The sequence below is a fragment of the Toxorhynchites rutilus genome, chromosome 1 (genome assembly GCF_029784135.1).
Source record: "Toxorhynchites rutilus septentrionalis strain SRP chromosome 1, ASM2978413v1, whole genome shotgun sequence".
NCBI classification, from domain to species: domain Eukaryota; kingdom Metazoa; phylum Arthropoda; class Insecta; order Diptera; family Culicidae; genus Toxorhynchites; species Toxorhynchites rutilus.
The window spans coordinates 76,268,058-76,406,159 of record NC_073744.1 but is presented as its reverse complement, the minus strand read 5'-3'; the positions used below and the strand labels follow the sequence as shown (position 1 = coordinate 76,406,159).

The 138,102-nt window shown below is 38.3% G+C and overlaps 2 protein-coding genes, 3 long non-coding RNA genes and 5 other non-coding genes across 11 annotated transcripts; 3 read left to right on the top strand and 7 right to left on the bottom strand.

Annotated features, from left to right (window-relative positions):
• Positions 1–18,250: 18,250 nt before the first annotated feature.
• Positions 18,251–82,105, bottom strand: LOC129762213 (monocarboxylate transporter 12). 2 transcript variants are annotated; one of them, XM_055760265.1, is made up of 3 exons: positions 81,083–82,105; positions 49,731–50,122; positions 18,251–20,836 (listed from the first exon to the last, which is right to left on the bottom strand). In XM_055760265.1, exons 2-3 carry the CDS (start codon positions 49,849–49,851, stop codon positions 18,831–18,833), a joined length of 2,127 nt encoding a protein of 708 aa, XP_055616240.1. In that variant the 5' UTR covers positions 49,852–50,122; positions 81,083–82,105; the 3' UTR covers positions 18,251–18,830. The 2 variants fall into 2 exon arrangements, with proteins under 2 accessions (XP_055616240.1, XP_055616242.1); XM_055760267.1 differs by having other exon boundaries at positions 81,640–82,105.
• A 4,696-nt stretch (positions 82,106–86,801) lies between these two features.
• On the bottom strand, positions 86,802–87,949 carry LOC129762855 (uncharacterized). The gene is made up of 5 exons (XR_008740729.1): positions 87,713–87,949; positions 87,398–87,657; positions 87,255–87,337; positions 87,106–87,197; positions 86,802–87,048 (listed from the first exon to the last, which is right to left on the bottom strand). It is a non-coding gene; the product is annotated as an uncharacterized LOC129762855 (long non-coding RNA).
• Positions 87,950–88,749: 800 nt separating this feature from the next.
• On the bottom strand, positions 88,750–89,588 carry LOC129763139 (uncharacterized). Its single transcript, XR_008740802.1, has 4 exons — positions 89,346–89,588; positions 89,203–89,285; positions 89,054–89,145; positions 88,750–88,996 (listed from the first exon to the last, which is right to left on the bottom strand). It is a non-coding gene; the product is annotated as an uncharacterized LOC129763139 (long non-coding RNA).
• Positions 89,589–91,098: 1,510 nt separating this feature from the next.
• LOC129761713 (heart- and neural crest derivatives-expressed protein 2) lies at positions 91,099–122,496 on the top strand. The gene is made up of 5 exons (XM_055759452.1): positions 91,099–91,484; positions 107,908–108,120; positions 114,216–114,460; positions 114,529–114,681; positions 122,275–122,496. The coding sequence occupies exons 1-5, from the start codon at positions 91,352–91,354 to the stop codon at positions 122,362–122,364; spliced, it is 834 nt and encodes a 277-aa protein (XP_055615427.1). The 5' UTR covers positions 91,099–91,351; the 3' UTR covers positions 122,365–122,496.
• On the bottom strand, positions 101,895–102,863 carry LOC129761714 (uncharacterized). The gene is made up of 3 exons (XR_008740458.1): positions 102,803–102,863; positions 102,678–102,756; positions 101,895–102,610 (listed from the first exon to the last, which is right to left on the bottom strand). It is a non-coding gene; the product is annotated as an uncharacterized LOC129761714 (long non-coding RNA).
• Positions 106,581–106,651, bottom strand: Trnag-gcc (transfer RNA glycine (anticodon GCC)). Its single transcript has one exon. It is a non-coding gene; the product is annotated as a tRNA-Gly (tRNA).
• On the top strand, positions 115,297–115,369 carry Trnam-cau (transfer RNA methionine (anticodon CAU)). The gene has a single exon. It is a non-coding gene; the product is annotated as a tRNA-Met (tRNA).
• Trnaw-cca (transfer RNA tryptophan (anticodon CCA)) lies at positions 121,105–121,176 on the bottom strand. Its single transcript has one exon. It is a non-coding gene; the product is annotated as a tRNA-Trp (tRNA).
• A 7,985-nt stretch (positions 122,497–130,481) lies between the features above and the next one.
• Positions 130,482–130,554, top strand: Trnam-cau (transfer RNA methionine (anticodon CAU)). The gene has a single exon. It is a non-coding gene; the product is annotated as a tRNA-Met (tRNA).
• A 3,910-nt stretch (positions 130,555–134,464) lies between these two features.
• Trnaw-cca (transfer RNA tryptophan (anticodon CCA)) lies at positions 134,465–134,536 on the bottom strand. Its single transcript has one exon. It is a non-coding gene; the product is annotated as a tRNA-Trp (tRNA).
• Positions 134,537–138,102: the final 3,566 nt, after the last annotated feature.

The window sequence follows — 138,102 nt, the reverse complement described above, 5'->3', positions numbered from 1 at the left end:
AAATAGAAAATCCGACATATTTCACAGTACTACTATGACAAAGGCAAAAATGCATCTCAAGCTGCCAATAAAATTTGTGCAGTTTATGGACTCGATACAGTTTCCATTTCCACCGCACAACGATGGTTTCAACGTTTTCGTTCTGGTGTAGAGGTCGTCGAAGATGCGCCACGCTCCGGAAGGCCTGTCGTCGAAAATAGCGACAAAATCGCTGAATTAGCCGAGAAAGACCGGCATAGTAGCAGCCGTAGCATCGGCCAAGAGCTGGGGATAAGTCATCAAACCGTTATTAACCATTTGAAGAAGCTTGGATTCACAAAGAAGCTCGATGTATGGGTGCCACACTTGTTGACGCAAAAAAACATCTTTGACCGTATCGACGTATGTGAATCGCTGCTGAATCGCAACAAAATCGACCCATTCCTGAAGCGGATGGTGACTGGCGATGAAAAGTGGGTCACTTACGACAACGTGAAGCGCAAACGGTCGTGGTCGAAGCCCGCTGAAGCGGCTCAGACGGTGGCCAAGCCCTCATTAACGGCCAGGAAGGTTCTGTTGTGTGTTTGGTGGGATTGTCAAGGAATAATCTATTATGAGCTCCTTCCCTATGGCCAAACGCTCAATTCGGACCTGTACTGCCAACAACTGGACCGCTTGAAGGTAGCACTCATGAAGAAGAGGCCATCTTTAATAAACAGAGGCCGCATTGTCTTCCATCAGGACAACGCCAGGCCACACACTTCTTTGGTGACGCGCCAGAAGCTCCGAGAGCTCGGATGGGAGGTTCTTTTGTATCCGCCGTATAGTCCGGACCTTGTACCAAGTGACTACCACCTGTTTTTGTCCATGGCGAACGAGCTAGGTAGTCAGAAGTTAGCCACAAAAGAGGCCTGTGAAAATTGGCTATCCGAGTTTTTTGCCAATAAGGAAGCGAGCTTCTATAACAGTGGTATTATGAAGTTGGCATCTCGTTGGGAACAAGTCATCGAACAAAACGGCGCATATTTGACTTAAAACAGATGATTGTAACTAATTTTTGAAACAAATGAAAATTCAAAAAAAATACCGCAGGATTTTTTTGACAGCCTAATATTTACAGTCGGGTGAAAGCCGCCGGCGTAATTTTTCAAGCTGTTTGGTTTACTTGTTGCATTCCTGATATTTTGCTTTCGGAAACGTTCCGGCAACGTTTCAAAATATGCAACTCGCAACACATGACGTCAAAGAAAGAACTCGATTCGATAATATTCTACCGATTTACAGAATACGAAAATTTGCTCGGTGTGATAGTCATAGGGATCGAATTGACTGTTCGATTCAATTTACATAATAAGAGCCAATATTTTCGATAGATAGTTCTTATTAGTGATGAAACGGATAGTAGTTTGCCGGATACTGGATTCCAGATATCCGGCGAGCTTCAAACTGAATGCTTGCCGGATGTTCTGAATGTTGACCGGATGTTGGACTCTTTTTTTGCGAATACGAAACTGGGAGAAACTGGATGTGTGCATGGAGCAGACGAAGGTTAACATTTTAGGAAGTGAGAATCGCATTTTACATAAAAAATAAAGCATGATCGAATCTTCATGACACCTTTTGGGACAGTTTCAACGAAGTGGCAAATGAAATAGATAGCCAGCGTCGCGTTCAGGAAAAAAAAGTTCCATAACTAACGACATTGACTGCTTTGCGAAAATATTTCGAATCGATCGCAACACGATCCTTACCTTTGGTGATCATTAAACTCTAAGCAGTACCCCAATTGGCAAGATTTGCTAGAGTTTATCCTTCAGCTCCTTGCAGTAGTGTTTGCAGTGAAAGACTGTTCTCTGAAGCTGGTCTGGTGTACGAAGCAAAGCCCAATAAGACGGTTAAAAAAATTATATTAAAAGCAATAGTGTTAGTGCATTAATGTTATGAATGAATACTAACTTAATTTTAAAAACAATATGATTTATCCTGTGTTAATGAGAAATTATTAATTTTTTTTCCACTTTGGTAGACCGCAGCCTAACATTTGAACAATTAGTCGCCCGTAAAGCCCAAAAGTTTAGCCACCCCTGCTCTATAATAAAGAGCAAATATGGCCACATCAACCCGCGCTCTGTCGGGCATTCTATGAACATTCTACGCGAGATTGAAATCGGTTTACTGAGTAACCCGGATAGTCTACTTCATCCTCATGCCATATGCCGTAGCATCTATCCGGGGCCACCAACCCATACTTCTTTACAAGTCCAGTTTTCTTCTTTTGAAAACGAAATTTACGAATCGTTCATTCCGAGGGTACGCATAGCATTTTGTTTCTTTGGTTTGATTTGCGATGAAGGGCTTCTCTAGTTTACTCCAAACTTTAATCGATCGGCTAAAAAAAAGGACTAATCGTATCAATACGAAACGTTCTCAGGGGCTTAGAGGGTACACTAGGCTAAAAATTTGGACAATTTGAAAAATACGGAAGATTTTCTAAAACACTGCAACTAATCTGCATTTTTTGAAATCAATGCAAAAAAATTAAATGTTTTCTTTTCGTCAAAGCAACAAATTAAACTTTTACAGAAATCCTCGGAGTTTTCAAAACTGCCTTTCGATTTACGGTGCGATCATTATTTATTGAATAACTAGCTGACCCGGCAAACTTCGTCCCGCCCAAAATTTATTTTTTGTTATCACATCCACGTTTTCTCACTAAGCGCACGTTCATGGGTCCAATCGGGGAGGAGTGTCTATTTACCATAGAAACGTTTTCTGCCACCTAGAACCTCCATGTAAAATCCGGCTCCATTTGCTTGACTAATTTTCGAGTTATGCAGAAATTTGTGTTTCATTTCTATGGCACCCCCCCTTAGAGAGGGAGAAGTGACGATTCACCGTAGAAATGTTTCGTGTCCCCTAAAACCTATACATGCCAAATATGGCTCAATTTGCTTGATTAGTTCTCGAGTTATGCAGAAATTTGTGTTTCATTTCTATGGCAGCTCCCCTTAGAGAGAGGGAGGAGTGTTTATCCAACATAGGAAAAATTGTTTTTCTCGAAGAAACAAGTGGAATAACATTTCGTCAACCACTACATTGATTGTTCAGGTGATTTTTGAAAGCGAACGCGACAGACACACAAAGGGCTCGAAGACCGAAGGGCTCAGAGAGGAAAAAGTAAAACGAACTGTACTTGTTGAAACCACACTTGGAATGAATTTTATTATTATTACCAGTTGACACTTCGCGGAACACCACAGTTGACAAGCGCAAAGTTATAGTCAAGGCGCCTAGAAGTATATCCTAAGGTGAGGCTGTTTCGTCACTAAGTTGGTTAGGGGAGCGGTATATAGAAACAGTACGGAAGAAAGCAGAAGGGGAATTATTTGCTTGTAGAGTGAAAGTGCCAGACTGATCACGAGAGAGCTTCGGCACTAGCGTATTGTGTTTTGTTTACAAACAAAACACAGTAGGGAAGAAAATTGTTTTAGCCAATCATCGTTAGAGAAGTTACTGAGGAGCTTAACATATATATTGGCTCGTGCCATTTGATTATTACCAATTATTTGGGCATGAGACGGGTCACCGCGAAATTCGTATAAAAAGCGCGGGATTTCTCTTCCCATCGGAGCGCCGGTTAGGCAGTGCCCTCCATCATGACGCGCACTCGGTCACAGCTACTCTCGTAGGGTATACACCGTTTTAATGATGACGTTCGCAGTGTTGCTCCATCCATACATTGCCAGACTGACATGTTGTTGTTTTCCGCGCCGGTATCCGTTTACCCGTCGAGACATGTACCGATTAGGAATTGTCCTCCAACTTGACGCGCAACCCGTCACGGCCACCCTCGCGGTGTTTCTCACCTGTCGAGACGTGAACCGATTAGGGAGTGCCTTCCAACTTGACGCTCGCCCCGTCACAGCCACCTCGCAGAATTTCTTTTCCCAACGAAGCGCCGACTAGGTAGTGCCCTCCAACATGACGCGCACTCTGTCACAGCTACTCTCGTGGGGTACCATCGGTTGCAACAGCCGTCTCCGTTGTTCACCTTGCACAGTCAGGCGTTGTCAGCACATTGGTCGACTCTCCACTTTCGCTGCAGCTCCGACATGATTTGTGTGATTGCACCGTGAGCATTCCAGATCCTCTCGTCACGACATATCTCCTCCACAATATTCCCGGCATGAAGGCAGGCACTCGCGCCTTTCTGTGAACCTGGGACAGACAAAAACGACGTGCTCCGGTGTTTCCTCCATATCTCCACATTCCGGACAGAGGGGTCATACTGCGTGCCCGAACCGATGTAGATATTGCCTGAAGCAGCCATGTCCAGACAGGAACTGCGTCAAGTAAAAATTAACCTCACCGTGGTTCCTGTTCAACCAGGTCGATAGTACCGGTATTAGCTTGTACGTCCATCTACCGTTTTCTGCTGTATCCCATTCCTGCTGCCATTTGTCCAACGACTCCACTCTCATCAATTTCCGGATACCTATGGTTTCCCGCCGCACTCGCTGTCTTCCGCCAGAGTGATGCAGATGGGAATCATTCCGGCGATTACACACACAGCTTATGCCGAAATGGTCCTATAGGCGCTTACGACTCGCGTGGCCATGAGTCGGAATGTGTTGTTCAGCTTCCTCCGATTTCGGTGGGTTTCCAGAGCCGCTAACCTGGCAGGGCCATCGTACCTCAGTATCGACAAAGATACGCTTGCCAAAAGGCACCTTTTGCTGCTGCTTGGACCAAAGCTATTTGGCATGATCCTCGCCACCGCGTTGATGGCCTTTGCCGCCTTCCCGCATGCATAATCGACGTGCTGATTGAAGTTTAGCCGGTCGTTGATCATAACTCTGAAGTATTTCAGTGCGTGCCTCGAAGCCGAATCCGACCGAGACTTCTGCCCGCAGCACTGCTTTGCGATTGCTTACTAACAGCACCTCGGTTTTGTGATGTGCCATCCGGAGCTTTACCCTGTCCATCCAACTACCGTACGTGTCTAATACCTCCGTCGCCAACATTTCCACTCCCTGAAGCGTCTCGCCGATTACCGTTGTTACGATGTCGTCCGCGAAGCGCACGATCTCCACACCTTTGGGTAACTTCAGCCTTAGTACACCGTCGTACATCGTGTTCTAAAGCGTTGGACCTAGGATGAAACCTTTTGGAACTCCCGCCAAGATATTCTTCAGTATCTGTCCCCTGTCTGAGTTGTATACCAGGATCCGATCCTGGAAATAACTCCTCAGTATCTTATACAGGTGGGGGTCTCCGTAGCCACATTGATTGCGCGTTCGCTTAATAAGCGATCGATCGTGAGTTCAAAAATCAGGGCCCTCAATAACCATGTTTGTGTTGTTATAGAATAACTACGTCCACGCAACAATCATCAGCGATGGAGATCTATCCACGGTCGAAATAAGATCGATTCATCCATACAACTGCTCTGCTCTGCAAGAAACATCGGGCTGCTATTCTATTAATAACTCAACAATGATCATATCAAATGTCTCCGATGTCCGGTCTAACTGGACAATGGAAGAACAGAACGAATACTTTTACGCCTAAATGGCTACTGTGAAATTTAAAGTACCATATGCAATGGTATAGAAGAAAAACTATAACGCCGAAAAATGGCAACTGTGTAATGTGCTAAATATAGCTATGATGAACATGTGACATGTACACGATTAAAATTCGGCTCTGGTACAGCTAAAATGCTAATGAGCCTGAAATAAACAAATGAGATAAAAAAAAAAACTTATACAGGTAGCCAGGGACCATCAATCTGTGTAGCGCCTCGGCGTTGGACTCCCAGCTGACACTATTGAAGGTGTTCTTCACGTCGATCAAAATCACCGCGCAGTAATGATTACCTCTTCGTTTTTTTTAAGCGAGACCTGAACTTTCTCGATAACTGTCCGAATAGCGAATTACCGAATACGTCTTACATTAAGAGTGCCAAATCAGAAAATAGGTCATGTTTTTATGAAATAAAGTTAACGTTAAAAACTTTTTTTGCTGCGAACAGATTTTAACGATTTGCGTACCAATCGAATCAGCAACTTTCTAAGATTTGTTTGATATGCTATACATTACAATCAAATAGTCTGCATATGGTTTAAATTGATGAAAATTGGAAGCGTTCCCATTTCCCTATACATTTGTTCTGTCCATTTGTGTGCTTTCCCGAACAGAGCTGTCAATAACGAGCAACTTATGCAGCCGCTAGAATAGAAACAGTCGGAGACGGATGAATCGTTGGATTTATAGTCTCCGTAAATAAAGGAGAAGAAGAAGAAGAAGAAGCTGCAACTGTTTGAATCTGTTAGACGCGTGTTTGATGCTTGTTGAATGGCGATGCACGGAAGATGCCTCTCGTTAAATACTCAGTGCAATGCGTGCATTGATATAGAGGAACAAATTGCGACATAGAACCAATTAGTAAACTGCGAAACGTCCCGCATTTGGTAAAAGAAGCGAGAATGTCCCGCGATACTCTCGTAATATTTCAATATTACAATTCGATCATATTGATTTTCTTTAAAAGATAAACCTCAAACCTACATTTTTTTGGCAGACTGTTCAAGAGCGCTTCCAATAAATCCGAACATTAACACGATTTCTATAAAAAAAATCTTCCCCTAGCTCGGTCGGAGCTCAAAGTTTTAAATAAGCCGGAAGAATTAGTGGATACTGGACAGGAAGAGGCAGAGATGTTGGAAGAAGTATCGTAAATGAAGTGCCAGGCGACCTTACGACCAGAATCTCAACCATGGCCGATAAAAAAATGGATGTCGAAATGTTCTTGAACCTCTTCGTGTCTTGGGCCGTCAGTTGTCTCTCCGTTTTGGCAATGATATTAATGAATGAACTCATCCGTTCGAAGTTCGCTCAAAAATTTTCTATCCTTCTCAGCTGGGGGATGTTGGTAAGGTTGGCGGTTTTCGCTACAATGTTTTTCTCCAGCCGATCCATCTTCTCCAGTGATCTCTTGGAATAATGGGCAGCTGCCAGGTTCGGCCTCAAGATCACATCACCGTTGCGTGATACTTCTTTATGAAGGCGGCAACTTCCGGTAAGCACTTCGTACTGTATATCTCCTCGTTCAAGACTCGAAAAAAGAGCGGCTTGGACATTCTCTTCTCGCCAATCGTCAGCCAGAGAAGGACCTTCTTCGAGAACTTGGTAGTGAATATATACTTGACCCCAATGCTTACCTACTTGGTGGGGAACGTAAAGTATCCGGTCCCCTGCCATTCGTTGAATTCCAGCGTCAAGTAGGTTTCGTCATTCATTATGAGCACGACATAGCGCTTCGCTGGAAAGAAGTTTTTTACCAGCAGCTCCAGCTAGTTCAGTTCATGGAGTTCGGATCGGGCAGTCGTCGGGCGCGGACGTATTTTTTTTGTTGCTCCGCGCATACTTACGTGTTTTTCGTGAGATAGGAACAAATATGTTTTCGTTTTGCTCTCATTGTTTTAAATGCAGATTTTAAATATAGTCGTGAAAAGTGCTTAAATTCGCGAATTCGAAATTTCTTCCTAATCACTGTGTTGAAAAAGGGGCTTGAGCAACGTACCGAAGAAATGTATTCGTTTGTGCGCAGTGTCTTTAAACGTGTTTGGAATGCACGAAAAAGTGTGCTCCCAGCTTTAGTGATTATGGAGTGTATGAAGTTTTCCAACGTCAAAATGTTTATAATTTTGTGAAATGAAATACTGAACGAAGCTATTTTTATACTTCGCATGTGGTAGTGAAAACTTAAAGTTTTCTTTGCACTCTCGATTATTCGCGTGTTCGGTTTGGTTTTATTGCGTCTCCCTTTCCAACTAGTGTGGTGAATGATTCGCTTGCATTAGCTTGATAGATACATAGTGACGTATATGTGTTTGTTCTTGTCTTTCTTATATCGAGTGCGAAGTATTACTTGGTAGTGAATGTATCACAGCAAAAAAAAATCATCGTTGAGCGCGGCAAAATCAGCTAAGTTCCCCTTTTTATTCTCAACACAAACATTTTTTGACGTAGGACTACGTCTTTCATTTCTATACCGGGGTATAAAATCAAAGTTTCGAAAACGAAAGCGTTACGCCGGAGACCGAGATTTTGAGCGTTAATAGCTCTTAAACAACTAAACGAAATGGTATGATAAACACTTCATTCGAAAGATAAAATGTCTACGCGTCATATACTTCTTACTTTTTCATCCAAAAACTTGTTTCAATAGTCTTAAAACTGCTTTCAAAACAGGCTATTGAAATCACCAATCGGTATATAAGCGAGCGCCGCTCGTAAACCCACTCAGTTATGATTGAACAGCGATTGGAGCATGTTGTCGCTGTTGTGGTGAAGCTAATTTCGTTTATCATGAAAGCGCTGATGAACGGTGTCACCAAGAGCATGTTTGTGCACCTAATGCCAGAAGGGAATCCATCAGGAGGAGAGTGATGCCACGGTTCCGCTTGAAACATCGGAGCAGCCGCCACAAACAAACATACACGCGCGGAACTCTCGTTGCTATCATCGTTGCTGAAAAATAATCTGCCAGTTCCCCTGGGAATTGAAAAATACATTCATGCGAAAGAGTTTATTTTAATGTTTTCTATCCATATAACACTGCAACCAAATACATTTGATTTTGTGATTTTTCAATCAATCGCAATTAACAGGAAAGCTTCTGAATATTTTTTTCCCCATCAGTGGAAAATTTTCGTATCCAATATTGGATGCATAACATGAAAAACGGAAAATGTTCCACATCGCGAAAATCCAGTCATTTTCGAGCGATTATTTGCTTTCTACCCATATAATGCTGCGACCAAATACATTTCGTTTTGGATTTTTTCAATCAAGTGCGATCAACGCAAGACCACGTCTTTCGGCAATTTTTTAGAGGTGCAATGAATTTTTAGGAATTCCCGCTCTACGCGCACTGGCAAACGATGTTTACTCAACAATTTCTCAAACGAGAAATGGGTGTTGTGAGAAAGGATTAGCGAACGTGAAAACGACAAACGGGAGAAAGAGATGTTTGGAGGTTGAAGGAAATTGGCAGAAAACATCTTTATTCTATCATTCGAATAATGTGATTCATACCACTTCGTTTTGCCAGAAAGAGATTATTAATGCTCAAAAAAGGAATCGAGTCCTCCGAGGAAATTACCCAGCGCAAATTAGAGTCGGCTATCGATTGCGGCATTCGTACACAAATAATTTTATAATGCAGTTTCACCAAAGTGATTTCTTCGGATATATTCACTACATCATGTCATGTATTTCATATTCTTCATTATGAAATCCATATCCATGGCACCTATCGGTATCCTTTCAGTTCGGCCTGTAAAAAACTTTTCTGGACTCTTAACAATCAAATTTGGAGCCCTGAAAATGACCGTTGATTATATGCTAAGCTAATATAGCACGCTCTCCTTGGATTCGACGGGCCAGCTGAATGTTCTTGGGCATGATGTGACGCGTTTTGCATGGATAGCGCACAAATTGGTATTTTCTAAGAGGCCTCCTGCAGCGTCATAACCGCGGAACTTTGGATGCGCAAGTCGGTTTTGAAGTCCTGAGCAATTCCACGAACCAAATGCTGCAAAGGTAGCTTGCGGATCAGTAATTCGGTCGACTTCTGATAGCGACGAATTTCATGCGAAGTTCCCGGTCGATAGCAATGTGGCTTCTTCACGCTCCCTGCGGCTGGTGCGCTTATCCGAGCTGCTTTCGTGGTGCCTTACCACCGAAAGACTAACGAGCTGTCTGCTTAGTCCCGATGAAACGAGTCCTCACGGTGCGAGAGTAGAGTAAGAAATGAACGAAAGCAAGGGAAGTGTCATTTTATAAAACATAAAAGTATTGAATGTAAACCCCACCCACTTTATTATTTAAGCTTACTGTATACTTACTTTGATGTTATTCGTTTCTCTCTCAGGGTAAGCTACGAATGTAATAAGGGTGGGGTTTAGATTCTATACTTTTATGGTTTATAAAATGACGCCTCCTTTGCTTTCGTTTATTTCTTACTCTACTCTCGCACCGTGAGGACTCGTTTGTTTGGGACCAAGCAGACAGCTCGTTAGTCTTTCGGTGGTAAGGCACACGAAAGCAGCTCGGATAAGCGCACCAGCCGCAGAAAAGGTGAAGAAGCCACTTCGCTATCGACCGGGAACTTTGCGTGAAATTCATCGCTATCGGAAGTCGACCGAATTGCTGATCCGCAAGCTACCTTTGCAGCATTTGGTTCGTGGAATTGCTCAGGACTTCAAAACCGACTTGCGCTTCCAAAGTTCCGCGGTTATGACGCTGCAGGAGGCCTATTCGAAGATACAAATTTGTGTGCTATCTACGCAAAACGCGTCACATCATGCCCAAGGAATTCAACTGGCCCGTCGAATCCAAGGATAGCGTGCTATATTAGCTTAGCATATAATCAACGGCCCTTTTCAGGGCTCCAAATTTGATGGATTAGAGCTCAGAAAAGTTTTTTGTAGGCCAAACTGAAAGGAGAATTTTCGTTTGGATGCCATACAGCATCGAGAAAATTCCGGAAAGATATAATCGTTGCTGAAAGATATTCTGCCAGTTCCGTGGGAATTGAAAAATGCATTCATGCGAAAAAGTTTATTTTAATGTTTTCTAACCATATAACATAGCGACCAAATATGTTTCAATCAAGTGCTATTAACAGGTGGTTATCGAGTTAGCATTAACCACTGGTGGGCTTCCAGTATCGAGGAAAATGTGGAAATATCTAATCGTTACTGAAAATAATCTGCCAGTTCCTCTGGGAATTTAAAAATACATTCATGTGAAAGAGTTTATTTTAATGTTTTCTATCCATGTGACACTGTGACCAAATATGTTTCAATCAAGTGCTATTAACAGGTGGTTATCGAGTTAGCATTAACCACTGGTGGGCTTCCAGTATCGAGGAAAATGTGGAAGTATCTAATCGCTTCTGAAAATAATCTGCCAGTTCCTCTGGGAATTTAAAAATACATTCATTTGAAAGAGTTTATTTTAATGTTTTCTAACCATATAACACAGCGACCAAATACATTTGATTTCGTAATTTTTCAATCAAGTGTAATTAGCTGGAAAGCTTCTGAAGATTATTCTTTCCCATCAGTAGGATATTTTCGTATCCAATATTGTATGCCCGCGCAACGGAAAATGTTTCGTATCGCGAAAATTATATAATTTTGAATCGATTTTTGCTCAGTCGCCGAAGTTTTCATACTCAGAGAGTTCATTCTCCTGTAGTTTGCCTTCCAAATTGCCATCGTAAACCACACCTTCTCTCGATTCAATCACGCGCGAAAAGTATCTTAAATGATATTCTGGTGGTGAAACCCATTCATTTTTCGTGAGGCGTTGTGCACAAATTACGTAACGTGATAAGGGGGGAGGGGGTAGATGTCGCGTTACTTACTGTTTATTAGAGATAGGAAATTGCGTTACGTAAGGGGGGGGAGGGGGTTCAAGATCCGGGTTTTTAGCGTTACGTAATTTGTGCACGACGCCTGAGGACATCGACAAGACAACATCGTTACTGAACGAGCTGAACGGCGAGGGATCGTGGGATTTATTACCTGGCCTGATCTGACCTGAAATGCAATCAGTTTGTTTTAACTGTGAGGGAGCGCAGAAAAGCCGATCGATCAGAAGGAGAAGAGAAGGTGACCAAGAGAGTATCAGCATCGAAATACGGTTCCTTGGGAAGACATCGAAGCAGCCGCCACACACACACACACACACATACACGCGCGCAACTCTTTTCGTTTGCTGGTTATCGAGAAGAAACCTGGAAAGAAATGATCGTTGCTGAAAAATAAACTGCCAGTTTCCCTTGGAATTGAAAATTACATTCAAGCGAGTTTATTTTAATGTTTTCTATCCATATAATACTGCGACCACGTACATTTGGTTTTGTGATTTGTCAATCAAGTGCAGTTAGCAGGAAAGCTTCTGAAGATTATTCTACAGAACAAGGTTTTTTGTATCCAATATTGGATGCATAAAACCTTGAGCCTCCAACGTAACGATCTCGTTTTTGAAGTCCCCCAAATATTAATTTTTTTATTCATTCAGAATGGATTTAGAATCAACTTCAAACAAATGATCTCTAAATCAACGATAGTCCTACGTCACCCTTGCGGTTATACCATAGATATAACCCACTTCCTGTTTTTTCATATTGGGAATAAATCGATAGCTTTGGGAAGGAGCTGGGAGCATGGGTAGTGATGTCTAAATTTTTCATTTATTCGATTATCGATTAATCGTTGGGGAATTTTTCAATATTCGATTCATTCGAATAATTGTTTTTCAACATTCGATTATTCGAGCGAATATTTTTTTCTTGTAATAATCACGTATCACGTTGTCATTCCGGTCGCGTGGTCACTCGGGTTGTCAATGTTAGATAGTTGGATATAAAAATGTTGGATAAAAAAATTATATAGCCTAATTCTTAACCTAAAAATGCATTACCCTTGAGAAAAATTCCTTCTTTAATGAATCGCGATTACAATGGCAATTATTCGATGTACTCAAATTACTCGATTATAATTTCAAATATTCGATTATTTGAATTAATCGAACGATTAACCGATGTCTCTAAGCATGGGGCAGTCTTGGTCGTGCAGTTTGTTGTGGTGTGGGGAGAGGGTTGGGGGAGACCAGCTTTCTAGCTCTACGTACGGACGCGGCATGGAGTTGGAGGGCTGGTTTCTTTCAGCCTTTTTATCGCATCATGGCGGGCTGCACGATTGGGATTGCTCTTATGTTCTTGGCTTTTTTTTTGCTGCTGTTGATCTATTCTTAGTTAGAACTGGAATTATTGGGAATCAGAGCAGAGGGTCCAAAGCCTCTAATAATTTTTTGGCGCACCTGTGATCAATGGTTATCATGCAGAGAAAGAAATGGATAAACCCCTAAGTCAGAAACTCTCTCCGTGACCTTATCAAGTTTGAACATATATCGTCTACTCGAGGAATATAAAAGGAGTTTCTCGGCGACCTTCTCAGGTTGCCAAAAATATCCTCGGTCAAAACAGTTCAGAAAAAGTGAAATGCAATACAAGTGACGAATTAAAATACAAAAATTCGTATTAAAAAATGTAAAAATTCGCCCAGTAGACCGATCCTTTTGAAAATTTTAGACAGTAAAATAAAAACTATTAAACAACTTTTGGCATTTCCTTGTTATTCATACTTCGAGCCCAAGCCCGTATGCTCGCACCATCCTCTTTACCCCGTCCATAAGGTTCTGTACAACGTCAGGTTGTAGTTTTTTTTGAACAGAAATCCTGCTTCATAATCGCCCAATATTTCTCTATTGGGCGAAGCTCCGGCGCGTTGAGCGGGTTCATTTCCTTTGGCACGAAGGTGACCCCGTTGGCTTCGTACCACTCCAACACGTCCTTTGAATAGTGGCACGAAGCGAGATCCGGCCAGAAGATGGTCGGGCCCTCGTGCTGCTTCAATAGTGGTAGTAAGCGCTTCTGTAGGCACTCCTTAAGGTAAACCTGCCCGTTTACCGTGCCGGTCATCACGAAGGGGGCGCTCCGCTTTCCGCAAGAGCAGATCGCTTGCCACACCATGTACTTTTTGGCAAACTTGGATAGTTTCTGCTTGCGAATCTCCTCCGGAACGCTGAATTTGTCCTCTGCGGAGAAGAACAACAGGCCCGGCAGCTGACGAAAGTCCGCTTTGACGTAGGTTTCGTCGTCCATTACCAGGCAATGCGGCTTCGTCAACATTTCGGTATACAGCTTCCGGGCTCGCGTTTTCCCCACGCTTTTCGTCGCGGTTAGGAACCTTCTGAACCTTGTATGTACGCAGGCCCTCCCGCTGCTTGGTCCGCTGGACGAATGAACTTGACAAATTCAGCTTATTGGCGACATCCCGGACCGAACTTCTCGGATCACGTCTAAACTGCTTAACTACGCGCTTCCGGTCGATGGTTAGGTTCTCGAAGTATCGTTTTAGTACTCTGCTGACCGTGGATTGGACAATTCCCAGCATCTTACCGATGTCCCGATGTGACAACTCCGGATTCTCGAAATGAGTGCACAGGATTAATTCACGACGCTCTTTTTCGTTCGACGACATTTTTCCAAATTTACGAAATTTTTCCAAATTGACAGTGAAGCATGACCAACGTGATCTATACACTCTTATCTGATGATAAGCGAGAGCTGTAGATATAATTCCTAAAAATTAAATTTCTACAGCGTTTTTTTCCGTGATGCAATTTGATGTGACACACCCTTTATGTTCGAAATTTCATTTCCTCGAATAGTTAAGAGTTCGCGTTTATATAATCACATCACTTACCTCAGTGAATCCCGATTTTTACCTCTCCCCACTAACAACTATCCCTCCCATGATAAACGCTAGGGAACCACGCTATAGAGGCGACACTTCTGGCCTTCGGGCGGCGAATATCATACTACCATTCCTTCCCTTCCTCTGGTGACTGTAAGGACATGGCCGGCGTCGTTATTGACCATTTAAAGCTCGAATCACCGAAAATTAACGAAGAGCAACTACGAATTGTACAGTCTACCCAAGCTCAAGCTCAAGCAGCTCCAGCTAGTTCATCTGACGTCGTCTGACGAAATGTTCATTCTGACCAGATTCTTCTTCACTGTTTGGCCGATTGTTTCGATCTCCCGGCTTAAGGAGCGGCAGGGAGCGGATGTTGTAAATACCAAATCGGCTATATCCGGTGGACATGAAGTGCCTCAGGATGTCCATCTTGATCGCTCCGGGTGGAGCTGGTAGTATGAAAAAATAGTTTTTTTCCATCGCTATCCGAAATTAGTTCATTTTTAATGCATACTTCTTCTTCTTGAATGGCGTTAACGTTCCCTGTGGAACTTTTGCCGTCTCAACAAATGCCTTAACTAGCGTCATTTATTAATACTTAGTTGAGATTTCTTAAGCCAAATAACACGCTTTGGCACAAAAATTGTTGAAAAATGGTTTCGAATTTTCAAATATACCATTCGATAATTTGAAGAAAATTGTAGAATTCGAATAGTGCTTTTTTATCCCTTTGTTTATTTTAAGCTCATTAGCATTTTAGCTGTAACAGAGCCGAATTTTAATCGTGTACATGTCACATGTTTATCATATCTATAATTAGCACATTACACAGTTCCCATTTTTCGGCGTAAGAGTATTCCCTTCTATATCATCGCATATGAGCTTGAGCTTGAGCTTGGGTAGACTGTACAATTCGTAGTTGCTCTCCGTGATTGATCCATTCTATTACCATCGCATATGGTACGTTTGCACAGTAGCCATTTAGGCGTAAGGGTATTCCTTCTGTCCTTCCATTATCCAGTTAGACAAACAAACAGCGGAGACAGTTGATATGATCATTGTTTAGTTATTAATAGAATAGCACCCCGATGTTTCTTGCAGAGCAGAGCAGTTGTATGGATGAATCGATCTTATTTCGACCGTGGATCGATCTCCATCGCTGATGATTGTTGCGTGGACGTAGTTATTCCTTTGAACCTTTTGCCACTACGATGATTGAAATTGGAGATACGTAGGAGCAAATCAAACTGCTCCTCTCTTTCTACATCGGTTCGTGCCCTCTGAACTCTTCTTCTGGGTCGTGGAGGATGTTGAGTGTCTCGTTCCACCAGTAGGCTGAACGTCGTTTATTCTTCGGGTCCAGTCTTCTCGGCATCGCTGTGTCGCATTCCCTCACCAATGTTCCTGTCAGCTCGTCGGCGCTCAGACGAGGGGTTCTGCTGTCTATGCGTAGTGCTTCGACGAAAAGCGCCTTGTCAAAAACCTTCGTCCTCCACTTCCGCTCACAGGATCTTGTTCTCTGTACCACCGCGGGATTCCGTTGGCCGCCACTATACAGAATTGCCTGGTGGTCGCTATGTGTGTACCCCTTCGACACTCTCCACTTCGTGTTTGCCGCCAGTGATGGACTGCAGAAAGTTACATCGATGATGGATTCGCGGCCGTCCCTTCGAAAGGTGCTGCTAGTGCCTACATTCAGAAGTGTGACGTCTAGTTTTGCGAAGGCTTCTAGTAGGTTGTAGCCCCTGGCGTTGGTACATCTGCTTCCCCATTCCTCAGCCCAAGTGTTGAATTCTCCTCCGATGATGACTGGTTTTAGGTCGCTAACCTTATCCGTGACCATCTTGGGGTGCGTAGCAACTACCGTTCCGTTGACGATCACGAAACCTTCCTGTGAGCTCTCTACCACTTCTTGGGTGGGGTACCTTCCCATCACTAGTATTGCAGCCATTCCTGCTTTATCCGCCACCCAGTTTCCGTTATCGCGAGGAACACGATGCGGTTCTGCAATCATTGCAACGTCACACTTAGTTTTAATTGTTTTTTTTATCCCATCTGATTATTTTGTTATTATTAGGCTCATCTAGCAATTCAGCTGTAACAGAGCCGAATTTATCGTGTACATTTTTTCTCATGTTGTATATTACACAGTAGCTATATAGGCGTAAAAGTATCCCTATCTCATCGATACACATTTTTATCTATCACGCATATCAGCCATTTAGACGTAAGAGTATTCATTCCTATTCTTTCGATACACAACACATTTCGCATTTTTGGCCGTAAGAATATTTCTATTCTTCGAATGTTCACAGTTGGACACAGCGGGACTGTTGATATGAGGCTTCCATCGTTGTGTTTATAAATAGCACCAATTACCGATGCAGCAGATCGATCGTATGTGGAGTGAGAGGCTGGGATCACCATCACATGATGAGTTGAGAATCCTGAGTTATAAGCTCATGATTGTTCGCTTAGTAGCGGACACGCAACCAATTAGGCTACGAAGACCCCAAGTTTCAATTGGTGACTGCCACAACAATTGCTGTGCTTTGTCGCAATGATTGAGGTTGATCTGGGTAACCTCCACCGGACATTTGAAGCTACATGTGAAGTGGTCGTTTCGTTTGTTTTGATTTTTATACGTAATAGATAAATTCACTTATCAGACTGTGTGGCGCTTCACTGACACGGGTTTTAGAATGCATTTGAAAAACATAACAATTCAATAGTAAAGTAAAATATATGAAAGATATGTTCCGATGAACAATTGCAAATATAAATATATATATAGGAGGTGTATATGCATATGAAGTAGAATTCTGATTATACGCGAGCGTAACATGAGCAAATTTAAACACTTGCGAATTGGGGCTCTTTTGGTATTAACAAGTTCTTCTGCACAGTAGTTCGATTTTCACATATTCACGTTGGAAAGCTTTAACCCTTATCTTCGTTGGCCGAGATATTTTGATTGAATATAATACTTTTCCGTTTACTATTTTTGACAGCATAGGCAGCCGTTTCAGTGTTTCGAGCTCTGCAATACAATTTCCTTAAGCAATGTTAAAGTTTCTAAAACATACATTATAGACCAATTAAACGTAAAAACAATAATTGTATTGATACCAACACACTTTTATTTTATTGATTTTCATGACATGAAACGCTATGACATAACATTTTATTGAGCGGTTTTTATTGCTGTTTCGATGTTTTTTTTTCTATATTATAGAGACTTTCAAAACATTTCGGTTGGTTCGTCACTTTTACTTCCATTATTGGAAGAATGTCGGGAGTGAGAATCGAACTCGTGATCTCTGCGTGAGAGGTATGGATGTTACCTCTACGCCAGATCGCCTCCACTTTCGATTATGTTGTCTGGCATCAGTGTCGAAAAAAATAACGATGCTTTCACCAACACAAACAAAACCATTGCGGAAAATTGAAAAATGGAAATTTAACTTCAGGGCACTAGCATAAAGCAGTGCTCGCGCTAAGGGGGTTCACGTATTGTTTACTGTTTAGAGTCATATATGTTAATATTTGATTCCGTTGGATAGTTTTCTTTGGCAAACGATGGTTGGACACCCATTCGGAAGCTTTCTTGGCGATCTGCAATTAAAATCATTGCTACAGGATCACGCGGAGCACATCATTTTTAATTTAAGGTTATGATTTCTATGCTCATGAGTTTCTATGCTGGCTACAGAAAGGCGGCCATCTTAGCAATCCCTTGAAAGAAGTGAACGCATTGTGGCAGCCATTTGTGGCTTCCTTCCACCTTCATCCTAATACCAGTGACTGTATTTGCTTATGAACTACCACATAAAGAAGGTTATGTTTATTTTGCAAGACGCGTTCTTGTGTCGAAGGAATGTGATATCGCACATACGCATAGCGAGCAGTAGAAACAATTGGTATACTTGTCATTATTATATTGTTTTTTTCGTTTTTCTGTTAGTAGAACTATAATTATATTACAAGTTACATTGATAAAATTGTTCATTAAAATTCACTGATACCTCGGAATTTATATAGTCTCTCGCAATTGTACACTCATACATTCCACACACATCTTATATCCCTTCCGGGATCGAACAGTTTTTATGGCAGATTGATTTGTGTCACAGTAAACCTAACCTAATCATTCTCGCACAAAACAAAAATCAGCTTAGAATCCGATCCACGCAATATGTAAATAGCTAAAAATATAATACTCGTATTGTTTTCCTGTTTCCCCTATAAAAGATAACGGCTTGAGTTAGTAATTGCTCTACATCGTAGTGTAGGATGAAAAACTAGCTGAAAAACGAATGTCTTATTGGTAAGAATTTATCCAATTAAATACCCCTTGATTGCGGTACGTTTAACAAGAAATCTTCGATACGCGTGACCGCCTCTTGATTAATTATTTCTGTGCATCTTTTGAAAAGTAAAACAAAAATTAAAAATTCCATTATCAAGTGATTTGAAAACAATCACACAGTTCCCGATAAAATGCTTCGCTTACGCGATAAGACTTTTTTCAGCCTCCTGTTGGAGTGTCGCTGCTTTCTGTGCCTTCCGTCGTTTGTTCCTCTGAATCAGCGGCATGAATCCCCACAGTGACGAACCACCGAGAAGTATCAAACCAAGGGCGGTGAAAAGAGACCGATAGTTGCCAATGTTCTCGAAGATAACCCCACAAATTGGAGGCCCAATGAGTTGCAGTATTCCGTTGACAAATAAACTAATTCCATAGGATGAAGTCAGCCGCTCAGTTCCCAGCATATCCGCCATAAGTACGGCTGTAATTCCAACATACGTCCCGGAAGCAAGTCCGAATAGCGCGCAGAACACACTAACCATCGAATACGAGTTGACCAGAGGGAGTAATGCCAGAGCCAGGCCCGAAACTGATAGACCGCCAACGAAGTACCACGTTCTTGGAATCAGATTCGTATCGGACAAAGCGGATCCACCGATTCGTCCGACCAAGTCCAGCGTGGATACAATCGATAACAGGTACGCCCCAAGACTCTTGTCGAATCCCAGCGAGAGAGCGTATGATGGTAGCAGAATAATGAAGTTTGTGTATCCAATTGCGTTCGTGGAGTTTGATATCAGAATCACCAGGTATGAAGGATCAGTCAGCAGCGAGAGATCGAAATACTTCTTGCATCCGGAATTCTCATCGGACTTATCACCAGTTTGCTTGGACGGTTTGAAACTGTCCGCTATCGATCGTAGCGATAGGTGAGAAGCAAACTCTTTAGGCTGATGCGTGGATAGAGTGCTGCCATGATAAGGTGTGCTGATGTACTGGAAGCTGCTTGTCGATGGGGATCGTTTCGGTAGCCTTTGACCGCTACGCATGGAGTTAAGTCTGTGCAAGCGAAAATGCGAGCCTTGGGAATCATTGAGTTGACTTGAGAACGTAAGATTACGATGATCCTCCTTGATCGTGGCACTTATTTTACGCTGTCGATTGGTAACATCCTCTTTGTGGTAAGGAACAGCAGCGGCTGAGACGCTTCTCGAAAAACCATCGATAAGGCCGTTCTTCGGATTGAATCGAAAAATATCTGGCGATTTGTGTTCCATGGTTGGAGTTGCTACCGGAGTATCATCACCGGATATCATAAACTTGGGTTTGATTGCTGATCGGTCTTGTGTTTGGTCCACTTCCAATTCATCGTTCGTTTCCGACTCTTCCAGTATTGTGTCGTCTCCAACTTGTTGGTCAGTCTCTTTTACTTTCTTCACCCGTTTCATGTGCTTCTCTACAGGTTGATAAAATATAGCAGCAATCCAGACATTGAGTGTAATTCCTCCCATTATTAGACAAGCTCCCCGATATCCAAAAGTCACCAACAAATACCTCAAAACTGGTGGTAGAATGATCGATCCAAGAGCACTTCCTGATATGCATAGCCCATTAGCTAGACCTCTAAGCTTGACGAAATATGAGGTCACGATATAAACCGTAGGTGGGAAGGATAACCCGGCTCCCGTCCCCACGAGAACACCATAGCTGACATATAGAAAATTAATCGATGTCGCCCAATAGGTTATGATCATGCCAGCTGCCGCAAACGTTCCTCCAATGATTGTTACGGTTCTGTAGCTATACTTCACCGAGAGTATACTTGATAGAGGTCCGAGGGAACTGTACAGGAAATAGCATAGAGCCGGAATCCATGCGGCAGACGAGGGGGACGCCTGGAATGCTTCTAGAAATTCAACGAACAGCACGCCGAAACTTTTGATTGTGCCAGGTACAAGAATGTTAACTAACATTGATCCGGCCAGTACCAGCCAGCCCCAACCACCATCCGGTGGTACCAGCTCGTAATCATCATCGTCCTCTAGTTCATCTCCCACGATGACGTGATTATCTTTTGCTGCGCCTGCTGTGCCGTTACTCGTCGGGACGAGGAGTTTCTCGTCTACCTTCCCGTTGCTACTGGCATGGTGGTACTGGGATGGGGCCATTTTGATGCTGCTGTCAGATTTGTCGAGTTGAATTTTGACTGTAATGAGAAGGAAAGGAGAAACACAACATTAATATGGGGAGTTCGAATTAGTTCCCGCTGTTTTTCGAGTGATGGTATTACGAGAACTTGGTGCGGTGCATTACTCAAGATGGTAGCATATGCCATACAACTGATTTGTGGCATAGTTTTAAGAAGGTCTACGTTCTGGGTGTCTTCAAATTTATATTGGTTCCGTTGCAATGATTTCGCAACATTCAAATGTTCTAACATTTTGTTTACAAGTTACAGTGGTTGAGTGGTTACTACTTCGTATTTTGTATATTTTGGTGTCATCTACTAGACCGTTCGAAAAGTTCGCGGAGTGGAAATAAAAAAAAACTAGATTTTGATTCATAAATCAACTTTAACCTTCAGTATATTCTTTCTTAAGTTCAGCTTGAATGAATGAACGGATTTTTCTTCGACCAAATTTTGATCGTGCTACCCTTCATCCCATTCTTGAAATGAGCCCTTCGTTTGATTGAAAACGTTTTTCACTTTTTAGACATTTTTTAGCCAAAAGAATTTTTATAATTCTCATCTCATGCTCTGGCTGAGTTCCGAGTATTTGTCTTTCTTTCAACAACAGCTGGTGATGGTGGTGATGGACGACGAGACCTATCTCACCTTGGATGGCAACGACTGGCAGGGCACTTCGTATTTTAGTTCCCCAGGAAGTGAGCTCCGAAGTGAAGTTTATTTCACACACCAAGTTCCTCAAGACAGTGCTGCTGTGGCTGACAATCAGCGAGAAGGGGATGTCAAAGCCGCTCAAAAACGATGACGAAGAAAGAACTCAAAACCAGGCCTACACGCATGTTTTCGTCCGCCATGGCGAATGTTTCGGTTAACTGTTGGAAGGCCGCTCACAAGGGCGTAGAATTATTTTGCAAGTAAGTTAAAATAATTCCCTTCGTGAGAACTTTATCAAACTCAATTATCTGTCTTAGTTCTTAGTTCTGTCTTAGTTCCGAGTCCATTTTTTAAAAGCAAACGTTAAATGATGATAAGTGATGGTCGTAGTAAATAGATTTTAAACATCACTCCCAAGAGAGATTAGAAAAATAACTCAATGAAATATACGATTCTCTCAGTTTTGTTACGTTTTTCAATCACGTTATACAAAACCATCATTTACATAAAAAAATTATACATGATACAGAGCCATGTTTGCAATATTGCCATAAGTACCATGGAAGCCCCTATACCACCCATCGCAATTGTGCTCTTTCAACCAGGAACCTTCGCACCAAAATCGACGACTTCTTCGTTGCTGTCGCTGAATTAGATTACGGTATAATCGTTCTCACGAAGTTAGATCTAGTACGATCTTAATTCACACAGCAGCTTCATGGTGTTTTGATAGCCGTCTCATCCAGGTTAGGTGGTTTTATCGATTCCACTCCAGTGAGTTATTAGCGTTATTCAATTACCACCCGATAAGGTGACCTTAACTGCATCGAAAAGACTATTGATTCCACTGAAGTCATCCTTTCTCAGCTTAGAACAGGTCGTAGAAATTGCGTTTGGTGACTACAATCAGTCGGGTTTAGTTTGGAACATCTCATCGATCGTTCGTTCCTCTATTGACTGTTCTTCCGGCTGCTTCCTCGGCCGTACTCGATGGCTTCTATTTTCATGGACTAACGCAGATCGATTCAGTGCTCGACAGGAATGGTCGCTTGCACGATGTAGTGCTAGCAAATAATGCTGCTTTATCATGGTGCTTGATTGTCGAGGCCACCGATTCAGTAATACCTTTCGACACTGATCATCCTGTACTGGATGGTCTACCTTCGTTGATTTTTTTTATCTGTATTATAGTGACTTTCAACACTTTTGGCTGGTTCGTCACTTTACTTCCATTTTTGGAAGAATATCGGGAGTGAGAATTGAACTCGTGACCTTTAGCGTGAGTGGTATGAATTTTACCACTACGCCAGATCGCCTCCACTACCGTCGCTATTTAAGTTTGAAGATGTATCAGACCTGAGTTCCCTCAATTTCCAGATAGATGTTGTCACTGCATTATATCCATCTACTATCGAGGATATGCCGTTACCAGGTTTATTGATATCATGACTCGTATCATCGCTTATTGAGTACCAGCGCAGAGGAAATACAGAAACCAGTCTGGGGCAGTAGATGCCCCAGACTGGTTCGAGAACCTCAAGAGATTGAGATTCCCAGCTCTCTGGCGTTTCAGCTGGTTGTACTTTGTAAATCAAGAGCTGAACCGGACGAGTAACGAGTAGCGTTTTTAAAATCGTTTCCCATTCCATGTCAAACCGATATAGTGGTTCTCAGATTTTCGTCAAAAGTGGTAATTGTGTTCTTTATCGCAAAACATTAGACCCGTATTTCTTTATTTTTTCGTTAGGGTGACCATTTCCATTTTAGGGTGGTCCAAAAAATCAAATTTCTTTTTTTTCCAAAAATATTTTTTTTCGAAAATTCATAACTTTTGAACCACTGAACCGATTTAGATAATCGATATATCAAATTGAGAGCAACTGCTGCTCCCAGCTGAAAAACCTAAATTTACATGAAGAGCTGAAAAATTTGTATTTTATTAATCCCATTTATTTATTTATCAGGCTCATTAGCATTTTATCTGTAACAGAGCCGCGTTTTTATCGTGTACATGTGCATATAATTATGTTTCTATAAATTGTAAATTAGACAGTAGTAGAGTAGCCATTTAGGCGTTAGGTTTTTCTGTTCCATTACATTATGGTAAATGACACTGTAGTAGCCATTTTGGCGTAAGGGTATTCTATCTGTTCTTCCATTGTTCAGCAGACCGGACAGCGGAGACAGTTGAAATCGATCATTGTTGGGTTAATTATAGAACAGCAGCCCGATGTTTCTTGCAGAGCAGAGCAGTTGTATGGATGAATCGATCTTTGTTCCACCGTGGATCGATCTCCATAGCTGATGATGGTTGCGTGGACGTAGTTATTCTATAACAACACAAAGATGGTCAATTGAGGGCCCTGAGTTTGAACTCACGATCGATCGCTTATTAAGCGAACGCGAAACCAAGTGGCACGAAGACCCCCTAAAAATTTGTATTTGATCGATCTCATTAATATCTGCGAGGATTCTTACGTTGTTTCAATGTCCAATGCTACTAAATTTGAAGCTTTTTTAATTTAACAAGCATTAACGTTAAGCTAGAGGCGTTTCCAGGGTTCTACGATGGGAATGTTCATGGTCTGGAAAATGAATTCCGTACCCTAAAGGTAAAATTACTCAGTTTCAGAAAACAAGCTTGTGCCGGATTGGTGGATATAAATTGGATGCCTAAAAAAATGTCGGATCGCTTGCATTTTCAGCGCTTCGATGCATTGTTTGTAACGTTCTCATTACGCCTCACTCCTCGGCAACTGTCGAGCGGATATTTTCTGAACATAATCAGGACAAAAAAAAATCTTCGAAATCGGTTCATCAACCATACGATGAATGCTATTTTGAGACCAAAAAATTTGATTAAACATCGTGGCGGCAGCTCGAGAATTTCAATAATAACCAGAAAAACTATGTATAAGCACCATCAAACACACGAATGACTTGCAAATGTAAATATAGTATTTGCTTTTCCTAGTCGCCCACCTGTCGGATATTTACACGTTAATAAAATCCGCCATGTACAAAAGGAGTCGTTCCCAAAAAATATTAAAATGAAAAGAAATTCTCGAATCTTCTCGAGTATTCTCGAGATCGAATTCGAAGTCGAAAACAGCCACACTTGCATCATTTGAAGTAAATGAAATTTTATTGAAGCATAAGAAGCCTTGTGAAGACGGTTAAAGGAGTTTTGCTTCTTCAGGAGGATTATTGTTTGATAATTTTAACAATGAATCTGAAATAATTACTTTGATTAAAAAAAAGTCGCTGTCAAGAAACACAGTTATATATACGTAGAGCAGAAGCTAAAAGTTAAAATTTGGATGAAATGCTGATAGAAAGTATTGATAATTTCCGGTTGAATTCTTACAACTTGACGAATCAACTGATGCCACATAGTTATGTGTATCCAACAGGTTGTGTTTGCAGGATATGTCTAATAAGGATGTATTTTTAACAAATTTTTATCAAAGAAGGAACAAACGACATAAGAGCTCGTTCAAGTCCTTCTTCACTAAAGCATGATTTCCAGTACAAAAATTGGTATCGATTATGACTTATGAAGCTTGGTTGGAAGTCATAATGGATTTATGAGTCAAAATTGATGATAATATTCAAAATTTTATCAACTAACATTGTATCCATCAGCAAGTACTGTGCGCAAAAATATTGAAATCCGATGATGTGAGGAATTTGACACTCTGAACAGTCAATATAGTTAGTTCAAATCACTACGTAAAAACTGCCTACGTAGTTTGCAGAAACGCAAATTCAGGGCAAGAGAGCTGTGGATCAAATATCGGAGAATTATTATTACACCCTGTTTTTAAAAAAAAGAATTAATGGCAACTGCAAATAAATCATATCCTCAATTAGGTGCATGATCTCGTTTTTCATTGTGTCATCATACCGAATCAATTAAATTTGAAGGAAAAAAAACTGAAAACCTCTTAGAAGCACAATTTATGAGACGAGATTTAAAGCAATTCGAAAATATTGCGACTAAATCAGCAGATTAAAACACATGAATGCGATCGTTGTGCAGATTAAATTTCTTTGTTACGAAATGAGTTCGATAGAAGATTTAAAGATATTGCAAAAATAATATAATTCAAAATATTTCATGTCATTTCCATTCACTGATGAAATCAACATAGAATAAATGTCGATGAAATTAAAAAGCATTGATTGAAAATGATATCTTCAATTTGCATGGCGATATACTTTTTAAATCAAGATAGATTAAGCAGTTGATTTACTGTACTTATTGGAATTTATTTGTGAGGAAATGTGTTGTTGATAACTTTTTTTGGATATACTTATAACCGAAAACAATATTTTCTACTATGAATACAATCGAAACAAAATATCGCTCTCCGTTGACAGATTACTATCTGGGAACCTGTTTGCAAATAAATTTGAGTGCATTTGAACAAAAATATGAAAAACATGTCGAAAATATACAACCTAAAAACAAAACCAACATTCAGGATCAAATGTGCTTAAAATAAGATTGTTCGCAATAAAAATAAAAACATAAAAAATAAAAGAGCCTATTGTTATTATAACTAACTAGTTTTTGAGAAGAAATCATTATTCTCGCTACCCAAAACAACATTTTACAATCAAAGTACTACTTATTAAGAGTGACTTAAAAAACATATTGTATTGGAAAGAGGAAGGAGTGGTGGGAAGTTTGGCCACCCCTGCATAGCGGATATAGCATCAGATTTTTCATTTATAACGAAAGACTGACTAACATCTACGAGCATGGATCAATTGGATCAGGATCATGGATCAGATGTTGTATCAGAGGTGGAAGTGCTTAAGATGCAGATGAAGGACCTATTTCCTGACCTGAACTCTTCGATGCTTTTAGGCATCTTGAACATTATTCTCAGATATTCTCTCGATGCATTTTATCCTATCATCGAGACGGCGTTACGAATTTTACTGACGCTTCCTGTTACAGTGGTATACCGTTCTGAATCATATTTCGGACAACATCATATTTCGGACACTTTGTTCTAATATCTTGAAATGCTTCATGCACTGATGATATAACTATAAATTCAATATCACAATTGCTTCTTTAGAGTGATCCCTTGGTTTCACTATCACTTCATTTGGGAATAACATTTGAATTATCACATAGTAGGAAAAAATTCAACAGCACCACTCATTATCGTTTGTGTTTGACGTTTGTTTAGCGTGAGCACGTAGAATTTACCCGTTAATAAATATTTAAATTTCTCCCGTGTTTCATCAGTTCTCATCATCGTTAACAGTATACTGTGATTACGTGGTAAGTGTTTCGCAGTTGATTATAAAATATAATCAAGTGTAATGTAATTTTCGTCCAAAAAATTACAAAACAAAGTGTCCAAAATTTGAATTCAATCTGCCCGAAATTTGATTTAGTGTCCGAAGTTTGATTCTTATTCGCTTCATTTGAAAAGAATTTTATTCGATGATTTTATTATGTTTTCAATCAAAATGGTACCAAACTAGAAAGCTTGAAAGCATATTCAACTAATTTATTAAAAATATCTACCAAATAATACCTGTGCATAAAGTGTAGATCTGTTTTCTGCATCATATGCCTTAAGCGTCCGAAATATGATTCGGAACGGTAGTACGAACGCAGTTTCAGTAAGCTTCAATTGATTGAAAATTATCTGCGTTCTAAAATAAGCCAAGGCCAACTCAATGATTTGACAATTCATTCGAACGAGAAAAAAACGCTAAGACTTTGATTTTGATGAAATTTTGGACCATTTGGCTTCAGCTAAAGCACGCAAGGCAAAGATTTAGCTAGAGAATAAGCGAAGTTGGTAACAATATTTCTAGACGTCTAAATACGAATAAACTGATCAAAGTAAACATTGGTATAAGTGAGTGGTTTTCCTCATATTTATACAAAATATCACAATCTCAAAACTAGTGGAAAAATCGAAAAAAGTGATAGTTTTTGGGGCGCCATTTTCATCGTTTGCCGGGGGCGCTGTCTACCCTCACTACGCCGCTGTATGAGAGAAAGAGACGAATTCAGTCACTTGGAGTCACTTCAATATGCAGTGAAGTCCATTTGACGGCGAAGAATGAAATGAGCACGGAGCGTCGTTAGAACATTTAGTGACGAGAAAGCCGAATGATTTTTGATTTATGTTGACGGGAGAACTGCCGAAGAAGCAAAAACTGATTTCCAATTGAATGCGAAGTCCGATGGCTTCATAGTCCCCTGACTATCCTCAGTTGAATATGACTTGACTGAATAGAAGAAGGTCTATCCGTAAACATGTCTATGGTCATTCGATTAACACTGCACTCAAGAAATATAATCGCTCCACTGTTCACTTCAAGTAAGAATTCAAATGTCGTTCGTTTTTCGAAATTTAAGTTGCTTCTGCAGCCAGAGACACATAACATTTTCAAACTAAAAAGGGGGTTCCATGATCCACATTGTCTCCGATCTCTATACTGTCCCCTAGTTCAACTGCCACAGTAAAATACATGCAATTGATTTTATTTTTAAAAAATTTTGTATATTTTTTTAAATTTTTTTTTCAAATTTCTCGACGCACTCTCGACCTCTTTGTTCTGTATTATTTATTATTATTAATTATTAATTAAAACAAAATGAAACGAATTTACATGAGATCGTGCCACTTTTACAAATATCCAGCTATGAGGCTGTAATTCGACGGAAGTCCAACAACAGATGTAGCAATTCAAAACTTTGTTACCAATAGCGGCGTTCACACGAAATACAAACGATCGCTTCGGCAAACTTACAGTTCTGTACTGGTTCTGCCCTATCAATTGTGTTATATTTTATTGCCAGTATTTGGTATTGACCAACAAGATAAAACAAGGTTTTTTTTTAACAAACATCGGTTAGAGACAACGTGTCAAACACATCTTCGATTGTTTACTAAAAATGTCACAACATTTGTTGTGGTATGCTATGAACTATTCAGTTGACATCAGCTACTAGTCAAATTCTGTTTCGTATCAACCAGTTGTCAGATACATACAATTAAGTAAGGCGAATGTAGCATCCAGAGGGGAGAACTGCTCGGACATTACGCTGCTTCTGTTATGCGTTATTTACTGTCTGTTTGAAAAAGCCAATTGTCTGAGTTGTCACAATAAAATGAAGGCTCGTTGAGATTCCTTCAATGAATGAATATTTCATTCTTCATCAACCGGTTCTACAAGTGAAAGATAAAGCTGGTGTTCGAATTTCGTTATTGTCACTTGAATAATTAATGGGAACATAGCTGGGTTATTTTGCTCACTCATATCAAACATTATTATCATCGGAAGGATCTCTGACGGTGCTACGGTTTAGACGTTGTTAGATGAAAACAACATAAACAAAATAATTAGCTATCTGCTGCGACAGCTCAATATTTTACTGACACATGTCTCACACGTTTTTTCATTGTTCGCCATGCGGCTTTGTTTGTTTTTCTTTCTCGAACAGAAACGCGATGCAAAATAACGTAGATGTATTCTAGTCTAGAGATTTGAAAAAAAAAATCAAATTTTTCGGTGATTTTTCTTTCCGTTCAGTTCTTGTTGTATTGTTAAAAGATGAAGAAACAAAAGTAGATGGATCTGAGCCTAGGGGCACGGACGGGATTTTGACATAGGACTGTGATTGTGTGTAGTAATTGCATTTGAATTGAGTTTCTTCATTGGTCAAAATCTGTAATATTTTCTCTTTTGATACATCAAATTGAAGCCCTGAAAAAACCGTTTCATGTATGAACTTGTATCCTATACGGGTTAGATGAGATAACGTGGTAGAATTCAGAACCACATTCTGTTCATAAATGTACACAAAAATACCATTAAAGCCATTACTGGCCTTTTCTTCTGTTTATTCAATTATTCCAAAGAATACAAGGAGTCATCATTTATTATTTTTAAACACGAGTCTAAATAGTTAAGATCTACATAAATATGAACCTAAGTCAAATAAATCTATGGCTACATAAATGTATTATGAATAAAAATAGCATTTTCTCCGTCGTTGCCACATTGTCTGGAACATTGTTTGTGGAGGGTTGTAATAACTTCATAACCAGGTGATGTATATTGAGTATTCCATGGCCATAAGTACTCTCTTGGGAAGTTCGTGTAGTTGCTGTAGTGAACTGATCTCATTGGGTGCTAAGTTCTGCTTATGTGTAGGAATGGGAAAGAAGGAATGTGCAAGCGCACTCGAGGAAGTGAAGTGGGCTTCTAAGAAAGACATATGCGGGGAACAAATTATCATAATCCGATATGCGTGTCTATACCATTACGAACTTCTAAAGCAGCAGCCACTTAAAATCATTGATTGCATTTTTTATATAACCGAACAACATGCTCGATATTATGACATCCTGGACCACAATCACAAAAATTGTTAGTAGCAAGACCTACACGATAAAGACGTGAATTCGGCCCGAATTGATTGAACTTTGGGGATAATGGTGTAAAACTATCTTCCAATATCATCCGTCCATTGATTCTGTCAACTTATAAATGCCTGTTTGGAGAATAATTCGTGATAGGCATCGACTCACAGTGTGCTCGATTGCTCGTTGCGTCGGGGAGGAAAGCGAGTGGTTAGTGCAATCGAAAAACATACCCATTTTAATCGTCAAATTGTTTTACTTTTCGACGTGGGACTACGTTTAGCCAGAGTATATGGGGTCGAAATGTGAAACTAAACACAGAACATGCAGGAAATAATGAAATATTTCGAATGCTTATAAATCGAACATTTCTTAATAGATCGGCATCAATTGATAGGAAATATTTCTACGCGTCTATCACAGTTAATTAAATGTTATTTTCCATGAAATAAACAAATGGGTTTTTTTATATCTGTATTATAGTGACATTCAACACTTTTGGCTGGTTCGTCACTTTACTTTTATTTTTTTGGAAGAATGTCGGGAGTGAGTATTGAACTCGTGATTTTTAGTGTGAGAGACATGGATGTTACCACTACGCCAATTCGCCTCCGTTGATATTGATGTTTTCCAAGAGAACGGGACAGTCGATGCGTCCTTGCAAAACATCAGCTATGAACAGAGCTCTGGCTGTATCTCTACGGACCGATAAAAGTTCCAGGTTAATCAACTGACAACGACTCTCGTAACTCGGTAATCGGAAGGGGTCCGTCCACGGCAATCTGCGGAGTGCATATCTCACGAACCTTCGTTGAACAGACTCAACTCTTTCGACGCCATTGTTGTAGTGAGGAGTCCAAACTGCAGAACCATACTCTAAAACAGAGCGAGATAGAGAGCAGTAGAGAAATTTGAGGCAGTAGATGTCAGTGAAATTTTTGGCAATTCTGAAGATGAATCCAAGAGTTCTGGTCGCTTTATTGACAATGAACGAGAGTTGCGTGTCCAATATTACTCCTAGGTCTTTGACTTCACTAACGCGCTCGATTTCTGAGTCACGCAAGACATACGTATACAATATGGTCTTTCTCGTGCTCGAGAACGAGATGACGGAGCATTTAGCGGGGTTTACATCCATGCGGTTGAGCATACACCAATCGGCGAAAGCATCCAACTGTCTCTGAAGGAAGTGACAATCTTCAATTGAGCAGACCCGAAGGTAAATTTTCAGATCATCTGCGTATGACAGTCGTGGTCCTTCAATCACCAAATTTACGTCGTTAAAATAGATCAAAAAAATCAGTGGACCCAGATGGCTACCTTGTGGTATGCCAGAAGTAGCAGCAAATAGAGAGGATTGACAGTCGCCAATAACGACGGCTAGTTGGCGGCCAGCGAGGTATGATTGGAACCATTGCAGAAGGTTGCCGTTAATCCCAAGCCTGTCGAGTTTGGCAACAGCTATACGGTGGTTCAATTTATCAAAGGCCGCAGTCAAATCTGTATAAATGGCGTCCGTTTGAGCGTATTGCAACATAGAATTGGTAATGTAGGAGGTGAGACACAGTAAATTTGTAGTGGTGGAGCGACCCGTCGTGAATCCGTGCTGGTCAGTGCTAATGTACGGCTTGCTGAGAGCGTTTAGCGGTTCCATGATAACGAGCTCAAACAATTTAGCCAAATCGAAATCGATTCAATCGATAATTCAACCAATACAATACAAATGCTTACTAGGACAGCGGTAGTCCCACGTCAACCTTGCGCTTATATCATAGATATAACCCACCCATTTTTTTACTATATTTTTTGTTCGTGTTTCAAGCAAAAAAAATGCTGGATAAATTTCCTGTTTAATGGTATATAATACAATACATGTCGCAATAACAATTTTGGGTTTTATGCGTTCCAAATCTCTTAATGAATCGTTACATTTTTTTTCTATATTATAGTGACTTTCAACACTTTTGGCTGGGGGGGGTCTTCGTAGCCACTTGGTTACGCGTTCGCTTACCAAGCGATCGATCGTGAGTTCAAACTCAGGGCCCTCAATTGTGACCATCTTTGTGTTGTTATAGAATAACTACGTCCACGCAACCATCATCAGCGATGGAAATCGATCCACGGTCGAAATAAGATCGATTCATCCATACAACTGCTCTGCTCTGCAAGACCCATCGGGCTGCTGTTCTATAAATAACTCAACAATTATCAATATCAACTGTCTCCGCTGTCCGGTCTGCTGAACAATGGATGAACAGAAAGAATACCCTTACGCCTAAATGGCTACTACTGTGTAATTTACCATAATGTAATCGTAATGGAACAGAAAATCTTAACGCCTTAAATGGCTACTACTAACTACCGTATAATTTACAATTCATAGAAACATAAACATATGTACATGATTAAAACCCGGCTCTGCTACAGCTAAAATGCTAATGAGCCTAATAAATAAATAGATGAGATAAAAAAACACTTTTGGCTGGTTCGTCACCTTAGTTACATTTTTCGTAGAGTAACCCTCCTATATATAAATCAAAGACATAGTCCTATGTCAAAAATGAAATAATGTATAATATTTGTTTTATTTGTTCACAGTTCGAAAAAAACGTCCGAAATTCGGACATCTACATTAGAATACCCCCTTAATTGGATTTCGAAATGAGCTTTTCGGCGTCAAATAACAGTTCGGCTAAATTAAAGTGGTCCAGATTTGAACGCAACAGCAAGACATTTTCCTGAGCGCGTTTGGTTTAGGAGACTGAGTATTTTTTACGAGTGGAATTTTTTTTTGAATCATGAAATTTCTTAAAAGGGAGTATGCATTTCGGCGTGAACGCTGTTCGAGAGGTTTTGGTTGTGAAAAACTGTGTAGGAATTTATTAGGCTTTGTAAAACAAAAACATCGAGAAAAAAATGTTTTGTTGGAAAAAAAATTGAAGACTAATACTAATTTTTCAATAACTGAGAAACTATTTTGTTCATAGTCGGTGTGAAAAAACTTGAAGTCATAGCCGGAGTTTTGATCACATTTCGGAATAGGAATTCAGTCCATAAGGTTCAACTTGTATGGTAACTATATATTTTTTTTAAACCTAACATTATTCAAATTTCACATTGTCATGTTCAACTCCTGGGCAATCAGACAAAGTTTACATGGCATACTTAACTATTGCCGTCATGTTATCGACAGATGACCGACCATATCATCTTCGACCTTTGAATTGTTGGAACGGGATCAACGAAAGTATATATGCGCGTGGTTGGCTATTACAGCATCGTTTCCATATGAATTAACGTAAAGGAACTTGATTAACCGAATTGCAATCAGTGAAGCACTATGAGGACGCAACGAAAACGACACATTTCTGAAGCAAATCATCACAGGTAATGGAAAATTGGAATGTTATGAGACATCCACCTTCATCCATACCACGCTTTGCAAATGGCTACCATTTATTCCGATCCTTGCAGAACATCCTTGAACCTTGAAAAAACATTGGTCGATAGAAGATCTGTCGAAAATAACTTGAAAAAGTTTTTCACCGATGAGTCTCAGAAATTCTACACGAATAGAATTATGAAATTGTAGAATATAGGTCATAGATAATAACGGCCAACAGATACTTGCGAGATCTTATGCGGGATCAATTGATTTTCAATAAAGAAAAATTTCATTCAGAAAATGACCAAAAAAACGAAGATACTTTTCAAATAATTGAATTTATTGTTTCCCTCTTGACATCAATTCGGGGTAAGTGGTATGTAGGTTATTATAAAAATAATCGACCACAACAGCAGTCCTACGCAATAATCAGCCACAGGTTAAATTAATTAAATGTTTTCCTCATGCGATTATGCTGATTCTATTCCTATTTCCCTAAAATCTACTCGGAGTCCTTGAAATCCAAACGCAAAAACAAATTTGACCTAGTTTCGCAGCGTGTTCGATTGCGGCGTTCAGAAGCATGCTTCGCGCGAACGATGTGCTTCTAACACAAAGAATGATCGAGTCTCTCCGAACCGAATGTACAACAGCTGATGGGTAGGTCGTGATTGTTAAAAGTGAAAGCACAAAAAAAAAACTTTCGTGAAATTCAGACATCCACCGCATGTCGCCGCTTGTGCAAACACACAGATTGGCGGACAGATGCGGTCTTTCCCCGTCATTGTCTCGAATGAAAAGGCTGCGACCAGCATCATCCGCTTCGGCGAAAACTGATCACAAGGTGAAGGCCAAGGTTAGTTTTTTCTTCTGTTTGTTTTTTTGTTGTTGTTGTATATATTTGCAGTATGACTGGATGTGCTAGGTATTGAATCTGTGTTAGCGTTTTGCAACTAAAAGCAAACAAACACAAATAATTGGATGACAAATGTGGTGAACGGCGGTCGAGTTTCTGGGCGGAACCACACCCCACACGCGAGCGCTTGTGGCGTTCATCGACCTAATATCCCTGTCTGTGACCATGTGTGTTGACATTGTACGATCAACCGCACAGACTAATGCAGGTCGGGGTTAAGGAAGATTGGACCAGCATGATGATATTCGTATGCTGCTTTGTTCAATGATTCAATTGAACCTTATTTATTTGTGTGGAGATTTCATTTCTGGCAGAATGGTTTGTGTGAATATATACTTTCATCATTGATCGTCAATTGAATACGATAGTTGTTGGTTTGCCTTCCATTCGTTCATTGTCTAAAATTCGCTGGTAGTGATGACAAATGATGTTTGCTAACGAATTATTTCTTTATAGGCGAATTGTTCACGAAAGCGTTCTACACTCCTTGTAAACCCTTTATGAGGGCATAGAAACTAGGCAACGAATCGACTCCAACTTCAAAAACATAATCCGTTCAAGAGGAATAACACATATTAACCATTGGTAAAAAAAAAATTGACGAATTTCGTGCCAACTCGATTGACCATTGCACAATGGTCCAGGAGATGCATTTAAGTGGAAATTTGCATTTAGAGCTCTACAGTTATTCTCTGGACAAAAACTGTCTTAGACAAAGTTGTTACTCATGATAGAGCGCTCGTTTTTATGTTGCCAAAAATAGAGTGACCAAAATTGTCGATGAAATAAAAAATCTAACTTTTTATCTTTATAGATAGAGGTAAACATTGTTCGACAATGTTTGTAGCTACAATTATTTGAGACATCCTTGTAGAACAAAGTTTTTCTGTATCTCTTGAAATAACTGATATAAAGCCTTTTTTTCTAAATTACGTTAGGGTCACCATGAAAAATAACTGTTTTTTTGCTCTAACTTTTCATGTTTAAAATTTTACATGCAAATTGTCTTCGAAAAACTTTTAGAGCTTACTAATACAAACATTTTTCGATGCAGAACTTGTCAATATCTCAACTTTACTCAAAGTTATTGATATTTCGTGCCAAAAAACATGCTCTTTTCGTTTGTTTGTCATTCTTTCGAAAAACATTTTTTTATGTTTGCTCCAGAAAGAATGACAAACAAATGAGAAGAGCGTGTTTTTTTGGCAAGAAATATCAATAACTTTGATTAAAGTTGAGATATTGACAAGTTCTGCATCGTTTGTATTAGTAAGCTCTAAAAGTCGTACGAAGACCATTTTGATGTAGAATTATATATATTAAATATAAAAGTTAGAGTGAAAAAAAAACGTTTTTTCATGTTTACCCTAATGTAACTTAGATAGAAGGCGCTAAAAACAACTTTGTGGGAGATATTTATTGTTTAGACAAAAACTGTCTTAGAAAAAGTTGTTAGTTATGATAGAGTGCTCATTTTTATGTTATCAAAAATAGGGCGACCAAAATTGTCGATGAAATGAAAAATCTAACTTTCTTATCTTTATAGATAGAGATAAACATAGTTCAACAATGTTGTAGCCCCAGTTATTTTAAATAACTTTGTAGAACAAAGCTTTTTTTATCTTTTAAAATAATCGATAAAGTCTTTCGATAATAATCGAATCGATAAAGCCTTTCGAAGTTAATTTGCTTGTAAAATTTGAAATATAAAAGTTAGACCAAAAAACAGTTTTATTCATGGTGACCCTAACGTAACTTAGAAAAAAGGCTTTATATCGGTTATTTCAAGAGATAGAGAAAAACTTTGTTCTACAAAGATATCTAAAATAATTGGAGCTACAACATTGTCGAACAATGTTTACCTATATCTATAAAGATAAAAAAGTTAGATTTTTTATTTCATCGACAATTTTGGTCACTCTATTTTTGACAACATAAAAATGAGCGCTCTATCAAGAGTAACAACTTTGTCTAAGACAGTTTTTGTCTAGAGAATAACTGTAGAGCTCTAAATGCTAATTTCCACTTAAATGCATCTCCTGGACCATTGTGCATTGGCAGCAACATCTCATATTGCAGTGAAACGGTGTGAGTATAAGTACATTGGTCATTTAAGCAATTTTGCATACTTGAAATCTTCGAAAAAGAATTAGACTACTTATTGAAAAGGGCCAAAATTCATTATTTTTTACAAAAATGTTCAAATTTTCAAATAATACAATTTTTTTCAAACGAAATTACACAGAAAAAAAAAACAATATTTTAAAAATTAAAATTAATTTTTCTTAAATTTATTTTAATTCTCAAAAAAACTATGTGAATAGCGCTTCTCCAACAAGTCACCCATACATCAGAAGATGGGTACTTTTACAGGGACAACAACTTTTTTATGTTTTCTTTAAAAAAATACCACAAATCCTAATTTTGTTTGAAGTCAAGATAGCGATATAGAGTATTCGACGAAATTTTAGATCTCATTACAATATGAACTTTGGTCGAAGACTTCAACTTTATATCCTTTACAGTTCCTGGAAAACATGGCATTTTTGTATGGAGACTTCAAAAAAGTAAAGTTTTACTCGTAACATTTTTGTGTGTAAATTCTGGTTGTGGCGAATTTTGTGAAAAGATCTTGGTCTACATCCTTACAAAATCAAATTGACGCAAGAACTGAAGCCGCTTGACCAGCAGAAGCGTCGTATGTTCATGAATTGGGCTGAGCAATAACTTGAAAATGAACCAGATTTTCGTTGAAAAATCATCTTCAGCGATGAGCCTCATTTCTGGCTGAATGGCTTCGTCAATAAGCAAAATATGCGTTATTGGTTAGGCAGCAATCCACACGTACTCCATAAGTCACCATTGCATCCCGAAAAACTTAAGGTTTGGTGCGGTTTATGGTCCGGCGGCGACTTCTTCCGTGATGGTCATGACCGGCGCGTTACTGTGAATGAGAATCGCTACCGCTCAATGAGAACCGAATATTTTTGGCCCGAATTGGATGATATGGACTTGGACCATATGTGGTTTAAAGAGGACGGCGCCACAAGCCGCACAAAGAATTCTCGCGTAACTTTTGACAAGGTCCAATGTAACATTTTCGCCAACTCGAGAAAAACGTAGTTGAATACCCGAACATTATTTCGCGAATTGTCTTAAAAGCTATCAATCTTTATCACTGTTTTCACCACTAGCTGTCAAGAATAACTCCGTAAAACCAATCGTAACTATTGTTCCGTGATTTGAGATTAAGGTTGAAGTCTCGAAGCGAAAAATGTTACATTGGACGTTTTGACTGCCCGCGTTTCCACATTGTACATATTACGTTGCACTATAAAAATTTGAAACTAACTAATAAACAACAATCCAAATATCAGCATTTCGTTCTAAAGACTGATTATTATTGTTATCACTCGTTGAATTGCACTGAAATCGATAACAACATCTGTAAGAAACAAATTCCAAAACGACCGAAGTACGACTGCGAGTTGTATTGACTGCTTTGTTACTTCGGGCGTTTCGGCCGTCGGAGGAAAGTGGCGTCCGAAGTAACAGCCGGGTGCTTAAAATTCGAATCTGTACATTGGATATTTTTTGTATCGGCGATAAAAAGATGAAGAAGATAGATACGTGAACGATTGTTTTCGTAATACATTCAATGATTGAAAACTAATAGCGTGCATCCATTAACTCGATTTGTTTACATTTGTTACATAGGACCTTTTCAAAAGTTACGCGAGAATTCAACAATCGATTTATTGAAAACCAAGTTTGGTGAGCGTGTTATCTCACGAAATGGGCCAGTCAATTGGCCGCCTCGGTCGTGCGATTTGACGCCGTTAGACTATTTCCTGTGGGGCTACGTCAGGTCTATGATCTTGACCAACAGGCCAGCGACGATTGATGAACTTCGTACGAATATCGAACGTGAAATTGCAGCAGTATCGGCCGATTTATGCTTGAAAACCATCGAAAATTGGATTCAGCGTTTGGAATTATTCAAGCGTGCCCGTGGTGGCCATGCAAAAGAAAATAGATTTCCATACACAACGGCATCAAATGTAGTTTCACATGAATAAATAATTTCATTGATATCCAAAACCGTTTTTATTTTTTTTAACACTTTCGTCGCCCAGAGCGATTTGGTCGAGTTTCTTGCGGGGCCAAATTCAACTGTCGGTGCGCTAGAGAAATAATAGGGCAACGATAATAATGAATTCGGGTTCGATTCAGGACTACTTTTCCATTGAATCGGAATGAAATCAACCGACTGCTGATAATATATTAGAAAACTTATAAAAATCATTTTTCAGCCAATTATACAGTGTTGCCAATGATAATAAAAAATGAAATTCAACTGAACGTACTTGCTTTATATACTATATTCGATGACGATAAATAACTACAATTTTATTGGAGAACTAGCTGACCCGGCAAACTTTGTCTCGCCCAAAATTTATTTTTCGTTATCACACCCACGTTTTCTTACCAAGCGCTGTTCATGGGTCCAATGTACAACCACCATAGAATCATTTACTGCACCCTCAAACCTCCATATGCCTAATTTGGTTTCATTTGGTTGATAAATTCTCGAGTAATGCAGAAATTTGTGTATCATTTGTATGGCAGACCCCCCCCCCCCTTAGAGAGGGGGGTGGAGTGTCTCACTACCGTAAAAACATTTATTGCACCCTACAACCTTCACATGCCAAATTTGGTTTTATTTGCTTGATTAATTCTTGAGTAATGCAGAAGCTGGTGTTTCATTTGTATGTCAGCCCCCCCTCCCTTAGAGAGGGGGGGTGGCATGTCCAACCACCATAGAATTATTTATTGCACCCTTAAACCCTCATATGCCTAATTTGGTTTCATTTGCTTGATTAATTCTCGAGTAATGCCGGAATTTGTGCTTCATTTGCATGGCAGCCCTCTCTAAGAGAGGGGGAGGGGTATCTAACCACCATAGAAATATTTATTTCACCCTAAAGTTTCCATATGCCTAATTTGGTTTAATTTGCTTGATTAATTCTCGAGTAATGCAAAAATGTGTGTTTCATTTGTATGGCAGTCCCCCCTAAGAGAGGGGGGAGGAGTATCTAACCACCATAGAATCATTTATCGCACCCTAAAACCTTCATACGGCAAATTTCGTTTCATTTGCTTGATTAATTCTCGAGAAATTTAGAAATTTGTGTTTCATTTCTACGGCAGCCCCCAGCCTGGGAAAATAATCGTCATAATTCATTCGGCAACTCCGACTTTCCACGTTTCGTTTTCATTGTTCTTTGCGCTTGATAGATACAATGCTAAAAGTAGAGGCAAGTTGCAAGTTTTTTTTTCTGAGAATGAGAATAATAATTGCGCAACTCGGATAGGCCTCTGTTTATTCCAAAAAGTTTTTTTCTTAGATGCTTTTTTTTCATCCTCAAAATGTTCACCGGATGGCGTAATAGTAAATCTAAAAACGAGGGAAGTAGTGACGATGAAATAGTGCGAAGCGCTAGAGGAAAAGTTTCGAGTATTATCTCATCGAGCTCCGATTCGAATATTGAGGCACTATACGCAAGTGAAGACCTAGACGATATGTTAGAAGAACTTACTATAAACAACATAAAGATATAGGGTTGGGGTAAAAGAATTGTCGTATTTCTGATCGAAATTTGACGCTTTATTTATCATACTTAAAATTATTCAATTTAAGTCAAATATGCGCCGTTTTGTTCGCAAACTTGTTGCCATTTAGAAGGCAACTTCATTATCCCCCTTATAAACCCCCCCCCCCACCCTCCTTATTAGCAAAAAACTCAGACAGCCAGTTTTCGCAAGCCTCTTTTGTGGCCAACTTAGTATCACCAAAAGCGTTTTGCATGGACCGAAAGAAATGATAATCAGAGCCAGGTCCGGACTATACGGTGGGCGCAATAGGACATCCGGGTCATCAAAGATGAGAGAGGCCAAGCGTTTACCTGGTGGAAAACAACACTATTCCTTATGATCATTTCTGGCCGCTTCTGGTCAATCACCTGCTTCAAACGGAATCGAGTTGAGAGTCTGGCCATAGTTGAGCAGCTCATAGTGGATGATTCCCTTCCAATCCCACCAAAACACAGCAAAACCTTCCTGGCCGTCAAACCGGGCTTGGCGATGGTTTGGGCCGGCTCACCGCGCTTCGACCACGACTTTTTTTGCTTTAGGTTGTCGTACGTGATCCACTTTTCATCACCAGTCACCATCTTCTTCAAAAATGGGTCGAGTTCATTCCGTTTCAGCAGTGCATCGCAGGCGTTGATTCGGTATAAAAGAATTTTTTGCGTCAACTCGTGTGGCACCCATACATCCAGCTTTTTTGGAATCCAATCTTCTGCAAATGGTTCCGTACGGTTTTATGGTCTAGACCCAGTTGCTGGGCAATCGAGCGAGTGCTCACATGCCGGTCTACTTGGATGATTTCAACGATTTTATCGGTTTCCACGACGATTGGCCTACCAGTACGGGGTGTATCTTCGACAGCCACTACACCAGAACGAAATCGATCAAACTAAAGGCTGATTTAGACGATGCCAGTTAGCGCTCTAGTTGAAGTATCCAGTGAACAGAGAACAGACACTCTGTTCAAGTTACTTGTACCAGTATCGAACAAGTAATTGGCCTCTAACTTGAACAGAGTGTCTGTTCTCTGTTCACTGGATACTTCTACTAGAGCGCTGACTGGCATCGTCTAAAACAGCCTTAACGCTGTGCTGTGCGAATCGTTACAGTATCGCGTCCATAAACTACACGATTTTTTTCGGCCGCCTTCGTTGCTGTTTTACCTCGCAGGTAGTAAAAACGTAAAATATGGCGAATTTCTTGCTTGGTGGACTCTTTGACGCGCTATAACACTGTCACAACACTGTCAAAACGACACTTGTAGCACAGATTGTCGTCTTTAAATAGCCGTATAGTATGACCCGATGCGATAAGTACAACACAAGGTATGTTTAAGTGTTGCCATATATTGACAATATTCGACATTCCTTTTTCCCCAACCCAATATAAAAAATTTTAATATTAAGTTACATTTTTGAGAATGGTTTTTTAACAGTACATTCAAAATGTAACGGTTTTTTGATTTTCCAATAACTTCATCGAGCATCATATTTTACTCAGACATCAGGGGTTTTTGAGTTACAATTTTTTGAAATCAATCATTTTAATTACGCCCTTTTAAAAAATCAGTCGTAATTTCAGGTAATTTACCAAGTTTCAAAAACATCGTAGACGGTCGGGTCAGCAACCGACTGATTTGGGGTGGAATCGCGATATACGGGAGTTGTATAAACAAAAGTAATAAGCCATTTTGAATTTGGATTTTTAATGATCTAATGTCACTAGCAAGGTCTTTTCATTTAATATCCATATTGATGGGGGTTTGAAATAAAAACATATATAGCCATTTTGGATTTGCATTTCTACAAATAAGTATGTTCTACCAATCAAACCCTTTTTGTTCGATACCATATAGATGAATTAGAAAAAAAAGGTGAGTTTGCATGTTCATAAATAACTGTGTTCTACTGGTCAGCCCTTTCATTTTATACCCATATTGATGAGATTTTGATAAAATATGTAGTCCGCCATTTTGTAGCAGCCGCCATCTTGGATTTTCAAGATCATGGAATACACAGTTCTATAACGATAGCAGAGATACAGGTGTGTTCCAAATTTCAGATCAATCGGCCAACAGGAGGGGGTTAAATTTCTATTGATGTGTGAGAACCCTACAGATAAACATACTTACAATAGGTCATGCTAAATAAAACCGTTTGAAAGTATAGTATAAAAACTATAATTTTATGTTTTCAATTTTCGATTATTTTACATATCCCATATTTACATTTAAGTGCCTATTCTGGGTGACGGGGCGATCAGAGTGTTAAAACAACTTTCGTAGCGCTCTTATCGAAAAACCCGATGTTTAGGTTAAAAAATAATGGCGTTACATGCGCTTCATCGAACTTTCATCCACACACGCGCAAGTAACCTCAATTCGCCTAAAGTCAGGCGCATCGCCGGCTAGCTGGAAGCCTCATCGAATGAGCGTAATAAATTATTGATATACTTCAAATGACAGTTGCTCGAAATACAAAATGACAATCACGCTATTCTCATCAATCCTGATAAAACAGCAGCTAAAGAGAAGAGCAAGTGTGTAAGTTAAATAAGCAAGCGTTGCTGGAATCATAGAAGGCGACTACACAGCGATGGAATAAATTGTGATTCGAAGAAGAAACTATAATCTAGAATTTATCGTTGTCACAAACGAACGACTGCAAGTCCTACGACACAATCAACAATAGCGACGGGAGGTAGAATACATTACTTTGCGAGACGCTATCATAAACAAAACCGACACAGTCTTTTCTATTGCCAGACCAAAACACGATGCATTGTCACGACACTACAGCACGTGTGTTCAAACGAAAATGAAGTCCGGCCAGGTTCGGTCCTACCTTTTTCTGGATGTACCAAGTAGAATGGAAGAAGCGAGCATTACCTCATATATACATTTTTACTTTGGTCAGTACCAAAAAAGGCCTTGGGAATTCGATAGTGTGATTTCCTCAGAAATTCCAGATCAATCACTCACCCGTATTCTGAAAACCGATTGAGCCAGAACTTGAACGGATTGTAATTTTGCGTTCTGTAATCCGTTCGGCTCAAGTCCAATCGAATTGTGCGAATCTAGCAACCTTGCCACGCAATTAGACATATACAGCTTTGAGCTCCGTGTTCAATTTCTGTTAAGCAAAAATGATAATGGATGTTTGGGTGGAATAAACACGCTTTCAAAACAAAAATAATCAATGAAAATTTGTTCCACATATCAAATATGTGTTCTATGTAAAAAAAAGTAACACATTCTCTGCAAATGGGGAAAAATTTGTGTCACGTCTATGTTTTCTATGTACATCAAGTCATAATTTTCATTCAAATTTGAACAATTTAAAATTGCTTCCGGGTCTGTCAGTCGGATAGAGAGTAAATTGGTCCACGAATACGGAGGAATTATTTTGGGATCGATCGTGAGTTCAAAACTCAGGCCCCTCAATTGACCATCTTTGTGCTGTTATATAATAACTACGTCCATGCAACGATCATCACGATGGGGATCCATCCGCGGTCGAATGTAGATCGATTCTTCCATACAACTGCTCAGCTCTGCAAGAAACATCGGGTTGTTCAACTGTCTCCGCTATCCGGTAGTCTAACTAAACAATGGAAAAACAGAAGGAATACTCTTACGCCTGAAAATGGCTACTGTGTAATGTATAATTTATAGATACGATAAAACAAGTAACATGTACACGATAAAAATCCGGCTCTGTTACAGCTAAAATGCTAATGAGCCAAAATAAATAAACAAATGGGTTAGAAAAGTCATCACTTATTAGTGTTTTTTAATTACTGAAAGCTTCAAGAGAATTCTATAAAAGGGTTAATTTTGGTGAGTAATTTTGTATATGCAATATTTTATTGAATACACCCTCCAAAAACTTTTCTTTTTTTGGGTCTTACCCGGACGGTCCTTATAAACCAACCTATCAGCGAATGAAAGTTATGTTTTAGTATTCTTCTCCAATCGCACAAATTTATCATTATCAGATTTCGCATCAGGCTCTTCATAAATGGGTCCAATTCCCATGTCAAGTTGAGAAGAGAGAAATTGGATCAATTGAACTTAATGAAATCGCACAGCAACAATTCCATCAACGTCGTGCGCCATATCATTCAGCATCTAAGCACTTGTTTTCTTCCGAATGGAACTTTACCGCACGAAATTGTTTTGTTTTGCATGAGCGCTTTCCATCCTAACTCCGTGAAGGTCTTTCTCATTAGCACGAAATATATATATATAGTTCGAAATATGCGTGGTGATTTACATCCTCCATTCGCCTCTGACGCATCAATGTTTCATTGCAGATAAACTTTTCCGCGTTGACCTCGTGCCAAGACGGTGTGGGAATCTCTAGGACCAATTAGCTCATGGCTGGACCAATAAGATGAATTCGATTTGGCGTTTTCTCTCTAGAAGGGCACGTGCTGCGAATGAGTAAACACAACACACGAGTGTGTTGTTCATATGGGTAAACCGCCCGGGATGAGATGTTCCAGAGGTTTAAATTTAGAACCATTGCGGGTTGTAGAAAATCGAATGGATATCAAAATGTGATTAGTTGCAATGAAGCGGCCGAGTTGCCTGCTCAGTATTCTTGCACCATTTGGGAGTTTGTGCAATAAAATTCAACGTGCTTTTTTGTTATTGAAAGGTTGTATAATATATTGCGCGAAAACTGAAACTTCTGACATTTCTTTTGCAATATAGAAAAATAATGCATTATACAATATATAAACAGTATTTCTTTCTGAATAATCTAGACCAGCTAAAGTTAAATATCGGTCTCTGGTCATATTGAAATTCAAAATGGTGTCTTCCGGTTAGTTAACAAGAAACTTGTCAACGTCAACGGGAAATGGCCAACAGACGCCACAATTTGGGCAATTTTGGAACTGGATCGGTCAGCGGGGCAATGATCTCTGATGTCATTTCGGAATCCAAAATGAGGACTTCCGGTCAGCTAAAAAAACGGAAGTCAAGCGAAAATTTCTATGAGACTATGAGACAACGATAGTATTTTCGGAGTTGGTTCGACCAGCGATTTTTGAGGGCATTTTGGAATCGGATAGGTCGATAAAACATTAAAATAATTGTACGGCTCCTTGTATCGAGCCATACAAAGTTCTATCAGCTTTATCAAGGACGAGAGAAGATTACTCCAATGAAATAAAGAAAATGTCCACGCTTGTTCACGGCGAGGAAGGAGGAGGAGGTATAGATAAAGTTCACGTAGACACGTTAAATGAATATTTTCGAAAAATATATTCAAAATGAAATCTGTAATGCATTTATGTTCTTCAGATATCTACGTGGATAGGTTGAATAAATATTTCTGGAAAACAAGTTCACATCCGTTTTCAAAAATGAATGAAAACAGTTCTGCATTTTCAAGAATGTTCAAATTTTGATCCCTCCCTACACTCTGTCCAATTTCTATAGAACCAGGTGATGATCATGCTGATTTGTGTCATTGTAAATAAAAAATGCTTCAATTTATATTCTAGTTTGTAGGTATTGGTGACCACCATACACTGCATGATGAGTGTGTGCAGGCGCTGAGCGTAAATTGATGTTTTTGTATTTTTCAAGTTTCAAATTTGTATGAGACCAGTTACATTTTCCGTTGTTTTAGTTGTTTTGATCAATAAACCAAGACAAATCGATGCATTTCACCAAGAAAATGTTGGTATCAGAGAAATTGTTTGTTGAATTAGGCGATCCCATCAAGTAGTGCTCAATTATCTGACAAATCCTCAAGAATACGGTAAGAAGGAGAGAGCTCCACGTAAATCTGACCGGGATAAGCGGGAACTAGTTAGAACTGCTTCGAATACCTTAAAATCGCCTATGCAAATAAAGGAATATTGGAATTTATATGTTTCTCGTGTGACAATTCGTCAAGTTTTGGTAAAAAGTCCTCACATAAAGAGGGCTTAAAAAGTTGAAGCTCCTAATCGTACACCATCTCATATCGGAAGATGTCTGAGTTTTGCCAAAGCTCACATGAACCTACAGTGGGCATGGTATATTATGAAAAAGAATATTTCCAAAAGAATATATTTTGCTATATACATCGTGATTTGCGGGAGGAGGAACAGTATTTTTGGTGGAGGCTCGTGCATGGTTTGGGCGGGATTCTGTGCAACCGGAAAGCTTGTTAAAAATCTTAGGGAAATCCTTGTACGCAGAATTTACACTGAGGGAAAGCGGTACACCACGATTGAAGAGAGATCAAGGTCGCAATTTCAGAAACATGGAAGCATATCGAGAAATCCGTTCAGCAGAATTTGGTAAATAGTATGTCAACACGAATTTTCCAGGTTATTAGCCGAAATGGCAAGGTTGCCAATTATTAACATGTAAATCAGCAGATCGTTTTGAATTTTTTTATTGATAATACTTATGAATTTTGAAATGGTCTTATAGAAACTGGACAGCTGGAATTATCATATTTAAGCACAATAAATAAACAAACAACTCTTTTGAACGAAATTGACGTTAAATCTATCTTTCCCGAATAAAGCCAATTAACAACTTTATTGAGTTAGTTATCACTATTGAGTTATCATTTATTGAGATCAGCACTGACACTATGTACCATAACTTGGTGGTGATATGTATGTAATACTATAAGCTATTGTTGTAAATTCAAAATCCATGACTTAAATACCCGTATTAGTCAAGCACTTTACTTCATAACTTCGAATTATGTACAATAGTTCATCTCAAACAACTAAAAGAAGTTACGAGAGAATTTTCACTCAATTGGCCAACGAGTTTTGCTTGTACTCGCGTACAGGATTGAATTCATTACGTTTCTGGTAGACCATCGAGCTTCGGAAATTTTCTGGAGGCGCTCAGTTTCTAGTTCATGCATAACGACGATTTTAAAGAGCTAGCATTTTGGGTTTTAATTTATTAATTTTTGTTGATCGGATCATTACATGAATTTATAAATAATTGCTATACGCATTTGAAAATCGTGAAACTCTTTGAAAACATTAGTTTAGCATTAGTTTTCCATCTAAAGAAAATACGAATTTTCAGTTCAGTACCTTCAACCACCATTCTATCCAACTGCCATAATTGCAATTTTCCCGTTGATTGAGTGCCCAAACTCTAGAATATTTTGGTTGGGGAGGTGTAATTAATACATGAAATGGAATTAGAATAAAACTGAAGAGCAATACAAATAATTTCTAGAGTAATGTTAGAAGAGACATCGAAGGATCGAGAATAACCACGACTACTAATAGACCCAATCTGCTTTTATTTTTCAAAAAGAAGATCATTTGGTATAAGATTATAATCAAAATGGAACGAAATCACCGTTATAGGCTCTAAAAAAGCATGGGCCCACTAAGTCGAGAGTTGTTTGGTGTAATATTGCCTTACAAACACTTTGGAAGTAATCTATACACACAATTCCGAATGGTATAAAAAATACAGTTGCGTCTCGTTTATATCACGTTAAAAAAAATGGAAACGTGATACATTCGAAAAAGTTTTTTTTGCACTAAAAAAATCTGCGTTTTATCTCCATTATGTCTAATTTATGCACTTTTTTCACTGTGACATGCAAAATATATAGAAAAACATTTATTACATTATTTATCACATGAACTGTAATGCAACATAGTATTACACAATGCAACATAACATATCGAGATTATTGTTGCAAATCTTTTCTCACAGCAATTTTTGGTATATTTCTCGTATACTATAAAAATTATTTGTTCTACGCTTTCAATCTAATAACACGAATTATTTACTGTCATTCTGTGTGAATCATCTTCTACTGATCACATATTTCAGATTTGTTATTTCCAGTTGAGATCTGTATGCATATTCTTCATCTTCCTCAAAATCAATGTCCTCAATCCTTTCTAATTGCCCATTTTCTATACTGATAACATGTGACACTGTGACACATTCTTTCTTCTTCGAGTTACGGAGAAACTATTCGAATTTCACAAGCAGGAATCATAAAAAAAGTTTGACATGGAAACAAAAACATGGTGCCAAGACTCGAATAGTCAAAAAATCTAAAATAATACATCTTTCAACATTTTCTAGCGTATTTTTCAGTGTTTCTGAATTTAACATGATCGAGGATTCTAATTTTTCACGGTAGATTAGTTTTATATTTCGAATTATTCACTGGTACAGGTTGAGCAATAGATACTGCAATTGGCATTCCAATGTTATGCCAATGTTCCAATGTTATGTACAAATTTCTCAGTTTGCTAGTGAATCATTCTTTTAGTTTCATTACAATGTTATTTTCAATATCCAACTTTCTGGTGCTCAGGTCACGTAAGTCTTGTTATGGAAGGGGTCACTTCCTATAACATTCAAGTTGGATATCGTGAAAGACTAGTCAAAGCTCATATTTTTTTAACATACCACCGATTGGATTCACGTCCCGGAGGATTTTTTATCTCGCCCATTTGTCGTTCCAAGGGAATAAGTACAAACTTCAGTTCGCAAAAGTTGTTACAAAAATGTATCACCGGTTATCTCCAAATGGAACTTCAAAAATTGACGAAATAAAATACTGTACTTCTGATTCTTACACGGATCAAAATCAAGAAACGGCACAGGCCGTACATCTCATTCCAAATAAAAGAGAAAGGTGCTCAGAACCATCCATAGTTGTTGATTCTGAGCTTATGAAAATAGTACGAGAGGCTTTCAAAAGAAATGCGCAATATTCGATACAAATTCCAAATAAAGAAAACTTTCCGTAAACTACGTGAATACGGAATACGATCACTGGAGCTGGTATGAATACTTCAAAATATTTTTTCTGCATGATCCTAATTTTTTGCTCAATAACTCAACGACGAATTGGAATTTGCATATTATTTCTCTTGTTTCTAAAAACGTGATAAAAACGAAATACAATCGAGAGTGATATAAACGAGACGTGATAAAAACACCCTGTGATCTAATTGAGACATCACTGTATTTTGTATGCGCTATTGTAGAATTAGGGTAAATGTTGTTGGTTTGTCCAGTCGAAAATATGAATTTGGTTTGTCACTTTTTTGAATGCTTTAATTCAGCGCACCTGTATCAAATCAGGTATTCAAATATCTTCAAACATATAAAAAAATTGTTTTTTCCATGATTTACCGTAGTTTTACAGTTTTACTGGATTCACATGTTTTGAAGGTTTATAAAGTTCACCTTCACGCGCAGCAGTTTGTATGTGGTGTCCTTCGCGAGTAGCAGAAATGAAGTTTCTCTGTACTGAGCGCTGTTCACTTTCATAATGATCAAGAAAAAGCAATATTTTGAAGAAAGCCAAAATCATAATGGGTCAATGTGATGACAGTAAACTCAGAGCAATAAGAAATGTAACATCTATTTGAGAATTCGAATATCTTCGTTCAAAAATGGTGGTTTTTGGAACCAGATTTTTGATCATTTTTCGGACAAACCATGATCATAATTTCTCTTTGAAAAAAATTGTTATAAATAAAAAAAAATTGGATAATTTGAACGCATTATGGTATTTTTAAGAACTAGAGACTTGGGGCTTTTCAACAAAACCCAAACTCGTCACATGTGATTTTCTCTATATGGAATATATATGGAAAAATGTCCACGTGGACAACTGGGGGATGGGTAGAGTCAATGTCCACGCTTGTTCACGGAGGTGGAGGGGGTGGTTCTAAAATCGTAGTTTTTCTGTCCACGTGGATGTAAGTTCAAGATGGGCTGAATTGCGATGGAACGGAAGTTATGCAGCCAATATATTGACGCCAATAGATAATAGTATAATTTACAGCGTAATGACATTCAAGGTCCCATAATATCGCTCGCATCATCTCTTATCTATGCTATCACATGTACTTCATAAGTTATCTACCCAATAAACATACCTATCTTCTTCTGGCTGTCACTCCTAATCAGGTCGTAGTCATTCGATTGTTTCACAGGACTGTATCCACCGTTTTTGTTAATCAATTTACCCTCGTTGCACTCTATACTCTCCTCACCCATCGTGTTGCGACCGGTGTTGGCACGCCGCTATCTGATCAATTATCGGTCGTCAAGCGAGGGTTTTGCAAGCTCACATAGGCAACAGTATTTGTCTCCTCGAGAGGAACGACCGGTGATTCGCAAAGGTTGTTTCGCTAATGGGTCACAATCATGCGTGCGGCCCGTGGTCCACTCCAGCTGTACACGTAATAATAGTTACGAGAGCACAAAAAATTGTCATCACTCAAATGGTGCCTCCAGATGAATATCAATCAAAGCGAACAATGGTAATCTGTGGAATACAAACGAAAAACAAACAGGCAAAAATAGATTAAACACGTGATCTAGTTTGTGATTTCAGCAGCAATGACAACAGATATGATTTGCTAAACAAATATTTGGGTGGCTGGAAAACAAATCCTAATCGAGTTTTTATGACATATTCACAACAAGCAGAAGATTACAGCTATCTGCGCAAATTATTCTTTTTTGTTTAGTCACTCTCACGTCGAGTCACTGTGATGCGAGGCGCATTAGCGAATTTTTGTGTAATTATTAGCGAATTGTAAAAACTTTAAAGAGTTCGTTGCAATTTTAATATCTCAGATCATGTGACATAATTTTTGCACGCTATAGTTAAACACGTTCCGTTCCGCATCCAGAACAGATTCAATCACCGAAGTAGCAAGACAGATAACGAAATGAAGCCACATACTCCTAAGCTTCAATTTGCAGGAATTTCATGCATTCAAGAAAAAAACCTTCCGTATCTACTTATGTAAGATTTCTCGGATGATATTGCATGTCGGCCTCTACACCACTTATGCCTTTTTTAAACGCAGAGAACACGATCCCATACTTTGTAAATAGATGGAATCGTATCGCTGTCGACACAGTGGGATGAAATCGATCTCGATGTATCAAATTAAGAACAATGCTAAAGTCATCTTGCAGATATAATAAGAATATGAATATAAAAGTGACCCATTGACACGATGGCCTGAGTTCATGAAATATGCCAACTTCCACACGCTTGTTTCCCGCTGTCACATTCTTCAGGCATATTTATGTGTATGCAGCGACGTAAATTTGTTTATAAAAGGTCACATAGTGCAACATTTGTGACCTTGCTCTACCTCATTGCTGGTTGGCAGCACTAGGCCAAGGTGAACATCGCTAGGCTTACCATGCCAAACCGGCACGGTAAAAATATTCAATGGCGTGACTTTTCAACTTTGTGCTCCATGGCTTCGAAAATGATTGATATGTTGATTTTTTTGGCTGCTCGGCGGAACAATCATTGGTTTGGGTTGAACTTGGAACACGCAACCACATGAACGGGGTTCGTTGACTCGGTTGAGTGTTGTTTGTTTCTGTCTGCGAAGACTGAATTCAACCTGCCACTCAAAGTTGCTGCACTTATTGATTTTTATTGAATTAAATAATTGCCATCACCAAATTTGGAATAATAAAGGCCCGACACGTAGGCAAGGCAGAATCGTCTTATACGTTGGTCGCTTGTCAAAACGGCTGTTGTTTAACGAATGGCGTGTATTTTAAAAATAAACCAATGATACAAACATTGCGATTCTTAGCCTGAAACCGTGATGTTTTACGCACTGCTAGTTCAATTACAGCGCTTCTAGTGGTCAGTTCTTAAATGTTTTGATAGCAGATTGTATAGAAAGTTATTCCCTTTCAGTGGTGGATTATTTGTTACGATTTCATCAGTTTAAAATAATATGAAAGGCGAAAGAAAAAATTATAGGATGTTGTGTCCAGGATACGACCGCATTGTTGACGTAGAACTATGCTGTTATTTTATATAAGTCACTTGTTTATACCTTCGGATATTATTCTATAATGCTGTGAAATTTTAGAAACAACTGCTTAGTAGAATAATCTCTGAAATGATTTTTTCATTGTAGAATCAGTTGACGATAATTGATTGATGATTCATTCTTGCCTTCGCAAAACAATCGTATGTCGCAATTTATTCCATGCCAATGCATTGAAAATTTACCTCGAAGGCTATTCCGGTGGCCTTTTTCGAAATTGACATAGACTAGGCTACAGTCGATTATATACATGTTGCACCAGCATCATTATTCCATATCTCATAACTACATCAATATATCTTTGGCACTTCATGTAAACAACAACAATGACAACACTTGCAAGTATCAAATATCATGCTACATGTTATTTTGTATTGCCTCAAAGGAATCGCACCTCTAGATATCGTTCGTACAAACTAAGCGTAAACCAAGCGCCAAACAAGCGTTCACCATAGCATGCATACAGAGCCATACATTGGTGGCTTGAAACTACTAGCAATATAAACATTTCTCATCATTTTGTTCTATTCTCAAAAGAAACGCTTCTGTTAATATTACTGGCCCCGAAAAGAGTTGCATTACTTTCTCATGCTCGAGAGAAGCGCAACTGTCACCCTTAGTGGAGGAAGTCAGTACAAAATCTAATCACATACAAAATTCCAGAACATTTACTTTCTTGATGACTAAACAAGAGAAATAAACTCTTTTTGTTAATAACAACCTCGAAAAACAGTAGCAATGCTTCATTATGATCAATATTAGCGCAAATGCAATCCTAGTTGAAGGCAGTTTTGCGACTGACACGCGAACCCAAATAACTTATAACATTCCAGTAAGACATTCAAGATGCTTGGTATTCCCAAATAAATTTTTGGTGCACAACCTTAACGTCTGCTTCGCCATAACGTCAGCATTAAGCATTGATGCATTCTCAAAGGCACCAACGAAGCCCTTATGAAGACGGAAAATAAACAATGTTAACTGCTTGGAAAAAGACTGAATTAGGCCACACAGCTTGCACTCTGCTGTAACACCCATCGATGCGAATTCGTTCGTCAAGAGCGATCGCATTCACCACCAGCGGAGGGAGCTTGATTTTGGTTGCTGCCAAGTTGGATTACCACGAGTGGGGTCCAAACTTAGATCGAAGCGCAGCGAAAGCAAAGTGAACTGGATTACGCAACAGTCCAATGCCGAATGAAAGTTTGCCTCAGCGAGATCCACTGTTTATTCTCTAGGCAAGTATTCCCCTTCATTCTTCTTCTTTTCCTTTGTTCACGGAGACTTTAAATCCTACGATTTCTCCTCCGTTGGTCGTCGATAAGTTGCTCGTTATTGATATCTCTGTTCGGGAAAGCACTCAAATGGACAGTACAAATGTATGGGAAAATAGAAACACTTAAAGTTTTCATGAATTTTAACCATTTACAAACCAAAGGATTCTATTGTATGGCATATTAAACAAATCTTACGGAATTTCCGATTCGTTTAGTATGTAAATCGCCAAAATCCGTTTGCGGCAAAAATAGTTATTAACGTTAACTTTATTTCATAAAAACGTGACCTGTTTTCTGATTTGACACCCTTAATGAAAGACGTAGTTCTACGTCAAAAGAAGAATGTTTAGGTTCAAAAACTACCGAAGTTCTTGAATTTGGATAAATCTACCGTTGGCAGTTTCTTCCAACGTTTCCGTGATGAAAAAATATCGTCCGGGTGGATTACAATGGAATATCGACAGCTGTATTGGAACTAATTGAAATCAATTGGTACAAACGCATCACTCCCGAATGGTGATATTGCAAAAAGATATAATTCAAACAATAGCACATTCTGACTGATTTCACCACTCTACTGGGTTTTCGTGAATATGGCCCAACAAGAATAAAACGTTTTGTGCAGTAAACCAGTTGGCATCCTACAATTGCCACAATTTGATTTGGAGATTTCTTCGCGAGAAGCAAACTGGTCACTTTCTCTTCTGCCTACTTCTAACCGATAAATGTAGTATATTGCATCACATCATTCTTTACACAACTTGACAGACGATGTTCAAAATTATGCATACCAAAATATACCAAAAAAAATGGTAACTACCCAAAAATGAGTGAATAACATTTTCGCATTTTTTTATGGGACATGCTTGACCTGATCACGAACGTTACTTCACGGTGAAAACAAAGTGAGTTGTATACAACGTTATTACAGCTGCCACCGTGTGTGTAGAATCCGGGAGAGCTCGTCCGTCGTGACAACTTTGATGAGCTCGGTGTTATTATGAATATCACGATACTGTTATGTCACAGAGAAAAATATGTATTAGGTGTACCGGTAAGTTTCTTCGGTTTTACAACAGATGGCGTAACTTGATTATTATTCCAGTGAATCAAATTTCCAGACATTCGTTGGAAGGCTACTGTCATTGTGCGTCTTTTTTAGTATATGCCAAAAAGTTGAAGCGTAAACAACATAGTTTTTTGTCACTTCGAATATGTCGAATTTCGTACCAACGAGAGTGTTTTTGTGAGGAGTGTTACTTCATTACTTCAATACGAAGAAAAAAAAACTGCGGAAAGTCATCGCATTTTGGTGGAAGTTTATGGTGACCATGCTCCAACTGAGTGGGCGGGTCAGACATGGTTTATACAGTTTAAAAGTGGTAATTTTGACATGGAAGATGAAGAACGTTCCGGACCGCCAAAAAAGTTTGAAGATGAAACGATCAAGATCCGTCACAAACGTAGCAAGAACTTGCAGATACACTTGGAGTAGCTCAGCAAATCATATCCGATCCTTTAAAAGCAATGGGAATGATCTAAAAGATAGGACATTGGGTGCCGTATGAATTGAAGCCACGAGACGTCACGTGCGAACAACTGCTCCAACGGCATAAAAGAAAGAGTTTTTTGCATCGAATCGTTACTCGCGATGAAAAGTGGGTCCATTACGACAATCCTAAACATCAGGCAATGTATGGATACCCCGGCCATGCATCAACATCGACGGCCGCGCGGAATATTCACGGGCAGAACGTTATGCTGTCTATTTGGTGGGACCAGCTGGGTGATGTGTACTATGAGCTGCTAAAACCGAATGAAACCATTACGGGGGACCTCTACCGACAATGATGCGTGTGAGCCGTGCACTGAAGGAAAGACGGCCGCAATATGAACAAAGATGAAGCTCGTAAAAGATGAAAAATTTGGCAAGTGCATTTGGCATTTGCGTTCTGAAATTTGTTGGAACTTGAATACACTCATACATTAGTAGAAATAGAAAGAAAGTCACCGCGTTCATCTCATAACACTGATTTAAGAAAAAAATTATCATCAACGTGTGATTTCTATATTTTTTTCATAAATTAATTGCCTACTCCAGTATTTGTGAGTCCTTTGTATTGACATATTCACAATAAAATTAATATTTATATAATTTTACATCTATTTATTTTCATGGGAATATGATGTCAAGTTTACCCGTAGTCAGCCCCCAGATTTGTTCGGAATCTTCCAGACTTGGTAAAGGATCTAGATATCCAGACCGTCCTTTGTCTAGTCCAGACTTTCCGCACTATGCACAGATTTTTCCAAATTTAAACAAAAATTCTGCAAACCAACTCATGGAAAGCTAGCTTATGCTAGTTTATTGAAACAGTTATTCAAAATGAATCGCTGATTTTACCGAAGGGATCGGGAGGCCAGACTGAGCTGGCTTTCTCAGTCATATATTTGGCTTCGGTCAAACAGTCTATGAGCACCCTTAGTAGCCAGAACTAGCTATTGGAATGATGGTATACTGTTCGTGAGTGATTGTATAATATTTATGACCTTATACAGGTTACCGAAACGAATTCTAGAACGTTGTATGACGAGATGGATGAATTACTGAACTACTCATTAGGGAAAACGTAAGCGATGGAAAAATATCTATTGATCGGAATTTAACGAATTTAAGGCCAATGTATCAACTTCAACTTCGGTTATGATCAATCTGACCATGATGGACTCGTCCAATGTCATTAGAAGAAAATATCAAACCATTCTACCGTTTACTGTAAATTTTCTCAATCTGGTTCTCAGAGAAATGATTTAGCAAATTGATGAGGAGTTCAGAGAGCTGCACAATATTGATGTTTCATACTATTGTCCGGATGAACGAACCAATGTAGTCGTGTTTTGGGGTAAAGTTCTAGTCACAACTACCCGTGGTGGTGAAACGGCAATCCCGCAATTAAGAAAATTTATTCCAAAAAACGTACTGAATATCGAAGAAAGTGGTTTGATGCAAATGTCTGCAACCATTAAGTTTAAGTATAATGCGTCGATATATGAGAAGAAGAAATAACTGTTAAACCATGTTTTACACATCAGACGTAAAAATGTTGATTGATTGATTGTGTTGGATTATAGATACTTTAAATGTTTGCAGTTCTAGTCCTAAGAAGGGCCCTTGTGGACACACTCAATCCAAACTTCTTATTCACCTGCCTTGAGAAAGGTACTTCATTGACATTGATCATCCGCAAACCATGTCCGCTTCCACAAACATCAAAAAACGTTCTAGTGAAAACGTTCAATAATATTCACAATAATTATAAAAAATGTCGACAAAAACCCAGACAAATCCAGATTTATGATTTCCCAACATCCAGATTTCTGTACAATATACCGGGTAACCCTGACTTAACCATTTATAAGACCGTGGAAACTAGGCAAGGAATCGACTCAAACTTCAGAGAATATAATCCTTACATGAGGAAGAACGCGCTCTGAAATCGCGTTTTTTTTCCATAAAAATGACTTCCAAAATAATATCCTACATTTATAGCAGTCCTAAGAAATGGACTACTGTCAGTTACTTTTAGAAGTTTTTGGTTGAGCGATATATTGAAATAGTATTTCAAATGCGGCAAAAAAATATTTTCTGTGAGTGGCAATATAGTTGTTAAGGCCTTATAACAGGTTAACCATCCGCATCCGCAGTCTTTCAATTAGTAAATTTTGTATGAACAAGACATATAGGGGTCTGAGGTATCACTTAATTCTGGAAAAGGGGCCTATTGCCTAAAATAGTTTGAAAACCCCTGGTCTCATAAGATCGGTGTGAGATCAGTGTGTTTCGGGTCATTATCCGGTTGAATGTAGTAATCACGAGAGAGATCCAATTCCTACACGGAAGACTGCAGGTTACGTTTCATTATGTTCAATTAAGCCATCTTGTCCATCGCCGAATCGACAAACTCCATGGTTCCAGTTCCAGAAGCCGTCATTGTACCATACATCAACTGACTGCCGCCGCCGAATTTTTCTGTGAGAACCAAATGCTGAATATGGAGAACCATTCCTGGCTTCCTCCACACCAATTGTCTTCCATCCGATTCAAAAAGATTGGTTTTGAGTCTCATCCGTATAAAAGACTCCTCAGGTCTGTTTACATATACCTTAGCAAACTCTAGTCGTTTTTGTCAGTCAGATAAAATACTCCTACCGTTTATATATTTTTCACAGAAAGCTACAGCATCACTACAGTGAATTGCAGAAAAAAATATTCAGAATGTCTTTGAATTCATCGTACATACTTTGAAATGAATCTTTGTTCATCATATGAGGGAATCGATTATAGCTATATTTACTATAGTTTCACCATCGAAGCTGCTTCTACTTTGAATCTGACGAGCAAATATTAGAGAGCATCTTATTATATTGACTTTGTATTCAAAAAGTTCCTCTTGAGTAATTCGAGAATGTAACGTATTTCTCCATCAATAACTTTGCGGTCACTAGTACATACACATCATACACATCATGTTTCTCAAACTTTATCTTGTTATTATTTCGATAAATATTCTGGGCCCATGAAATTATCTAGCACTGTTTTGAAAGGCCTCAAAATATTCGCGGGTAGTAAAGATAATTCGGGATTTTCACTCCGGAATAGCTTATTCAGTCGATATGCAACGATTGTACATATTGATAAAAGGTTTGGTACAGTTTTGTGTTAGGACATCTTTTATGACAGTTCTCATATCCAACCAGGAAATTATTGACAGTATTTTTAACGGATAATTTTCATTCTGATAAAGTAAAAAGTACAAAAATCAGGAGAAATCAGAATCGTATCTGAAAAATCAGACAAATTTGAGTGTTCTTCAGGGTATCAGTCAATTTAAGAATTTACTTCGTTTTGTTTTGGTTCGACTTTTCTTGATCCGAACCGACTTGTTTCGGTTTCGGTTAGTCTGTGTGGATAAATTTAATACTCAATACTGCAATGTTTAGAATAGAGATTTTTTACGTACGACTACGTATTTCAATCAGAAAACAGGTCACGTTTTTATGAAATAAAGTTGACGTTAATAACAAATTCTGGTACGGATTTTGGATTTTTTTCTGATTTTTTGGAACGGATTTTGACGATTAGCATACCAATCGAATCGGAAATTCTCTAAGATTCGATATGCTATACATTACAATCTCCTGATGTGTAAAGACTTCAAATGATGAAAACTAGAAATACAGGTCGGACTCGATTATCCGGAGTGTTAATTTTTTTTCACGATAATCGAATCCTCCGGATAATCGAGTCAAAACAATTTTTTTTCTTTATTTGTTTTTTTTTGCATGCATTGCAAACTGGCTCTACATTAAAAAGTACGCTACGGAAGACGATTCTGATGCTTTCATTTGAAAGATGAGAAAATTTAGTACAGGATATAGCAGTGGAACAACTAAATTAGTGAATTTTAATAACATTTTGGAAGTGAAACACTTAAAAGTTAATAATTTTTAATGTGTTATTATTAATTTTATCCTAAAAATTTATATTAAACTAGATTGTTTCTATCAATTAAAATGAAGTTCTTTAACCGCTCCACAATTTGTTCTTTGACGCACAGAAGTTGTGCTTCTTAATTTGGCTGCAATATCGATATAAACAATTCCTGGTAAAAATTCAAGCAAAATCTTAAAAAATCACGATTTTATTTTAGTCAAATCATTTCATTTGATCCCAATACTGAGCGGATTGCAAAAAATACATAGTCGACCATTTTGTTGCGGCGACCTTTTCGAATTTATGTTGTTCATAGTGTAGTGTATTCTCCATATCAAGCCATTCAGCCATTTTTTTGCGAATTAAATTTTTCAAGATCATGGAATACGCAGTTTTATAATGACAGTAAAATTAAATGTATGTTCCAAATTTCAGATATCCATGCGGCCATCTTGAAATTGGATTTTTCATTATCTACTTTGTTCTGCTAGTCGAGAACTTTGTTTTGGTACATTTTTGGGCATTTTTCATGAATAACTGTGTTCTACTAGTCAAGCCTTTTCATTTGATACCCATTTTGATGGGGTTCTGAGAAAATAGGTTATCCGCCATTTTGTAGTGGCCGCCTTCTTAGATTTGCATTTTTCATAAATAACTGTATTCTACTAGTCAAGCCCTTTCATTTGATACCCATATTGATGGGGTTTTGAAAAAAATATATATGGCGTCATCTTACGGTGGCGGCCATTTTGGATTTGCATTTTTCATAAATAACTGTGTTCTACTAGTCAAGCCCTTTCGTTTGATACCCATATTGATGGTATTCTGAGAAAATATGTAATCCGCCATTTTGTAGTGGCCGCCATCTTGGATTTGCATTTTTCATGAATAACTGCATTCTACTAGTCAAGCCCTTTCTTTTGATACCCATATTAGCTATTCAATATAGAATTATTATACAAATTATTCAAAATATCCGAAAATCAAAAATAAAATACTCCGGATAATCGAGTAAAATTCCGGATAATCGAATCCCGGATAATCGAGTCTCCGGATAATCGAGTCCGACCTGTATTACTATTTTTCCATACATTTGTTCTGTCCATTTGTTTGCTTACTCAACCGTGCTGTCAATAACGGGCAACTTATGCAGCCGCGAGAATAGAAACAACGAAGAGGATAATGCAAAGAGAATATTTTTCGACGTAAACTCCATCCTGGCACAGTATGTACGCTGTCGCTAGCGTTGAAATATTGCATCTCCTTCGGGGAAAACTTTCACTTCCCGTTTGGTGGATATCGAAGCAACATCGTTGCCGGCGAGCGTCGAGTGGGAATGAATTGTTTTTCTCATTCTGTTCATTTTGTGTCAACTTCGTTTCCTGTGAACACGAGCGAATATTTCACTCGTTGTGGATCTGGCATTGCAATTGCATTGTATCGATCATTGCCGGCTCACAAGGAAAATTACTCTTCTGCTGGAATGCTATGTGTGATCTAGTTTCGCGTTCCAGTCGCAAAATTGCCTCCACCATGGACCTACGCAATACGGCCCCTTTCGATGCAACTATCTCCTACCTTTCTAAATGGTTTTAACCGAGAATTCTAGGAAACGGCCTAACACTTGGTATTTACAAATATTGCAATGTTTGTTATTTGTATGGGTTGCCAAACAAAAAGTGAAGTGGTTAAGGAATGTTCAATAGCGGTGAGTGTTGTTAGAAAAAAATGTAATCGCATGTGGCCGAGTGTGTGTGTGTGTGTGTCAAATGCGGAAAAGACCGCCGGAAACGGGAAGAATACTCAGTGCAATGCGTGCATGACATGAAGAAACAAATTGCGACACTTGACCTCTTCGTGTATTGTTCTCGTAAAGACAAGAGAGAGTCGCTGTTTCTAGAATTGCCAAGGTTTAATGATTTACCCTTGTCAGGCTCACCGAAAATAATCTAAAAAAATGATTTATGAATTTCTCTGCATTTATTAATAATATCCGAAGTGATAAACAAGCAAATTAAGTGAAAATAATGCGTAGTCTCATGTCCTAAGCGGTCGTGTCTTTGATACAACCCCCTACAATTTTTTTCAACTTTTAGGAATAAATAATTAGCAAAAAACTTTTCGCGAAATTTTCTTGCGCGCATAGTTAGTTAATTGTGTGTGTTTTTAATATACACCAAAAGAAGAAATGAATTCAGACTATTTTGCACCAAATAAAAGTAGAGTACCGTCAAGTAGTATATGTACACTCAATTTGCGATTGACTGTATGGATTTAGCTTACCGTATCACTCTTCATTGATATTTCATAACTTTATTACCCAAAAACACACTGGTTGATTTATTTCCAGGATGAGAGAGTACAGTCGGGCTAGACTAATCACATATCAAAACAAGCTATCTAATTGGGGCATTCAACACGCGTGATTCCTATCTCACTGAATGTCAATGTAAATAAACAACAACTGTATCACTTGAGCAGGCATTCATTAGGCATCCAAAATCCGCTGGAGTAGAGGCTAAAGTGTCTCTTTCCAGGAGCAAACAAAATGCGCACTAAATAAATGCGAATCAGCGAAATCCAAGTCCAAACACGGGCAAGTGTGTCACTGTTGCTGCGGTCGCGTGTCCAGCGTCGTTGACCTTTCGTAAACATAAGCATGACTGTTGTGAGCAGGGGTACTATTATACTTCCACGTCGTTCGTAATACTATTAGACAAAGTAAATCGCCTGTCAAGTGATCCTTCCGCCAACGGAACATCACTTCCACATGCCAATTGAACGGGTCGGACGGGTCGAACGGGTCGTTCGCATCCACACAACTTTTTTTTTGTCTCTAACTTCTGCCTTTGTCTATTACTTTAACCGTTATACAATGATGCGCGTTTGTGTTTGCATTTCCGTGAGGGTTACGTTCGAGATTTGTAAGATTATCACCTGTTCCACCTTGCTCGGAGAAGATTGCTTATTTACGAAGGGATTCTGTTTATTTCTTGTGTGCACAGCCTGTGTAATTGAGTGCCGCTTATTTGATGCAACAGTCAAGTAAAGTTACATTGTTTCACTGCCTCGAGAAATGTTTTATGGAAGAGTGTGGTGGACATTTTAATGGTTTCATTACATGTACATCGCAAATTAATCCAATTCATTCAGTATTTCCTCGTCATGAGAACCGACAAATGCATCATTGCAGTTTTATACCCGGAAATGTGTTCTACACATCTAGCGATATGTAGATCTGAGAAAATTAAGATTATTTTATGTAAAAATTTCCCAATAATTTTGTTCATATTTGTTTAACAAACCAAACCAAGATCCTATCGTGTTACAAAATAAGAGTTTATTCTTCAAAATTCATAATGAGAGTATTTGGTAAACACTGTACACACAAATTTGACTGTATCTTTTCAGCCGTGTAGGTAAATATCCTGAATTGTGAGTAGAACTAGTTGGATGTGTATTGTTTTCTTTTATCGTGTTTCAAAGCAGTGCATTTTGTGCACTTACAATGAAGAAACATAAATTTCTCATCGATATAAGCTAACAAATATCACATCGTCCCATGTGACAAATACCTACAAAAAGCCAACCCAACGTTAATGCTTGTCAAATTGGAAAAAGTTTCTGGGATTTAACATTGCCGCAGCCTTGAGCGTCGGATCATCAAAATCGAATCTTTTTTCTTATTTGCTTGATCAGCTCCAAGAAAAAACTGCGACGAATATCCTTAAAACGATCTGCCTTTCGCTGTACATTGTTCTGATAGTATCTTCTGCTGTTATTCCAACCTAAAAATTCTTGCCGATTTCCAAATGGTCGGTGTGGTATTTCGTTATTCTGAATCTTCAAATTATTGTGTCATCGATTTATGAATCGATTTATTTATAAACGCAGTGTGGTTGATCATTTTCACTATCTTAGACAGATAGTAACACTTTTAGTTCGAAAACATTGAATTAACTAATCAAATATTGAAAAAAAACGATGCTATATATTTTACAATCAATTTATTAATAAAAATTGGAATTTTGTTGTACAAAGCATGATGGGTTGAGTGAAGAGAAAAATGCAGGCATATGGAAAAAAAGAGTATATATATATAGCAAATCATCATCATTAGTAGTTCTTTATTTACTGAAAGTTTCAAGAAAATTCGATAAACGTCACAATTTTGGCGAGCAATTTTGTGTGTGCCATTCCTATCGAATACAACATTGAAGTGACTGCAACGAACGAGATTCTGAAGACATTTTGGTAGTCGATTGAATAATTTTTTTGGTCGTGGATCATTGGTCAATCGCTTTGTCTGTACTGCGTGTCGTAAACTCATGTTACATCATTAACGTAAACATGCCTTGAATAAATCTATAGCAAATGTTCAAGTCCGGTACAACCCATGTAATTTCATGGGTTGATTCATAAAATTCATAAAAATCATAAACAATTGTTCCCTCCTCTATGAGCGATATGACCGGGGTAACCGATTTTGCCAAAGGTTTTTTGACGTAGGATTACGTCTTTCGGGAACATATTGGGGTACAAATTGAAAAACGAATATCGATCACATCGTGAAAAATGTCCAATTTCAAACGCTTAATGCTCAGTAATTTCATGATGGATTAATGAGATTTTTACATCAAAACATTGCGGCACTCTATAACAATTTTTCACCTTGAATAAAATAATATATATCATGTAATTAACTATCGAACAATTGAAAAATCTCAACCCCTATCCAAACGGTACTGATTGGTCGAAATTGACGTCATTTCTTTTTCGCCTGCTTCGCTTCTTTCGTTCCCCGATAAGTCAAATATTTGCATGGCGAGCGAGTGCGGGCGCCTATTTCTCACATACCAACTGATATAAAAGGACGGTAGCATTTTTGGATTTCTCATTCTCGTTCAACGCTCAGATCGGCAAACATCTGGGCTTCTAGTGTGCAGTGCTCTATAAATCAACCAACACCATACGGTGCGGCAAAGGAGATGAAGCCATCGGCAACCAACGATGGATGCGGTGCGGTAAAGGGAGTAAAGAAGAGGAAGCAGCGGAGAGCATCGAATTAAATCTAGTGTGCATTGCTGGCTCCTCTTCACATCAACAATTGGATGCGGCAAAGGAGGCAGAGGAGCGAAGTGCATTGCATCGCATCGTATCACACCCGCTATCCGTCGTTTAGCTCGTCGTGGTGGTGCCAATCAAACCCTCGCAAATCGACGCACAGAAGCTGATGGCGCCAAAGTCAAGGAAAGCATCAGCGAATCCGTAAAAGCTACCGCTCCCAAAACTAAACTGCTACATCCGACTGAAACGCAGCAGATTCTGTACAACCCATTAAACCATTCCAGTCCTTCTCAGGACTATCAATTTGTTTTGAAACAAAAGAGTTTATTTTACTGTTTTCCACTTACCACAAAAACTACATAAAACCGATCAAAAATACTGTTTATTTTTACATTTTCTACTAACAACTAACATGAAACATATCACGTCAAAAACATACGTTTCATCAACCACCTTTTGACGTAGGATTACGTCTTTCGTGAACATATTGGGGTACAAATTGAAAATCGAAAATCGAGCACATCGTGAAAATTGTCCAATTTCAAACGCTTAATGCTCAGTAATTTCATGATGGATTAATGAAATTTTTGCGTCAATCGATTTCGACACTCCATAACAATTTTTTTTTCCAAAATATATATTTTTATAAAGGCTCATATGGCGTCAGCCTAACGGGGCCGGGAGTTCAATACTTTGACAATTTTTCTTATTATCTATGTTAGTAATATGTAACCGATTACTCGCGGTTGGCTCGAGGTTAGTATTACAAGTGTTTTCGTAATTGGGATGTTGCTGTCTCCAATGCTCTGTACGTGTGCCCGACACGGGATACTTCCTATTGGGATGCAGCTGACCATTAATCAGCAACGCCCCCCTAGTCTGTACCTCATATCTAGCGTGATGCGTCTTTCTCGACTCGAGGAATCCAGGATAGAATGGTCACTAGCCGGCGCAATCATCAGTTCGTGTAGAGTTGTCATGAGCGGTACAACCTTTGGCTCTTGTTGAATGATCAGTGGACTGCACAACCTTTGGCCCGTGTGTCTGTAAAGAGTGTGTGTATGTATTGTCGCGAATAAGTAAAAGTTTATCGATCGGATAGGAGGGATATGAAACGGGGACACAACGAAGGAAACATCATTAAACGTTGACATCGGTGTTTCTGAGGAACAGGTATAGATGAAGCAGAAGATCAGGATCACGGCTACCTAAGATATCCCGGACGGGGATCTCCGATTGTCTGCCTTGTGCTCTCAGTGCTCTAGAGAGCTGAGAGCGAGCAGTATGGAACCGGATACACGACCAGACAACATGCTCGATGTCGTGGTAGCCATCGCCACAATCACAAAGATTGTTTGCTGCGAGCCCAATGCGATAGAGATGCGCGTTTAGGTTGTAGTGATTGGACATAAGCCGAGATATCACGCGAATGAAATCACGACCTACATTCAATCCCTTGAACCATGCCCTCGTCGAGACCTTAGGGATAATCGTGTGTAACCAACGACCGAACTCATCTCCACTCCACATGCGCTGCCAACTTACGAGCGTATACTGACGAGGAATGTGGAAAAATTCATTATAAGCAATTTGCCTTTCAAAAAGTGTGCCTTCTAAAGCGCCCACCTTAGCTAGCGAGTCCGCTTTCTCATTCCCCGGAATCGAGCAATGAGAGGGAACCCATGCTAAGGTAATCTTGAATAATTTTTCGACCAAAACACTCAATAGTTGTCTTATTCTTGTTAGGAAATAAGATGAGCGTTTATCAACCTTCATTGAGCGGATTGCCTCTAATGAGCTGAGACTGTCTGAAAAAATAAAATAGTGGTCGATGGGCAATGTTTCAATGATCCCCAGTGCGTAGTATATCGCACCCAGTTCAGCAACATACACGGAACAAGGATCTTTGAGTTTGAAAGAGGCACTGGAATTTTCATTGAAGATGCCGAAGCCAGTGGACCCGTTTATGAATGAACCGTCAGTAAAGAACATTTTATCAGATCTAACTATGCCCCCATATTCTGCCGAAAATATCGGCGGAATAGAATCTGAGCGTAGATGATCTGGGATTCCATGGATTTTTTGTCGCATGGACAGATCAAAAATGACAGAGGAATTGCAAAAGTATGGGAAGCAAACTTGGTTGGAGATGCCTGGTGAAGGGTGCACGTCGTGGGTAAGGTACTCATGGTATAAAGACATAAAACTTGACTGAGGAATCAGTTGGAGTAGATTTTTGAAGTTATCAATCACCAATGGATTCATGATCTTGCAACTGATGAGAAATCTGTAGGATAATTCTGTGAACCGAAGAGTAAGCGGGGGTACTCCTGCCAAAACTTCGAGACTCATCGTATGTGTCGAATGCAAACACCCCATGGCTATACGCAAGCAACGATATTGTATTCTCTCCAGCTTGAGAATATGAATCCTGGCAGCTGATCGGAAGCAAAAACTGCCATATTCTAACACTGATAATATCGTTGTTTTGTATAACTGAATGAGGTCTCCTGGATGGGCACCCCACCATGTTCCGGTTATTGTTTGGAGAAAATTGATTCTTTGCTGGCATTTCTGTTTCAAATAGGCAATGTGTATTCCCCAGGTACATTTAGAGTCAAAATATACTCCAAGGTATTTGAAAAACATCGAGTGCTTGATCGTTTTGCCGGATATGTGAAGCTGGAATTGGGCGGGTTCGTGCTTCCTAGAAAAAACGACCATTTCGGTTTTCTCCGTAGAGAATTCGATACCTAGCTTGAGAGCCCACGTGAACAGGTTGTTCAGGGTATCTTGCAAGGATTTTTTCAGAACGGCGGGATTAGTACCCGTGATGGAAATAACTCCATCGTCTGCAAGTTGTCTCAGCATGCAGTCTCTAGTTAGACAATAATCTATATCATTGACGTAAAAACTGTACAAGAGGGGGCTTAGGCAGGAGCCTTGTGGTAGGCCCATAAAACTGTATCGAGAAGATTTCAAGCTGCCATGATTGAAAAACATGTGCTTTTCTAACAGTAAATTGTACAGGAAATTATTCAGAATTGGTGAAAGTCCACGATTATGAAATTTCTCTGAGAGAATTTCCATGGAAACTGAATCAAATGCCCCTTTGATATCGAGAAAAACAGAAGCCATTTGTTCTTTGCGAGCAAATGCGATTTGGATTTCAGAAGATAGCAGCGCGAGACAATCATTTGTCCCTTTACCTCGGCGGAAGCCAAACTGCGTATTTGACAGCAAATTGTTCGCTTCAACCCACTTGTCCAAACGAAGTAGAATCATTTTCTCTAACAATTTACGAATACAGGATAACATTGCAATCGGCCTATACGAGTTGTGATCGCAAGCCGGCTTGTTGGGTTTCCGTATGGCTATCACTCTCACTTGTCTCCAGTCATGCGGGACAATATTCAGCTCCAGAAACTTGTTGAACAAGTTCAGCAAACGCTGTTTTGCCAAGTCGGGAAGATTCTTCAACAAGTTGAACATAATCTTGTCCGACCCCGGAGCTGAATTGTTACATGAGAGGAGGGTAATTGAGAATTCCACCATCGAAAAATTCTCATAGCTGCATTGGAGCGGAATGTCGCGTACGATGCTTTGTGAAGGAACGGAATCTGGACAAACCTTTCTTGCAAATTTGAAAATCCAACGGTCAGAGTATTCCTCACTTTCATTTGTATGGTTCCAGTCACGCATTCTCCTAGCCGTATTCCAAAGAGTGCTCATAGCGGTCTCCCTTGACAAACCATTGACGAACTTTCGCCAATATTTTGCTTTAATCAGACCTTTTAGTTTGGCTTCTAGAGCTTGGTGCTTTCGAAACCATTCCACTAGTCCAGTTTTCCGGAATTTTTTGAAAGCGGATGATTTTTCAAGGTAGACCTTTGAACACTCCTTGTCCCACCAAAGTGATGGAGGACGACGTCGTAAAGTGGTAGCAGGAACACGTTTCTTTTGAGCTTGAAGTGCGCTTTCGTAAATCAAACTCGATATAAAATTATACTCTTCAAGTGGAGGAAGTTCATGCATTGAAACAAGTGCTTCAGATATTATTTCTGCAAATTTTCTCCAGTCAATATTTTTCGTGAGGTCATACGCAATATCGACTGACTCACGAGAACCTGATTCATTGGCGATCGATAAAATTAATGGCAGGTGGTCACTACCGTGGGGATCTTGAATTACCTTCCACGTGCAATCCAGGGATAACGAAGAAGAGCAAAGTGATATGTCTAGCATGCTTGCCCGTGCAGGAGGGTTGGCTATTCTAGTTGCTTCCCCAGTATTCAAAACTGTCAATTTGAAGTTGTCACACAGATCATAAATCAAAGTGGCACGGTTGTCATCGTAGAGTGAACCCCATGCTGTTCCATGGGAGTTGAGGTCACCTAAGATTAGCCGCGGCTCCGGCAGTGCCTCGATGATATCAAAAAACTGTTGGCGGCCAACCATAGTTCTTGGAGGAATATATATCAAGGCAATGCAGAGGTCTTTGCCATTGATTTGTGTCTGGCAAGCGACAACTTCAATGCCTGTCATCGATGGGAGAGTGACTCTATAGAAGGAGTGGTATTTTTTGATCCCCAATAGTACGCCACCAAACGAGTCATTTCGATCGAGGCGAATAATGTTGAAATCGTGCAAATTCAGTTCGTCGGCTGTAGAAAGCTATGTTTCACAGAGGGAAAATACATCACAGTTAGAACTATGAATTAAAAATTTAAATTGATCTAGTTTAGGGATGATGCTTCTGCAATTCCACTGTATTACAGTGGTCAAATCCTTGATCTCTTGCACTGAATCAGGCATCGAGGGAAATGAACGCTGCTAAAAAACCACATTTTTCTTTCAAAAATGTTCTCACAATCGGAAGCAAACATAATACTATGCTTTTAAGAGGGTAATTTATATTTAAAGCATTTAAAATATTGTCCACCAGGTCAGAAAGCGCAAGCAAGCCAGATTGTGGCTGTTGCCTCGACCGCGAAAAAGGAACAGACGTGTTGGGCTCTGCTCCGGGAAGTGCTGAGGACCCCTGGTGCGTAGAAGAACCGCTTAAACCAGGAGGTACTTGCTTCGGTCTATTCTCAGCACGTTCGATACGAGGTTTCATTCCAACTTAGGAAGTTTCGGTCTTCTTTATAACTTATCTTAGATTTTTTATATTGAAGAAAATAATATATGTCATGAAACTAACTATCGAATCATTGAAAAATTTCAACCCCTATCCTACCGGGAATACCCATTTCTGATTGGTCGAAATTGACGACACATGCGACGGGTCCCTAACAGAGACATTAAAACCAAGCTGCCTGGGGGAAATCGGCATTGCAGATACATGAAAATAGGGGGAACTTTTGTTCCTACCTAAATGTATTCCCCAACAGAGACTTCAAAACCAAGGTCCCCGGGGGAAATCGGCATTGCAAATATATGCAAGTCGGGGGCATTTTTATATTGCAAGTAAGGTGAGTGATACGATTAATTCTAGCAAATAAAATTTAAATTTGGAACTTTAATGTTGGTTACTTCGTGAAATTTCATATCAATAACCCAAGTGTAAGTGTAAAATTGTATATGGTACCAGTTGTGTTAAAAATGACTTGATATATGAAACGATTTATTTCAATTTTCATAAATAAAAACCAAGGTGTGTTCCCGCTCGAGAACGGGTCGTTTGATTTGAGCTGTTTGTTTTGCTGTGTTCTTTTTCACCCAAGGAAAGTTTATACGGCGAGAAAAATTAGAAAAGTGAAGAAATATTAGAAAAAGTGATTTCCCATATGCTCTACATATAGTATTAGGTGTTGTTGGGCCAATTAAAGTTCGCATTGGGTTGAATAAACACTCAGGAAGTAAAAATTATAAAAGAAAATTACCTTTTCCATTTCAAATATGTTTTCTCTATATTAAAGTAACATGTTTTTACTGGTGAGAAAAATTGATAATGGTGTTTGGTATTGGTAATTATCTTATATTACATTGGTTTGTTTATTTTCTTTTTTTCATCCATACATAACACAGGAGGCATCTCGTCTAGGATCGCAGAGGGCAGTTTTCATCATATCTCGTTCCATTTCGGTATCTTTTATCTGATACGCACCATCCATTGACTGTTTACCATCCTTCTGTCATCATCACTCTGTAAACACTGGTGGAATGAACAAACAATACCCAACAACCAAACAAAATGGCCCTTTTCAGGACCACCAAATCATTATCAAAGAGTTTAACGTAATTCTTCAAACATATCCAAAATCTATAGGTAGCCAACGGAATCCTACGTCAATTATGCGGTCGTGTCTCGGACACAACCCTCATGTGACTTTTTTCCGTTCCCATTAAATTTGGGCACATGATGGCTATGCAATTTAGATATAAATGAAAAAAGAAATATTTTTATGTCAAGCATGAGCCTTGGATAAGTTCTCTCTTTTTTCTTTACACAGAAATCACTTATTCCTCGATACTTGTTTGGCAATCCACAGTCTTTGCTTTGTCTGTTCTACTTGCATATACGAGAAGTGTGTAATACGCACCCTCTAAGCGAGAATGGATTTATCTTGACCGTGCTCTTCAAAATTGAGGTAACAACTACGTCAGTACGTAGATTAGTTAACCATCAGTCATCTGTAATCGTTCTGCATTTAAGGTACTGGAAAAAAGTGCTACGATTTTTTCAAGGCGCCCAAATTCTATATTTTCCAATCATACGGTTGTGACTTTCTACTGTGTCTTCCCGGAAAAAGCTCAGTAGCAAGAGACCCCTCGAACTGGGTCTCAGGGTCGGCTTTCTACTGGGCAGTCTTCCGTGTTTCACATTGAACACTGGGTACGAGACGAACAGTGTTCTCCCTACTCTCGCAGTTTTATGTTTGCAGACAAACATTATTTTTTGTACCCGTTGTTTAAGAATGTGTCATGTTTGTTTCCCATGATGTTCAAACATGATGTTCAGTTTCTCTCGCATTTTCATCCCAAGCAACAGCAGTGTGTAGAGTAAAAGAAGCGAATTAGACAGCACACCACCACCACTCAACACACGGTGTGTTGGTGCGTTGATATGAAAAGGGAAGGGAAGCATTTATCATGACAATGGGTGCTTCATCTAAAATTTTGGGCAAATAAAATACACCTCTTTAACTGTTCTAAACAACATAAGCGTCAATTGATATCAGAGTTCTTCACAATTGATATCATTATTCAGTCCACGCATCAATTTATAAATTGAATTTATGTAACATCGGCTATTATCAGCTTTTTGAACAAGTACTAAAATTGAATAAAGCGTGGCGGAGATGTTTAGTTACCCACATCAAAATACCAAGAATTGGTGTGAACTTTCCTGAAATTGCATCTAAAACATATTTTTGGGTATTTAACTATTTAGCCAGTATTTGTATGACGTCGCCCGCTGTGCAGTCGCTTCCCCAGACTTCAATTGGCAACATGCACGCAAAAAAATCTCATAGAAACTTCTTCCTATTCAGAGAATGTTTTCTTTGCACGAAACCAAGGATTATATAATCAGACTTGCAAAATGTGCATGAACTCATAGCCTCTTAGTTCATGCAATTTTTGTAATGCGAACTAAATTTCAAGTTCGTTTCTGTGAAAAAGTATTCTACGAAGAAATATTTTAGGATGAATAATTTCTTTCCGTGCGTGAAAAGAAACGAAACGAAAGCAATGAATACTGCGACATCGGGTGATATGTTTGTACATGATGTTCGTGAATTATGAACATCGTGTTTGTTTACAATGTTTATGTTTGTGTATCATTGTTCGCGTTTGGGATAGACATTCAACACTAGCGAAAATCATGTTTGAATTCAAACAAAGACATGTAATTTTCACATCGGGTGGACATGTGTAAGTGTTTGTCGGAAGACTGCTACTGGGTAACTGGAAGGGCTTCGCGATCAAAATAAAAAGAGTATTCTCACCTTCTTTTCAAATATTTCTGTTTTATTTGCCGACGATTCTGGCTTTACTTGGTTGTTCTACGGTGGCGAGAGAGAGGCGGATGGCTGACGCTACTGCTGTTGGGTTGTCCTACTGCAAACCAGGCGGTGCCGGTTTCTACGGCAGGTCAGCACGTGGGGAGTTGACCGTGGCTGGCGTCTTCCCTCTTTGACGGCAATCGACAGGCCCAGGACGTTACCGGAGTGGCACTGCCGAGAGGGGCCCTCCTTTATGTGTATGGCAAACCTGGCTAGAGGGTGGTCCTTCACGCTGGTCCTTTACGGTTAGGCGTCCTCTAGGCCGAAAGGTGTGCCAGTCAACCGGGAGTTCGTCGAGGAGACTATGTCCAACTATACGACCGAACTCTTGGACAAACGTCCGTCGCACACCACGCCTGAATCCAAAAAGCCCCGTCTTTGATGGCGAATTCTTCCTCGAAACTTCTCATTGCAATTTTTAGTGGTACAGCGTCCATTTTATATCTGTGTGGACGCCAGAGTGCATATTGGCAGCACTATCGGCTATAAGTATCTCGCCATACTCGTTCATCCCACCATTCGTATATACCTCGATTACAGCAACCTTGCACCTCGGCCTGACAGCTCATCTGAGCACGCCACACACACACACAATCGTTCTCTTCCTTGTTCCAGCCACAGCAGAAGTAAGACACGTTTCCGCGTTCCGAGGCAAAACGGTGTACTTCACGGAGCCCGGTAATTTACAATATCCACTACCACCAACCCTCTCTCGCATTCCTTGCTGTATCCTACCATACCGACTCGCCACCATTTTCGCTCCATCACATTACAAATATAACACATCAATTGGATTTAATTCCCTACTTTACAAAAATATTCCCTACTGAAAAAAAGGTTACAAAATGGTGACAATATTTCAAAAACATCAACAATCAATAAAAAAAATAACGAAACTGTAACAAACGGTTACACGGTGTTAAATGACCCAGCAGAAGTATAATATGCTCATAAGATGTTTTTCTCAGCGACTATGAAGCTCAGAGAAACAGCATTTTTTTTGTTCGATCCAGTCAAACAGTTAAACCCTAAAATCTTCCAGTTTTTTAGAATATTTTCCAGTTTTATCCAGTTTTTTATGTGTGTGCTTCAGTTTTACCAATTTCATGTAAAATAAATTCACAATGCATAAATATTATCCCTCCTTCACCTTTCCTTTTCCTTGATTTATTTTGTTTTTTGACATTTTTGATTAACGTTCGATCGATCCAAGGTGTATTTACTTTGGATCGATCTTTATTTTCTTACATACTCTCATACATACTTCATACATACTTCCGAATTTCATACGGTCAGCGCGTAGTGCGTGTGGTGACTACGCAGGCAACAACGCGCTACTTTGTCTTTGAGTTTATATAAATATTATATGTACTAGGTTCTCCAAAACATTCTAAAGTCAAGACCAATTGATTTACCATTTCAACAACGAATGGTGCAATGTTCATAACAAGATATCTATTAAAAAAGGGTTAATGGAGCGAGGATGGTCAAAAGAAACACTACAAAAATATCAAAACTCGAGGAAAAGGATAGAGGATTGAGATTAGATTTGATGCAGTGATCTAGAATCAAAAGCCGTGTCCCCAAGCACTTCAATTAATCACATTGTCGAGCAATAAATACGAGATTTTTAAAGTGTTATCCAAATAAAACCTATTTTTTAGAGATTCAAGAAGATGAGATTCTCAAATATTGTGTTACAGTAATGTTCGAGTGGTGGGAAACGTTATTTTGATCTGCTCGAATGGTTAATCAATGGTTTATTTCGATATTTTATGAACTACAGTAGAATCCGTTTATTATGGCTCCGCTTATACTGACCTACCGCCTATTCATACGTAATTACACGTAATTACATGACGTCCGCTTATTATTGCCTCCTTTCGATGTAATGACATCGGATTCCACTTTACATATAAATACTTCACGAAGCTTCGAAAGTAGGTTAAGGTTAAAAAAAAGTAGGTTAAAAAAGATTTTAAAAAAGTCGAACTTCTTGAAATAAGAAAATTTTTCAGGATCAAGTTTTGTTCCAGTTTTTTTAAGAAAATCTTCCAGTTTTTTGAAAAATATTATTGGCAACCCTGTGTGTGAATGAGAGGAGAGAGAATTATCATATTCGCAGTCGAAACAAAAAAACAGTGTCCACATCTAGGCATAGTTTTGAGATTGTCTGAAGTAAACGTACCCTCTTCCAGACTATCCCACCTGAAACCACCTAAATTTTTAAAATGTGAATGAAAATAATTACTTAATGTTATTTGAATACTGAAAACAGTTCCAAATCCATAATCAATCGTTTATCTTTGAATTTGTACTAAAATGGTAATTTTCATTCATAATTTTCTTTTTGAAAATGTATTTATTATTTCCAAATTCCATCAACCTATTCACTTCATGACCACCAGCGAAGAAAAGAAATCGTTTTTCCGGTGAGCGTGTTCTCCCATTGTTCATGTTTTAATTCTCCAGTCCGCGCTTTTTTTTCGTACTTTCTCTGAGCACATAATATAGATGCCAGATGTGAAGACATGTTTTCGTTCACACAAACATTTGTTTGTGTGATTTATCGAACATGATTTAGAAATATCATGATGGTTTGTTCATTTTGATTACATTTATTCGTATCATGCAGAGATATTTGAAAAAATCATCTGGCATCCCTCATATACAAGGTGAGAATGTTATCCGGCCGAAAGCGAGCGGACTGTCCCGATCGAGGGTGTGCCATACTGCCCGATGGTAAGCCGATGCGGAAAATATCAAATTGAGAAGGAAATTAATCCTTTCTTAACGTTTTTTTCATCTAAGATTTCCACTGGGAACTCGACTCAATAAATGTGACTCACAGTTATCGCCTCTGAATCGGTTTCAAGCAACAAAAACCTTATAGAAAAGATGTAGAAAATTACATCGAAAATGGCTTCGAAAGAAAATTATTTTTCTTATTTTTTTAAAGCATGTTACATATGTAAAACTTGCTTGGTAGGATTCTATCATTGACTATAACCATTGCCTTTCTATTCTTGCTGGTTTACGAGAAATTCTAGCGGATCATTTGCCCGGCAGGTGCGTTTTAGACACATCTCCTCTACTTTGTACAGGGTGGGCCATTTAAAGTGGAAGGATTTGTTTTTGCAATAGCAAAGTAAAGAAGTAAAATTTAATTTTTTTTTTAAATTCATTTATTTTGGTCCAAGGAGATTTGTTCTAACTACTTTTTGATTATGATATCTCGTAAATGACCGCCTCTGGCCTTGACCGCAAAATGTGCCCTTTTTTCGGCATTTTCCATCACTTTGCCCAATGTTTCGGCCGATATGGCAGCAATTTCTTGTCGGATATTGTCTTTCAGCGCAGCCAGGGTCCTTGGTTTACCAGTGTATACCTTGGATTTTAAATATCCCCATAAAAAAGTCAGGAGGCGTCAAATCAGGTGATCTCGGTGGCCAGTCATAATCGCCGTTTTTCGATATTAATCTTCCGGGGAACATTTCGCGCAATAATTTGGTCGTGGCAGCCGCTGTATGGCATGTAGCGCCGTCCTGTTGGAACCAGTAATTGTCCAATTCATTTTCACGAACAAATGGCAATAAAAAATCGGTTATCATTTTTATTTTTCCACGCACGTTTAGTTAACACAATTGAGAAGTTATTTTGAATGTACAGCTGAACAATTTCAGCGCGTTGTTTAGGTGTGTATTGTTCCATGGTTAAAATTGTACTGAAATGACGCTTCCAACGCGGTATGACATTTGTTAATCTGACATCTCTGTCAAAAGTTATGGGGTTGCCAGATGCTTCCACTTTAAATGGCCCACCCTGTACTTTGGAATCGATATTGGCGATCTAACGCAAAACGTAAACGATCGGTGAGACATCTGGATTCTTTTTTTCAACTAAGAAAATGATGAAAAGGTAACCTAAAATTGAAAAACAAATCAAGTATGTTTTACTTCCGGACTTTACAAGGTAGTTCTCACATGCAAGAACCATGCATTTTTCTACCTGTTTTTGATGGTGCTCTCGAATTTCCGTCTTTGATTCAACCATTGTCAATATTTATACAATTTTCACTACTGAAAGAGATAATAAAATAACATGTTATATATGAAAATGCGCAGAATTAAATTTCTTAAAAACTCATCGCAATCAAATAATCTTTTATGATTATAACATTGTAATTTATGGAAAGAACTACAACCTTCCATAAGCTCACATGGCAAAATTGAAAACCATCATCACTTTCACCGCAGCGCCTCCTAGGTGTAGATTTGTACGTTAGATCGCCAATTCACTGATGCTTCACTTTTTTTTTTATTAAATCGTTTATTTTTACAGGCTCAGTTACATAAGTTTAAAGGAGCCAAACTCCTGACTGTATTGTTACAAGTATATATAAACATTTTTCCTTAATTCTAATGATGCTTCACTCGTTTGAGTTAATTTCAGATAACAATGTCCATCCCGACCGACCATGCCAATCTCCCATATGCGTTTCTTTCCCATCTTTCTTCTTGTGAACATAGAACACGCATCATTTGCGTGATATGAATGAGCATGCTCGAAAATGTTTTCTGCAATCGACAAGTTTTAAGTAGATTCTTAGCTGTTTAACGATTAAAATGTGTGTGCAAACTCTCGTGGTAATTCTTCGTATCACCATTCTCGGAAGCTGTTCGTTTTTGTTATGTTTCTTTGAAATGCCGCCGTTTCGCGGAATCATGAAATGAGTTGACTAGAGAAAAAAATCTTTTCAAGCTTTCAGCCACGCTGCCTCGCAGTATATCTGCATCGGAAATCGAATATCGCAGCTGTTGCATTATACTATCGCCTCAACAATTTTATTTGTACACAAACAACTTTAATGTCAACGTAAACTATTCTCTTCAAATCATGCCGTTTGGGTTTCCAGGGGAAAATACTTGACGTTACGTCCTTTTGCGTTTGAAGTTACGTTGTATGTGTATCACACTTAAATTTGCTAATGGCGTAATTCGTTCCATCATTGCATCATCAGCTTGTTTTATCATCGTTTGCATGTTTTCGACAATGGATTTTCGTTATTTCGCCTGGAGACTTAGTCATATGATTATAAAATGTAAACGGGTGGCTGTTTGAAATGGATGAAAGAGTCTGCAATCAGAACGGGTATCGAATTCGAAGCCACCATCACGACATGTGCGACGATAACAATTCAGCAATCATTGGTTTAACACCACTGGATTATTTTATTTTTTGGAGCTATGTAAAGTTTACGGCCCCTGTCTACAAACCAGCAACTCTTGATTAATTTAAGATCAACATACTTACATTGCAGACAAAAAATTGTGGAACACACGAGCTACCATTGCTTTCATTCCATGGGAAAATGTGCACCTCAATAGTTGAAAATTATAGTAACTTGTGACTAGACGTGTTCTAATAAGTGAATAGAATAGAATAGTTCAGTCTTAGAATCCATTACGAATGATAGAGCGATATTCTTCCGCGTTGTTTGCAAATGTTACGTGACCAGACCAAGGTCTCATATTTCTACATACTACTGCCAAGGCCATTGAGAGAAACAACTTTCGTAGAACAGCAAATGTTATCGGCAGATAACAAACGAGCTAAGACTGTAGATGTCTTAAAATCATTAAAACCAGAGGAAGGGTAACAACTATATTTCTATATCCAATCTTATGTACATCATTTCAACGGAGCAAATTAGGGGTTTCGACGGCATAAGATATAGCGTATGTCCATAGACGGTCAAATCAAATTTTGGCAGAAATGGAATCATCCCTTTTATTTCCATATCGACTAGATGTAACAGCTACTTACTGTGAGTAACTAATAATTTTCGTTGAGCACGTTGAGCACGTTGAGCGCATTTTAAGGACAGAACAATTATTCAAAGCATACAGTATTGAAAACCTCGAATATTGCCTCGGCGATGTTACACATAGCTGAAACATTATCTGTGGTGGGTCGTAATAATTATGGCGTTTACCCAACTCATGAATCGTCTCAGTTTTCTCCGGTATTTGTGATAAACAGAGAGTTCCGGAATTTTTAATGAAAACAATCCATTTTTGGGCAAAGCTGTATTTATTCCTCAGCATGGTTTCCTTCGGGGGCAATACACTTGGTAGAGCGAGTTTCCAACGTTTCAGCAAACGCGGCACCCAACGCGTGGATAGCTTTTTCACATCCAAAATGTCGTGCAAAATGTATCCCACTCGTTCTTTTGAAATGCCTACGGCTTCAGCTAACTCGCGTAACTTCACTTGACGATCGTTCAAAACGAGTCGATGCACTTGTTTTACGATTTCTGGGTTCGTAGCCTCTTTTGACCTTCCAGAGCGTGGTGTATTTGGGGTGCTTGTATGTCCCATTTTAAATTCACTAAACCACCGATAAACTGTTGTTCTCGAAAGCGGCGAAGTGCAATAACATTTCGTCATCCCATTGTTCGTTTTTCCCTTCCTCTTTTTCCATTTTCTTTACGAATGCTCAGGTAGTGACACTTAGGGCATCCGCACCAATGCGTTACTATTCAGGGTTTCTAGTCGCGAGTTTTAGCCGTTGTCAATTTATGAACTCTTCGATTTGCGCACCCGTCGTTGCTATCGCGGTTGCTATAGTATCAGTTCTTTTTCGCACCGCGGGTTGCTAAATACGATTGCTATTACTAGATGAAATGACAAGTGTCAGTTGATTCTCTTTTCGTCGCGTTAATTTTTTGATAGATAAATTTAATATATACACTTCCGAAATAATACTTCAGAGCAGAATCACAAAAAACCAACACAAGACGAATGGAACCCACAACAGATGTTTGACATTTGTTGAACATAACAACACTTGGCTCGGTTGCTATCGCGTTGCCAAATTTGTTAACTCACTATTCACCGAGAGGCAGATAACTATTTCCCACACCTGAACTGCAACCACCAGTGGGGTTGCTGCGTTATGGTGAGGGTTGTCAAAATGTCTGTAAGAACGCATTGGTGCGGATGCCCTTAGACAACGGTAGTTTGTGAACAAATAAACGAAATGTCATGAAACTTCACACATAAGCTAGTGACAGATGAACTTCTCGAAATGAATCTTGTTCGTTTTTTAGTGGCGCCATCTGTTGAAAAATCCCGGAACTTTTCCGCCCATGTACTATGTATAGTTTTAATTCTCGAATTTTAGTTGCAGTCAACGAAAAATGGGTCGCGCGCATAATTGCACGGAAACACGGCGCATGGTCATCCGCAAAATGTCCAAGACAGACAGCAGTCCACGCGAAATTGCAGAGTACAGGGTCTTTCAGATTAAACGCTCACGCAAAAAAATCGAATATCTCCTTATAATTTTTTTTCGCTCCGTCAATGGTAACACTGCATTCCACACTTCGGGAGATGATGATATTCGAATACGCGTTCAGTCTGATCGGATGGTTTTTAGTGTCAAAATGTACAATTTACGAAAACGTGTATGTTTATTAAAATCGTATTACTCGAGTAAACGAAGCCTTAATAAAACTATGTCCTCTTAAGGTAAGAATTTCAACATTTCTCGTCGTCGATTACTTCCTCTAGGGATATGTGGAGGACCGTTTGGAAGAACTTGAAGAAGAAATAACTCGGGTTTTCAACAGCATCGAAGTCGAAATGTTAGAGATGTGCATGAAGAATTTTGTTCACCGTTTAAAACGCGTTACCGAAAAAAGGGGTGGTCACATCAAAAGTGTCCTAAAATAAGCTAAAATAAGCAAGGATGACTCTGCCATAAAGTGGACCTCCAAGAAAGATCCCTTTAAGGTCTCTAAAAAGACCCAGGACGAACTGAACTTGTCCGTGAGTTCAGTATCTGAAGGCGCGGCTGAAGTTCGCGAAAGACCACTTCGATTGGGTCGGTCTGGAGGAGGAAAATCAGTGGCGAAATATACTGTGGTCAGATGAGACAAAGGTAAACCTCATCGGTTTGGGCGGAAAAGCTTGGGTCCATCGCCCAATAGGCTGCCTTTACATGCCACAATATACCACGAAGACATTCAAGCATGGAGGATGGAACATTATGATGTGAGGGTGCTTCTCCTGGTACTCCTTGTTGGCCCCCTGTACTGGGTGGATAAGATCATGGATCAGTATCTTTACGCCAAAATCCTAAGGGATGTTATGCTACCACATGCGGAGTGGGAGATGCCCCTGAAATGGCAGTTCATGCATCTTGGCACGCCATCCCGGTCACCATTTAATTTTTTTACCTAGAATTTTAAAACCGGTCTTAATTTTTGTCACGTTATTTTAGTTCTTAAGTATTGTTTTAACCACAGATGTTGTAAGTTAATTCGTACAATGCAAATAAATTATTATAAATGAGGGGCTCAGAAGGAAAGGGGTGTAAGTGATTTGATCGATTTCTCTTCATCAACTTTGTCTTCAGTTAATAACTCAACTAAAAAAACTTTCCAATTTGAGTTTGCTATTGAATCCAATAGTTGAGGTTCTGACCTATCTTTCACATTGTCAAATACAGCTGGGAATGTGTTATAACAGCTAAGTTGTGACCAAAAAAGAGTATCGATGTAGAGAATTCGATGATGTCACTTACACCCCTATCATTTTGAGCCCCTTAAATGGATTGAAGCACTAGATTGGATTATTTTTTCTCACAGTTTTGTCACTTTGTTTTGCTTGATCAGTGGTCTTAATGTTTCGTCCGACACTGTATATGATATAACATATATAGCAATAAAGATTTTGCGTAACATACATTAGAAATCCCTTAATTTTTCGTAGGGTGAATCCCCTATATAAAAATCAAAGACGTCAAAAAATAGTTGTCAGCAGATAAGAGTTGCATGATTGATAAAACGTTCAATGTAAGGCGGTCAATTCTGAAAGTAGTACACCGAATCTATGATTACCATTGATCGTTTCAAAACCTAGATTGGTAACCGACAAGTAATTATTTGCTCGAATCGATAAGAATTTTGAGGGCATAACTTTCTACAGGTGGTGATCCAAGATTCAATGCACCTGAGGCAGAAAAAAATAATAACAGAACAGGGCATCTCGTTAGAATCGATCCGATTGGTCGCCTGCGTGAATATTTGCTCCGGCAGAATTTTTCTCCAAACCAGCTCAAAGACGCAGACGCCGACTTCTTGTACAGCTTACATTGGCACATATAGAGCTTTTTCGGCATGAATTAAATCCATAAATACTGGTGAATGATTTCAATTCAAACGTGGATGTGAATCAAACTCACATAATTCCTCATGCGCAACCGTAACGCAGCGAACGTAAACATGCAAATCTCGGAAGCAGATAGCGTCGCACACAAATATTAGTCTTACTTCGTACTCGGGAGAATCAACAAAACAAAGAAAATGCCCCCCTTCTCGCGCTCAGGCGGGTAACCAAGCAGCGCCGTAGAGTTTTGCTTGCCATTTCGCAAGCTGGATGTTTACGCGTGGAGGAAATACGCAGCGCAACATGTGTTTTGCGCAAAACTGCCCTTCTGCCCGATGTGATAAAATAGCGTCAAGCTCGCATTGATATTGACCGGAAAAATCTTTATCCTCACCTGATATTTAGTAGGTTATTGTCGGTTTTGTTCTGAACCTTTGCTTTGTTGCTATACAGTACAACCCAACGAGGTCAATACTCTATGAATACAGCTGTATCAAACACACGGGGATACGGACAGCTGATGTCATGAATCTCTGTACGCTATTTACAGAAGACATGCGTTCTCTCACTGCTTGCAAACTCGGTTACACGACATCCCTCGATTTTTGTGCTCCAACTAATATTTACGGGAAAAAAATCAGAGCACGGATTCACTTTTCTCGCTTTGCTATCCTTCCGGCTGATGCTATTTTCACTAGCACACACTTCCAATGCACTCGTTTTCCGTTGCTTTTGTTCTTTGTATTTATTTCTGATGAAGCAAACTTTTTATGTAATCACGCTTATTCGGATGAAATTTTCCGTGTACACAACGCAGTAAAGAAATACGCGTGCAGAAAATTTGTTGGTTGAAGTTTATGATACTTCATTCGCGTTTTCGTATGGATGATAAATTGACTTTAACACTAAACTATGCGGCTCACTAATAACCAGAAAAATGTTGCCTCTTACCCAATCCTAACCGCAGTCACACAACATTTAACACAAAGAAGTTACAATTGAATTTTAGAATAAAAATCCCACTGATTTATATTGATAGATAGCACCTTTTCGGGAAACCACACCGAGTATGAGTTGTCTCAAAATCGGAATTCGCGCACACTTCATACAAGTCTAGCAAGTTTACTAGACGGCAATTGGAACACTGATACGAAATGAAGCCTTTCCGTTGTCTGAACCTTTTGTTTTTTTTGCTGCCGTTTTTCCTTTATAGAATATTTTCTTGTTTGCTTTTTCGCGACCCTAATAAAATCTGCTTCCGACGATGCGAACCGGGCGATGTCTAGAGAAGTATTGAACGGCCATTTCGGAAAACAGAACATATACGGGGCCGACGGAGCCGTTCGCTTCCGTCACTACTGGCAATGTGTTTCAGTTCAGCTAGAGACAACCTCGCCGCAGACGATGACGATAACAACGTACGTATAAGCAATTAATTTACTTTCCATACATGCATGCGGCCCCGAAAGCTAGGGATTGCGACGACTGTAGCAGTGTTTCTCCAAAACATATTACTAATATTTATTTTGCTGGACGAAATAACTATTTTTCTAAGAACTTATTAGGCACGTTACTTTCATTTCCAAATCATGAAATGGCATATTACTTTGAGTAAGCTTTTCCGAAAATGTGTTAAGGAAACCCTGTTTCTGCACAGTCGCAATGCGAACGTTCACTATACCGTTGTGGCATGAAAAACCGACCATTCACAACAGGAAGTTGACAAACTAAGAATTTTATAAAAGTCTAGCACTGTACGGTCGATACGTAAATGTAACTGGATGTAAAACCGATCATACGGTTGCGATGCATTGGGTGTAATCCAAGGTGCAGTTTTCATTGATGAATACGGAATGATTTTGACGTTGAATGCCACAAAATTACAAATCAGAATAAGTGAACTTTCAAAACAAAACACAAAGAAAATTAAATCTATTCGTATCGCACCTACCGATGGGAGGGCTGAGTCATGCTACAGAAACAGACGGTGCTATGGAATCGGAAAATACCCATGAACCGTTTTATGTCGGCGTGTTGTTTTGTGGACAAAACGCGTCACTCACACAAATTCGTTCCGAACATGCGCTTTCATGACGGTCGTTGCGAATGAAACATATGCGCCCAAACAACTGTTGGGTCTCCTCACCAATCCAAATGAACTCGCAAGTGTGCGAAACCATATGATTGGAACGGCAAAATTCAAGTCATTGTCACCAATCATGAACGAGTTTTTTGAAGTTGTTTGCAAACGTTGCAGCGAACAGAGATCTGGTTGAAGAGTTCGATACGTGATTTAACAGAACCAGCTCACTGACCCGGTATTCCAAGGCAAGAATCTGGCCCGAGGCAAACAATGCAGTTACACATTTCTCTCAGACATTCTGTTTTATGCAAAATGTTTTTATTCGATCCGTTCCCGCGCGCATGCGTTGTGCGGAGATGGATTCGTAGCGTCGATTGTTATCAAACAAAACGTGCGGAGTGCGTTGAGTGCATGAAGCAACAAAACAATGAGTAAATTTTGGGAAAATTTTTGAATTCAGATTGAAATCTCGCAATGCACTTATAGATGCTTTCTGTGTACCTCTATTGACGAATTTACGTTGGATTTACAACCAGATGGCGCAGCGAGTAAAATGAGGATATTTTGTTTTTTTTAATATGAAATTCGTTTAAATTTGTTAGAAAAATCCGAATTTTCCTTCAAATTTCCCGAATTCAAGTATTTTTTCCACGCTGAAAAGATTAGAAAATCATCATTCTACAATGTGCTATGTATATTACGAGGAATGGGTTGTTATAAGTATTGTAACTTTAATTTTTTTCAACTAAGTAAACGATAAATAGGGTGTTTTGCGCTAAAAATACTGCAAATCTTTCTCGTATCGGCCCCTACATAATCAATGATATCAGCCAATTTGATATGATATCGATTTCATCGCAATTATCCATAGTATCAATAACCGGTATGCATTATCAAACTTAAAATTTTCGAAGATTATCTATGACTTTGGTCAAATCGCGTGTTGAAACCATCGTAAATATACAAAACTCCAACATTCTTACCATATACTGACGACATTCATTGGCTGAAATGAATCTAAATTGAAATAAAATGAATGATCACAACCGAATCTTGCTTTTCAGTGCGTAAAATAAACTAACACCCTAACTTTTGTGGTTTTGAGATCTAATGTAGATATCGCATGAGCTGATTCAGCTTTGCGTAAATTCGACAATTGACGAATTTACGTTGGATTTACAACCAGATGGCGCAGCGAGTAAAATGAGGATGTTTTGTTTTTTTGGTATGAAATTCGTTCGAATTTTCTAGAAAAATCAGAATTTATCTTCAAATTTCCCGGTTTCATGTATTCTTTCCTCGCTGAAAAGGTTAGAAAATCATCATTTTGCAATGTGTTATGTATATTACGAGGAATGGCTTGTTATAAGTATTGTAACTTTAATTTTTTGACGTAGAACTACGTCTTTCATTAAGGGTGCCAAATCAGAAAACAGGTCACGTTTTCATGAAATAAAGTTAACGTTAATAACTATTTTTGTCTCGAACGGATTTTGACGATTTACATACTAAACGAATCGGAAATTCCCTAAGATTTGTTTAATATGCTATACATTAGATTACCCTTGGTTTGCAATGGTTAAAATTCATGAAAACTTTAAGCGTTTCCAATTTCCCATACATTTGTTCTGTCCATTTGTGTGCTTTCGCGAACAGAGCTGTCTCCGTGAACAAAGGAAAAGAAGAAGAATGAAGGGGAATTTTTGCCTAGAGTATAAACAGTGGATCTCGCTGAGGCAAACTTTCATTCGGCATCGGACTGTTGAGCAATCCCGTTCACTTTGCTTTCGCTGCGCTTCGATCTAAGATTGGACCCCACCAGTGGTAATCCAACTTGGATATCGTCGTGTGGTTTTTCCAGTTCGTTTTTCGCGTTATTCGTATTGTGTGTTTTTCTTTCCGCGTCATAAATTGGATGTTTCGCATAGTGTGTGATAAGCAAGAAGAAGAGGAAGGCTGGCTCGAGCCCTGCAAAAAACGAACGCATTGCCAGGGGCAATAAAATTTCGAGGCAAGCGTCATCTATTGATGCACGCGATGTTGGTGCAGTGAAAAGCGCTCGCACTGAATCGAGCCTTCGCATCGAACAACAGCGAAGTAAGCGACTTCGGCGCGTCGGTCGAAAATGTAAACGCCGTTACCCAGGCAGCAACCAAAATCAAGCTCCCCCTGCTGGTGGTGAAGGTGGTTGCTCTTGACAAACTCATCAGCGAATTCGCATCAATGGGTGTTACAGCAGAGTACAAGCTGTGTGGCATAATTCAGTCTTTTTCCAAACAGTTAACACTGTTTGTTTTCCGTCATCATAAGGGCTTCGTTGGTGCTTTTGATATTGCATGAATGCATTAAACTGATGTTATGGCGAAGCAGGCGTTAAGGTTGTACGCCAAAAAATCATTTGGGGAATGCCAAGCATCTTGAATGTCGTACTGGAATGTTATAAGTTATTTGGGTTCGGGTGCCAGTCGAAAAACTGCCTTCAACTAGGATTGCATTTGCACTAGTCTTGATCATAATGAAGCAATGCTACTGTTTTCGAGGTTGTTGATATTAAAAAAAGAGTTTATTTGGCTTGTTTAATCACAAAGAAAGTGAATGTCGTTCTGGAATTTTGTATGTGATTAGGTTTCGCTTGCCAGTAGCAAAACTTCCTCCACTAAGGGTGACAGCTGCGCTTATCTCGAGTATGAGAAAGTAATGCAACTTTTTTCGAGGCCAGTAATATAAACAGAAGTGTTTTTTTTTAGAATAGCGCAAAATGATGAGAAGTGTTTATATTCCTAGTAGTTTCAAGGCAAGTCTATGTCAATTGCGAAAAAGGCCACCGGAATAGCATTCGAGGTAAATTTTCAATGCATTGACATGAAATAAATTGCGACATACGATTGTTTTGCGAGGGCAAAAATGAGTCATCAATTAATTATCGTCAACTGATTCTACAATGAAAAAAACATTTCAGAGATTATTCTACTAAGCAGTTGTTTCTAAAATTTCACAGCATTATAGAATAATATCCAAGGTTTAAACAAGCGACTTTTATAATATAACAGCGTAGTTCTACGTCAACAATGCGGTCGTATCTTGGACACAACCTCCTATAATTTTTTCAACTAAGTAAACGATGAATAGGGTGTTTTGTGCTAAAAATACTGCAAATCCTTCTCGTATCGGCCCCTACATAATCAATGATATCAGCCAATTTGATATGATATCGATTTCATCGCAATTATCCATAGTATCAATAACCGGTATGCATTATCAAACTTAAAATTTTCGAAGATTATCTATGACTTTGGTCAAATCGCGTGTTGAAAACATCGTAAATATACAAAACTCCAACTTTCTTACCATATACTGACGACATCGAATGGCTGAAATGAATCTAAATTGAAATAAAATAAATAATCACCACCGAATCTTGCTTTTCAGTGCGTAAAATAAACTAACACCCTCACTTTTGTAGTTCTGAGTTCTAATGTAGGTGTCGCATGAGCTGATTCAGCTTTGCGTAAATTCGTCAATTGATTGAAACAATTTCAGTGTATTTTGTCTCCGCATAGCGACATCTATGTTTGAAACAGATAAGCATTAGTATTGTGTGCAATTTTTGAATGATATAATTGTACGCAATCATTGATCCAGAATTTTGCGTGCTGTGTCATATTGAATGAAACTTCAATATGCATGCACCAATTATTGTCAATATTAGCTGATATGGGGACTGATTTTTATCTGCTATAAAAATTCGCGAACGGTATATAGCAGCCCACTCTACTTTGTTGTGCCTAATCGGTCCCAGAAAATGGTGTCGACAACGGTGCCGATATCGTGCCACTTTGCAATAATTTTGTCGATCTATCCTTTGTATTTGACATCTAATTACGTGCCAACACTGTGCCAATCTGGCACGACGTCGACCTATTGCAACACTGCTCGACCGGTACCGTTACATTGTATACAAAGGTGAAACATAAGAAAACAAAGTAAATAAACATTGAACCATTTTATTTTTAATTTTTATTGTACATATTTATACTGATACTATCACTATGCAATATGACTATACTATGATATACATAACTATACTACAGAATCAACGACTATACAATAAAATGTTATAGCATTAGTAAATTTCCTCTCAGCTCATGTTTGTATTGGTTCGAGAATTTACAGTATACTGATAAAACATTTCGAGCCATCATAATTCTATTCCAAGTGATTCCATCCAGTCCAATACTCGTGTAATGCTTTTCTGATTTAGACGAGGTAAATTCACACTGAAATATAAATGTATTCACAAATTGGTTCTAAAAAATTTTGTAAATAAATATTACATGTAATGCATTTGCTGAATTGGTGACACCGGCAACTGACGAAGCAGTTCAAATGTGAAAGTTAGGAAGTGGCAGAAACAATGCGGTATATTCTGAAATAAAATACACGTTAGTCCATCCTTTCATTGAATATATTTGATTGCTGTTACCATTGTTTTATGATTGTTGCCGATTCAACCTATTTTTTGTTTTCACATATGAAGAATATGTGTAACTGTTGCTTAGAGACAATCTGTTTTGGAAAAAAACATGCTATCAATGCAATCATTAGCATATTCTTAAATATACATACCTGATTAAAGACGCGCAACTCAAAGCCACCTTATTTGAATTATATAGTTTCCTTTAATTCTTTATCCTGAATGTATCCATAGTTCCGTACAAGACGCTCGAGGTGTAAAGCAGCACATTTTCACAGCGACATAGCCGGAATAGCAGTATCGTTACGGCAATCATTGGCAGCATTACATGAAAAATATCAAGTCTCCTTATTCCTTTTATTTCGTAGACACCAAATCACGAGTGGATAACCAAATGTTGTTTAGAATTCAGCTAAAATTCAAAAAGGCGTTAAAGACAGAATACTCTTGTTTATTGTGAAAATTACTTGCTTTTAATAATTTCCCGTCCGCTCCGCTCTCATTTGTTTATTCAAATGACAGTCCAGCGTGAAAGAGAAAAAGCAAACGCCAGTGATGCCGTTTCACTCAGTTAGAGTTATCTTCCAGTAATTATGGCTGAAACTTTAGGTAGTGCTATCTGCGGGGGACAAGGCGGGGTTGGATTCCATCACTTTTGTAGCACTTTTCGTCGCTCGGTCGACGTGGTGTCGATAACTACTCGAAAATAATTTAGAGCGGGTAGTGCTATCTGCGGGGGACAAGGCGGGGTTGGATTCCATCACTTTTGTAGCACTTTTCGTCGCTCGGTCGACGTGGTGTCGATAACTACTCGAAAATAATTTAGAGCGGGAGGGTTTTTCAAATGTCTACTACTGCTGTCTACTGTTCATATCACGCAGAAATGAAATACGAGTTTTTCTAAAGACAAAACAAATGAAACATTCTTGATTTTTTCCCAAATATATAAAAATAATTTAATATTTATTTTGTATTTTCTTCGGATAAACCGAACATAAAATAAGTATATGGAAAACAAATTTCTTAAGCATTGCATTGGTTATTGTAAAATTGATAAGAAATCAATATCGGTAAAACTCACTAGTACCATATTCGAAATCATGTGGAAGCAATAACTATTGCAGTACACAGCATAATAAACATTTAAACTTGCAAAACGACCACCAGGAAACTAAACCATACAATAAATCTTCCCAAGTATTAAACGACACGAAACCACTTGTGCTTGTAATTTGAACAACTTCACTCGAAGCAAGTCTATGGTGACATTGTTGACAAGTTTACTGCACCCGATTTTCGGCGAACTGGCGCCAGCAAAGGATTCTATTTTTTTCCTTTGTATTTGACATCTAATTACGTGCCAACACTGTGCCAATCTGGCACGACGTCGACCTATTGCAACACTGCTCGACCGGTACCGTTACATTGTATACAAAGGTGAAACATAAGAAAACAAAGTAAATAAACATTGAACCATTTTATTTTTAATTTTTATTGTACATATTTATACTGATACTATCACTATGCAATATGACTATACTATGATATACATAACTATACTACAGAATCAACGACTATACAATAAAATGTTATAGCATTAGTAAATTTCCTCTCAGCTCATGTTTGTATTGGTTCGAGAATTTACAGTATACTGATAAAACATTTCGAGCCATCATAATTCTATTCCAAGTGATTCCATCCAGTCCAATACTCGTGTAATGCTTTTCTGATTTAGACGAGGTAAATTCACACTGAAATATAAATGTATTCACAAATTGGTTCTAAAAAATTTTGTAAATAAATATTACATGTAATGCATTTGCTGAATTGGTGACACCGGCAACTGACGAAGCAGTTCAAATGTGAAAGTTAGGAAGTGGCAGAAACAATGCGGTATATTCTGAAATAAAATACACGTTAGTCCATCCTTTCATTGAATATATTTGATTGCTGTTACCATTGTTTTATGATTGTTGCCGATTCAACCTATTTTTTGTTTTCACATATGAAGAATATGTGTAACTGTTGCTTAGAGACAATCTGTTTTGGAAAAAAACATGCTATCAATGCAATCATTAGCATATTCTTAAATATACATACCTGATTAAAGACGCGCAACTCAAAGCCACCTTATTTGAATTATATAGTTTCCTTTAATTCTTTATCCTGAATGTATCCATAGTTCCGTACAAGACGCTCGAGGTGTAAAGCAGCACATTTTCACAGCGACATAGCCGGAATAGCAGTATCGTTACGGCAATCATTGGCAGCATTACATGAAAAATATCAAGTCTCCTTATTCCTTTTATTTCGTAGACACCAAATCACGAGTGGATAACCAAATGTTGCTTAGAATTCAGCTAAAATTCAAAAAGGCGTTAAAGACAGAATACTCTTGTTTATTGTGAAAATTACTTGCTTTTAATAATTTCCCGCCCGCTCCGCTCTCATTTGTTTATTCAAATGACAGTCCAGCGTGAAAGAGAAAAAGCAAACGCCAGTGATGCCGTTTCACTCAGTTAGAGTTATCTTCCAGTAATTATGGCTGAAACTTTAGGTAGTGCTATCTGCGGGGGACAAGGCGGGGTTGGATTCCATCACTTTTGTAGCACTTTTCGTCGCTCGGTCGACGTGGTGTCGATAACTACTCGAAAATAATTTAGAGCGGGAGGGTTTTTCAAATGTCTACTACTGCTGTCTACTGTTCATATCACGCAGAAATGAAATACGAGTTTTTCTAAAGACAAAACAAATGAAACATTCTTGATTTTTTCCCAAATATATAAAAATAATTTAATATTTATTTTGTATTTTCTTCGGATAAACCGAACATAAAATAAGTATATGGAAAACAAATTTCTTAAGCATTGCATTGGTTATTGTAAAATTGATAAGAAATCAATATCGGTAAAACTCACTAGTACCATATTCGAAATCATGTGGAAGCAATAACTATTGCAGTACACAGCATAATAAACATTTAAACTTGCAAAACGACCACCAGGAAACTAAACCATACAATAAATCTTCCCAAGTATTAAACGACACGAAACCACTTGTGCTTGTAATTTGAACAACTTCACTCGAAGCAAGTCTATGGTGACATTGTTGACAAGTTTACTGCACCCGATTTTCGGCGAACTGGCGCCAGCAAAGGATTCTATTTTCTTTTGTATGATTTTCGTACCGAGAGGACACGAAAAGGAATAAAACAATTGAGCGTCGGTGATGCAACGAGTTCGAATCAATGGTCGCACATGTTGTTTATATTTTACAAAGGCCAAATAGTAAACATTGGATTAAAACTCTCCAATGAAGAGCATGTTATATTTGTTGGCGTCATGTTCACATCTCTGGAATATCAAACCAAAAGCTACAAGAATCACAACGTCCATTCTGTTTTCGCTTTCGTTCTAAATATAGATATTTGCACAGAATGCAGCCAAATTATTCAACATGCACATACATTACGCAGCCAAATTCTATAAATAGATTATGGGAGGCGTGGTTTGCTCGGCCAATGAGAAGTTAAGGGACCATCATTTACATGTGCGGGATCATGCAAGAAGAAATGTATCAATCATCAACCATTACAATAATTGCAATGAAAATGATAGCTACTGGCAACTAATGTCCATAAATTGTGGGATACCAAGTTTTTGTATTAGTTTATGGATGATTGTGGGCTAGATATTCTCCTCAACCTTCAGATGAGAACAAGCGGGAAGGAAGGATAATGTGAAAGAAAACCGCATAACCCACCAGCAACAGACCAACCAATGGGAAAGCTGGAATTATGAAAAAGTCAACAAGCGTAAGATTTGGTGGTGGAAAATTAGTCTGTTTCGAGAACTCGGTCGATTAAGTTGGAATTTCGAGGCTTGACAATATCGCGCAAGGTTTTCTATGGGAATAAGTGCATAGTTATTCGAAAAGTGTTTATTATCCAAAGTGTTTGATAACTGCTTCTTCAATGGAGAGTAGTTTATTCGTGAAGGCTACAAATTGAGTTGAAGAGCATTAAGATTTGGTCGTGAAAGAAAAAGTGGAGAAAGATCTGGTGAAATACAAAATTTGAAAAATCGAAAATTATTCAAATTTGATCAATGTATACCAAAATGTCAAGTTTTGAATCCTCGGATGGTGAAATTTGTCAGCCAGTTTGTGACTCAGAATCCTATTATGAAACATCGACCCATTATTACACACAGTTGTATCCGGCGGATTCACAGAATACAGGTATTGAAGATTCGCATTCGTGTTTTCTGACAATTGTGTGTTTGAAAGAGCTGTAAAGCTGGGAAGTTTCCTACCTGCAGATCTATTGTGGTACGACTCGTCTGTGAGTCCAATAGAAATCAACTACAAACATTCAGATCCTTCAGATTGTTAACTCCTAATATATAAATACTCATCGATTTGCTTGATCATGTCAACGGTTTGATTCCATTAGTGTGGAATCGTTTTTGACTCGCCATCAGTCACATGTTTCCGAGCTATCCCACGGAGGAACAACTAAATTCAACAAATTTTCATAGACCTTCAGAGAGATGGTAGGGATTTAGAGACAGCTTTTTTAACATTTCTACGACCTGATTTTTGTTTATATAACTAGCTTTATAAGCTAAGACAATTCTCAAAATAAGCTATAACACGCATTTAAATCGCTATTAAGTCGGTATTAAATGTGTATTGCAACTGGTGGAAAGTACATTGAATGAATAAAATCAAAATAACTTTTTTAATCACAACCAGTTCCGAAGGTTATAGACATACTGTGTATGTGAATTCTCTATCACAGGAATGAAATGCTGTTCAAATTGCGGAGAAAATAGACATTTACACCCAACTAATACAATATCAGAATTGCACAAATTAACGTGTAATCCAAAGTTTCTGTCATGTGCGACAAAACTACTATTAGCCTCATAATCTGAGGTGTTATGATTAACAATGTTTTGTTTTTTTTTTAAACTTTATGTATTAATGGTTGAACATGCAAAAATTCGGGCACGAAAATCTTGTTGGGGTATAACATACGTTTTTTCCCATAGTTCAATGTAACAGGTATACATTAGTAGATATTATGATTATCTTCAAGCAATGGACTATGGTAAGAGGGGAGACTGAAACCAAGGTCTTACACGTTTCAGTCTCCCGTTTTACCATAGTCCATTGCTCGAATAGCGTAACAAAACCACGCTATTTTAGAACGTCGACGGAAAACTCTGTTTAAATTCGTTGAAAATGTAACAAGTTGAAAAGTTTTCCACTGTAAACATACTATTTAGGATCTACTGTGTTAGATCATGTAGTTATTTCAATAAATAAATGGTGTATTCGATGAAATTCAATTTTTTTTCTTGAAACTTTATATGAAAAACAGGTTTTTTACTGCACTAGAAATAATGTTTTGATTTTTGCATAACCAAAGGCTCAATAAAGTAAACTTACAAGGCAGTGTTTTTGGGGTTAACAGGCCGTGGCAACTATATTGCCATCAATATTTACACATTTTTTTATGTGATGATGATGATGATGATGGATTAAAGAGACTTTAAACTCTGGGAGTTCATTCGTCTCTACGTTTTTTTATGTAGGAAGGAAGGTATTGAATTAGAGAGACTTTAAACTCTGAGAGTTCATTCGTCTCTTTTTTTATGTAAAAATCAAACCAATATTTCTAGTGCAGCGATACCGATTATTTTAGCGATTTACAAATTAAAAACTGTTTTTTTACATTGAGTTTGAAAGAAAAAAATAAAATTTTAATTTTTCATCAAATACACCCTTTATTACATTGAAATAACTGCATGATCTTACACAGTAGATCCTAAATAGTACGTCTACAGAAAAAAACTTTTCAACATTATCAACGAATTTAAGCAGAATTTTCTGCCGACGCTCTAAAATTGTGGTTTTGTTACATAAAAATGACTCCCAAATTAATATCGTATATTTTTAGCAGCTCAAAAAAATTGGAGCATTGCCAGATACCTTTAGAAGGTTTTGGATAAGTAAAATATTGAAATAATATTCCAAGTGCAGCGAAAAGAATATTTCTTGTTGGTGGCAATATAGTTGCCAGTACCTGTAAAGGGTAATCCTTATTCGTATTGTTCTAACCGTGTTTGTCCTGATTACATCAATTTCTTTCTTCATTCTGATCTGAGCAAGAAATCCATGGAATCCTCGAATACTATCTAACGGGTGGAACGATCAAAATTTTATCGAAGAAGTATGCATTTAACCCTTTCACTACGGCAGTGTGCTCCATCGGAGTGTTACCGCTGAACAAAGCACTGCGCCGAAAAGCTGTGTGATCGATGTGCAGTATCACCCTGATGTAGTTCATAGGCGACGCACGTAGCGGATTGTTTAATTGGATGAATTTTTTTTATTTGAAAATCGTGTTTTTTCTATGATTGGACTACTATTCAATATTATACAATGGAAAGATATTCATTTAGACCTACGCTTTGCCAAATCTGAACATCCGTGCTTTCCGCCCAACATTCGTCGCTAATTTTGTACAGCGGCCTCGTCGACTTTCACAGTTTTTGCGTCTTCCAGTTCCGCTTGAAGATGGCCTAATATCTCTCTATTGGGTGTTGGGAGGTTTGTAATCCTCGGGTACCTTTGGATACCTCGGCGGCTAAGGACCACTACGGTTCCTTATCCTCGTTAGATGGGGACTTTGTTCCCATTACATTGCCTCAGAATAGATTGCATTATGGAAAAAACAGGAAGTGGGTTATATCTATGGTATAACCGCAAGGGTGACGTAGGACTATCGTTGATTTAGAGATCATTTGTTTGAAGTTGAATCTAAATCCATCCTGAATGAATGAATAAATAAATATTTGGGTGACTTCAAAAACGAGAGTGTTACTTTGAAGACTCAAGGTTTTATGCATCCAATATTGGATACAAAAAACCTTGTTCTGAAGAATAATCTTCAGAAGCTTTCCTGTTAACTGCACTTGATTGACAAATCACAAAACCAAATGTATGTGGTCGCAGTATTATATGGATAGAAAACATTAAAATAAACTCGCTTGAATGTAATTTCCAATTCTAAGGGGAACTGGCAGATTATTTTTCAGCAACGATCATTTCTTTCCAGGTTTCCTCTCGATAACCAGCAAACGAAAAGAGTTGCGCGCGTGTATGTGTGTGTGTGTGGCGGCTGCTTCTATGTCTTCCCGAGGAACCGTATTTCGATGCTGATACTCTCTTGGTCACTTTCTCTTCTCCTTCTGATCGATCGGCTTTTCTGCGCTCCCTCACAGTTAAAACAAACTGATTGCATTTCAGGTCAGGTCAAGCCAGGTAATGAATACCTCGATCCCTCGCCGTTCAGCTCGTTCAGTAACGATGTTGTCTTGTCGATGTCCTCAGGCGTCATGCACAAATTACGTAACGCAAAAATCCGGATTTTGAACCTCCCCCCCCCTTTCGTAACGCAATTTCCTATCTCTAATAAACAGCTAATTACACTTGATTGAAAAATTACGAAATCAAATGTATTTGGTCGCTGTGTTCGCCATATAATTAGAAAACATTAAAATAAACTCTTTCGCATGGATGTATTCTTCAATTCCCAGGGAACTGGCAGATTATTTTTCAGCAACGATTAGATCTTTCCGGAATTTTCTCGATGCTGTATGGCATCCAAACGAAAATTCTCGTTTCAGTTTGGCCTGCAAAAAACTTTTCTGAACTCTAATCCATCAAATTTGGAGCCCTGAAAAGGGCCGTTGATTATATGCTAAGCTAATATAGCACCCTCTCCTTGGATTCGACGGGCCAGCTGAATGTCCTTGGGCATGATGTGACGCGTTTTACGTGGATAGCACACAAATTTGTATCTTCGAATAAGCCTCCTGCAGCGTCATAACCGCGGAACTTTGGAAGCGCAAGTCGGTTTTGAAGTCCTGAGCAATTCCACGATCCAAAAGCTGCAAAGGTAGCTTGCGGATCAGCAATTCGGTCGACTTCCGATAGCGATGAATTTCACGCAAAGTTCCCGGTCGATAGCGATGTGGCTTCTTCACCTATCCTGCGGCTGGTGCGCTTATCCGAGCTGCTTTCGTGTGACTTACCACTGAAAGACTAACTAGCTATCTGCTTGGTCCCAAACAAACGAGTCGTCACGGTGCGAGAGTAGAGTAAGAAATGAACGAAAGCAAAGGAAGCGTCATTTTATAACCTGTTTTCGAAGCTATCATTAAGTTATTGAAACAATTTTCCGACTCAATAAATAGCAATCATATAACTCTTGGACATTTTATCTTTTGTATGAAATGATTATCACTGTTCCGTTGATCCAAAGCAGAATGAATCACGCTTGAAGAAGGAATGGATTTTATCTTGGAATTTACTCAGCAAAAATAATGCCCTTTCCCAACACTTAAAAACGACAAACGGTAAACAGTTTCATCAAAGTGATTTCTTCGATATGGGGATATATTCACTACATCATGTCATGTATTTCATATTCTTCATAATGAAATCCATATCCATGGCACCTATCGGTATTGAATTATCATCGACACCACGATTTTCGCTAAATGCTCCTTTCAGTTCGGCCTGTAAAAAACTTTTCTGAACTCTAATCCATCAAATTTGGAGCCCTGAAAAGGGCTGTTGATTATATGCTAAGCTAATATAGCACGCTATCCTCGGATACGATGGGCAAGCTGGATGTCCTTGGGCATGATGTGACGCGTTTTGCATGGATAGCACACAAATTGGTATCTTCGAATAAGCCTCCTGCAGCGTCATAACCGCGGAACTTTGGAAGCGCAAGTCGGTTTTGAAGTCCTGAGCAATTCCACGAACCAAATGCTGCAAAGGTAGCTTGCGGATCAGCAATTCGGTCGACTTCTGATAGCAACGAATTTCATGCGAAGTTCCCGGTCGATAGCGATGTGGCTTCTTCACGCTTCCTGCGGCTGGTGCGCTTATCCGAGCTGCTTTCGTGGTGCCTTACCGCCGAAGGACTAACGAGCTGTCTGCTTAGTCCCGATGAAACAAGTCCTCACGGTGCGAAAGTAGAGTAAGAAATGAACGAAAGCAAGGGAAGTGTCATTTTATAAAACATAAATGAATCGAATGTAATGTAATGTAATGTAATGTAAACCCAACCCTCTTTATTATATAAGCTTACTGTATACTCACGAATATAATAAGGGTGGGATTTAGATTCTATACTTTTATGGTTTATAAAATGACGCTTCCTTTGCTTTCGTTCATTTCTTACTCTACTCTCGCACCGTGACGACTCGTTTGTTTGGGACCAAGCAGATAGCTAGTTAGTCTTTCAGTGGTAAGGCACACGAAAGCAGCTCGGATAAGCGCACCAGCCGCAGGATAGGTGAAGAAGCCACATCGCTATCGACCGGGAACTTTGCGTGAAATTCATCGCTATCAGAAGTCGACCGAATTGCTGATCCGCAAGCTACCTTTGCAGCATTTGGTTCGTGGAATTGCTCAGGACTTCAAAACCGACTTGCGCTTCCAAAGTTCCGCGGTTATGACGCTGCAGGAGGCTTATTCGAAGATACCAATTTGTGTGCTATCCATGCAAAACGCGTCACATCATGCCCAAGGACATCCAGCTTGCCCATCGTATCCGAGGAGAGCGTGCTATATTAGCTTAGCATATAATCAACGGCCCTTTTCAGGGCTCCAAATTTGATGGATTAGAGTACAGAAAAGTTTTTTACAGGCCGAACTGAAAGGAGCATTTAGCGAAAATCGTGGTTTCGATAATAATTCGTTACCGATAGGTGCCATGGATATGGATTTCTTATTGAAGAATATGAAATACATGACATGATGTAGTGAATATATCCGAAGAAATCACTTTGGTGAAACTGCATTATAAAATTATTTGTGTACGAATGCCGCAATCGATAGTCGACTCTAATTTGCGCTGGGTAATTTCCTCGGAGGACTCGATTCCTCCTTTGAACATTAATAATCTCTTTCTGGCAAAACGATGTGGTATGAATCACATTATTTGAATGATAGAATGAAGAAGTTTTCTGCCACTTTCCTTCAACCTCCAAACGTATCTTTCTGCCGTTTGTCGTTTTCGCGTTCGCTAATCCTTTCTCACAACACCCATTTCTCGTTTGAGAAATTGTTGAGTAAACATTGTTTGCCAGTGCGCGTAGAGCGGGAATTCCTAAAGATTCATTGCACCTCTAATAAATTACCAAAAGACGTGGTCTTACGTTGATCACACTTGATTGAAAAAATCCAAAACGAAATGTATTTGGTCGCAGCATTATATGAGTAGAAAGCAAATAATCGCTCGAAAATGGCTTGATTTTCGCGATGTGAAACATTTTCCGTTTTTCATGTTATGCATCCAATATTGGATACGAAAATTTCCACTGATGGGGAAAAAAAATATTCAGAAGCTTTCCTGTTAATTGCGATTGATTGAAAAATAACAAAACCAAATGTATTTGGTTGCAGTGTTATATGGATAGAAAACATTAAAATAAACTCTTTCGCATGAATGTATTTTTCAATTCCCAGGGGAACAGATTATTTTTCAGCAACGATGATAGCAACGAGAATTCCGCGCGTGTATGTGTGTGTGTGGCGGCTGCTCCGATGTTTCAAGCGGAACCGTGGCATCACTCTCCTCCTGATGGATTCCCTTTTGGCCTTAGGTGCACAAACAGGCTCTTGGTGACACCGTTCATCAGCGTTTTCATGATAAACGAAATTAGCTCCACAACAACAGCGACAACATGCTCCAATCGCTGTTCAATCATAACTGAGTGGGTTTACGAGCGGCGTTCGCTTATATACCGATTGGTGATTTCAATAGCCTGTTTTGAAAGCAATTTTAAGACTATTGAAACAAGTTTTTGGATGAAAAAGTAACAAGTATATGACGCGTAGACATTTTATCTTTCAAATGAAGTATTTATCATACCATTTCGTTCAGTTGTTTAAGAGCTATTAACGCTCAAAATCTCGGTCTCCAGCGTAACGCTTTCGTTCTCGAAACTTTGGTTTTACACCCCGGTATAGAAATGAGAGACGTAGTCCTACGTCAAAAATTATAATGAAAATTGCGCTCCGGTGGTGTTCATACTTAAATACTCCAAATCTCAAATACGCATTTCTGTATCACTAAAAATGTCAAAACACTACATACAGCAAGACAACAATAACCCGGACGCGGGTTAGGGCATGCTTGAAGTCTATGGAAGTAGGGCGTGCTGCAATCGATGAATGGCCAGATCGTCTCCACCTATGCTGGAAGGCAAATGGAGGTCATTTGGAGTAACATGTTATGTAATTTGTAGCTGTTGAGCAACTGGATAAAACATTGCAAGAAATTTTATAGAAAGATGATTTGGTTGGTTGATTTTGTGGCCAATACTCCGTGTATCAGAATTTATGACTATACTAGGTATAAACATTCCCCTTTATTCCGCGCGGCGAATGAGGTGAGATTGCTCAAGTCACTGCATCCCCGTAGGCGAATGGCGTGACTATAGTTTGTTACTAGGTGAGATTTGAAGGCGTGTCCGCATATGTTATCTGCTCGGGTATCAAAAAGAAGTTGAAAAGTAAGGTAGCTTCCACAATGGAGCGAGAAACTTTGCTAAACTATGATCACTGGAACTGACAGTAACAAAATAAGGAAGTAGGGGAAAGTAGGTAAAGACGGACACCCTAAGGTGTAATCTCAATTTTTACACATATATAGCTTTCATGATCGCAGTTGTTGTACAAATTGAAACTTCAGGTCCTTTTCTATCATAATTACCGTTGATACTAGTAAATTTATTCCAACATTGATGTATTCTGGGTAATTGAAAGAAATGCATCGAAATACTATTTCTTCACATGGTCGAGAAAGACGGTCATCTGGAATGGGTAAGACGGACACTAAGGTGGGAAAGATGGACACTTACGGAAAAGTTGTAGTTTTTGTACGTATTTTAGTGATTTCAGTATTGGGGAGTGTTCTTGAATTACGCTACGATTCGAAAGGCTACTCATGTTGTTCGTGGACAGTTTCATCCTTGGAAGGGAACGACAGAAGAGGTCAAATACATACACTCCATGCAAAAATTTCTGGATTTTTGCGGGCCATTATCCTCGCAAAGGAAGGAACAGGATCTGAAATAGCCAACAACCTGTCCACGCATATTTTAAATGACCTCCTAGGAAGACGATAATTCATTTGTAAAGTTTAATACACTTGAAAATATTTCAAAACGAAAGTTTATTTATAAAGCATTAAAAACAATTCATCGATGGTTTAAGTTCATTTGAGTATTTAAATTAATTCAATTTTCAGTGGGAATAAAAAAACAAGAAAAAAAGAAGAATCAAGAGCAGTTCTGACAAATAGTTTAGCATTCAGCGTGGAACCATGAAAGGCATTGTAAGCATATTGTCCAACCTGTCCCGAAATCTGAATCAGAAAACTGGCTTCCGCATTTCTCGCATAGATTATCAGATGAGGTGTCCCCTTTGCCCTTATTTTGCTTAGGCTTCTTCGAAGAGCGTTGTTTTTGTTCTTTTTTGATGGATTTAATGTCTTTCGATGCTTTCGTCTTCTTCAAAGTGTCAGCGTTTTGAGCAGACGTTATGTCAGCTGCCTTTTCTGCTTGGCGTTTTCTCTTCGTGACTCTCGGGGTGACCATTTTCGGTAACGGAAGTATGATCGACGGAGATATTTCAAACACTGGGTTATTGGCCGTTGAGATGCTGTCCGGTTCTGCGAAATCAGCCATGATGTCTTCGGGAAGCACTTGAACTTCTTTATCCTCACAGGAAATGCGATTTACGGTCGATTGACTAGGCGCACCTTCAAGATACAATCGAAACGTCTCTTCTTCAAGAAGAATCTCAGGATCGGGTTGATCAGTCACCGTGGCCGGGGCAAAGTCATCATCGGAAAAAATATTGCGATCAAATGGCCAAATTCCTGTTTTTTCGAACCCATTCTCAGCAATTTCCGTAGTAGACGCCTTGATGAATGCAGGAATCATGAGCTCGGCAACGTCATATTGGCTGACGACTTTACCTGGATTCTGTTGTAGGAAATGCTCTAGTACGTCTTGAAAGGTGCCATAAAGGATACATCAAGCGGTTGAAGTTTGTTGCTAGTGTGAGGTGGTAAAACTAGAACCTTAACAAAGTTAGCTCTAGCTTTCTCGGTAAAAGCTAGGTTCTTCGTGTGCGACGAGTGGCCATCAATTATGAGCAAGACAGGACTGTCTTCAGAAGGTTTTACATGCTCCAAAAAGTGATCGAACCACTCATTGAATATTTCGACTGTCATGTAACCCGATGCATTACAGGCAACAGGTTTATTATTACAGGTTTATTGAAGCCTCTGGCTCGGGCGGCAGAGGTAGCTTCAGGTTTACGGAACGACAATTTGGGATTTCGTTTCAGAAAATTGCTTAGCCAAGCTGTTCCAGCCATCTTGGTAGACTTGTTGAACGGGTGTGGCAATCCATTTTGACGTAGGATTACGTCTTTCGGGAACATATTGGGGTACAAATTGAAAATAGAAAATCGAGCGCACCGTGAAAATTGTCCAATTTCAAATGCTTATTGCTCAGTCATTTAATGATGGATTAATGAGATTTTTGCGTCAATCAATTTCGGCACTCCATAACAATTTTTTACATTGAATAAAATAGTATATGTCATGAAACTAACTATCGAACAATTGAAAAATCTCAACCCTTATCTTAACGGAAATACCTACTTCTGATTGGTCGAAATCTACGACACATGCGGCGAGTCCCTAACAGAGACATCAAAACCAAGCTGCCTGGGGGAAATCGGAATTGCAAACGCATGAAAGTAGGGGGAGCTTTTGATCCCATCGAAATGTGTTCCCTTACAGAGACATTAAAACCAAGCTGCCTGGGGGAAATCGATATTGCAGATACATGAAAGTAGGGGGAACTTTTTTCCCACTGACATGTATTCCCTAACAGAGATTTCAAGTCCAAGGTGTCTGAGGGTAATCAGCATGTAAATACCCTCGTGGCCGATAGTTTAACTAACGACGGGCACAAATGGATAGTGCTCATTGTAACTAGTGTGGGCATCGCTGATTGCATACGTGCTGGCGAATAAGTTGGGAGCGATGAACGAGTGTTTTTTTTTTGTTATTTTCGTTCCAATAAGAATATTTCGATGGGTTGATTGATGAATGATGTTTCAATGAACTGAATAGAACTTATGCTTGATAGAATTAAATAAAATTTGAATTTGTAATTTTTATGTTGGTTGCTTCGCGAAATTTCATATCAATGACCGATCATGTATTGTAAAATTTTTAGCACAACTGTAAGAGTAAAATTGTATATGGTAACTATTGTGTTAAAATGACTTGAAATATGAAACGATTTTTTTTTCTCCCAAGGAAAGTTCATGCGACGAGCAAAATTGGAAAAATGAAGGAATATTCGAAAAAGTGATTTCACATATGCTCTACATATCGTATTGGGTGCTGTTAGCCTAATTGAAATTTGCATTGAGGCAAGTAGCATCGTGTTCCGTTGGGTTTAAAGCGAAAAGGAAATGGGTTGTATAAACACTCAGAAAATTAAAAAAAAAAATAAATGAAATTACCTTTTCCATTTCAAATATATTTTCTCTATACTAAAGTAACTCTTCATTTCTGGTGAGAAAACTTGTGTTCGATAATGATAATTATCTTATATTACATTGATGAGCTTTTTTTTCTTAATTCCATCTATACATAACATAGGAGCCATCTCGTCCAGGACCACAGAGGGCGGCTTTAGTACGTGATACGCACCATCTAATGACTAATCACCATCTTTTTAGCATTATCACTCGGTTATGGACACTGGTGGAGTGAACAAACAATACCTAACAACCAGATAAAACGGACCCAAATCATTATCGAAGAGTTTAACAATGTAATTCTTCAAACATATCAAAAATCAGCATGCAGCAGATAGCCTAACGGAATCCTACGTCAACTATGCGGTCGTGTCTTGGACACAACCCTCCTGTGACTTTTTTTCGGCCAGATCAAAAGCAAGCTTTCGAACATTAGTCATCGTTATTCCATAGAACCTCTTTTCCAAATCCAACAGATGTTGTACCAGCTCCTCTTCTTGTTCAGGATTGAATAAGGAATCAAGAGGTCCTAGCCGAGTTGATACAGTTGGACTTGTGAGGTGGCGAATCAGTGTGGATCTTGGAATTGCGTAACTTCTTGCTGTTGTCTTCACCGGCGATCCACTTTTTACAGCCTTAATGGCTTGTTCCAACTGCTGAGCGGTCCATGACTGCCGGTTACTCTTGCGCTTGTAATTTGTAGGCCTCTTTATAGTAAAACCAAAAAGTTTTGTTAAATACCCTAGGAAAATACTAGTGTCCGTCTTTCCTTACCTTAATGTGTCCGTCTTGCCCGAACTGGCAGCTTTTGTTCTGAATGACCGTAGCTCTTCCTATAAGCGTTGAAAAACCTCTGATTTATCACAGGATAGTAAATGATGAACTAAATAAACACTTACCCGTTGGAGGAACACAAAAAATCACGAACTTTTCGCTATTTTCTACGGAGTAAAAATTACATCGAATGGTGCACCCGCGAAGATAATTTTTGTTTTGTTTACAAGCTTCTTGACAGTTCACTCGCTGGAAATCAACAGTGTGTCTCGAAAGTATTGATACACTTTATTGAAAGTATTTGCATAACTAAAATATTTCAAAAAATTTTTGTTAATGAAATATTAAAAGTGTCCATCTTACCAGCAGTGTCCGTCTTTACCTACTTTACCCTATAATAAAAACGTTGTGTTTTCGGATGTTTTACGATATGTGACTGACTTTTTAGACGAATATCTGACTATTTTCCATTTATAAATATCTATGGGAGCGGGAACCGACACTGATATTGTTGAAATGCTTTTGATGCAGATTGAATGAAAGGCGTAGCAAAAACAGTTCGGGGCTCAACGTGTTAATAGTAGGATTGGGCGATCTTTAGAAAAAGATCGATCTTGATGGATCAATTTTCTAAACGGCGCAGGGATCTTTGAAAAATCGAATGCCAATGTGAATATTTACTTTTGACGTGGGACTACGTCTAACCGGAACATATGGAGGGTAAAATGAAAACCTAAACAACACAGAACATGCAGGAAAAAATGAAAGATTTCGAATGCTTATAGCTGGAACATTTCGTACTGGATAGGAGAGATGTTTGCATCACTTGAGAGGGAATATTTCTACGCATCTATCGCAACTAACAAAATGTTGTTTTTCATTAGAAAACAATTGAATAACTGTAAAATATTAGGCGTTATCTAAACGCCCTAACTGCATCGTTTTGATTGGCTAGATTTACGTTTTCCCTAACACAGCCATCAAAACCAAGCAGCCTTGGGGAAATCGGCATTGTAAATACATGAAAGTAGGGGGACTTTTGTTCTCATCGAAAAATGTTCCCTAACACAGACTTTAAAACCAAGCGAAATCGGCATTGCAAACACACGAAAGGGCTTGGAGGCGAGTGAACTGTAAATTTTAAACCCTCTTAAAGCCAAAAAGAAGAAGAAGAACACACGAAAGTAGGGGGAGCTTTTGTTCCCACCGAAATGTGTTCCCTAATAGAGATTTCTAAACCAAGGTGCCTTTTGTCCGTACATATATTTTGTTCTAGGTGCCTTTTGTCCTCTCTTGCCTTTGTGCAGAGTGGAATATGTCTGTCCTAACATGATCTTCTAAACTTAGGAACCTGGGAAAATCGTGCAGACACTAGAAGCGAATGAACTTCCCAGTTTCAAGCAAATTCGAGATTCGAGAAGTATGTACACTTTTGGGATGTAAACTTCAGAGGAAAATGTAAAATAAAATAATCGTTTGATAATTTTTTTGTTGTCTTTATTGGAAAGATTTTCAGCCTTAGGCTGGTTCATCAAACGTTTGATAATTCTTCCGTACATATATTTTGTTCTAGTCATCATACCAAACGTAAAAGGTCCGTAATTAAATTTACTTGTAACGAAGAACAATCAATCACAATAAATGAATTGACTTTACACGGCATTTGTTCATTTTTTTCACTCACAGAGCAAATATATTGAACTCAATTGAATTTGGAAACTGTTTCATTCAATCAAGAATTTAATCAATACAAACGAATTTATGAAGTTTATGAAATTTGTGGATTTTGGTGAGAATCAATGTTCACAAAAAAACAAATTTCCAAAAAATTTTCTACGGTCAAAAAGATTGGAAAAATAGCAAAGAAAAGATCGATTTTCGCAATTTAATTTGGAGTAGGAAGAATCAATCCGAAAAATCGTAAATTGGAAAGAAAAAGACCGATCTTCTAAATATCGATCTTAGATAGCTCAATCCTATTCACTATCACAAATTTGAAATCCTCGAAAGCTATCCAAATGTTGATATTATGTTCATAAAATTTGTCAGGTGGTGAGATTGAAATCGATGTACATTGAAAAAAAAAGTCACAGGAGGGTTGTGTCCAAGACACGACCGCATAGTTGACGTAGGATTCCGTTAGGCTATCTGCTGCATGCTGATTTTTGATATGTTTGAAGAATTACATTGTTAAACTCTTCGATAATGATTTGGGTCCGTTTTATCTGGTTGTTAGGTATTGTTTGTTCACTCCACCAGTGTCCATAACCGAGTGATAATGCTAAAAAGATGGTGATTAGTCATTAGATGGTGCGTATCACGTACTAAAGCCGCCCTCTGTGGTCCTGGACGAGATGGCTCCTATGTTATGTATAGATGGAATTAAGAAAAAAAAAGCTCATCAATGTAATATAAGATAATTATCATTATCGAACACAAGTTTTCTCACCAGAAATGAAGAGTTACTTTAGTATAGAGAAAATATATTTGAAATGGAAAAGGTAATTTCATTTATTTTTTTTTTAATTTTCTGAGTGTTTATACAACCCATTTCCTTTTCGCTTTAAACCCAACGGAACACGATGCTACTTGCCTCAATGCAAATTTCAATTAGGCTAACAGCACCCAATACGATATGTAGAGCATATGTGAAATCACTTTTTCGAATATTCCTTCATTTTTCCAATTTTGCTCGTCGCATGAACTTTCCTTGGGAGAAAAAAAAATCGTTTCATATTTCAAGTCATTTTAACACAATAGTTACCATATACAATTTTACTCTTACAGTTGTGCTAAAAATTTTACAATACATGATCGGTCATTGATATGAAATTTCGCGAAGCAACCAACATAAAAATTACAAATTCAAATTTTATTTAATTCTATCAAGCATAAGTTCTATTCAGTTCATTGAAACATCATTCATCAATCAACCCATCGAAATATTCTTATTGGAACGAAAATAACAAAAAAAAACACTCGTTCATCGCTCCCAACTTATTCGCCAGCACGTATGCAATCAGCGATGCCCACACTAGTTACAATGAGCACTATCCATTTGTGCGCGTCGTTAGTTAAACTATCGGCCACGAGGGTATTTACATGCTGATTACCCTCAGACACCTTGGACTTGAAATCTCTGTTAGGGAATACATGTCAGTGGGAAAAAAGTTCCCCCTACTTTCATGTATCTGCAATATCGATTTCCCCCAGGCAGCTTGGTTTTAATGTCTCTGTAAGGGAACACATTTCGATGGGATCAAAAGCTCCCCCTACTTTCATGCGTTTGCAATTCCGATTTCCCCCAGGCAGCTTGGTTTTGATGTCTCTGTTAGGGACTCGCCGCATGTGTCGTAGATTTCGACCAATCAGAAGTAGGTATTTCCGTTAAGATAAGGGTTGAGATTTTTCAATTGTTCGATAGTTAGTTTCATGACATATACTATTTTATTTAATGTAAAAAATTGTTATGGAGTGCCGAAATTGATTGACGCAAAAATCTCATTAATCCATCATTAAATGACTGAGCAATAAGCATTTGAAATTGGACAATTTTCACGGTGCGCTCGATTTTCAATTTGTACCCCAATATGTTCCCGAAAGACGTAATCCTACGTCAAAACTCTAAGATCGAAAAGATCGCAAGAAAAAGATCGATGAAAGATTATGAAAGATTATGTTCATAAAATTTGTCAGGTGGTGAGATTGAAATCGATGTACATTGAAAAAAAACTCTAAGATCGCAAGAAAAAGATCGATCTTTTCGACTTTTTCGGATACAAAGAATCGATCCAAAAAATCAGAAATCGAAATGGAAAAGATCGATCCTCTGAAAATCGATCCAAGATCGCCTAATCCTGGTTAATAGATAAAATCATAAAAAAATTAAAGAAAAAAATCAATTGCATCGGCCGGGAATCGAACCCGGGCCGCCCGCGTGGCAGGCGAGCATTCTACCACTGAACCACCGATGCTAGGTTATAAGAAAATGTCATTTTTATGTACAATATTATATAAAAAAGGTGCACTAACGTTACTTGACATTTGAAGGACATTGATGCATGGATTTCAAGCAAAAAGCAATTTTTGACATTATAAAGCGTAAGCACGTAAATCAAGAACTGCAATTGAACACGATTGAGTTCGGCCAGTTCAAAAATAAACAAACATCCTCCAACATATCATATCAAGTGCACGTCACCCTCCACTATTGCAACCGAGATTTTGTTTATCTTAACCAGTAGTAAAACTCTTAAAATATGCTTTGATAGTATATACATGAAATCGTTGCATAGTAAACACATGTAACCAAATGAGGGTGTATCACGCAACTTCGTAATTTTGAACGCCGCGATGTATGTTATTTTTAGACCCGAAAGGTGTAATAAAATGGTCTAGTCTGTTTACATGAACATCTTGACGGAACGTTTTTTATTACAATTTACGTTTTTTCCGGATAATGAAGAAAGCGGAGTGTGCTGGCTGTCAGATGTGTTAGTTGACATGGTTCACTCACGCGATTACCTTGCTGTGGAAGTAGAACTGACGAGTTGAATCGCAGCGTATTTCGGGGTCAAGGCTTTCGTGGCGAAATGTATGGTTTTCATTGAAACTGTACGCAAATTACAATGATCATAGTATTATCCAAACGATGTAAGTAGAACAATGAACGAATTCCCTACAGGGTGCACTTTTGTTTAATGTACTTTCAACACTTTTTCTCATTTCCTGCCTACAATAGTACTAAATTATTATCACTCATCCAAACATCGCACAGTTCAGCATCGTTTCGTTCTCAATAAACAACTGCGATCGTCTAGAAAGGATTCAATGCGGAAGTGACACATCGTTTAATATGTAAACACGACAAATGGGAATATCAATTCCCATGCGTAATAACGAGTGCAACGTGCGCAAAATCAGCATCCTTAAATTCTTCCCCGCAGAAGACAGTCCTTGTTCATTTCCAATGTGTTCCTGTCAAGTGCTTCACCTCTCGCCCCGGTTTGTTTAGCTAAACATCATGGCGTAAACAGACAAAAAAGTTTGTTCATTGCTCCATCCGCCCTCCGGCTACGGAGTTGTTTTTTTGGTGTGTATTACACACAGTGCAGTCAGTTCATAAACAAATCATTATGATACGATACATAGCACGCTTCCGAGGAAGAAAGTACAAATTATGGCCTTTTCCCGAAGATTTATTTTTCTTTCTTCTTTTGTGATCCCGCAGGCACTACTCACGTGTTACCCCTGGATGAGGAAGGCTACTGGGGATCGCCGTGCAGCTCCAGCGAGTCGCTGGAAAACCGGGGCGAATATTCACCTACACAGAATGTACTATCCTCGCAGTCCGGTCCGGAGGGATCGTCTCCGTTTGCGAACCAGTATCATCACCATCACCACGGCCAGCCGGTGTATTGCCCCGTCGGTTATGAGAAAACCAGTGAGTATGGGAAACTTTTTTAGTTTGGTTGTTTTAATCATGTGATGATCCTGTAGATTATCTTACTCGTTTGTAAATTACTGTTACTATATCAATATTCATTCTTTTTTGTTCTACACGATCACCTAAGATCGCCATCAGATATGTCAAGTTCAGCTATAATTTGCGGTAAATACCAACATTGCACTGTGGACCAGGTAGTAAAATTTGGTGCAATAAATTAATAACTCGAAAAATGTATGAACAATCGTTTTGATGTCTTCAGAATATTTGTTTATAAGCTCAAGCTGCGTTAATTAACATGTTGACTGCCACATCAGTCATCGGTACCTGACACCGTGCTTTCCGTTCAGGCCACGTCAGTCACCGGTGACTGACAGTATAAAATATGATGATAAATGTAGAAATTAATTTAATTTTTTTTCGAAGGAATTTTCAAAAACAATTGTCCTAATATGTTCAAAAATTTCCATCGAATGAATTCAAATTTTCCAGTATTGCGCTTCGCATTGCTGTACTCGCTGTACTTCGCATCGTATATTCTCGCGTGGCCTGACGATATAAAATCGCTATAAAACCGCGTGGCACTCAACGCGTTAATCAAGTGTCACATGAATTGTGGTATACATTAGCCTATAAATTTGCTTGGAAACATTACAACTTACTGCAATATTTGCAGAAGTACTGCAAAACATTACAAAAAACTGCTTTTGGCACTTTTTGAAAAAGTGATAAACTAACCTATTTTTTTGTTAGGCACATAGTTTGAGTCACTAATCGTAACCCACCATGCAGATCTTTTTCCACTACTTTCGAAGGTCGAAAATAAGCATTCGAAAAATTCTATTAAGATAATGATATATACAACATTTTAAAGCTTAAACCTTCTCTTGACATTTTTGTCCACTACATCTACACATACCAAGATAACAATATGTTCGTAAAACATTCCAAAAGCTGAAGGTTTAAGCTTTAAAATGATGTTTTTATCATTATCTTAATAGATTGTTTCGAATGCTTATTTTCGACTTTCAAAAGTAGTGGAAAAATATCTGCATGGTGGGGTACGATTACGAGCTTGAGTCACTGTAGATAAATGACAAACTGGATAAATAACTCGGAAGATAACTCCTTACCATTTTTATTTGAATACGATCTCTGGGATATGGCTTCCTCGGTCGTATATCCGCGATAAGGTGTGGTATACTAAATGCGGTTTACTTACTTTTTTGAATGTGTTATAATAATTTTAATAAGTGTTTAATAAGTAATTAAATAAGTGTTGTAATTTGTGTAATTCGTGTTTTTTAGTTGTTGATGAAAGAAAAAAAAATTAGTGTTCTGAATCAGCGCGGTGAAAATTCAATCTCAATCGAAAGAAATAGACGAAAATGATAAAGCATACCATTCGCCACCAAAGGAAGCATTGCTCGAACGTTTGAATTTAATAAACCTCGTCAACTGAGATTCGAAAGGGTTCATTGTCAAATGAAAGCGATTCTTTCTCATTTGAATGTGATGAATGAAATGAGTCGAACGAAAACAAATAATTTATTTTTACAATCTCGGCTTTCCGCATTGAATTGATTTCGGGCTATTCACTGTCATATATCAGCCATTCCATGTCAAACCGATAGAGTGGTTCTCAGATTTTCGTCAAAAGTGATAAAGTTGTTCTTTATCGCAAAACATTAGACCCGTATATTTTTTTTATTTTTTCATTAGGGTGACCATTTCCATTTTAGGGTGGTCCAAAAAATCAACTTTTTCGTTTTTATTCCTAATATTCCTTTTTTTTTAAATTCATAACTTTTAAACCACTGAACCTGTTTAGATAATCGTTTAGTTTAGAATATCAAATTAAAGGCAATGAGCTAGCCTTTCATTCAAAAATATTACTTTGTAAAAAATGGATTTCATTTTCGTAATTATTGATTGTAGTCGTTTTTTTTATTGTTTTGATGGCTTTGGACTAGAGGGCGCTAAATTTTTCTATTTTTTCTTGATAGCTGAGGATTTTTCACATAAAACATCTCGATACCAGAGATGTTTTTTTTAGTTTTTGAGTTATGAGTTTTCAAAGTTAGCCGATGGTTCAATGATTCCCCATTTTTTCCACCACAAAAATTCATAACTTTTGAACTACTAGACCGATTGATGATGGGCATATGAAATTGAAGCTTATGAGTTTTCTTTGAAAAAATATTACTTCGTGAAGAATATGGATTTTCGTTCTTGTAATTATTGATTGAGTCAGTTTTTCATAGTTTTCTCGGTTGAAGATAGAGGGCGCAATATTTTTTTATGTTTTTTTTTCTGGAAAGCTGAGTTTTTTTACATTATATATCCGAAAATTAGAGATGTATTATTTTTTTCGTTTTTGAGTTATTATTTTTCAAATTTAACATGTTTTAAGTCTTCGTTCAATATTCCTGTGTGACTAGACTAGTCCTATTTGACTAGATTCCAATTTTCCTGCAAGTGTGATAATTTTTCAAAGAAGGTTAGCTTATTGACTTTAATTTAATATGTCGATCATCTAAATCGGTTCAGTAGTTCAAATGTTTGGAAATTTTTTGCAAAGAGTCATTTTTGGATGAAAGAGCAAAAATGATTTTTCGGACCATCGGTTGACTTTGAAAAATCATATCTCAAAAACGAAAAAATAGCATCTCTGATATCTAGATATGATATGTAAAAAATCCTCAGCTTTTCAGAAAAAAATATATCGCCCTATAGTCCAAAACCACGAAAACAAAAAACGACTACAATCAAAAATTACGAAAATGAAATCAATTTTTCTTTGAAAGTTTAATATTTTTTAATAAAAGCTCATTTCAGCTCATTGCCTTCAATTTGATATGTCGATCATCTAAATCGGTTCAGTGGTCCATAGTTAGGAATTTTTGAAAAAAGGCATTTTTCGAAAAAAGAACAAAAAGTCGGTTTCTTAGACCACCCTAAAATGGAAATGGCCACCCTAATGAAAAAATAAAAAATACTTGTCTATCGTTTTACAATAAAGAACAAAATGACCACTTTTGACGAAAATATGAGAACCACTATATCGGTTTGACATTTAGTTTGTTTTGTTAGTTTTTTAAAAGACTTTTAACTCAAAAACTATAATACTTACAAAATTTTGGTCAAAGAAAAAATTGTAGGAAATTGTGTAAATTTACATGTAAAATATACATAAATAAAATTACACTGAAAAAATATTTTAAAGATTAAAATTATTTTTTCTCAAAAACGTTATTTTTAAATTATCATAAAAAATACAAAAAGTAATAGTATCCTTCTTCTAATGTATGGAGACTTGTTGGCAGTGGTATGGAATATTGATATAATTCTCGTTAAGAATTTAAAAATAATGTGTTTTTGAAAATTCAATTATCAAAATAATTTTGTTTCATGATTTTTATAAAAGAGTTTGCTATGTTTTAATGAAAGCCTTTACTTCATTGTCGGACCAAAATTATGTAGTTCTTATAGTGTTTGAGTTGGAACTTTTTTGAAGTTTTTAGTTATTCTTATCGTTTTTCGAAAAATATTAGCTTAAAAAGTTTCTATCGACAAAATTATAGTTAGGAAATTATTAAAATTAGGAAATAATTTAATCTTTCATAGAAAATGCACGCTGAAAATATATTTTAAAAATTGAAATTGATTCTTCGCAAAAACATATTTTTCCAAAATTCTGAACGAAAATTATATGAATAGTCCATACAGCTACAAACAAGAATGCCCATTGGAAAAAGGGCACTGTTACAGGAAAAAAGTTTTTTTTTAAAAATAAGCGGTCATTTTTTCTATTTCAACCTTCAATCAACAGTATGAAGCGGAACATCATGAAAAAGGTTGACTTCACCTTCTAGTTGAAATTTGTCATCATTATTTACTAACTCTATCTGTTACGACGAGACCCCTCAACACGCATCACGCTACGACGTGGCGTCAGCTGTCAACGAGTGACATGGCGACAGAAGAATGCCATGTAACGCTCCTGGAACATAAATAGATGGAACAAAAGAATTATTAAGAACCATCAGAAGGCTTATTGAGTTTGGCTGTACAAATGTATTCTTATTCTAATTATATATATATTTTCTTGAGTTCCTAAATCTAAATCTAATTCTACCGTGAAATTGTAAAATCTAAATATAAAACTAGTTATTGTAAGTACCAATTGAATAATACGAGAATTGTGTAACTAACTTAGCTGCATTCTAGAAACTAGCATTGTAATCAGCGTAGTTAAAAGGGTAATTTAAGCCATACCACTTCCAGAAGTTTCTTACGCTAAATTTGAAAGTTTAGGGGAACTAAATAATGTTATGGCTATGCTAAATAAAATGATTATTTGCAGCTTAAAGCTCACACACCAAAAACGTGGTGCCCAAGCAGAGTTGGTGACCCTAACCCAACACTATCAAACAGCATCACAATAAAGTAATATGAGCTATGTTTCTGAGTTCTTTATTATGCTTCGATATTATGTACAATTCGATACAACGTACAATTTTGAAAGCGAAAGGTACGTTATATCGAAGTTGCCCTGTAATAGGAAATTTATAGTAAATGGAAATTGTAAAGAACCAAATGGAAATCGTAAAGATTGACTGATGGAGAGTCCTGTGACTGAATCCACAAACGTTTGCTCGGTGAGAAAACGTGAATGTTCGAAAGAATTCGTATCCAAAAAATAATTTTGGGCGGGACGAAGTTTGCCGGGTCAGCTAGTTTAGTAATAAAAATGGAATTTCGTTACGTAACGATTACAGCTACCCCCCCTTCCTCCATGTCACATCAAGTAACGCAACCTCAACCCCGCTCACATCCTCCCCCTCCACAGTTCATGCATTACGTAATTTGTGCACGTCCCCAAACGTGGAAAATGTTGCTTTTCAAGGCGCCAACCGTCTGCGGCTTATCGGCGTAGACAAGAGACTACACATAACTCCACAAAAAACATTCCACTTTTGTTTGCCGCAAAACACCAAGCTGCTTCTCACTTTCAGTTTTTTGGGGTCCTTTTCGGGTTCTGCTTGTCAATGGCCCAATATTTCTATATTGGGCCGAGCTCTTGCACGTTGGGGAGGGTTCTTGTCCCACGTCATTGGCGACATACCGCTCCATGGCATTTATTCCATGTAGTTCCATGTCATGTAAAGTTAGTTTTGTTTATTGTCGCGAGTCACTACTTTTTTCATAACACGACAGTCAGACTATTTTTTTTTAGCTCGACGCACATGTTACGCTCAGCTTGCTTGCGACGTGTCGGAAGAAGAGTTGGTCAGTCTTTTTGTCTTCGCAGCGGCTTCCCAATTCTCCCCGAAGCGATCCGAAGCGATTTATTATTATTCACGCTATCTTTCGTAAGCTGATATGACATATATAGCTGTTCACACCTAATTATCAAATGAAGTTAGTACATATGAATATGAAACATCTATCGAAAACATATTAGACGTGGAACTACGTCTAACCGGAATACATTCACATTCAGGAATAAATGAAAGATTTCGAATGTTTATAACTCGAACATTTCTCAATAGATAGGAAAGATGTTTGCATCAATTAATAGGAAATATTTCTACACATCTATCACAATTGCCCGGTTTTGATTGGCCCGATTTACGGTTCCCCAACACAGCCATCAAAACCAAGGTGCCTGTGGAAATTGGTATTGCAAATACATGTAAGTTGGTGGAACTTTTGTTCCCACCAACATGTGTTCCCTAACACAACCATGAAAACCAAGATGCCTTACATTACATGGCGTTTGTTCAAAATATTTACTTACGCAGCAAATATGTTGAATTCGATTGAAATCGAAAATTATTTCATTCGATAAATTAATCAATACAAATGATTACTAAGCCAACGGTGGTAATCCCATGTCAATCTTGCGGTTATATCACTCATTTTATGTTATTTTTAGGATCAATCAATCATAGCAGTGGTAAAGATTATATGATCCACTACGTTTTCAATATGCAGATCAGTCGTGTGGAACATACCTTATTTGAAAAACATAAGACATCAAACACAAATAAAACCTTTGCATTTAATTCGATTATAAACTTTGCCAGGTTACATATGCGACGAAGGATACTACGGAGCAGCTTCCACCACGACTACAGCCATTGGAGCAGTGTCATCTTTGACCGCAAACGGGGCTATCGTTACAGGCACCGGCATGCCAGTGGTGCGAGTGGTAAAACGACGCAACACGGCAAACAAAAAAGAACGGAGACGAACACAGAGCATCAACTCGGCATACACTTCACTGAGGGACCGAATTCCTAATGTACCAAATGACACAAAGCTATCCAAAGTACGTTTTAAAAATAGATATTTTTGATGCTGTCTCTCTATGGCACTGATAAAACCACTTGATTCCAGATCAAAACATTACGGCTAGCAATCTCCTACATTGCCCATCTCCTAGCGGTAGTAAACGGCAACCAAGATCCGTCATGTGATTTCCGAGCGGAACTTGTCCCTTCGTCCCGGAAAATCAACGCCGAACGGAGAGCTCAGAAAAATATGATGCAAGTAAGTTCTATTCACGGATACAAAACCACCCATTCACATTTGATTACGGGAATAGACTTGTTCTGTTGCTACGCGGTCTATCAACGCCCCCTCTCAACCACAATATTCATAATTGAATCATTATCTTCATTGTTTTTGTATCTGGTTTCTGGTGTCGAACAGCGCATGCCGCTATTCGAATGGGATGTTCTGGTTTTCAGAGCAACGTTGTGCATTAGATCTCCTATCGACGGTATTTATATTTATATCTTGAACAGAGTTTATTACTTCCATTGAATTGTGCTAATGTTTCGTAATTGAATTATGCGCACTTGTCACATTACCGCGATAGTTCCCAAACATTGGCACAAGTATGACACCATCGAACGCATCGGTGGGAAAATTTGCACCCTCACCATAATGTTGGGCCAATAAGCTAAAAGGATTTCCCAATTGCATCATTAAAATTGCCACAAAACATCAAGTGTCAATTAACGGGATGTGAGCAGGGCAGAGGACGGCCCTTTTTGTAATTCACCCTCTCAGTTCTTCGTTTTACTATCCGGTTGGGAAAAAGAGGTAATTGTTGACAGGGGAAAATTTAGATACCAAGTCATTCCTCCCTTCCATATATCCGCCTCGATAGCGCAGTCGGTAGCGCGTAAGTCTCATAATCTTAAGGTCGTGAGTTCGATCCTCACTCGGGGCAGTAAATTTTTTTATTCCATGGTGCTTCTATGTGGTTAGCGGCCATTTTTCAGCATTGAGTTCTTTTTTTCTGTACAGGGAGACATGTTTCTGTACACTGCTTTTTTGTATGAATTCCTTTTCTGTGCGGTATATGAAAAAGTTCAATATAGATATTAATTTTTGATGAAGTTATCGTCCATTTAATTTCTTATTATCTTTGATATGTATTTCATCGCACTAAATAAGCATCGTTTTGTCTCAAACTACGAACACCTAAGCTTTGTTGGCCATTGAACAGTGTCTCATTACTCAAAATGATACTGTTTTGCGAAATTAATTTGATTTCACGATTTTTGGACTTTTGTCTCAAATTCCGAACACTATTTCAATACCAATATAATGAAGATTTCTGCATAAAAGATCATTTGTTTGTTGATTTACAGTAGATTCTTACCATTTCTAGCGGTTAACATGAGAACAGAAAAACAAATTTGGTACAAATACAAAAACCGTAAAACGACGATGCTTGTTTTTTACGGAATTTGCTACATAAACATTTTATCACTGTTTTTTACAGTCACTTTTTGCAAATGCTTAGTATTATAAATTATAGGCTGTGTCAATACTCGTAAATGATGTTAAAGTGAAGCCTATACCCCAAAGAATGTCAGGGTTTTCAATTATGCATAACATTAAAGTTTAGTAAATTTACATTTGAAAATGAAGTGTTCGGAACTGGAGACAAAACGGTACGGTGGTAAACAATTACCCGTCTCATGCTATGTTTATTTTTTGTTTTAATGTTTAAGTAGGAGCTTATTGAAGGGAGCGAAGGGTTGGTTTTATGATCTGCGCAAGTGAATAAGCCGCTTATTTAAGCGAATAAAATTAAAATAATATATAACGCGTGTTTTAATTTTTACCCTTCCTATACATCAATGAGGTGGCTGAATTTAATGACTATTGAAACTGTCAAAGCCAAAGAACAAATATTTTCTGGAGTTTTTTCACTCAATCATATCTTCTTCTTTGAATAAATACCAATAACGTCTGAAAATACACAATAGCGATATCACAGAGCCGCACACAGTCCAGAGCACACAAATTACGATTTTTTGCGCGAGTATAGGAGTGTCAATAATTGATGTCCACGTTCCACGCTTTCACGATCCAGGACCATTACGATGAGATTGTTTTTAAGGCGTAAATTATAGTTAGTTCGCAACAGTTAGTAAGAGAAGAGCAATTTTGAATCTATTTTTTCTCGGACAATCCCTTTCCATCCTTCCATCAAATGCAATACGTTGTGAATGACATGATTTCTACATCAAGTTCAACAAGTTCCAATATGCACAGCCATGCGCAAACAAAAAAAAACAATATGTCACAACGTACAGCAGGAAAACAAAAGGAAAACGAACGGTGATCACGTGCGGAATCATTAGTTTTTAAGTTATTTTCTTAGGGAAACATTTGTATGTGTATCCTATCCACCGCATAAAATTGATTTTTTTTTAATACATATTGTATTTTTTTTAAAAAACTTCTGGTGAAATTTTGATTTTTTATACGATTTTTTGACGTAGAACTACGTCTTTCAGGGAGGGGGCCAAATCAGAAAAACAGGGTACGTTTTTATGAAATAAAGTTAACGTAAATAACTATTTTCACTGTGAACGAATTCTCATGATTTGCATACCAATCGAATCGGAAATTCTCTAAGATTTGTTTGATATGCTATACATTACAATTCGCTGATCTCTAAACGGTTTAAATTCACGAAAACTGGAAGAACTTCCTTTTTTCCATACATTTGTTTTGCCGATTTGTGTGCTAACCCTACCCGTATTTCGAATGCTTATAACTCGAACATTTCTTAACAGATCGGAAAGATGTTTGCATCAATTGATAAGAAATATTTCTACGCGTCTATCACAATTAATAAAATATTATTTTTCACGAAATGAACAATTGAATAAGTGTAAAATGTCAAGCGTTATTTAAACGCCCGAACTGCCAAGTTTTAATTGGGCCGATTTACGGTTTCCCGAACACAGACATAAAAATCGATGTACCTGTGGAAATCCGCTCTACAAATCTACATGCAAGTCCGGGGTATTTTTGTTCCCAGCGAGTCTTGTTTCCACTTTGTCAAAACATGCAAGTTGGGGATATTTTCCCCACTCTCTATCACGGACTTCAAAATCCATGTGCTTGGGGGAATCCGCTTCGCAAATATAGTATTGGGGAAAAAGAAATGTCATATTTCTGATCGAAATTTGCCGCTTTATTTAACAGACTTAAAATTATCCAATTTAAGTCAAATATGCGCCGTTTTGTTCGCAAACTTGTTGCCATTTAGAAGGCAACTTCATTATCCCCCTTTATAAAACTCCCCCCTCCTTATTTGCAAAAAACTCAGACAGCCAGTTTTCGCAAGCCTCTTTTGAGGCCAACTTAGTATCACCAAGAGCGTTATGCATGGACCGGAAGAGATGATAATCACTTGGAGGTCCGGACTATACGGTGGGTGCAATAGGACATCCCATCAGAGCCTCCGTAGCTTCTAGCGGGTCATCAAAGATGTGTGAGGCCGAGCGTTGTCCTGGTGGAAAACAACACCATTCCTATTGATCATATCTGGCCGCTTCTGGTCAATCGCCTGCTTCAACCGGTCAAGCTGCTCACAGTAGAGAACCGAGTTGAGGGTCTGGCCATAGTTGAGCAGCTCATAGTAGATGATTCCCTTCCAATCCCACCAAACACACAGCAAAACCTTCCTGGCCGTCAATCCGGGCTTGGCGATGATTTGGGCCGGCTCACCGCGCTTCGACCACGACTTTTTTCGCTTTCGGTTGTCGTACGTGATCCACTTTTCATCACCAGTCACCATCTTCTTCAAAAATGGGTCGAGTTCGTTCCGTTTCAGCAGTGCATCGCAGGCGTTGATTCGGTCTAAAAGATTTTTTTGCGTCAACTCTTGTGGCACCCATACATCCAGCTTTTTTGAAATCCAATCTTCTGCAAATGGTTCCAAACGGCACTTACGAACAAAGATCAATTTCGATACCGCAAACATCGAATGGACTAACAACGCTTATTGTGATGTAATTTTCGAACATGTGGGAATTCAATTTTCCGAATTTTCCGACCTTCCTTCAGAGTTTTCCAAAAATTTTCCGGTGTTTCTCTCCACTATATTGATCTACGAGAAGAGACGAATACAACAAAATAAGGAAAACAAAAAACAAAAAATGTGTTGCATTTATTCAGCATATCGTCTTTTCTTGGGCATTTTAAAGATGATCAGCACTCAACATTATTTCTGCTACGCGCCATTGTAACCATGTGCACAGAACAACATCAGAGCATCGGACAAACCATGATCAGAATTAAGGTCATCGAGATGCATTAATCACGTGATTCATATACAGTGACGTAGCGTGACCGGGCGATACCCAGGGCGAGTATCTTAGATGTCATCCCTCCAATGAAACCTTTTTATCAAGACTTTGTCTATGTTTTCTAATAAAACATCAAATTTACTAGACTAAAAAACTTATTTATTACTTATTTATCTATATTTATATAAATGGATTTCTGTCTGTCTGTCTGTCTGTCTGTCTGTCAGATTCTTATGGACTCGGAAACTACTGAACGATCAACATGAAAATTGGTATGTAGGGGTTTTTGGGCCCAGGGAAGGTTTTCGTGATAGTTTGAGACCCCTTCCCACCTCTCTAAGTGGGGGGGGGGGGTGGCTGCCATACAAATGAAACACAAATTTCTACATTACTCGAGAGTTATTCAAGCAAATGAAACCAAATTAGGCATATTGAGGTTTTAGGGTGCAGTAAATGTTTCTATGGTGCTTAGACACTCCACCCCCCTCTCTAAGGGGGGGCTGCTATACAAATGAAACGCACATGTCTGCATAACTCGAGAACTAGTCAAGCAAATGGAACCAAATTAAGCATATGGAGGTTTTAGGGTGCAATAAATGTTTCTATGATGGTTAGACTCTCCACCTCCTCTCTAAGGAGGGGCTGCCAAACAAATGAAACACAAATTTCTGCATTACTCGAGAATTATTCACTCAAATGGAACCAAATTAGTCATGTTGAGGTTTTAGGGTGCAATGAATATTTCTATGGTAGTTAGGCTCTCCACCCCCCTCTCTAAGGGGGGGCTGCCATACAAATGAAACACAAATTTCTGCATAACTCGAGAACTAATCAAGCAAATGAAACCAAATTTGGTATGGAGACGAATAGAAGATCAATCAATGAATAGTTCTGCGATTGGGCCCATGAACTTGCTCATAGTAAGATAAATTTTGGGAGCGTAAGAAGATAAATTTTGGGAGCGTTTTTTAGAAATTTCGCTTCACGATGAACTGTACCATACCAATGCAGTCGAGTTTTGGCATCGTTTAGGGTAATTTCAACGACCTTCAAATGTCTACGGCATCTTGATATATGTAACAATACTTCGCAGTTCTAAAATTCGCCATATTTGCCAGTTTGGTAATTGACGTTTCAGTTCGCTGTTAGATGCTGATAACTTGTAGCGGAAATGAATTTCTTCTATAATCTCGGCTATTTCTTGGGATTTTACCGCACCTGTAATTTCCGATAAAACGATCAAGACACTCCAACATTCCCGCCCTATTTTCCTCCTCCATTGCTATAGCCCAAGTCCGGAAGGTCTTTCGCCTGGCTTGTTTATCTAAGTAAACATTAATTAAAAAATCACCAGTGAATTGAGTCTGGTCACAATGTTATCCTTTCCTTTTGAAAATTATCCTGCGCAAGATCTGCTTCGCGTAGCACATTGCTCCAGAAGAACTGATAACACCGAAATGTGAAATAATAAACTTCTGGTAGAAGGGACCATGCACTTGATCCAATATTCAAGTTCTCGGCTAAATTGGTTCCACAGCATCATAATGAACACTACATTTCCGACAACCTTTTTACAATCACGCTTGTGTGGCTCAGAAGTACATGAGTTGGATCTGCGAATCTGTTTGCACATTCAACGGTTCAAGAAAAATGTTTTCCTTCTCAACAAATTCTGGATATTCCTATTTGATCCTCACATTGTATTGTCGAATGAACACTACAATTCAGACACTTTATGAAATCTAAACCGACACTATCCATTTGATGGAGGGGTTTTTTTATTAATCCGTTTATTCTTACAGGCTCAGTTAGTAAGTTTAAAGGAGACAAATTCCTAACTATATTTCTACTAGCATACATTAACATGTTTCCTTAATTCTATGGTTAATAAAATAGGAAACCGATTACTCGCGGTCGACTCGAGTTTAGAAGGGTGACACATTTTCATTAGGAAAAGAATGGGATGTAAGGAGATGTGTGTTCACGCTCACTTTGATGGAGGGTGTCATTACTCAAATCAGCAGCCAGTTTCTAATTCAAAAACGAAAGAAAAGAAAGATAAATTTACATTACATCGATTCCCAGCTGTATTTGACAATTTGGCTCAAATGGTGAGCGCATAGAAGGTGGACTTTATAAACCTTTAAAATTTGTGAATCCATAAAAATATCCTATAAAACTACTGTAAATCATGAAAAAGACTTTTTTTTTGCTTGGAAACATTTGAGTACCTGATTTGACACAAGTGCGCTGAGCTAGAGCATTCAAAAAAAATAGACAAACCATGATAACCAACACTAAATACCGCACATAAACTCGATCAAAAAAATAAAATATTTCCCAACAATTTTGACCCCGACGTGATTTGAACACGCAACCTTCTGATCTGGAGTCAGACGCGCTACCGTTGCGCCACGGAGTCTTGCTAAGATGTTATTTCAAATAATGTACATAAAACATCCGTGCAATACATGATAAATAGCGAAAAATGTCGACGCCCATTTCCACGCCCTTCGATGATTAACGGCAAACGCGCATGCGAACATCAAATCTATCTTGTTTCTTTCCGTATTGCTATCTCTTGACGCCCGCTGAGAAATATTTGGAATTTCTTATGCAGATACTTTACGCATCGGCTCATACAATTAATCGTGGAACTCATTAGCCACGAATGTGTCAAGTTAACAACATGGCTTGTTGACAATCATATTTATCAAGTCAAGGTGCTCTCAAGAAAATTCTTCTAAAAAAACATATTCCAGATCATTAAAAGATTTGGCATACCACAGAACATGATAATCATCATAATATATGACAGGGGAAGCGCGATCCACTTGCTGTCAGAAGAATTATTTCTAAATTTACCTGACCATATGTACAAAATACAAATTTAGTCCAGCAACTCATTCCAACAGCATCCGGAAATGACGCGAAAGTCGGCGCCTCGATTGATCCGCGGATTCACTTGACATGTTTTCCCAAGCACACACGCAAGGAAACCACTTGAACTCGCATCTCGGAGCGCATAATTTACGTCTGAGAACGTACAAAACCACTTAGCCATTCATAATACAAATTGCTCAGCGTTCACTTAATCGTTTGACATATTTTAATTGAGCGGCAAACTTGAGAAGCCCGGGGAATATACTTAGAGGATTCTTTGTGTGCAGCGAAATAAATGCATTCCACTGTTGTGTTTTCCTATGGGCGGAAAAAGGCTGCCGCATATATACGCTACAAATTGGATTTACATGCATCTCCCAGCTTGAGAAGGGAAACTTGCGAAAGCCAGATAATGAAAAAAAAAGGATTGGAAAAGTCAACTGAAACTGTTATCTCAAGTGGCTTTAGGAAAATAAAGATATCGCTCAGTGTTATGGAAAATAATGTACAATCGCAACGGATTTCCCGCATCAAACATAATATTCCTTCACTTCCGCTATCTAAACATTTAATACTAGATGGTTCATTTCACCTTTGACCAATAGCAATATACTGATTTATTTCTTTTCGTTTTCAGAATCTTGCGAACGAGGGTAAGAAAATCAAAGGAAGGACAGGATGGCCACAGCACGTTTGGGCTTTGGAAACTAAAACAAACCTTAAGTGAAGCGGACAGATACAACAGTATCGATCGCTTTAATCAAATAAATAAGTACGTCTCGCAAAAAAACACTCGTGATATTCTAACCGTTCAATGAGTCTCCAAGTATGTAAATAGTTTCCTTTTATCTGTAGAATTATTGACACAAATCTTCAAAAAATGCTCAATTGAAAAAAATAACAACTTTAATTTCATCACATCCGAAAGCTTCCCTGTAAAATGTTATTACATCGACTAGCCTAGATCACGGAAGGAAATCGTGTGGATTGAATCTAAACCATATGGCCTTTCGGTGTTGCGCTTGCTGTGTGAATTGGTTTTATTTCCCTTGTTTCCGTTAGGTTCATCTTATTTCCACAATTACGTAATTCTATTGAGTTTTATCGCACACCAAGCGTAAATTATGAGACAAAACATTATTTTGCATCTGATTTTTTTTCCAAAATATATATTTTTATCAAGGCTCATATGGCGTTAGCCTGACTGGGCCGGAGTTCAATATTTTGACAGTTTTTCTTATTATCTATGTTAGTAATATGTAACCGATTACTCGCGGTCGGCTCGAGGTTAGTATTACAAGTGTTCTCGTAATTGGGATGTTGCTGTCTCCAATGCTCTGTACGTGTACCCGACACGGGATACTTCCTATTGGAATGCAGCTGACCATTAATCAGCAACGCCCCCCTAGTCTGTACCACATATCTAGCGTGGTGCGTCTTCTCGACTCGAGGAATCCAGGATAGAATGGTCACTAGCCGGCGCAATCATCAGCTCGTGTAGAGTTGTCATGAGCGGTACAACCTTTGGCTCTTGTTGAATCATTAGTGGACTGCACAACCTTTGGCCCGTGTGTCTGTAAAGAGTGTGTGTATGTATTGCCGCGTCTAAGTAAAAGTTTATAGATCGGATAGGAGGGATATGAAACAGGGACACAACGAAGGAAACATCATTAAACGTTGACATCGGCGTTTCTGAGGAACAGGTATAGATGAAGCAGAAGATCAGGATCACGGCTACCTAAGATATCCCGGACGGGGATATCCGATTGTCTGCCTTGTGCTCTCAGTGCTCTAGAGAGCTGAGAGCGAGCAGCATGGAACCGGATACACGACCAGACAACATGCTCGATGTCGGGGTAGCCATCGCCACAATCACAAAGATTGTTTGCTGCGAGCCTAATGCGATAGAGATGCGCGTTTAGGTTGTAGTGATTGGACATGAGCCGAGATATCACGCGAATGAAATCACGACCTACATTCAATCCCTTAAACCAAGCACTCGTCGAAACCTTAGGGATAATCGTGTGTAACCAACGACCGAACTCATCTTCACTCCACATGCGCTGCCAACTAACGAGTGTGTCCTGACGAGGAATGTGAAAAAATTCATTATAGGCAATTTGCCTTTCAAAAAGTGTGCCTTCTGAAGCGCCCACCTTAGCTAGCGAGTCCGCTTTCTCATTCCCCGGAATCGAGCAATGAAAGGGAACCCATGCTAAGGTAATCTTGAATAATTTTTCGACCAAAACACTCAATAGATGTCTTATTCTTGTTAGGAAATAAGATGAGCGTTTATCAACTTTCATTTAGCGGATTGCCTCTATTGAGCTGAGACTGTCTGAAAAAATAAAATAATGGTCGATGGGCAGTGTTTCAATGATCCCTAGAGCATAGTATATCGCACCCATTTCTGCGACATACACGGAACAAGGATCTTTGAGTTTGAAAGAGGCACTGGAATTTTCATTGAAGATGCCGAAGCCAGTGGACCCGTTTATGTATGAACCGTCAGTAAAGAACATTTTATCAGATCCAACTTTCCCATATTTTTCCGAAAATATCGACGGAATAACATTGGAGCGTAGGTGATCTGGTATTCCATGGATTTTTTGTCGCATGGACAGATCAAAAATGACAGAGGAATTGCAAAAGTATGGGAAGCAAACTTGGTTGGAGATGCCTGGTGAAGGGTGCACGTCGTGGGTAAGGTACTCATGGTATAAAGACATAAAACTTGACTGAGGAGTCAGTTGTAGTAGATTTTCGAAGTTATCAATCACCAATGGATTCATGATCTTGCAACGGATGAGAAATCTGTAGGATAATTCTGTGAACCGAAGAGTAAGCGGGGGTACTCCTGCCAAAACTTCGAGACTCATCGTATGTGTCGAATGCAAACACCCCATTGCTATACGCAAGCAACGATATTGTATTCTCTCCAGCTTGAGAATATCCTGGCAGCTGATCGGAAGCAAAAACTGCCATATTCTAACACTGACAATATCGTTGTTTTGTACAACTGAATGAGGTCTCCTGGATGGGCACCCCACCATGTTCCGGTTATTGTTTGGAGAAAATTGATTCTTTGCTGGCATTTCTGTTTCAAATACGCAATGTGTCTCCCCCAGGTACATTTAGAATTAAAATATACACCCAGGTATTTGAAAAACATAGAGTGTTGGATCGTTTTGCCGGATAGGTGAAGCTGGAATTGGGCGGGTTCGTGCTTCCTAGAAAAAACGACCATTTCAGTTTTCTCCGTAGAGAATTCGATACCCAGCTTGAGGGCCCACGTGAACAGATTGTTCATGGTATCTTGCAACGACTTTTGCAGAGCGACGGACCTTCCATGTGCAATCTAGGGATAATGAAGAAGAGCAGAGAGATATGTCTAGCATGCTTGCCCGTGCAGGAGGATTGGCTATCCTAGTTGCTTCCCCAGTATTTAAAACTGTCATGTTGAAGTTGTCGCACAGATCATAAATCAACGTGGCACGGTTGTCATCGTAGAGTGACCCCCATGCTGTTCCATGGGAGTTGAAGTCACCTAAGATTAACCGCGGCTCCGGCAATGCCTCGATAATATCAAAGAACTGATGGCGGCCTACCGTAGTCCTGGGAGGAATATATATCGAAGCAATGCAGAGTTCTTTACCATTGATTTGTATCTGGCAAGCGACAACTTCAATGCCTGTAATCGATGGGATAGTGACTCTATAGAAGGAGTGACGTTTTTTGATCCCCAATAGTACGCCACCAAAAGAGTCGTTACGATCTAGGCGAATAATGTTGAAATCGTGGAAATTCAGCTCGTCGGCTGAACAAAGCCATGTTTCACAGAGAGAAAATACATCACAGTTAGAACTGTGAACTAAAAATTTAAATTGGTCTAGTTTAGGGATGATGCTTCTGCAATTCCACTGTATGACAGTGGTCAAATCCTTGACCTCTTGCGCTGAATTAGGCATCGAGGGAAATGAACGCTGGCTAAAAGCCACATTTTTCTTTCAAAAATGTTCTCACAACCGGAAGCAAACATAATACTATGCTTTTAAGAGGATCATTTATATTTAAAGCATTTAAAATGTTATCCACAAGGTCTGAAAGCGCAAGCAGGCCAGGTAGTGGCTGTTGCTTCGACCGCGAAAATGGAACAGACGTGTTTGTTGTTGTTCCGGGACGTGCTGAGGACCCCTGGTTGGTAGCATGACCACGGAAATTTAAATACAAATTAAAAACATAACTGATGCCAACTCTGAATGTTAGTGAATATTTGTGATTAAGGGTCAATGTACTTAATCTGGCCTCACCCGCTCTGATCTCCTTAGATAGTTTCACTTCTGGAGCGATTCTGCCTCGTATCGTGGATTATGGCGGGTTTACATTAGGGAGATCTATAGCTATAGATGGATTTATTCACGTGAAAATAGGTGTAAATGGGTGAGAATAAATATGATACACTTATTCGAGGTATATATAACTTGAACAAATTCAGCTTGTGTAAATTATGTAAACGCTTGTGAATTTCTCACTGGTGAGAAATCACTAAAGTTGGATGCAGTTCTACTTTAGGTGAATAAATTCACCGAAAATATGAATATATTCATTATAGAAGTTCACGCTAGTGTAAACGGTTGATGCGATTTCTATAAATCTCATCATATTTCTTCACATGAATATATCACTAGTCTAAACCCACCCTTACGGATGGATCTATAGTGGGTACCTTAGCTTGTCAGCAACGACTCCTCCGGGTTTCACATATGCACTTGCGGACACTCATTAAAGGAGGGTAAACTACTTAGCGACTAGAAAAAGGTTATCAATTTACAATACACGGCGGACTCGAGTACTTTGAAATATAATAATAATTTAATACATTTAATACTACCAAATTAGAGGATTTAAGTACCACTTTAGATGTGAAAAACCAAAAAGTTAGAAGTTTTTAAAATGTTATTCTTAATTTTATCCAATAAGTACATAATAAACTTGAATGTTTCTAACAATCAAATTAAAGCTCTCTTGTCACTAGGTTCCCCTTTATGCATTTGCATTTGCATTTGCAAAGCACGAAACTTGGCTTTCCATGACAACGCTTCCTTCTCTTCCACTTAATTGCAAGTCCGTTCCACTTCAACGCTTATCTGATGAAAAATTCTTAAGTACGTTATGCAGAACATTGATTTTTGACGTAGGACTACGTCTTTCATTTCTATACCGGGGTGTAAAATCAAAATTTCGAAAACGAAAGCGTTACGCCGGAGACCGAGATTTTGAGTGTTAATAGCTCCTAAACAACTGAACGAAATGGTATGATAAACACTTCATTCGAAAGATAAAATGCCTACGCGTTCTATACTTGTTACTTTCTGATCCAAAAACTTGTTTCAATAGTCTTAAATTTGCTTTCAAAATAGGCTATTGAAATCACCAATAGGTATATAAGCGAGCGCCGCTCGGAAATCCACTCAGTTCTAATTTAACAGCGATTGGAGCATGTTGTCGCTGTTGTGGTGAAGCTCTTCATTTATCATGAAAGCGCGGATGAACGGTGTCACCAAGAGCCATTTTCCAGTATCGAGGAAAATGTGGAAATATCTAATCGTTACTGAAAATAATCTGCCAGTTCCTCTGGGAATTTAAAATTACATTCATATGAAAGAGTTTATTTTAATGTTTTCTATCCATGTAACACTGTGACCAAATACATTAGGTTTTGTGATTTTTCAATCAATCGCAATCAACAGGATAGCTTCTGAAGATTATTCTTCCCCATCAGTAGGATATTTCCGTATCCAATATTGGATGCATAAAACCTTGTGCCTCCAACGTAACGCTCTCGTTTTCGAAGTTCTCCAAATATTCATTCATTCAGAATGAATTCAGATTCAACTTCATACAAATGATCTCTAAATCAACGATAGTCCTACGTCACCCTTGCGGTTATACCATAGATATAACCCACTTCCTGTTTTTTAATATTGATTTTTTTTATTATTGCCCTAGTCGGCGTTTTAAAAATGTTCATAATTTTTAAACACCGTCTAGAGGGTCGGTAAAGGAAAGGTTAATACTTGTTACTGATTGATCGTTTCTTGACTCTTTGAGTTTTGTGGACGAGACAGATTGATTCACCTTCACGATCGGTCAATTCGATTGGCCCTTCATCGATACTACTGCATTGATGAGCGACCTGCATGTCAAATTTGAAATTTGCATATGAATGGTCCATCAGCGATGGGCAGAAATATAACGGCATAGACGTCGAGAGACTGGTAGGATAATTCTTATTGTCATATGAATCGTGGTCTATTAAACATTCAGACACTGCATTCGTTCTTCAACATTTTCCAATGTATTCAATGATTACTCACATTGGAAAAATCGGTCCACTGAGATTGCAGCAATAAATCAACTGGGAACTGGGGTGATTTATTTTTTACTCCTGCTATATCGCCTCACCTGATACCTCGTCTTGGCTGTACCAAATCAAATGAAATTGCACCCGATCACAAATGACAAACACTAATCGAACCTGTCCGATCAAAACACGAAAAACCAAATCGCGGATTAAGAAGCAAAAATGATCCCGCAAACAAACTTCACGTCAAGTTTGAACACTTTTCCCGAAAATGAATGACAACAAATCGAATGACAAGCGAGGCTGCTAACTTGATTGAAATTATCTGGTTTGAATTTTCATTATAACCATATGAAGAATAAATTTGCTCATACACTGTTTGACCGAAGCCAAATATGACTCTTTTTGATAGATAAAATTTGATCAACGTGAACTGATCAAATATATTTGACACAAAACACGACAAGCAAATATTCAATTATTGGATGCCTAAAATATTTTTTCGGTTTCTTCTTTGAACCTGTCGGTACATGGTTAGGTTACCTTAAATATTTCAGTTGACTTATTCTATGTTCGATGTTTGACATTGTTTGCCACTCTTGATAGTTGAAAAGTGGCAAACAAAATAGTGTTTGTACAAATTTCAAACCAAACTGTCAAAAAGTGTCAAATATTTGACCTCCGGACAAACAGTGTACGGCACCTTGAGAACAAAAAAAAATTGACTCTCCTCTCTGAGGCTTTTATGTTAATTTTTTTTTGTATATATTCTACGTACATACAGTCAATCGCAAAATTGAGTATACACCCCGTGTTAGTTAGTTATTTTTTATTTTTTTCAGAGTTAAAATGTAAATAAATAAAAGCGACTTATATTCATCGTGAAATCGATTCTTTTTACTCTCATGTAACGATAAAAAAAAATTATCACATTTATATGTCATGTTTAAAAAATAAACCAAAAATCTCAAATTCAGACGTGGAAAAATTAAGTGTACAGTTCAAGTTTTTCTTGAAAAGATTTTTTTTGTTTTCTTCTATTATAGACTAGAATACTGCCTTAATTCAAAATAAGACAAATTACGTTGATCGATATTGACGAATTTACGCAAAGCTGAATCAGCTCATGCCACACCTACATAAGAGCTCAGAATTACAAAAGTGATGATGTTTGTTTATTCTGCACACTTGAAAGTGCGATTCGTTCGTAATTATTTTTATTGATTTCTATTAATCATTTTATTAATTTCTATTAGTCATTAATCGTCCTCAGTAAATGGTATGAAAATTATAGTTTTGTTTATTTACAATGTTCTCCATACTCGATTGGACCAAAGCCATAGATAATCTTCGAAATGTTTGTGTGATAGAGAATTATGAGTACTAATTCCCGGACATTTTTCAGAAGCTCAAACTGTGAATAATGACGATGCAATCGATATCATATCAAGGTTGATATCATTGATTATGCAGGGGATTCCGAGATGGCCGATACGAGATGGATCTGCAATATTTGAAGCGCAAAAAATGCCACTCATCATTTGCCTAGTGAAAAAATGTAAATTAGAACACTTGTACCGAAGCATTCGTCATATGTTATGAATGGAACAATGTAAAATGATGATTTTCTAACCTTTTTCAGCGTAGAAAGAGCACTTGAATCCGAAAAATTTGCAGAAAATTTCTGACTTTTCAAAACAAATCAAACCAATTTCATACAAAAAAAAACCATCATCATTTTACTCGCTGCGCTATCTGGTTGCAATTCTAACGTAAGTTTGTCAATTCTGCAGCTCGGAATCAGAACGTACAAAGTATATTCACAGTACTTTTGTAAGAAAAAAGAACAAACAGCTTTATTTATTTCGACGATAACCGATTCGAATAAGGCTTTTAGAAGACTCATAATAAGACGAAGACTATGTCAATAAAATGACACTCATTCAAACAATTTGATGAAAACATACGCGGTACGAAAAATGTTAACATCGATTCATAGCTAACAATGAAACGTTATATTAAAAAAAATCATAAAATACATGTGAAAATTTAAAAAAAAAATTCTCTAGCTACAGATTCTTGGTTTCAAAAAATCTGATAAATCTAGGGAAACCAGATTATTCCGTGGTTTTGGCAACCCTAACGACAGTACTAATCGTTGAATAGTAGCATCGAAATCTACCCCCACATTGATGATGCAGTTTTCAATATTGACAGATAGATGTCATGAGAAAAATATTTTTATAAGATATGTATTATTTATTTTTTCGATCACATGATTATGTTATATTGCATTAGTGTGGTCTTCGAGACCACTAGATTTATTTATTTATTTATGACCCTTTACCACTAAAACAATCCAAAAAATGATTATTTTTTTAAACATTAGCACGAAGAAAACCCGGTGGCAAATTTACTTCTAAATATCAGTGTTAAGAAGCAATCACTTAGATATGTCTTTGAAAAACATAAAACTATAAGCCTCGATAGCGCAGTCGGTAGCGCGTAAGTCTCATAATCTTAAGGTCGTGAGTTCGATCCTCACTCGGGGCAGTAACCTTTTTGTATTTTTTTAAATTCATTTGAAGGGTGAGATAAGAGAAATTTCAAAATAACAATTCCTCTTATTCCGCACCGCAAGAGACGTTAAATAACAATCTTTGCTTTTCAGCATATATTTTACCACTTCATATTTCGGACACTCTGTAATAATAACTTGAAATGCTTAATGCCACGATGATATGACTATAAAATTAATATCACAATTGCTTCTTTAGAGTAACTGTTGGCTTCGCCAACAGGAGTTCGATTTCCAAAAAAATAAATCATCACTGTGTTTGCTAGGTAGATTAAAATTTCCTTTAATGAAAATTGGATTTTGGAATCATAGATATTTCTAGTATAATAGCTTACGCTTAGTGAGTCCTGTTGCCTGTTTTATCAGGAAGCCTTCTCAAGTGTATTCAATTTATCTAGCCTATTTATTTTAAGTACAATTCTAGATCTTTTTTAAAGTAAGTAATTCGTAATCCTAATATTATTGCTTACCCTTTTTCTTGGAAATAGATAACGTAGAAGTAGGAATGGACTAATCGGTACTAATATCGAAATCTAAATTACAGGGCGGACTGGATTATATATAGTCGACAATTTTGTTCAACAATTATTTTCAAATCCTACATATAATCGAATCTCAAGAAAACAAGTTTTTCATTAATGTATTAATGTCAAACATTAATACAAAAATAGATTTTTTGTGATTCGATTATGTATTGGATTCGAAAATTAACGTTGAAAGTGAAATTGCGATTATATATGCAAATATACATGCAAATCGGGGGCATTTTTGTTCCCACGAGCTGTGTTTCCCTAACACGGACTTCAAAATTAATGTGCTTGGGGAAATCCGCTTTGCAAATGCATGCAAGTCGGGGGTATTTTTTGGTGTTGAGTAGTTTTGTACTCGCTTGTCGTTGTGCAGACCAGAATATGTTTCCCTAAAACGTACTATTGAACTGAGAAGCCTGGGAATTCGTCATTTCAGATACTAGAGATGAATGAACTTTCGCGATTCGAGTACTACATAAACATGAGATGTGCAACAATTTCAGAGGAAAATGTAAAACACAATGATCGTTTGACAATTCTTCCGTTCACATATTTGGTAGTCCTAAGCATCATATCAAACGTAAAAATTCATCAAATTTATTTGCAGAGAAGAACATAATCTATTATAAAAATTTCGATGCATTCTAAAATAACATTCGGAGTGGTAAACAAGTGGATTCCATAATGTAATTGCGTAGTTCTACGTCTAAAATATGCGGTCGTGTCCTGGATACAACCCTTTATAATTTTTTCCACAATGCCTACTATACATCATTTCCTTTAAACAATGGTTGCTACGAATTCTTATTTCCCTTATTTTTTCCATTAAACTTAAACCAGGTCAGAGTATGAATGAGGTTCCTAGATGCATTTGGATGTAAAGGTGCGCTGAGCCCGTGGGGCGTAACAGTATCCCTTCAGTTATATCATCAGGGCATTAAGCATTTTAAGTTATTATTAAGTGTCCGAAATATGATTCGGAACGGTAGAAACCAGTCAACAACAGAAGAGGGCATGACTGCAAATTTCATCTAATAACAAGTCTTAGTCGTGCCATTCTCCTCCGGAATACTGTAATTCGAGTCATTTCAAGTCATTCGTCGTGCAAGGTCGATGAAATAAAATCGTCGTGCAAAGTTTGATGAAACAAATTTCATCATGCTCTGCTAGACTCTACCCTGTTATGAATAGTTTCATTTTTCACATGGACCGTTGCGTAGTTTAGTTTGGTTTCAATTAAAGATGGGCGAGCGCTCACGAGCCGCCCATTTGAGCCGGTTCGTCAGAAAAAGCGTACGATCCACGGTTTTTTTTTAATGAGCCGCGGCTCTCAAATGACGGGTCCTAAAAGATCCACGGTTCAAAAAGGAGCAACGGCTGATAAAAGAACCGTAAGAACCGTAAAAACCGTAGGAACAAAAAAAAAGAACTGCGGTTCATAAAAGAACCGGGTTTCTTTTAAGAGCCGGCTTATTGGTAAGGAACCGTGGATCGCACGCTCGTTCTGACTATTTATGAAAAATGCGAAAATGGCCGCCACTCCAAAATGGCAAATATATATTTTTTCAAAACCCCATCAATATGGGTACCTAATGGAAAAACTTAACTAGTAGGACACAGTTATTTATGTAAAATGAAAATCCAAGATGACGGCCGTTATAAAAGTACAACTATGCACACCACTCGTTGACAAGGACGCTAAAATGGCATCCATAAAATATACGCCTACAAAACTACCACAAATCGTTGATGATGAAGCGCGGTCATCTGTATGGGAGGAATTTGATGCATTGGTTGTTTTTCCGAAAGCAGGACAAGTTTGCAGTTAATGATGTAGTAGACTTTCATCAGATAACATTGAAAAGATAATGTTTATAAATTTAAGAAAATTAAGAAGATTATTGTGATGGAAATATATAAAAGAAAACCTCCAGTAAAGAAATATTTTCACTATTCTCTGCACTGATTTTTTTTTAAACCTTATTTTATACGTCTTCCATTCTTTACATATCCGAATAGACCAGTTCTTGAGAAGAACCGTCGAGCCGCTCAAATGATACGGCTATTATCATAGAGCACACGGCTCTGAACCGCTCACTGAAAGGAACCGTTTTGCCCATCTCTAGTTTCGATTGCATCTTCCATAACAAACCGACCGTTTGATCAACATTCGCATAACAAGTTTCGTTAGTTGAAGCATAAATTGACTAAGTTCAGCACCGGATAACAAATATATTATAACAGAACAACAACAGAGAAAGATTTTTAATCGACTGGTAATCATGAAATGACAGAACATCAGTGAAAAATATACTTTTTCAAATCAGACAGACGGGTGGCGTCACTGAAATATGGCACCACTAATACCCATAATAGTCTTTTTCGCACCTGGAAAAACGGCGTTCGGCTTGGCTTGAGTTCATACGGAACGCAATTTTCTTGTTTATGCGTCCAATTCACGGCTTTCTTTCATCGGCTCGGCACCCATGTTTGGGTAATAGAGTGCCAATTAATATGGTCTACTCAAATTTTCAAGCGGAACTTTCACAAAAACAAATATTTCTTCCCTATATTTTTGTCCACTACAGCTACACATATCAAGAGAAAAATATGTTAGTAAAATATTCCAAAAGCTGAAGATTTGAGCTTTCAAATGATCTATGTAGCATTGTCTAAATAGAATGTTCTGAAAGCTTGTTTTCAAAATAGTGATAAGAGATCTGTATGGTAGTGTACGAATTCCACTTTGAGTCACTGTAATTATTCAAATGTTCCATTTACTATAACATGTTTTCGGCAATCAATCAACAGCAAACCATATCAACTATCTGCACTTTTCTTCAAACTGAAACTACAAAACAAGACATTCAGTAAATTGTCTTTTTCTGGCACAGAGATTAACATTGCTAGATCACATAGAAGATAATATTGTTTACACTTCAGCGAAATAATAAATACTGATTTGCAGGCATAAAAGAGGATGTTTAAACGTGATATAGTTACAAAACCCGATGAGATTTATTGTTCAATCACTGCTCAATCATCTTTTGTAAATCCATCAAAACTTTGTCGTAACCGATAGCAGCGGTTATTAAAGTGAAACAAGTAATGTAACTATGAAACTGTTTTCTAGTGTAAAACTAACAAAACACAGAATACTTCAATTTTTTTTTCTTATTTTTAAAACCGAGATTTCAATTGTTCGTCCCTGTAAAAAATAACTAGGGTGAAAATATGAGATGCAATCGAAGTTTGTGAAAAATGTGTAATGAACTTTTGTTAGAATTTTATGAAGACATTTGAATAGAAAACACAAAAAAAATAATACAAAGTTTTAAAAAAAAACATTTCACTTTGACCCCGACGTGATTTGAACACGCAACCTTCTGATCTGGAGTCAGACGCGCTACCGTTGCGCCACGGAGTCTTGCTATCAGTGTTGTCCAAAGCATTATATCAATGAATGAAGAAAGATCCCACGCTGTAAACAAAAATTTCTGAAAAAATACATTGAAATGGTATAGGGTAAACGATGTTGGTTTGTCCAAATTTGATCTAGATTTGTCCAATTTTTTCATTGCTCTAATTCAGCGCACTTGTGTCAAATCAGTTGTTTCCAAACACATAACTAAAAATGTCTTCATGATTTACAATAGTTTTACAGGATATTTTTACGGATTCACATGTTTCAAAGGTTTATAAAGTTCACCTTCTATTGGTGTCAATGCGCCCCTCATTGGAGCTAACTTTTAATCAACCACCAGATGATTATTTGGTACGTGTTCAGGCATTTTCTGGATTTTATAACACTTATAAATATTTTAAACATCATGGGGGCTGTCCACATACCACGTGGACAGAAAAAGCATGATTTTAGACACCCCCTTCCCCTCCGAAGGCAAGCGTGGACATTCCTTATACCCCTCCCCTTGTTATCCACGTGGACATTCCTCCGGTTTCGAGGAAAAAATCAAGAAATCCCATTTTTTTCGCTTAAATTTCATTTCAAGTTTGTTTCTATTTTCTTGTCCATATTTTTATTTGCCGATTTGTCTTGAAATTATTTTCATCCAAATTCTATTTACGTTATCTCCATATCCATTTTAAAATATCGATTGTGAACTTATTCTCGAGTATTTTTATTAAAGCTGTTTGACTTTTCAAAAAATCAGAAAATTAAATCAAGCCTTTTGTTTGAAAACAGAATTTTCTCGTCTAAACATCCATGACTTTCGCTTTTACAGGTTCGGTAGTGCCGGATGGCTATAATGAACCTAGTAAAAACAAAACATCTGCAGTATCATCGTGATCGATGATTCCGTTGACCTACAACCCTTAATTGTTAAATCATACTAAATATTGTCCTGGAAAATTCGTGCCGATTCTATGGAAAAAACCAGAAGCATATTTTTATAGATATACATCTTTTCGATCATAGATGCACCGTTTTTTCCTGAATATTTCAGCATCCTTCATGCAACTTGAGAATTCCATCCTCTTAGAATTTATGCTAAGCAGTAAGTAGAAGTTCTTACAAGAATCTTTAATCTTTAAACAGTTTAAAATCTGAATATGCAATATCTGGTGTGCAAGGCGGGTGGAGTTTTAGAAGTGCCCTCATCCAATTTTGAATATTAACTTGAATGTTTTACTTTAAAAAATATTTTACGTGTCCACGTGGACATTATCAAAACCCCCTTCCCTCTCACCGTGGACAAGCGTGGACATTTTGGTAACCCCTACCCCCCTAAAGTTGTCCACGTGGTATTTGAACGGCCCTATGCTTGCTCACCATTTGCACCCACCATAAATCACCATAAATTAATGCATCTCGATGAACTCAATTCTGATCATGGTTTGTCCGATGCGCTGATGTTGGTTTGTCCACATGATTACTATGGCAGTCGCTTGGCGTGCTGCAGTTTGTTTATGTTGTCTTTCGTGCGTAGCAAAAATAAAGTCATTATACCCCTTCCCTTTTTTGTCCACGTGGACATTCCTATCTTTTTTTCGAATTTTTCTTCTTATTTGTTTTTTTGACGTAGGACTACGTCTAACCGGAAGATATAGGGGGTGATATGGAAATCTAGGCACTGAACAAGTAGGAAAAAAAGCAAGATTTGGAACGCTTATAACTCGAGCATTTCTCAATAGATCGCAAAGGTTTTTGCATCAATTGATAGGAAATATATCTACGCATCTATCATAACGAATAAAATTTCATTTTTCTTGAGATAAATAATTGAATAATTGTGAAATATCAAGCATTGTCCAAATGCACTATGTGCCCATTTTTGATTGGTCCATTTTGTGCTCCTCAAATCGTACCGACCAAAACGGGCAACCAGAGCAGCAGCGAAATAGAATGAAGCACGATTGGAAAGGAAAAAGAAAAAAATGAACGAAACATTGGTCGCAGTCTCACACATGCGTAATTCTCGAGCCAGCCAGTCAGCTTAAAAATCCCCGCTCCGCTGCCGTAACGATCATTCTCATTCAAACCGTACACCACATCGTTTCGCATCAGAACACATCAACAAACCAACCCAAGCAGCCATGTCTGGAAATGGTAAAGGAGGAAAATGAAGGGAAAGGCAAAATCCCGCTCGAACCGTGTTGATCTGGAGTTCCCCGCAAGGGTAGCTAGGCCGAGCACGTTAGTACCAGTGCAGCAGTCCACCTAGCCGGCGTTATATAGTTTCGGCCGCCGAAGTGATCGAGTTAGCTGGCAAAGCTGCTCGCGACGATAAGAAAACCCGCATTCGGAACAGAACACATTCGGTTCGGTGGACATCAAGACAACAGGCAGTTGCAGCGAGTGGCGAGTGGCAAACGCAATCGCAAAACGGCTTCAGGTAGCAGAAGAAAAAAATTTGTTCTTTATACAAACTGCTTTGATGGCAAATCCAGAACAAGGTGGCATCAAGGGCGTTCGAAATGGTTTTTTTCAAAACCACGAGTACTAAGTTTTCTAAATTGGAACCATTCCATAAAACAAGGCGCTTTTCAGGGCCATTAAACCTCCCAAAAAAGAGTTTAGGAAATACAGTTCAATGCTTTCTAAAACAATACCCAAATTAATAATAAAACACAAATTGATTTTTTCATAATTTGTTTGCCAGGATATGATGAGTATGTGAATTTGGCAGTTGTTCTGAGCTTATTGATTTTTACCAATTCTTAAATTGCTTCTAGATTGAAAGTACAGTAATTCACACTTATCTCGACATTTAGCTAATTGGACGGACCTGTAATGCGACATATTTAGTTGGACATTTTTGTAAACATAGAGTTCGGGGTCCAAATTATGACCCCACATTGAAAATCGACACTGTACCACTGTCGTCGCAAATGTTCAATTACAGGTTAAAATTACCTCCAATCCGATACTGAGTGGTGGTAATGCGACGTGCCATTGAATGTAATTTACTGTAAAATATGTCACAAGCTGGATGGGAAGAAATTTTCCAACTGTGAAAGCTGTGGCGAGTGGCAAATGCAATCGCTAAACAGAAAGGTTTAGCCGAACAAGATGGGGATATCGAGTGATAACAAAACAATAAACTCTTTAGATTGAAAATAATTTTGTGATCCTGAAAAGTACCCTTTTTAGCCTGCATGTGAATCCAACGAGCGAACAAATCGTAATGAATGTATTTTTTTGCCATCGCTCCCTTTTAACGCTCATTCGTTCGTCTCGTTGGATTCGCCCCTCTGGCTGAGTCTGCCGATTTGTCTCTATCCTGTGAGTGTGTACCGCTTGAGTATAAAACACGCGGACCCCAAAAAAATATCTTATTTTCTTTCAAACCGTAAACCCGGGTGGTTGTACGGCATCGGCATCGTGGACGTAACAAAGGAGGACAAGTTAAGGGAAAGGCAAAGTCTCACTCGAACCGTGCAGGTCTCCAGTTCCCTGTTGGTCGCATTCACTGATTGCTCCGCAAGGGTAAGTAGGCCGAACGGATTGGTCCCAGAGCACCAGTATACCTA

Excerpts from the sequence above, each read along its gene's own strand:
- LOC129761713 (XM_055759452.1), top strand. The coding sequence starts at position 91,352 with ATGTATACCAAAATGTCAAGTTTTGAATCCTCGGATGGTGAAATTTGT. Across the intron at positions 114,461-114,528 it reads ATGACACAAAGCTATCCAAA|ATCAAAACATTACGGCTAGC; the intron begins GTACGTTTTAAA and ends ACTTGATTCCAG. Across the intron at positions 114,682-122,274 it reads CTCAGAAAAATATGATGCAA|AATCTTGCGAACGAGGGTAA; the intron begins GTAAGTTCTATT and ends TTTCGTTTTCAG.
- LOC129762213 (XM_055760265.1), bottom strand. The coding sequence starts at position 49,851 with ATGGGTGAGGAGAGTATAGAGTGCAACGAGGGTAAATTGATTAACAAA. Across the intron at positions 20,837-49,730 it reads TGACAGCCAGAAGAAGATAG|TCAAAATTCAACTCGACAAA; the intron begins GTATGTTTATTG and ends TTCTCATTACAG.